The 140,028-nt window shown below is 47.7% G+C and overlaps 4 protein-coding genes and 2 long non-coding RNA genes across 24 annotated transcripts; 5 read left to right on the plus strand and 1 right to left on the minus strand.

The window, feature by feature from the left end:
- The first annotated feature begins 14,165 nt into the window (after positions 1-14,165).
- On the plus strand, positions 14,166-73,675 carry ZNF652 (zinc finger protein 652). Of its 3 annotated transcripts, XM_064583371.1 has the most exons (7): positions 14,381-14,729; positions 55,277-55,401; positions 55,491-56,440; positions 58,919-59,066; positions 59,421-59,536; positions 59,997-60,141; positions 69,493-73,675. In XM_064583371.1, exons 3-7 carry the CDS (start codon positions 55,538-55,540, stop codon positions 70,002-70,004), a joined length of 1,824 nt encoding a protein of 607 aa, XP_064439441.1. In that variant the 5' UTR covers positions 14,381-14,729; positions 55,277-55,401; positions 55,491-55,537; the 3' UTR covers positions 70,005-73,675. The 3 variants fall into 3 exon arrangements, with proteins under 3 accessions (XP_064439440.1, XP_064439441.1, XP_064439439.1); XM_064583370.1 differs by lacking the exon at positions 14,381-14,729 and adding an exon at positions 14,166-14,214 and having other exon boundaries at positions 55,277-56,440; XM_064583369.1 differs by having other exon boundaries at positions 55,277-56,440.
- A 20,574-nt stretch (positions 73,676-94,249) lies between these two features.
- Positions 94,250-103,949, plus strand: LOC129046245 (uncharacterized). Its single transcript, XR_010408701.1, has 4 exons — positions 94,250-94,809; positions 95,513-96,279; positions 99,126-99,222; positions 102,480-103,949. It is a non-coding gene; the product is annotated as an uncharacterized LOC129046245 (long non-coding RNA).
- A 3,462-nt stretch (positions 103,950-107,411) lies between these two features.
- Positions 107,412-109,647, plus strand: LOC123854102 (uncharacterized). Its single transcript, XR_006793259.3, has 3 exons — positions 107,412-107,826; positions 108,902-109,071; positions 109,294-109,647. It is a non-coding gene; the product is annotated as an uncharacterized LOC123854102 (long non-coding RNA).
- Positions 109,648-110,338: 691 nt separating this feature from the next.
- Positions 110,339-117,481, plus strand: PHOSPHO1 (phosphoethanolamine/phosphocholine phosphatase 1). 6 transcript variants are annotated; one of them, XM_045889091.3, is made up of 5 exons: positions 110,339-110,608; positions 111,733-111,831; positions 113,714-113,825; positions 114,841-114,959; positions 115,681-117,481. In XM_045889091.3, the coding sequence occupies exons 3-5, from the start codon at positions 113,781-113,783 to the stop codon at positions 116,570-116,572; spliced, it is 1,056 nt and encodes a 351-aa protein (XP_045745047.1). In that variant the 5' UTR covers positions 110,339-110,608; positions 111,733-111,831; positions 113,714-113,780; the 3' UTR covers positions 116,573-117,481. The 6 variants fall into 6 exon arrangements, with proteins under 6 accessions (XP_045745047.1, XP_045745046.1, XP_064439353.1 ...); XM_045889090.3 differs by having other exon boundaries at positions 110,339-110,497; XM_045889092.3 differs by lacking the exon at positions 110,339-110,608 and adding an exon at positions 111,219-111,281.
- Positions 115,591-127,131, minus strand: ABI3 (ABI family member 3). Of its 4 annotated transcripts, none has more exons than XM_064583280.1 (8): positions 126,999-127,131; positions 122,558-122,725; positions 121,340-121,516; positions 119,909-119,994; positions 119,682-119,777; positions 119,339-119,490; positions 118,670-118,807; positions 115,591-118,337 (listed from the first exon to the last, which is right to left on the minus strand). In XM_064583280.1, exons 1-8 carry the CDS (start codon positions 127,113-127,115, stop codon positions 118,174-118,176), a joined length of 1,098 nt encoding a protein of 365 aa, XP_064439350.1. In that variant the 5' UTR covers positions 127,116-127,131; the 3' UTR covers positions 115,591-118,173. The 4 variants fall into 4 exon arrangements, with proteins under 4 accessions (XP_064439350.1, XP_064439349.1, XP_064439351.1 ...); XM_064583279.1 differs by having other exon boundaries at positions 119,339-119,493; XM_064583281.1 differs by having other exon boundaries at positions 119,339-119,493; positions 122,558-125,437; positions 126,999-127,116.
- Positions 127,132-127,277: 146 nt separating this feature from the next.
- GNGT2 (G protein subunit gamma transducin 2) lies at positions 127,278-133,086 on the plus strand. 9 transcript variants are annotated; one of them, XR_010408700.1, is made up of 6 exons: positions 127,278-127,398; positions 127,651-127,809; positions 129,055-129,164; positions 130,142-130,247; positions 130,553-130,713; positions 131,324-133,082. XR_010408700.1 is itself a non-coding variant. In XM_045889085.3 (5 exons), the coding sequence occupies exons 1-5, from the start codon at positions 127,790-127,792 to the stop codon at positions 130,767-130,769; spliced, it is 363 nt and encodes a 120-aa protein (XP_045745041.1). In that variant the 5' UTR covers positions 127,532-127,789; the 3' UTR covers positions 130,770-132,556. The 9 variants fall into 9 exon arrangements, 4 of the variants coding, with proteins under 4 accessions (XP_045745041.1, XP_054366831.1, XP_045745043.1 ...); XR_010408697.1 differs by lacking the exon at positions 127,278-127,398 and having other exon boundaries at positions 127,532-127,809; positions 130,148-130,247; positions 131,324-133,086; XR_010408698.1 differs by lacking the exon at positions 127,278-127,398 and having other exon boundaries at positions 127,532-127,809; positions 130,163-130,247; positions 131,324-133,086.
- The last annotated feature ends 6,942 nt before the right edge of the window (positions 133,087-140,028 follow it).

A 140,028-nucleotide genomic window follows, 5' to 3' on the forward strand; every position in this document is an offset into this window, starting at 1 on the left:
GGGTGGGGTGGGGCGGGGTGGGCGGCTCCCGGCTGCAAGGGAACACAACAAGACTGCAGGTTTCTTCCCCCATGAGCTCAGGGAACTTTTCAGTGCTGAGCAGCTTCCTAACCCTAGAATCATGGGCAGAATTTCTCAGGGGAGAAACCGAGGCACAGCGCTGGGGAACGATTTGACCCAGGTCTTAGAGTAGAGACCCCTCTCTTCCCTCCCATCTGCTACCCACTAGGCCATGCTTATCTTTTCCCCAACTGGGGCAGATCTTGTCAGCCTGGAGGGGAGCCAGGGAAGGTGTGGATTCTAGAAGAGAGAACTGGACTATGGCCAGGACAGCAGAGCTGGTGTCCTCCTTGCCAGACGCTGCGGGCATCATGAGGTCAGGATCTTGGTTTCGCGTCTCCCTGGAAGGTCCTGACATATGGGTGGATCTTTCCCAATCCCTTGAGGGAGGCCAACATTGCAGACGTGCAAAACGCCCCACTCTTTTGCATCAGAGGCCATATTCAGCATCCTGGGAGAGGAAGAGTCTTGTAAAGATGGGTCAGGCCTAGAAGCAGACGGACAGACAATGGCTCAGAGACAAGGAAAGTAGGGTGTGTGTGTGTGTGTGTGTGTGTGTGTGTTTGCATTTGTTAACACAAGGCTCCCCCGTGGTGACATGCCTCTGCTTGCCAAGATGAGATCAAAGGGAGAAAGACTGGAAGGAAATGTGAAGGATGACCTGATGCTTGGGTGGGGGACTGAGTGGGACCCCACAACATGCACGGACCCAGTCTAGCCGTGGGAGCCCCAGGAGAAGGGAGGGCGTGGCCCGAAAAGCTGCAGGCTGAGACCCAGCCATTAGGGGCTAGAGTCACCCTCTCTATTATTTGCTGTCAACCTAGAGAGTAGCAATCTTTGGGAACATCTTCTGGCTTAAAACAAAGGTGGGATGGCACAGAAGGATAGATGGAGGCATCTGGAGCAGAGAAGACAGGCAACAGAGCCCTGGGGGCCACCACACGCTTTCAGATCCTCAGTGTCTCCCAGAGTCGGCCAACCAGCCAAGCATTCCTTTATCAAGTGTTTATTTAGCAGCTACTATGTGCAAGGCACTCTTCTTGGAGCTGCGGGTGTAGATACATAAGACGTGACCTCTGTCTGGGGCTCCTGGCTGGCTCAGTTGGAAGAGCATGCAACTCCTGATCTCAGGGTTGGGAGTTAGAACCCCAAGTTGGGTGCAGAGATGAATAACACATAAACTTAAAAAAAAAAAAAAAAAAAGACATGGCCTCTGTCCTCAGGAAGCTCTCTCTGGAGAAAGACAAATCTTCCCTTTTGGCTTCAGCCCCACTCCACGCAATACGACACCAGGATCCCGAGGCGTCTTCTTCCTCCTTGGCCGTTCTTGGCCATGACTTCACTAGCCTCTGCTCCAAACGCCACCTCCCCGAGTTCACACAGGAGCAGGGCTCACCCCGACGCCCACCCGGCTGAGCCATTCCATCTCCTGCCACAAAAGTCATCTCTTGAGCTCGCCACAGGGACCAGGCCGCTCCAGGAGGCACTGCTCTTTGGTGGGACCCTCCCCTCTTCCAGACCCAATGCAGCCTGTTAAGCCTCTACCCACTTGCTGGCTCCTGGGGGTGACACGGAGAACCTGCATTGTTCCTCTGTTGCTTAGTAGATACAATTTGAACTTTTGGGCTATTTTCCAGGGGCCGCCCATGTGTTTCTAACTCATTATTATTATTATTATTATTATTATTATTATTACCCAACGGCGTCCCTTCCCATGCCCAGCACACACCAGCGTTTGCCATGGAACTCTGCTTCTGGACAAGAGCGAGGAGCTCTTTAAGGGGATCCCTTCCAAGTTTAGAGTTGATTTATTGAGCAAACATTTACTGAACGGTGGCTGTGTACCAGACACTGTGACAGGTACTGAGCCGGCTCGGATGGTGACTAGGACAGACATGCCTCCTGCCTTGGAGGAGCCCATGAACTCGCAGGAAGGACAGACACCAAGGATGAAAGGAGAGTGTGGTGTGTGGTCAGACTGGATGGCCACCCGGGGCCCAGGAATCTGGGCTGTCCTTCCACTGTGGCATTATAGATCCCTCTGACCTCCTGCTTGGATTCTCCACAGAGCGGAGTGTATCTTGCTGAGGAGGAGGGGAGAATGTTCCCACAGGATGTCCACATGGTAAGACCCAAAAGGCGCCAGCCCCCATTCTGTGTCCCCCTCCCCCTCCGCAGAGGTGAGGTCCCTCCCTTCCAGAATTTGAATTCCGTCTCCTAGGGAAGTGGCAGGAAGCAGGGACGGAACTAAGAGCCTAAGAATTCCACGTGCAAACAAACCCATTGAGCAGGGGTAGTGAGGAGGCGCCTGACCATGTCACCGCCATGCTAGGAACTGTCAGATCCTTCCAGAAAGTAGCCACCTTGTTGCCTGTGAAATCCACTCTCCTCCGCTCTCTGACGGCACTGCCCATGACAGGGGGTGCTGTCGTGTCTCATTGTGAAACTTGTCCATGAATGAAGGCTCTGACACCACATGAGGCTGTTGGCTGTTGAGTCAGTGTTTAACCACATTAATTGGGAGAAACGTCTTCCAACTGTCTAACCCAGACGAGACAGACGCTGCAAATTCCACCCCTTTGCTCGTGGGCCGCCCTCTGCACAATGGAGAAAACAAGGACAAGTCATAAAGCGCTCCCTACTCCCAATGCTCCTGAAAATCTTCTATAAAACCGACCTAAGTAAAAGGCCTTTGGATCAGATGACTCTCCTTCCCTCCAAGTGTCAACATCCCAGGTGGAGTTGTTTTCGAGGGTATGGAGGGCCGGGGAGGGTGCTTGCCTGGGGTGCTTTGGCAGGTGCCCTTCTCCCCCTACTTGGTGCCTCTGACACGGAGGTGGGGGGAGGGCGGCATGGGGGGGTGATGTTCATGGTCAAGGAACTGAAATGGGCCCCAGGAATGCTGGGGGGTGGGGGGGTGGGGATGTGCCTATGAATTGCAGTGCTAGAGGGTTCCTTCTTTGGTATGCCTGGTAAAAGTGAAAGTGGTTGGAGCTCTAAAACAAGAAACGCATTAGAGAAATAAAGTTTTCAAAGGCTGCTGCCCTAAATCTGTGGGAGTTTCTGAGATGGAGGGGCAACTCACTATATTGGAAAGAGTTTCCTTCCTTTCTTTTCTTTTCTTGTCCTTTCCTTTCCTCCCCTCCCCTCTTCTTTCCTTTTTTTCTCCCCTCCCTCCTTCTCCCTTCCTCCCTCTCTCCCTCTCTCTTCCAAAATCCAAACCAGTGAGTTCCTACAGAAGGATATCCTCATCCCTCTAGAGCCACATCCCAAACACCCTCCTCTTCTGTCCTCCAGCCTCAGCCCTACAATCCGTTCAGGTCGAGCTAAAGCCTAGCATCCTCACCGCCACCTTTCCCTCATCCCCAGTGGAATGCTCCTTTCTCTGAATTCTCATTTAATTCCATTAAACTATGCAGCTTGGTGTGATTACACAGCATCTCATGCTCCCCCACTGTTTCATGCACACGAATCTTGTCTCCTCAACCAGGTTGCAAGCTTCTAGAGGGCAGAGGCTCTTCTGTATGTTTTGGACTCCTTCCGAACACTGAGCACAGGGCTGGGTGCATAATAGGCCTTTCTTGAGACCTCCATTTGCCTTTTACTTCTCATTAAACATCAGAGAATTCATACAGGGGAAAATACTCATAAGTGTAATAAATGTGAATAAGTCTTTATTTGGGTGGAGTAACCATCTTATACAACATCAGAGAATTCCTACTGGAAAGAAACTCAGTGTCTGATGTGTCCATGGGAGAGCCCTCAGGTGAGTCTGGAGGTTCGGAAGACACATCTGACTCAGTATTCTGGAACTCAGTTCCATGAATGCAGTGACTGTGGGGAACCCTTTGCTCAAGACGATGATACCTACCATAGGCGTGCCTATTAGAAACCATGAATCCAAAGAATGTGGGAAAGTCTCCCCCAAGATCTGCAGCAACCAACACCTGAGAACTCACTTGAGAGTAAAGAGCAGTGCTAAGCGGGTGTGTGTGTGGGGGGGGGGGGTATGATGGTGTTTGATTACAGTTCCTGTTTCTGTGTAGCTTGTCTCTAGACCCATTTCCCAGCTGAAGAAACCGAGACCCGGAGAGGAAGCATTGTACACTTGTATACTGTGGGTGCAATGGGACTATCACAAAACTTTGATTTGTGCCTTTTTCTTTCTTGAACTTGAAATGCTGCCATGCCTGATTTCCTTCGTCTTCATCTCTCACTAGGAAGGGGGAGGGAGGGGAGGGGAGGGGAGGGGAGGGAAGGCTCTCCCAATGCTTGCTATGGAAGGAGAGATGGGGAAGTAGGGGCTGCATCACATCCAGGACACAAGTCCGGATAAAAGCTCTAGTTTCTGGGGACCTTTATTTCAGGTGCCGGGGACCGTGCTGGGCGCAAAGGGAGATCAAAGGCGAGAAGAGACATCCTGTGCCCTCAAACAGCTTATAGTCCAGGGAGGGAACAGACAGGTCCGTTAATGGGAGCGCATATGAAATGCAGGAAAGGAACCCCAGGGAAGGCTTCACAGAGGAGGTACTGTTTGAGCTGAGACAGAAAGGATGAGAACTTTGCCAGACAAACAAGTGAGGAGCCCGTGTTTCTGGTGGAAGAAACAGCACATGCAAATGCACTGGAGTAAGAGAGGCCATGGCCTCTTGAGGATCCTGGAGAAGTTCAGTAGGTAAAGCCTGGCAGGCAGTGGGGGAGGGGGTGGGGGGGGGCAGATAACCCAAAGCCCTTGAATGCCTTGCAGAGTGGTTCTGATTTCCCTGTAAGTAATGGGGAGCTGTGTTCGTTTTCTACTGCTGTTGTAACACATCACCACCAATGTAGGGGCTTAAAACAACACAGATTTATTATCCTACAGTTCTGGGGCTCAGAAGTTTTTCTGGGCCCAAATCAAGGTGTCCATAGCTTGTGGTCCTTCTGGAGGCTCTCGGGGAGATCCGTTCTTTGCCTGCTCATTGCACGAGGCTGTCCACACTCCTTGGCTCATGTTCCTCTCCCATCTTCAGAGCTAGCACTCACAGCATCCTGACCCTTGCTTCCATGGCACCTCTCCCTCTCTGCCTAGAGCGCTCCTGTCTCTCTCTTCTAAGAACCTTCATGAGTACACTGGACCCACCAGATCATCCAGGATAAAGTCTGCATCTCAGGATCCTTACCTTCATCCCATCTGCAAAGTCCCTTTTGCCAAAGGAGGTAACATATTCACAGGTGCCAGGAATTAGGATGTGGACATCTTCAGAATATGGACATCTGGGTGCCTGGGTGGCTTGGTCGTTAAGCGTCTGCCTTCGGCTCAGGCCATGGTCCCAGGGTCCTGGGATCGAGCCCTACATTGGGCTCCTTGCTCAGCAGGAAGTCCGCTTCTCCCTCTCCCACTCCCCCTGCTTGTGTTCCAGCTCTTGCTATTTCTGTCTCTGTCAAATAAATAAAATCTTAAAAAAAAAAAAAAAAGAATATGGACATCTTTAGGGGGCCATTGTTCTGCTTACCACAGAAACCATTGAGGAATTCTAAGCAGAAGTCTGGTATGACGGGGCTTAGAATTGGACATCTGGGTGCCTGGGTGGCTCAGTCAGTTGAGCGTCTGCCTTTGGCTCAGGTCATGATCCCGGGGTCCTGGGGTCGAGTCCCACGTCAGACTCCCTGCTCAGCGGGGAGCCTGCTTCTCCCTCTGCCTGCAGCTCCCTCTGCTTGTGCTCTCTCTCTCTGACAAATAAATAAATAAATAATCTTTTTTTAAAAAAGAGAAGGCTGGGGGCGCCTGGGTGGCTCAGTTGGTTAAGCGACTGCCTTCGGCTCAGGTCATGATCCTGGAGTCCCGGGATCGAGTCCCGCATCGGGCTCCCTGCTCGGCAGGGAGTCTACTTCTCCCTCTGACCCTCCTCCCTCTCATGCTCTCTGTCTCTCATTGTCTCTCTCGCAAATAAATAAAAAATCTTAAAAAAAATTTTAATAAAAAAAGAGAAGGCTGGTGTGACTGAATTGGGGTGTTAAGCGGTGTAGCATCATGGTTAAAACAGCAGGCTTAGGGGGCTAAACCTGGGTTCAATCCTGAGTCCACCACGAAATAGTTCTGTAACCTTGGATCATTTCCTACTTCATTTCTCTCTGCCTTGTTTTTCTCATCTGTAAATGGAACTACCTACCCCAAAGGGCAGTTGGAAGGATTATATGGGATAATAGAAGTGAAACAGGACAGTGGAAAGCACTCCATGTCACGAAGAGCAAAACCTAGCTCCCTAGGGGGCCCATTTCCCCCAGGACCATCAGCGTGATAGGGAAGGAGGTATCTGAGCACCAGAGGATTCTCTGGCCCAGAGGAAACAGGCAGCAACTGTAAATGGCACATTGGTCTGTGGAGCATTCGCCTTCCTCCTCTCTGTTGGCATAAAGAAATGAGGGATGGAGGCTGCTCCAGTCTATTCCCGTTTTAAGGTGGGATTCTGTCTGGATGTTGAATAATACTAAAGAGTAGACAATGGTTTGTCTTAAGCTTTCTTCTGTGAGATCTCTGAAATAACCATTTAGTTTGATGTGGGGCCAGTTAAAGACTTGGTGACATTTTATCCATGTACCCGGTATGATGATGAGAGTTGGTGGGCACCTGGCTCTGGGTCCCTTGATTCCTTAATACATTTTGGCTGTCTTCTCTGCCCCCATTTCCTAGAATCAATAAACCTGAAGCTATCAAAGTATCTCTCTCCTCTCTGTTGTTTTTAACTCCAAACGAGTGAATATGAATCTCCTGGCAGTTTACCTACAAGTAGGGTGGCCAGAAAAAATATAAGACAACCAGTTCATCTGAATTTCAGATAAACAATGAATAGTTTTAGTATTTAGTACTAAATGTTTAGTACTACTTTGTTAACCAGAATCTTTTATTAACCAGAACATTCTGTTCCCTACTTCACCGTGTAACACTTTACTGCTTATTCTTTGATGCAGTCTACAAAGTTCTGAAAGTTCTAGTACCTTCTGACAGGTGACTTTTCCTGTAGTGACACAGAGAAGGGAAGGAAGGCCATGGGTCTAGAAGGATGGCAAGGGTCCGGAGAGTGAGGTCTGGTCCCTCTTATTTCACTGTCATAAACTGTGACAGATTCTTCTGCTGCTCAATTCTGAGATTCAGACAAGCTCAGCTCCTGCTCTGGATCTCACATGCCTCCTGTATCAATGGGGAGAATCATCTTACCACTGTGACCTAAGGACCACCAGGATACCTTGTTTAAGTATACTGAAATTTTTTGTTTAAAAACGTGCTACGCGGGGCGTCTGGGTGGCTCAGTCGTTAAGCGTCTGCCTCCCGCTCAGGTCATGGTCCGGGTCCTGGGATCGAGCCCCGCCCGCATCGGGCTCCCTGCTCTGCGGGAAGCCTGCTTCTCCCTCTCCCGCTCCCCCTGCTTGTGTTCCCTCTCTCGCGCGGTGTCTCTCTCTGTCAAATAAATAAATAAAATCTTTAAAATAAATAAATAAATAAAAATAAAAACGTGCTACACAATGCATGCTCTAATTGTCTTTGATCTTGACCAGGATAAGGATGATGACTCTCATTTGAGTTTTCACATCAAAGTTCTTTAGGCATTTGTGGTGACCGAGTTCTACACTTCTGTACTCATCCCGTTTACGCATCATTTCTAAATAAATGAAAAAGCTTATAACAGTTTATGAAGCCCTAAAGAACCCTGGATTTTCTCTCTCTGTAATGAACTAACCCGCCCAGTCAATGGCAACAGGCCGAAAGGCACAAGGATTGTCTGTGGCCTCTTGCACTCCCATTACCGCTAGAAAAAGGTGGCCCGAGGGGCCAGAGGAATTAATGACTTAATGCCTACAAAGCTCTAGGAATAACTTGCTGTAGATAAGGTCTCATTATCGTTAATTGTTATTATTATTGTTATTATTGTTATTAACTCAACTCATATGAAAAGCTGCCGCAGCTTTGTTAACCACCTCAGGTCAGGGGTTTAATTAATACCTCCTCTGAATGCCAGAGGCCCCAGGCGCCAAGTTCCCGCCCCCACATCCAGGCTCCACCTCCTCTGAGCTCCACCCCCAGGGTCCTCTCCACCCCCAGTCTTCGTAGTCCTCACCTGAGCAGGTCCATCTTGCTTCGCCTCGGCCAACACCCCAGGCCTGAGCCCCCTCTTGTCCCTTGACTGCCCCTCCCCATAATCTCACATACCTCCTTGGACCTTGCCTTCCCTTTCCTGCAGTTCCCTAGCCCCCAACACACTTCTTTTGGCACCCAAACAAGAGCCAAGATTCTGGAGGGTTATGAAAGGAGAGGGTCCCCTGACCCCCCCACCACAACCACCCCCCAACTTCTCCCTTGCAACCCTCGCTTCCTGCACTGCGTCCCGGGTCTCCCATCCCACCTCCGTGAGAACCTCAGGATTGTTCCTCAGGTGGTGAGGCCGGTCCGGTGGGTCGGCTGGTTTAGGGTTACGGAGTTTGGCACCAACTCACAGCCCAGTACAGCTGCCTTCTTTAATTAATTAATTCCAATTTTTTTAAAAACCATCACTTCAATTGGACCTCAGTGCATGCCTCTGGGGCACATGTCACATCAATTACAGACAACAATTAAGCTTGCGGCCTCAAAGAATCTGTGAGCCTCTTTAAAGACTCAAACACAATTTGGACCTAACTGCCTTAGATCGCTCTGCTGGAGACAGACCCTGAGGCAGAACCCCCAGGGGAGGTATTGGGCTGCTATAGTTCGTCATAGGAGGATATTCTGCTGGGGTTCCTGCCCTCAGCTGCCCACATTCCCTAACCCCAGGGTCCTCTCTGCCTTTGCTTAGGTACACAGAAGCTAAGCTGCTGCAGGTGGGGTGGTGGCCTTGCTTCTCTGGAATAGTACCAATGTCCCTCAAATTCCAAATCCACCTCTGCGCTCTCCTAACTGGCTGTCTTGCATGGATAAACATGAATCTCAGGCACTCTAACAATAGGATGGGCACTGAGTTGATCTGTCCTTTTCCCATCAGGAGAGGTCGTAGAGGCGGAGTGAATGGAAGCTTTTGCAGTGGTTTGCTTTAGGAAAAGGGTTGAAGATGTCACTGAAGGGCAGAGATGACTTCATAATGACGGTTCTTGATTCCCACCTTGTGTGACACTCGGTAGTTGTTCCGGGAACGGTGACACACTGTTGAAGACACGGAACCGAAAGAGCAAAAGAGCGTGCAGCACAACTACGGTATTTTTCCATGTGCAAAGTAGGCAGAGGTGGGCCTGGCGAAGACCTGCGCCGCATTAACATTGCCCTCTCCACTAATAGATTTAAAAAAAAATTAGTACACCAGGTAAACATGGCTTTCCTTATCTATTTAACTCATCTATTTACTAGCATACGTGAATTGACTATGAATCACTTTGTCCTTTTATGTTTGCCGGAATTGTGGCTGTCCATTTAAGTCCAAACTTCCAGAGAGCAGAGACCACATCTGTTTAATTTGCATTGTATGGACAGCACCATGTCACAAAGTCCGGGACTTGGATCCTGGAGACCCAAGTCTGGCCATTTGACCCTTAAAATCCAGACCTCGTTCTTATTTGCTGTTTAAAAAAAAAAAAAAAGGGACGCCTGGGTGGCTCAGTTGGTTAAGCGTCTGCCTTCAGCTCAGGTCAGGATCCCAGGGTCCTGGGATCGAGTCCCACATTGGGCTCCCCGCTCAGCGGGGACTCTGCTTCTCCCTCTGCCTGCCGCTCCCCCCTGCTTGTGCTCTCTGACAAATAAATAAATAAAATCTTAAAAAAAAAAAAATGGGCAGGGGAGGGGTGCCTGGGTGTCTCAGTAGGTTGGGTGTCTGCTTTCAGCTCAGGTCATGATCCCAGGGTCCTGGGATCGAGCCCCGCATCGGGCTCCTTGCTCAATGGGGAGCTTCTCCCCTGCTTGTTCACGCTCTCTCTCTCTCTCTGACGAATAAATAAATAAATAAAATCTTATAAATATCTATACATTAAAAAAATAATTATAAAATGCATTTTGATGAGAGACCATAGCTGCAGCAGGCTGTGAGCCCAGTGATGGCCTCAAGCCATGTTGCAGCTGAAACAAAGCTTTGCCCAAAGGGACACTGGCTATCCCAATAGCCTCCCTCACCTCCATCCCCAATGCAAAACAGCAGTATTCATGGGTCTTGCCTTTTAGGGTGTGTTCTCTTTTTCTTCTAGGACATCCTGGCATTTATCTCACCTCTTCACTAGAATTCAAGCAGGTGTGGTGGGAGGTGAGGGGTCACAGAGCGAAAGTGCCCTTGACCCATATCCCTTTAAGACTGGACAGAAACATACATACACACCGCATGAGGGCACATATGCATGCAAGCCCTATGACAGAAAAGCCTGAAGTCCATCTTTCTGAGCTGTCTCTACACACCGTCACTTAGAGAAGTGAATAAAACAGGAGAGTCTGGGCCAGCTTTATCCATTCTGTGAAGGGGGAAGCTTCTTATAGGAAAGGCTCAGAGATAGGAACTGGTTAGTGATTCTCAGCAAAGGAATGGCATTGTAAGATATTAGCGAACAAAGTCAACTTTCTAGAATAGAATCCTAGGTATCAGATCTGGAAGACTCTTAAGAGCCAGATAATCCCGTCTTTTTTGCAAAGTCTAAAAGGTGAAGGGATTGAGTAAAGGTTGCAGCACAGCAGGTATGAGAACCTAGGAGCCCATGACCAGGGCCCTGGCCCCAAGTCTGCCGTGCGAGAAGCGGCTTAGATTAATGAGGGGACAGAGAGCCACAGCCACCACCCGTTTAAGTAGAGGTGGTAAGAACTATCAGGGACTGTGGGTACATTCCCGGAAGCTTGGGGAGTGAGGAAATGCAGTGAACTGGGAGCTTGTATGAGGCCGTTTAAGAACCAGATATATCTGCTGCTGTTTAAATGAAATCTTTGAAGATTTTCAGAACCGTCAAAGTGTGCAGAACTTTATACTAAAAGTATTTATTTATTTATTTATTTATTTGAGTATAGTTGACAAACAATGTCACATTAGTTTCAGGGGTACAACAGAGCGATTCGGCTTCTTGCTGCCTTATGCCGTGCTCACCAGGAGTGTAGCTACCACCTGTCACCATACAATCCTATTATAATATCACTGATTATATTCCCTCCGCTGTGCCTTTTACTCCTGTGACTTATTCATCCCATCACTGGGAGCCTGTACCTCCCACCTCCCTCCCCCCATTTTGTCCAACCCCACGTTTCTTCCCCTCCAGCAACCATCAGTCTGTTCTCTGCATTTGTAGGTCTGATTCTGCTTTTTGTTTGTTTATTCATTTGTTTGGTTTTTTAGATTCCACTTCTAACTGATATCATATGGTATTTGTCTTTCTCTGACTTAGTTCACTTAGCATAATACCCTTTAGGTCCCTCCTTGTTGTTGTAAATGGCAAGATCTCATCCCTTTTTTTATGGCTGAGTAATATTCTTGTGTGTGTGTGTGTGCGTGTATGCAAATGTGTGTGTTTTTTTTTAAACCTTTTTTTTAAATGGCTTCTGTGGGGCGCGTAGGTGGCTCAGTCAGTTAAGCGACTGCCTTCGTCGGCTCAGGTCATGATCACAGGGTTCCTGGATCAAGCCCTGTGTCGGGCTCTTTGCTCAATGAGGAGTCTGCTTCTCCCTCTCTCTCTGCCACTCACCCGCTCATTCTCTCTCCCTCTCTCTCTCTGTCAAATAAATAAATAAAATCTTTTTTAAAAATGGCTTCTACTGGGTTTTGTCCACTGCCTTAATGAAGAAGTTAGTGAAGAACTATCTAAGGCCAGGAAACCAGGTTGACAGAAGCCCGATCTTCCAGTGAGACCAGCTGTGGGTGCTAAATGGTGCTTGCAAAAAAAAAAAAAAAAAAAAATTAATGGTGCTTGCATTGACTGTCAGTTGTAATGCCAGCCACTGAAGAAGGGGGCATGGGCTTAGCAGTCTGGTTGAGAGCAGAGGCCCTCTTCTTATGACATGTCGAGAGAGGACACTGGTCTGCAGCCCCTGCTGTGGGTAAATACATGAAAGGGAAGAGTTAAGAGAGAGCAGAGCAACTGGGATCTCCATGCTAAGTCCTGCGGCCCAAGGCCTTCCAAAGTACTGGTCACCGAGGCCTCAGAAACACAGGGGCAAGTCCTAGGGTCCTGAAGAGAAGAAGAGGGGAAAACACATGAAAGAAAGGAGACGCAGGTGTAGAAGTGAATTATTCTCTATCACGTGCCAAGGCTACCTGTTTTTACCCACAGGAATATGTAGCAGTCTTTCAGAGTCAAACCCTCGTTGTTTTCTAGGTTGAGTGATTGACTGGGCCATTAAGCGTTCCTTGGCCCAAATTTCCTTCATTGGGAATAATACCTGTCCTGCCGGCCTCACAGCGTTGTTGGAACATCTCATGAGATAATGGACATAACTTCCCTGCAGAAACCATAAAGCACTCCTCAAGTGGAAGGCAATAATATTACTGTTCTAATTACTAGGAGCCCTTCAGAGGGCTGGCCTGTGGGTGGAGAGTCATAGACACTTGGAAGGTTACCTTGCTTCTTTAGCCATCGCTCTGCACACTGGTCTTCCAAGCTGGATTGCCCTGACAAGCAGAGTAGGGAATAGATTAAACGTCCTAGAAGGGCAAAACTAGACATCTCAGTCAGATGTTCGGGGCTCACCAGCCCCCGTGGAGGCCAAGTTCTTTCTTACATTAAATCTTTTTTTTTTTTTTAAGATTTTATTTATTTGTTTGTTTGTTTTAAGTAATCTCTACACCCAAGGTGGGCTCAGGGCTACAACCCTGAGATCAAGAGTCACATGCTCCACCAACTGGGCCAACCAGATGCCCCTAAGTCTTTCCTTTTATTATTTATGCATGCTTATTTCCTCCTGCTCTGCCTGAAGATTTTCTCTCTACCTGCTGAATTACGATGTCACCTTTAGTGTTTATCCACTGAAGACGCTCACTGCTGAGGAACACAACCCAAAGGTGCCAAATTACACTCCCTGGAATGTGGAGTCCGAGTATAATAAAGACTGAGCATTTGTTTTCAGAGGGTGCCAAGGACAGGGCTAGCCCTGGAACCCTTTTGTGTATCAAGTTTCAATCTCTTCCCCTAACCCTATCCCAGATTCAGGCCATTTTACTTGCTATAGGGACTTTTTTCCAGGGGTGGGGGGAGAGGGAGGGGTGGCTGTTTTGGAGAGAAGTAGCTGCATCTGTATTGAAAATGTGTAAAGAGATAGGTCTTAATGCAAAGGCATTTGTTAAGTGTGCTTTTAATAATGGAAGGAGGATGAGGAGTTCCAATGGAGGTAAGATTTGGGAAACATCAGGGAAGTTTGGTTTATCGTGGGAAAGGGTCATCCTGACCCTCCAAGTTGCTGTCTTGGGTCCTCTCCTCCCTAGGCCTTTACCTTGCCTGCCTCACTTCCTCTCTCTGTATGCCAAGCCCTTGCAATTATGGACACCCTCTCTTGGCTCGGAACTCGGATAAATGCTACCTTGTTAGCTAATAGTACCATTAATTATATTAATGATTAATAGCTAATTAGTCATAATGCTGTAATATTTTCAATGGAGGCTTCCTTTCTTGCAGCAGTTCAATGTCTCAAGCACACACACATGCTCTATTCCTGGCCACAGAACAAACGCCGCTCTAAATTTGTTTTTCTGACCATGCCGGCAATCTCTAAATTTCTCCAGGTTTTATTAGCTGTCCCATTTATCTGGTGACTGACCACTACTGCTTATATTTTGCCTCCTTTATTTCTGTCCTCTGTCACTCACCCTACCCTCCCGTAACAGAGGCCTCCAGGAACAGAGGCCACGGGTTCTTTTTAAATTTTATTTCATAAGCCAAAGGCTCCTTTCCTTCTAAGTCTCACTTGGGCCCACTTTCCTACTTCGGCCCCTTTTCTTCACTTTACCTTTCCTTAATCCTAACCCGCCCCTCCTTCGGGGAGGCTCACACCCTCCGCCCCAAGCTCCCTCCCACTCTGCGTTTTGGCTTCCTTTCAGCAACCACGCCCCCAGACCCAGGGAGAGCGGTGCGCACGCGCAGTCCACGCCTTTACCTGGGCGCTCGGCAGTGGGCGGAGTGGGGGAAGGGGGGGGTGGAGCGGGAGTCGGCGGTTATCTGGGCGGCGGGGCGCTCACATTGTGGCAGCGGGGAGAAAAGGTGCGCCAGGGCCTGCCCGAGGGGCTGCGCATGCGCGCCGCCGCGCCCAGCGGCCGGGATGCCAGGGGGGCGGGCAGAGGGAGGTGTCGGCTCCCCGTTGGGCGGGGAGGGGGGGGCGGGCGAGGGACGGGGCCGCGGGCGCGCGCGCGCTCTCGCCGCCGCTCGCCCTCCCTCCCTGCCCCCGGCTCCGCACACAGAACCACACACGCACACCCCCTCCCCTGCCTCCCTCCCCGCGCGCCGCCCGCCCCGCCGGCCCCGCTCGCCCTCGCGCGCTCGGAAGGGAGTCGCGAGACGTCGGAGCGGCGGCCACGTAGCGCTGCGGCGGCGGCGGCGGCGGCGGCGGCGGCCGAGGCCGGGTCTGCGGAGCGGCCCTGAGGACAGACGTTGGGCGGGGGGAGGGGCCGGCCCGGCCGGCGGTTGTTACTCGAGCGCCGCGGCTACAGGCCCCCCGCCGCAGGGATGGACCGCCGAGGCGGCGGTCGGGGCGGCGGAGGCGGAGGCGGCCGGCCAGGGTGAGTAGGGGCCCCTGCCCCCCACGCACACGCCACAGTCGCGGCTGCGCCCCTTGCAGCAGCCCTTCCTCTCCGCTGCCCGCCGGGCCGGCCGGGGCTCGGGCGCCGGGTTAACCCTTCGCCGAGGCAGCTGCGTGCACTAGGCCAGAGCAGCTCCCATCCGGCGGGGAGGCCCGGGGCGCTGCGCTCCTCTGGCCGCGAGCTCGGGCCGGGGGCGCCCGCTTCTGCTCCTTCGGCCCCTCGCTCCCGGACCCGGGCCGGGCTCCAGTTTTGCAGAGAGTCCGCTCGCCCCGAGGCCCGAGGGGAGGCTGGGGTTGCCTGGGTTAGCGGGCCGAAGGAGAGGTTTGCACCGGTCCTCCAGCGAGCATTCCCCTGCCCTGCAGCTGGTGGCGTGCACCCATTGCCTCCCGGGCCCTGCGGTTGCGCCCAAACCTCCAACCCCTGGGAGTATTGTGCCGCTGGAGATAAAATGCATCCAATGTACACCCGCCCAACACTCACCCCAGAGGGTAATGCAGACCTTTCTCCACCCCCACCTCCTCCTCCCCTCCAATCAGGCTCTACTGAAGATTCTTAGATGGGAGACGCTAAAGGTAGTGACACCCCCGTTACATCTGCACATAACATGTTCATTGTCGAGGGATGTCTCCTGTAGAAATGATAAATGCCCCTGCCTCACCCTCGAAGTCTGTCTTCACGATTTGAGATCCCATATGCTCTTCTTTGAAGAGGGCCAGTCTTTGATCACATTTAAGTACATCCCTCCCCCACCACACACACACACACACACACACACTCTCTCTCTCTCTCTCTCTCTCTCTCTCTCTCTCTGTCTCTCTCTCTCTCTTCCTGATTGCCAGAGCAGCCCCTGTCATTGCGGATCCATTGTCAGGAATGGCTTGTGCCAATCAAAGGAATGTGCTTTTACTTTTGCTTTTGGAGAGGGGTTCTTTCCACAACCATGTTCTCAGGATGTTCCTGCCTGAGTCTGTGATGGTCCCCATGTTCAAGCATCGTTATCATAGTGTTTTCCTGATCTGCATCTACGGTGTGCCCTGAATAATACCTGAGTGATGCTTTTTTCCTCAGTCGATTAGATACATGTGTGTGGGCATTTCCCTTTATTTTGTTTTAATATGTAAGATCGGTCGTCAAGGCATAGTAACTACATAGGATGGTGTTTTGGGAAGAATGTGTATTTTTTTTTTTTTTCCCCAGAGATGGCCAGGCCTGTGTATTGTTCTGGGAATGGCAACTAGCACATGCTTTGTTGACAACATGTGTATGCTTAAGGAATGACGAGCTGCTGTGGCTAGCATGTGTGTACAACGAATGCAAGGGATGTTCCCGCCTAGGGCTGATTTGAGAGTGGTCAGCTGCACAGTCCTGTATCAGGACTGTGCACATGTATTCTAATAGATACTACCTTTAGTATAATTTTGTTTAAAATGATCACCTCTGAGTTTTAGTGATTCTGGAAATGTCTGCTTCAGTGGTTCTTAACCTTTCTTTGAGAATCATGAAAGCCTTTAGGGTCCTCTTTTTCGTGAAAGAGACGCTCATGATTTTTGTATGCAATTACAGTCCTCTTGAAGCTAGTCCTGGGACAGTCAGGTTGAGATCTCTATTATGCAAAAGTGAAAGGAACTTGAGTTTTGTGTTTTGTTTTGTTTCTTGAGGATTGGCATTACAGTACTTTGGTCCTGAGCAGTAAGCAACAAAGTAGATGATACATGTATCCTTGTGTTTTGTTCTTTCATTACGTTCCCTGTCTTCCTGTAAAAAGGAGACGTATGTGAGAATTTCAGAAAAAGTTAAAACTGGAGTCAAAATAATTGGTCTGAATTTGACCAGTTGATGATGTATGTTCCTTGCACTGTTTTCTAAATGTAGCATATTTCAACAGCAAAGTCAGTGGTCTGTTTCATGATACCTATCCATGATGTGTTGATGGAGGTTGACTTGATTTCTTAAAAGAAGGCTTTGTCATTCCCATAGTAGAGCACCTGCTCTGTGCAGTTTTTTTCAACTTTATTAAATATGATTTCATGTCTTTATTCAGGGTGACATTGCCACCAGAACCATCCATTTTAAAGTTTTGTTTTAATGGGAGGATCTTAATTGCAGTTAGGGAATTCAGTCCCCGTGTTTAGAATTTAGAACAAGGGATGAACTTTGCACTATTCTATCAACAAGCAGGGGATAAATATCAGCTATTCTTGTTTAAATCACTCTGCATCCAGCTTTTGCCTTTTGATTATATTTCAACCAAGGGGGATTTATTCCACTTGTGATAGGTGTTGTGATGGGCAGTGACATTAAAGAAACATAGTCCCCAGATCTCCAGGAGTTTACAGCTCTGACAATATTTTTTACCTGAAGAATCCTTTGAGACCTTTTATTTATTTATTTTTTACATTTTTGAGGTTCTGAGAGGCTACCCAATTCATGGTATTAACTTGTTTTGGAAGGCGGTGGGGGAGGCTTGGAATCTTGCATAGAACCTGTTCCACACACCTGAAGAATAGCATTTATTCTAATAATTAGGCGGTATACCCTATGAAGTTTGAAAGCATGCTGAGATGGCAAATATTGCATTTTTTATTATCTAATAAACATGCTTGAAGTGGCTTATATTACAGGTTATATTTTTTGTTCATGTCATGCCTTAAGCTTTACTGTCGGAAATTATTTGCCTATCCTAAACCCAGACCATTTCAATGTTGCAAATATGTTACTTTGTCAGCGTCGTAGAGTGACAGATCACTAAAATCTCAGGGGACAGTGTGCTTCCTTGATTTAATATTGCAGAACCTCTTCTAACCAGTCCCTTACCTAGTTAAACACCCACACACCACAGAGCAGCTGATCATAGAACACGTATGGCTGTGAGAACAGCATTCTGTCTGCCAGATTCAGAGCTTGGAGGCTGGAAAACAATTGCATGGCAGTGAAACACTTAAGGAGTAGTGGGGCCAGCAGCTCCCTCATTAATATAAACAGCTTGCTTTAGTTTCTTCAGCACTCTTCCTCAGACACCCTTCCCTTAGGAGGTTTCAGATCAGCGGCTCCTACTCAAGGGAAACCACCAACTTTCTGCAACTATGGCCTCAAGATGTAATTCGTGACACCCAGAGCTGTTTCCATTTCTGCTCAAAGTATGGGAAGTAATCTTGTAGTGTGGTAAGAAAATACTTTTCAAGTCTGTAGAAAAAAGTTGGTTAGTAATGCTACTGATTTGATTTTGTTTTTGAATGTCTAGAGCCTGTCAAAGAAGTAACCTGTAAAAGTGAACTGTTTAAAAAAAAAAAAATCACCCTTTACTCAAGGGTTTTAGATAATTTCACCAAGAATGTGAATATACTCTTGAGTTTCATTTCCCTTGTTGTAAAAAGTCCGTGAAGAGACAGCCAACAACAACAACAAAAACCCCTGTGAATTCTCTTATATTTTGAACCATAGCCTTTGGAACTAGTTATTCTAAAGGAGGTGACTGCATTTCCTGGCAGGGAACTCTCGGGTCTTGTGCTCCAGCTTTAGGTATGATAGTCTTCTCAGCTGTTGTCACCATTTCTGACAGTTAACGCTTGAATTTACTTTGATAGAGGGAACCGGTGTTGCAGGTAGTGAATTTAGCTGAAGGAGGATCAGGGAGATGGTCCTTCGGAGCCTGGCAGAACAGGATTTGAATCAGCTCCAGCAGTTACTGACTCTACGGCATTGAGCAAATCACCTTGACCTCTCTGGCCTCACTTACCTCAACAGTAGAATGGGATTTGTTTTAAGGATTAGAGATAATACATGCAAGCTGCTAGCACGGTTCCTGGCACATGTCCGTTTGAAGGACTCAAAAACAGTAGGACACGGCCGATGTGGGAAATAGAGATCGTTTTGGCTGACAAGAGGTCTGGTGCTGCGACCTGCATACTTTCATTTGTGCAGATTTGGGATGAAAAAATTGCAAATATTTGACTTGGAGCATACCTAAGTCTTGCAGGTGCAGTGTGCATATTGGAACTTTGATTTGTTGCTCTATGGCTGGCTGAACGTGGTAGAGACAATAAAACTTAGCTCCAAATTCTGCAGTGCTACCCACAGGCTGTCTTGTTTTAAACCTATTCAGAGCTTGTGTGGTGAAGGGGGTGTTTTAGGACATAAACGTGTCTCAATGAGTTCTGTGTCCAGAGTTGAATCACGTGCAAAGCCTTGTGTAAATTTTCATGGTTAATGCAAGCCATAAAGTGCTTGGTAGAATCAGTGAAGACATCAGATGCTTATTTTAGTTAATCTGTTTGTTTATATAGCAGTTATGTATGATTTTATAAAACACTTATGAACATTTTCTCCTGAAGAATTCCCATTGCTCATCTGAGGTTTTGATCATAAACTGTTATTAGGGTTATAAGTTTGAGTGCCTTAGGCATTTTTGCTTCGGTGGGTGAAGGAAAGAAAAGTAAAGTTCCCTTACCTGTCAAATTTTATCAACTCTGCACTTTAGGCCTATACCTACAGATTGTGTGTGTGTATTCCCTAGCCTTGTTTTTAGCCTGAAAGGTAATTTTATGGTAAAATATGACATTTTTTTCCTCTTTAAAATATAGTTTAAGAGATTGCTTTGGAGAGTAGATTCAGGGGCATGTATACAGTTTTAAAAATAGAATTTCTTGGCTTCTGTAGAATTATTCTGTCACTTTTGCAGGATATCATTGTGATAAGTCTGTGAACCCCCAAGAGTTACCTAGAGACTTTTCTGATAAGGTAGACACATCAATAATGCATTAGGATTTACCTCGGGGGACTGTGCTAATCCGTATTTTCTTTATTATTGAGCCACCTAGGGCTTTCCCATCAATGGAATCAGTCACTAGTATTGGATTGCTGATAAAGAAGGATTGGCAAATAATGGTCTTAGACTTGCCTTAGATTTTGCAGAACACTTGAAAAAATTTAATCTCACCCAGATGTATAATAATAATAAGAGCACTTACGCTATGTGAGCCCAGACTAACTAAACAAATAAAATTTAGATGATTGAGTTACATATTTTTTTTCTCAACGATGATACATTTTGCTAAGAAAACTTTTTCTGGGGAGGAGGGTGCTATTTTTTTTTTTTAACTGTTATTTTTTCTGGTTTACTGGAGTCAAATGGCCTAGCGGAGATCTAGTTGCTCCTGTCAGTTTCTTGATAAACCAATCTGTGTAGCGAGAAGGGACTGTTGGAAGGGAACAGAAATAGAAGTGATGCGGAGTGTGGCTCCAGAGCCTGATTTCTTGATCTTGCTATGCATGTGGTATCAGAGGGTTCTTACTCTTAGCTGGATTTCACAGAGATATACAGGGTTGGGTGATTCCTTTTGTCTTTAATGCTAGTGAAGAATAGAGTCTTTAACCGCTTTGGAGTTTAGACTTTTCAGCTTTGGAATTTTGATTCAGTTTTGGAGATTCAGTGGACTATAACTTACTGATTACACTGTGTGGCCTACAAAATGAGATTTATCACTAGGCCCTTATGAGTTGTTTTCATAAAGTAATGTCAGTGGCCTGTGAACATTGAAACACATGATGAAGTGTTGGGTTGTTTGATTTTGTTTTGTTTTGAGGGGATGAGGAGAGTGTGGTCTTAGTTGTATAGGTAAATCTATGTATTTTCCCCAGTTCCTCTTATCAACCTCTATCCTGTAATGCCCAGAGACTTTTCCTGTAATAATATACTGTTCGAGCTGGGATTTGAAGTTACCTTGCCTAAAAGATCCTCCTTGTAGAGAGCCCTACAGTTTTCTTTCTAGCCTACAAATTCGTCTAAATAGACGCAACAAAAGTTTGGGAAAAACCTAATGTATGTCAGTATAGAATTGTAAATAAATTAGGGTATATTCATACAGTAGAATAAATTTTATAACTGCAAAAAAGAATGAGGAAACTCTTCATGTGTTGCTGTGGGAAAATCTCTAAGCTATACATAAGTGGAATACAGTATGTACTCATTTGTGCATGGTGTCCTTAGCTCAAACTTAATGTTTATAAAATACACTCATATTTTCGTGTATAACAACAATTAGTTTTTCCTCATATAATATGCAAATGTATGCATATATTATAATTTATTTGTCCATTCTACCATTGATGGACATTTGGATTATTTCTGATTTGGGCTATCATGTGTAATGGTGCTCTATTCACTATATTTTCTTCTGTACTTAAAAATTTTGATCTGGGACGCCTGGGTGGCTCAGTTGTTAAGCGTCACATCGGGCTCTCTGCTCGGCGGGAAGCCTGCTTCTCCCTCTCCCACTCCCCCTGCTTGTGTTCCCTCTCTCGCTGTCTGTCTGTCAAATAAATAAATAAAATCTTAAAAAAAATTTTTTTTGATCTATGTGAATGTATACCCACTAAATAATTTTTCATTTAAAAAGTATCCCTCAACTATCCATAGGAGAATTATAATGTTCTATTTTAAATTAAATATTGAAATATTTAGTGGGGCAAAATAATTTCAAACCTTTTTTTTTTTTGAGTACATTCTCAAAGACCTAGCTTGGATTTTTACAATATTAAGAAAATCCCCAAGTCAACCTGAGAGCAAACCCTATATATTTTTATCCTTAAAGAGGGGTTAAGTATGACAGAATATGTCTTAAAAATAGTTACGTCTCTTGAAAGATCTTTGTACCTAATAAATATTTCTTTCATTGCTTCATTTCATAATAATGATATAATAATCCTTCTTGCATTGCTAATTATTAAAAATGTTTACTTAATATTTTTATAACTGTGGTATATTTAAACTTTTTGGAAACCCAAGGTTTTAAACAAATAGCAACAGGAGAAACTTGCTTAAATGTCGTTAACCTGGTTTGGAATGTTGTGAAGTGCAGTGGGCCTGCCACCGAGCCTGGCGGGGGAAGGTGCTCCTGCGGGCCCAGGTGCTGTAATCACTGCTGGGGCGCCATTTCTGTTGAAAAGTGCATTTGGTCACATTTTTTGGCTGTAATTGCACTATTGTCATTTTCTCCTTCTTATTGCCCAAACATAGAAACAACGATTAAAATATAAACCTGTAAAGCAGTGGTTCTCAACCAAGGGCAATTTTGCCTCCAGGAGACGTTGGGCACTGTCTGGAGATACCTTTGATTGACACAAGTGGGGCTCCGGGGGTGCTGCTGGCATCCAGTGGGCAGAGGCCAGGGAGGCTGCGGATCATCCTACAGTGCACAGGACAGCCCCTCGCAACAAAGAATGATCTGGTCTAAAACGTCAGCTGTGCTGAGGTTGAGAAACACTGCCCTACAGCAGCTCCCTAAACTGATGCTCGGAGGCAGGTAGCAATTTTAGCATTGACTTTGTTAGATTTAGCACATGAAAGTCATATTTAGCTTATCTGGTCTAGAGAGAAATAAGCTAGGAAATTATCTAAATTGTAATAAGGAGGGCACCTGGGTGGCTCAGCCATTAAGCGTCTGCCTTTGGCTCCGGTCATGATCTCGGGGTCCCGGGATGGAGCCCCGCATCGGGCTCCCTGCTCAGCTGGGAGTTGGCTTCTCCCTCTCCCACTCCCCCCTGCTTGTGTTCCCTCTTTCACTGTATCTCTCTCTGTCAAATAAATAAATAAAATCTTTAAAAAAAAATACAATTTTTTACAGGCGCCCCTGTAATAAGGTTTTAAACATGAAAACTGATTTTAGTATAAGTTTTAGTGGACGAGTCCTCTCAAAAAATTTTTTTATTATTTTTTTATTATTAAGTAAGCACTACCCCCAACGTGGGGCTGGACTCATGACCCCAAATCTAAGAATCAATCGCATGCTGTACTCACTAAGCCAGCCAGGCACTCCTAGTGATCTTTTTAAAAAATAAACCTATTTATAGTCTCCTAGTGGGTAAAACCAGATTATTTTGGAAGATAGTTATTATCGACAAGATTATTCACAAAGAGAAAAAGTCTATATATATTATACAGTGTGAAGACTTTTTTTTTTCAAAGCAGATACATTTTTTTTTTTAAGATTTTATTTATTTGACAGAGCACAAGCAGAGGGAGAGAGAGGGAGAAGCAGGTTCCCTACTGAGCAAGGAGCCCGATATGGGACTCGATCCCAGGACCCTGGGATCATGACCTGGGCCGAAGGCAGCCGCTTAACCGACTGAGCCACCCAGGCATCCCAAAGCAGATACATTTTAACTGTTATGATCCTAAGGTGTATCTTGTTCTGCTCTAAAAGAAAATATTTGGTTGTTTGACATAAAGTATATTTAAATCTTGTATAATGTGTTAAGTTAAACAATATTGGTAAGTGACACAGTGTTTAAATTAAATTTGGAAAATACATGCATAGTACAAAAATTTTCTACTTTCAAATGGCTAGTTACTTCCTGTCAGGTTGTGGGAAAGAATGTATACACTTTTGGGGCGCCTGAGTGGCTCAGTTGGTTAAGTGACCAGCTCTTGGTTTTGGCTTAGGTCTTGAGGTCTGGGCTCCCTGCTCAGCGGGGAGTCTGCCTGAGATTCTTTTTCTCCCTCTTCCTCTGCCCCTCCCTCCCCTGCGTGCATGCGTGCACTCTCAAATAAATAAATAAATAAAATCTTAAAAAAAAAAAAGAATGTATACACGTCTGCATCTATTTCGCCTTGTCAGGTATTATAATAATATCCAAAAGACAGTTTGTCCCACCTCCCAGTCTCTCTTCAACCTTTTCATCAACTCAAATGGAAAGTTAGATTTTCTTTTTCTTTGAAGATCACTTCTGTCTCTAAGGTCAGGTGCTGCAGTGAGCACTAAAAGACTTGTCCACAGAAGCCGAATATTGCAGAATTGGACCGTTCTCAATCCAGAACTGTTTATTGAATTCCCTCTAGCACTCTTTCTTAAGCTTTTTGACCATGACCCCCAGTAAGAAGCAGTACACGTGTGGTCGCATATGTTCTCTCACATTCATACCCCCACCCACAACTGAAACAAAAACTTCATGAAACAGTACTTACCCTTACTGGTCGTTAGGCAGTCTGTTGTTTTTTTATTCCATTTCATTTTGCAAAATTGGGGTGGGTCAGGCAGTTTGAAAATCACCCTATGTGACAATCATCCTTTTGTGCTTAACGAAAATTATTTTCTTGAAGTAGATGCTAAACAAATGCTTATTGGGCTAAAGGGGGTTGGGAGAGTGCTCAAATTAAAAGCTATGCTTAGAATTATATGTTTGAAGTAGAAATCCAAGTCATGTGGCATGAAGAAAATCATTGTATTTATGACCTTATTCCATGTAGAAAGGTAATTCTTTTTTTTTTTTAAAGATTTTATTTATTTATTTGAGAGAGAGAGAATGAGAGAGAGAGAACACATGAGAGGGGATAGGGTCAGAGGACGAAGCAGACTCCCTGCCGAGCAGGGAGCCCGATGCGGGACTCGATCCCGGGACTCCAGGATCATGACCTGAGCCGAAGGCAGTCGCTTAACCAACTGAGCCACCCAGGCGCCCCGAAAGGTAATTCTTAAAGACCAAAAACTCTAGAAGGGTTGAGGTTGGATCCTCATTTTGCCTAGTGTTTTTTTTTTTTAAGATTTTATTTATTTGACAGAGAGAGACACAGCGAGAGAGGGAACACAAGCAGGGGGAGTGGGAGAGGGAGAAGCAGGCTTCCCGCAGAGCAGGGAGCCCGATGTGGGGCTTGATCCCAGGACCCTGGGACCATGACCTGAGCCGAAGGCAGACGCTTAACGACTGAGCCACCCAGGCGCCCCTTGCTTAGTGTTTTAAGCTATGGTATTTCAAGAGGTAGTACCCCTACTATTGCTTAGTGTACACACACACACACACACACCCAGTCTATGTTTGTTTGTTATTAAGTTTGTTTATTAAGTTAGGTAGAACTGAGGGGATTAACGAATATGTGGAAAGATTTTTTTTTAACTCTGTAATACGACTTTCTTTAACACAGAGCCTGGTTTAGACAATAATTTGCTTATGTAGAATGGTTACAGAATAAAAATCTACCAATGACTCAGTAGTGAGCGTTTACTTCTGTGTAAAAATCTGATTCCAGGGTTGGACTGTATTTTAGAGACAGCTCTATCAGAAAAGCACTCATCAGAACCTCCAGAAGGATAAAACTTTAAAGTTACTTGGTTGGCATTGTCTTTCATTTCTGTCCCAGAGTTATATACTGTCTGTAGTTTTGTTATTCATCAACCTTTACAAAACATTTGCCATTTAATCCTCTATAACCTTTTGAGGTAGTGTATTATTATTGCCCCATTTTGCCAGCAGGGAAATTGAGACAAAGTGAGGTTATGTAACTTGCCAAGTTAAATATGTTCTTTTCTTGGCAAAGAGATTTCATAAGAAAGGACCCGTTAAATCATTTTATTCTGCTAATTAAAAACTGAAGTTGGGGCACCTGGGTGGCTCAGTCGTGGAGTGTCTGCCTTCGGCTCAGGTCATAGTCCCGGGGTCCTGGGATTGGGCCCTGCATCGGGCTCCCTGCTCAGCGGGGGACCTGCTTCTCCCTCTCCCTCTCCCTCTCCCCCTGCTTGTGTTCCCTCTCGCTGTCTCTGTCAAATAAATAAACGAAAATTCTTAAAAAAAAACAACAACAACAAAACCCTGAAGTTTAGGGGCACCTTGGCAGCTCAGTCTCATTTAAGCTTCTGACTCTTGATTTCGGCTCAAGTCACGATCTCAGGGTTGTGAGTTCGAGCCCTGCACCGGGCTCTGACGCAGCAGGGAGTCTGCTTGAAGATTCTCTCCCTCTGCCCCTTCCTCCTGCTCACTTGCATACACACATGCTCTCTCTCTCAACTAAATAAATCTTCAAAAAAAAACCAAAACAAAAACTGAAGCTTAAAAAATAGAATTTAAAAATCCATAAATATTTCTGGCTTTTAGAAACCAGAGACTGAGTAAGTCATTTGTTTTAATTTTTAAATTAACGTACAGTAAAATTGACATTGTGGTGTGTACGGTTCTGTGAATATCAGAACATGTTAGTGATTCATGTAACCACCACCACAGTCAGGATGCAGAACAATTCCATCACCTGAAAAACTCCCTACTGCTGCCTTCATTACACTCCCCCACACTGCATCGCTGGCAAGCGGTGACCTGTTGCTCATACCTATCCTTTTCTCTTCTGGAGAATGTTCTGTAACTGGGGTCATACCATATGTAACCTTTTGAGACTGACTTTTTGGCATTATGCCTTTGAGATTCATCCCAGTTTTTGTGTGTATCAGCAGTTCCTTTTTATTGCCAAGTAATATTCCATTCTGTGGAAGGATTACAGATTGTTTTTCCATTCGCCTGTTGAAGGACATTTGGATTGTTTCCATTTTGAGGTGATTATGAACCAAGCCTCCAGAAACATTCATGGACAGGTTTCAGGGTGAATGTGAGTTTTCATTTCTCTAGAGTGACTCCCTGGGAACAGGATCACTGGGTCGTGTAGTCCGTATGTCAGTCTGTTTTCCAGAGCGAATGTGCTCTTTTGCATCCCCACCGGAAACATGAAAGTTCCAGTTGTTCTGGATCTTTGTTAGCACCTGATATTGTCAGTATTTTTCATTTTAGCCATTCTAACAGGTGTAGAGAAATAATTCATTTTGAGCCTTACGACAAGAATCTGGGTGGTAAGTCCAGCTCTGCCGTCAACTAGCTACTGACTTAAAGGAGCCCTTTAACTTTTCTGAGCATCTTGTTTGCTTGTCTCTCATATAATAGGGAGTATTGAATGTGCTGTAAGTTCTCCTGTAATTCCCAAATTCATTGATGTGGAAAGAGAAATCCTTGGCAAGAGGACAGATTTGTGTTCGCTTATGCACCAAAAGTCTATTGACGATCTTCTGAGCTAAAGTAAAAACACTGTAAGCAGTATACATATTTATAAATAGAATCCATATGAATTACTTGATATTTATAACTATAGTTTGTTTTTTGGAGCTAAACATAAATTTGTGATGGTGTGTGTCACATCTAGAAGCAAAAATTACATAGCTAATGTTACTGTTAACATTGACAACCTATAATCTTTTGGCTAATGTCTGATGTTTTTATAATATAACTATTTCTAAGCTTTCTAGGGTTACAGTTTGTAAAATTTAATCACAAATATTTTTGCCATTTCCTGTCATAAATGGGGGATCACTTTTTTAAAAGATTACATATTTAGGAACTTGCCCTTAATGACTTTTTTGAGTTTGAGACAAATTGCTTCTATATAGCATGAAGAAGAATAGCTTTATTATTTTCCAAAAAATTATACATGCTTATTTAAAACTATTTAAGGATTACAGAAAAATGTAAAGAAATAAACTATCTCCTTCCCCACCCTCACCCCATCCTGAGATATCTCTGGGTATGACTGTACATATCATGTAAGGACATGGTTTTTACATTAATGAGATGGCATGATCCTACCATTTAGTCTTTTTTTTTTTTTTCTGATGTGGACTTACTTCTTTGTTAATTAATATAAATCTATATCATAATCTGGATGGCTATGTAGTATGCCAGTGTCTGTGCATACCATTATTTAGGTTTCAAGTTTTTTGTTATAATAAATAATGCTACAGTGAAAGCCCTTGTATACACATCTTTTTATGCTTGTGGCATTATCTTCTAACAGTGAATTCTTTGATGGCTGGGTCCAAAAGTATGCACACTTCACACTTAGGAAAATAGCACCGAGCCCCTCTAAGGAAGGTTACACCATACTTTGATAATGGGCTGTGCCAGGTAATGTCATACATCAGTCAGGCCATCTTGGTATTAGCCAATTTGGGATTCAGGCCACAAACCATATGTACACATGTTTGTACATGATCCTGTTGAAAAAACCCAGCCTATTTGCTAATTGATAGTCTTTACCAAGTAAACCTGAGAATGTTTAAAAACTGCAAAGCTTGAAAAGACAAAGTCAGTTTTTAAAAATCTCACTTTGGAGGGACGCCTGAGTGGCTCAGTCGGTTAAGCGTATGCCTTCGGCTCAGGTCATGATCCCAGGGTCCTGGGATCGAGTCCCACATCGGGCTCCCTGCTCAGCAAGGAGCCTGCTTCTCCCTCTGCCTGCCTCTGTCTCTCTCTCTCTGATAAATAAATAAAATCTTTATATATATATATATATATATATATATATATATATATATATAAAATCTCACTTTGGAGAAAAGCAAACAGATAAAGCAACATGCTTTTTTAATTCAAAGAAAACCTTTTAATTAAAGTGATTATAACTCAATTTGTGTTATCCCAATAAGTCTCTTTTTAAATTTTTTTAAGATTTTATTTTTAAATAATCTCTGCACCCAATGTGGGGCTTGAACTCACAACCCCGAGATCAAGAGTTGCATGTTCCACCGACTGAGCCAGCCAGGTGCCCCTCTTTTTAAATTTTTTAAAATAAGTTTTTAATTTTGGAATAGCTTGAGGTTTATAGAAGAGTTGCAGGAAGAGTATTTGTATACCCCTCATCCAGTTCCCCTGATTGTTAAATTCTTACCTAACCATGTTAAAGTATTACATAAACTGAGGAACCAACATTGGTATATTACTGCCAACTCCAGAGTTAGTTCAGATTTCACTACGTTTTCAACTAATATCCCTTTTCTATTTGGAAACATCCTAAATCAGGCTTTTAAACTCTATGCTTAAATGAGCTCGAATATCTGTTCATAGATTAATTTTAGTCATACATGGTATATATATATCATATATAATGTGTCTAGATCTCCACCTAGATTATGTTATCTTTAACATTAATACCTTGAAAGTTATCTTTTGGCATTTACAGACAGTTCTGCCCAAGGCCATTTTAGGGTACGTTTTAGGGTACGCTTGAAGATTTTTTCCCCACCCCTCTGTGTTCCATATAAAAACATGATCTATAATGTGGATGAGTGTAACTCTTGCTCAGTGGTCCCTTTCCAGTACAGTTACAAGTTGCTGTCTCCAAGAGCACATGGGACACAACCATCTTTTGTTTACCAGGAAATTAACTTGTCTGTTAATTGCAAGTGGTAGTCACCAGTCTACTATGATGGATGGTTTCACACTCTGTGATGACTGGCTCTGAGAGAATTTAAGTATTAGATGGCTCTTCAGAAAAAGGTGCTGGCCTTGAGGCTGAATACCATGATAGACAGGGAAGTACTTGGGTATCTTTCACTCCACGCTTGCTAATGCAAAGAATACCTCCTAAGGCAAACCATGGCAGCTAAACTCAGGATATTAATTTGAATCATTCCTTGAAACTGTTTGATTTATGGAAGGGGAGGAAGGAATTGGCAACATCAAGTAGATGTGGATTTTTAAAAATCAACTCTTCTCCCAAAATAAGTGGAACTCTTGAGTGTTCCCTCTATTAACATGCCACATTTTTTTCTAAACAAAAGAATCCTCTTAAGCATTCTAGGAGACAAAAATGTGGTCAAGAAAAGCTTCTTGCTTTTGACTAGGTCTTGAAAGATGGCTAGGATTTTATCATCGAACAGCAGGGGAACCATGTTTTAGGTGGAAGGAAAGAATGACCTAGTCAAAGGTTTAGAGGTGGAAAAAAATCAAGGTGTGTTTGAGGAATAGTATGAGGATGTTAGGAGAGGAGGCCTTTGGGAGCCAAGACAGAAAAAATGGGCCTCAGATGGTGGAGGACTTTTGGAATGCTCTGTTGAGGAGCTGTATTTTATTCCAAGGCTTTAGAGACCAATAAAGGTTTTGTAGCTAGGGAGTTACATGATCCAAATTCTTTAGGGAAATGCAGTTTAGAAGATCTCTATGTAAAGTGGTTTAAGAGAGGGAGTCAGAGAGCCTGTTATAATCTGTGTATGAGGTGATTAGGGCCTGAACTGGGAGGTTGTATTAGCAGTTGGAACAGGGAGGACAAGGCAGTTTGTAAACCTAGACTTGTTGGTTCATTACATAGTGGGGTACGGGAGAGGGAACAGCCAAAAATGAGCAGGAGGTTTGGAGCCTCAGCCAGAGACTATAGCTGATTCATTTGGATCTTCCATATACTTGACCATAAAATAAACACTTAAAATCAGTAACATCCTAGAACTGAGGGAAAATATGTAGCAGTCTTGTTTTAGAAACAAATGTATGGCTCAGAATTGAGGACACGTGATATTTGCTGACTTAGGATGGAAGGAGCAAACCAGGAAGGGAGGAAGATGGGTTTTTATTCAGCAGTGAGAACTGTGGTTATCACCTGTGCTTACGTCTGATTTTTGTGCAGTGAAACGCCTCAAACCGTTGTGCTCACAGCAATGCCACCGCCACAGTCCTGAGTAAGAAGAGAATCCCGGTCATCTCATAGTGTGGCAAATTTAGAAACCCACATGGAATGATCTTCTGCTCATGCCTGTGTGTCTGTAAATGTGTGTGTTCTGTGTTTGCATAACAGTCTCTTAGGTGGACCTGTATATACAAAGGTGGCAGAACCCGCTGTGTAATGTATCCGCTCGAGAACACATAGAAAGCAGCTTGAATGCCAGTTCCTGCGGAAACACTGGTTGTGCACTTGAGCGAAACGGATCTGCAGCCTCACCTGCAGCCGGATCTGCTTAGTTCCACATAAGGACATAGTTTTGGGCTTAGTTTTATTCTGTCCTTGGAAAATTCAAAGCAAAATACAGTGGTGGCTACTGTCCAGAAGGTTGGATTCTAATCTTGACTGAGTGGTGACCTTCCTAGGTGAATTGTTTCACTTCTAACATGTTTAATTTTTCCTTTATGTGTGATCATTATGTGTGAGCATATATGGTATCAAAGTTTTATTAAATCAGAAATGTACCATATTGCCTGCGTTACAGTTTTGAGAGATACGAGTTCAAGTTGTATAAAATATACAGTAGTCCTAGTATGAAGGGATTTTCACACTATATTTTACTTGCTCTCTGATTCCTTAGTCATACCAAAAAGTTAATTTAGATTTAATTGTAGTTGTTAGAATGTTTTTTTCTCCAATGTCAGGTTAGGGTCCTATTATGTTTCTAAATTGTGATACTGTTTTTGGTCTTTCAAAGGAGATAATGCTGCTTTTGAAAAGAAAACCTTTTTATGTTATAGAAGTTCTCAAATATAAAAAATAAAAAGTGTCGGGCACCTGGGTGGCTCAGTTGGTTAAGCAACTGCCTTCGGCTCAGGTCATGATCCTGGAGTCCCGGGATCGAGTCCCTCATCGGACTCCCTGCTCAGCGGGGAGTCTGCTTCTCCCTCTGACCCTTCCCCCTCTTGTGCTCTCTTTCTCTCTCTCTCTCATTCTCTCTCTCAAATAAATATAAATAAAATCTTAAAAAAATAATAAAAAATAAAAAGTATGACAAACCTAATATGCCCATTTCCCGTGGCCAGTCTGTTTCATATATATCCACCCTCACTACACTCCCCTCTCCCAATTACTCTGAAGCAATTCTAGGGGCACCTAGCTGGCTTAGCTGGTAGAGCATCTGACTCATGATCTCTGGGTTGTGAGTTCGAGCCCCATGCTGGGTGTAGAAATTACTTAAAAAAAATTCTAGACATCATATCATATTCTTTATAAATACAAGAATTCTTTCTTTATAAGACAACTGCAATACCGTTATTACACTAAAAAACTTCCTGAACATCATTAAGTATTCAATCAGTGTTTTTATTTCCCAGTGAACTCATAATTGTTTTTTCAATTTGTTTTTTCGACAGACACTGGCTAGAATGTTGAATTAGAGTCAAAGAAGAATGATTAGTTAATATGCCTGTTAAGTCTCTTTAATCTGTGAGTGCTCCTTCCTTTCTTCTCTTTTTTTTTTTCTTGCAGTTTTAGTTGAAGAATCCGGATCATTTGTTGTATAATTTCTCATAGTCTGGATTTTGCCGATTGTATCCATGTGGTGTCATTTAACATGTTCCTCAGTCCCTTTTATTTTTTATAAATTGGTTGGTTTTTAGATCTACAAGCTTGATCAGATTGAGGTTCAGTTTTTCTTGTGGATGTCAGGGGAAGACTGTTTAATAGGTGCCGGCATACAATTCTACCCGGAAACATATAGTGTTGGTTGTTTCTTTTTTGGTACTGTTAATCAGCCAGTGATGATCTTTTCCTATATCTACTCATTAGGGGTTGCAAAATAATATCAAATGCTATAATTTCTTCTTCAACTATTAGCTGGAATACCTCTATAAAAAGAAATTTCCCCTCAACAGGTATTTAGTTTCTTTAAGGTATAGATCTGATAGGAGTGGCAGACTAAATGCTTGATTCTTGCCCTTCACTTACCAGTTTTCAAAAGAATGAGTTGGTTCTTTTAGTATCCGCTAAAGATAACCAATGGATTTAAGCATATTTGATGTGTTTCAGTCCACTGCTGTTGTTAATCCTTGTTGATACTCAGTTGTTCTATCTTTGTCCATTAGGAGCTTATCAGGCTGGCTCCTGAGTCTTTTTTGTTTTTTTTTTTGTTTTTTTAAAAGATTTTATTTATTTATTTGACAGAGAGAGAGATAGCGAGAGTAGGAACACAAGCAGGGGGAGTGGGAGAGCGAGAAGCAGGCTTCCTGCCAAACAGGGAGCCCGATGCGGGGCTTGATCCCAGGACCCTGGGATCATGACCTGAGCCGAAGGCAGACGCTTAACGACTGAGCCACCCAGGCGCCCTCTTTTTTGTTTTTTAATGTTCTGTTTTTTAATGTTCAGTGTCACAGAGTTGCATTTTATTTTATTTTATTTTATTATTTTTTTTTATTACTTATTTTTTTAAGTAGTCTCCATGACCAGTGCGGAGCCCAACGTGGGGCTTGAACTCACCACCCTGAGATCAAGACCTGAGCTGAGATCAAGAGTCAGACGTTCAGCCAGTCCACTGACTGAACCACCCAGATGCCCCCTGAGTCTTTCGAAACAGCCCTCGTAGTCTTTGATAGTTTCCTTGCTTTCCATTATGACAAGATGTTCCAGACTCATACATTTTCTGTCCTCTTTCCTTTTAATAGGAAATATCTGAAAACCACAATACATTCTCAGTACTGAGCTAAACACAGGTTAGAATGTTGAAGTAGTATTTTGAAAAGAACTACCTGCCCTCAGGGGTTCATAGTCTTTAAAGTTTTGGGGTTTTTTATTCATTTGACTGATTTGTATACATTTTTTGATGTGATAAAATCAGATTTTGATTTCTTCTTACTCAATTAAAGCCAGTCTTTGATTTCATTGTATAACAAGTACATATAGCAAAGTGAGATAATATCTAAAATAAGTAACTTTTTGGGGCACCTGGGTGGCTCAGTCGGTTAAGCGGCTGCCTTTGGCTCAGGTCAGGATCCCAGGGTCCTGGGATCAAGCCCCGCATCGGGCTCCCTGCTCATCGGAGAACCTTCTTCTCCCTCTCCCTCTGCCTGCCACTCTGCCTACTTGTGCTCTCTCTCTATCAAATAAATAAATAAAATCTTTAAAAAATAAAATAAGTAACTTTTTATAATTTAAGAAAATTTAATGTGTAATAAAAAGGAATAAATGAATTTAAAAAGAAAGATAAAACCTTGAAATGATATATATTTTGCAAACATGTTACCCTGTGGGAAGAGTAGTTTGTTTTTGCATAAGTAGGTAACCATATAATTTATTGTCCAGACTGGGAGATACGTGAGAGGGGCATTCTTAATAATTACTTTGGGAGAAACAGGTATAAACCACGACTTGGCCCAGGAAAGTAGAACATATATGCTCACCCTACTCATAAACTAATTGACAATATCCATAAGCCTCCTGAGACCAGGGATTATATCTGTTACGTTCACAGTAATGTCCGTGGCACCTCACATTATTATTGGTGCTCAATAAGTATTTGTTGACTAAGAGCCTGCTGATATTTGGAGGCTTGGTGTAGATTTTAAGTGTTTTTTGTGCTTAAATTATGATTGCACTTTTTTTCCAACTTTCTTTCATTAACACTTGCATCTAAATGACCTGTATATTGAATCTGAATGGATATGATGAATTCATTTATTTTTTTAGTTTACAATTTAGCACAATTAGATTGTTTGTTTATTATAGAAATATATGTTCATTATAAAAATATGAGAAAATCTAGATAATCTCCTTACCACCACCTCTCCCCTCCACTTCCAGAAAAAAAAAAACAAAGTCATCTGTCTTCTGGTTGGATTTTAAGGGAGAAAAGAGCATAGCAGTTATATATTCAACTAGTTCTTGCTCTTTCTTTCAGAATCCCTCTGACTCACCTTTTAGCCAGTGGGCCTTAGTTTCCTCCATTTTTAAAAGAGACTAGTACTTATCTGACAGGAACTTTGTGACTCTTAGATAAATGTGGTTTTTTAGCAGGGAGGAGCTGAGGAAGGAGAGAGTGATTACTTGAAAAATGTTTCTGTGATCAGACCTATCTTTGGTCGCTCTAGCCACATTTCTTAAAGATATTGCCAAAAGTAGTGATAGAAAATTTGCATTGATGTGAACTACTGTGAAAATTATTTGATTGTGGTAAGGGAAGTATATGTGGAGTCAGAGCCCACATTACTGACTGAAATCTTTTCTCCAACATAAATAGATGAAGGGAAATTAAATTTAGTCATATGTCCTCAGGCCTCTGACTGGGCAACCTGCTTGGTCATGTTGGCTTGGCTTTCTTGACCACTGACTGGATTTGAGTAATGACAAAAGTTATTTAAAAAACAAAACAAGCAAGCAAATAAATACTTATTCAGGTTTTTTATTACATCTATTTATAGCACATACATTGTGAAGAGCTGTGGTTTTCCTTAGATTAAGAAACATTATATAAAAATCATCCTCCCCACATAAATGTTTCCTCCACCTACTCATTTGTCTGCAAGCCAGGAGTCTGTTCACTTCCTCTTGAGCTCGGTGCCTTTGCTGTTCATAGGCTTATTTTTTCAGACATTCTAGTGCAGTTGAAATATAAATCTCTAAAGTGTGTATTGTTACTAATTAATTTATTTCATACCCTAAAAGTAACTTCTCTGGAGTTTAGGAGCAGATAGTGTCTTAAAACAGGTTGTTCATTCAGAAACCTGGATGTTTGGGATTTTGTCTTACTGAAACATGCACATTCACAATTCACTATAGAGAACCGTATTTGGGGAAAATATAATTAAGAATTCTATGTGGAAAAATAACTTTTGTATTTGAATGTCTTCCATCAGCTTTTTCTGCTCAGGTTATTACTGACCAGCTGTTGGGCCAGGAAGCAAATAGAATAATTTTGTGTGATGCTGAGGGTTTTTTTTTTTTTTTTTTTCCTCCTAACAAGCAGATTGTTAAATTGCTACATGTTCTGTAGGTTAGCCTGGAGTTAAAATTTCAGTGTTATGTCACCAGTAACAGAGGTTTGTCAGTATGGTGCATGCGTGTGTGTGTGTGTGTGTGTGTGTGTTCATAAGGATTGGGCCTTTTGTTCCTTAACCTGAAGAGTTAAGAGGAGTTGTTGCATGAAGATGTATTAAAATTATTAAAATTTCTGCCCCCCCCCCCCATGCTTTACCTGTTATCTGGCATTTAATGAAAAAAACTTGCTCGAAAGTTGCAGGTACCTTGAGGGCAACAAACACTATACTCAGAGTGAAACTAGGTTACTGTTTCTGTAACATGCAGTGGTTTGTATCAAAAGCTGTTTTGGTCTTAACTTTGAGATTATCCCTTATTCTTTGAAGTGGTCATATTTTAACTTGGAGTGGTTTTAAATTTTAGAATTTCCTGAAGTGAACATAAAATGTTTTAATATTTTCTTATGTGGTTGTTGTACATAAGTTTATAGAAAGCTTATCTCCAGACAACACATTTCTTCAGTAAGACCAAAAGAAAAAAATACTTAAGATTTGAGAAAGTATTGAAGACTGACAGTGTTTTAGGAGGGTATTCCAAATGGTTTTAGGTAGCTGTATAATAGATTTCCTTCACTTTTGATATCTAGATTTCCTTAGCTTTTGATATCTGGACTTTTGTGATTTAGTACTTTGTGTTTTAATGTTAGAACCATCTTTATAGTATAACCAAGAGAAAATTAGGCGCTTTCCATTTACTGTTTACTGTTCCTACTTTTTGTAATGTACCATCTTATTTCTTTGGGTTGATAGGTTCTGAAATGAGGTGGAGTTTAAGATTGTGGCTTTATCATACTTTTTCTCCTATATACAATGTTTTAAAAGCTTAATGATCTAACCTCCCAGTATAATGAATTGCACAATGTTTTCATGTAATGGATTCTTTGTGCTAAGAGGTGTTCCTTCCCATCAGCATTCAAACACATCCAGGTCTCTCTCATCTTTCAAAACCAAACTCAAACCTTTTCCCTGTTTTGACTCCGACTCCAGCTTCTGTTCCTCAGCTTCCATTCCCTCCTGGTCACACCCTCGCTAGCTGGTTGAGAAGGCCCCACAGGTAGGGAGTGAGAGCTCAAGAACCCAGCCCAAGTCTGAGCCCTGAGCCAGTATACTAATGAACTCAAGACTGCTGTTTTTTCAGGGAATAGGAGGCTCGCTGAAGGACAAGGGGGCCTTCAGGTTAGGGAATGACTCAGCCACTAAATTCAGTGGTCAATTTTCTCTGTCTTACTCAGGGTTTTAGCAGCATTTGCTACAGTTGATCAGTTCTTTCTTGAGAAAATGTGTGTATGTCCTGGCTTCTGTGCCCTGCAGTTTAGTGTTTCCTTTTACCTCTGTGTTCATTTCTCTATTCTTCTTTGTTGGTTCTTTCTCCTCTGCCCTGAGGGTGCCCCAAAGCTTTCTTTTCTTTCTTTATCCTGTCTTCCCAGCCCCCAAATTTCAATTCTTTCTGTTTGCCAATGTCTCCTAAATATTCACCTCTAGGCCTGACTTCCCCTTGATCTCCACACTCTTCTAGCCAACTGACTACTTGACATCTGTATTTAGAAGTCTAGTTTGCATCTTAAAACGTGACTGTATCAAGTAGGATGCTTTGAGTTTCAACTGATAGATAATCCAATTCAAAATAATTTTAAAATAGAGAAAATGTATCATTACAAGTAACAGATGCCTCAGTCTAGGATTGGTTTAAGTCTGGTTTAGTGACATCATTAAGGACCCATGTTCTTTCCACCTTTCTACTCTGCCATCTTGGAGATGTCTCCTTTGTCCTTTGGCCATCTCCCATCATGTGTGCAAGATGGGCACCTCCATTCAAGGCATCATACCCAGATAAGAGGACATCCAGCAGGGGGTGGTTATTGCTTTATTTTGCTTTTAAAGTGTTTGGAAATCTTTCTCAGAAGCCTTCCAGCTGACTTCCACATAAATCTCACTAACCAAAACTTGGTCATGGGCCCACCCCTACACCAATCACTGGCAATGGGAATATGGACATGTAAACAATTTTTATACAAAATAGAATGAATAATGATACTAGAGGTAGTAGTTACAAATACAGGAGAAGTGATGGGGCTGGGGAATTTCAGAAAGAATAAGTAGTGCTTGAACTGAATATTGAAAAATTAAGGCGCCTGGGTGGCTCAGTTGGTTAAGCGACTGCCTTCGGCTCAGGTCATGATCCTGGAGTCCCAGGATCAAGTCCCGCATCGGGCTCCTTGCTCAGCAGGGAGTCTGCTTCTCCCTCTGACCCTCCCCCCTCTCATGCTTGCTCTCTCTATCTCATTCTCTCTCAAATAAATAAATAAAATCTTAAAAAAATATATTGAAAAATTAGCGAGGTTCACTTGTTAGGGAGGGGATAAGGGCATTCTTGGCAGATGGGGCAGGATACATTGATGACTGGCATAGAGAAATTCTAGGATGCTCAGGAAACACTGAGTAGACCCTAAAGCTGTTGCATAGGATTTGTGGGGGGATGTGGAGGGAAGTGAGATTAGAGAGGTAAGGTGAGGGGTCTAACCTCGAAGGAGGTTTGGCCTTAATTTTTCGGTAGTGGTTGTCACTGTAAAGGAATTTTAGCAGTATTTAGCAAAAGGTTTCTCTAGTCACTGTGCAAAAGAGGTACTCTCTTTGAATTTGAAGCTGATTGTCTTATTTATATTTTTTGTTTTGCCTCTCCCACCTGTGTTTTCCTCTTAGCTGTAGGAATGGAAATTTAAATTGTGTATATCATCTTTGATCTAGTTCTTCCTTTATCCATCACATCTAATAAGCAAATTCTGTTGACTTCTCCTTTTTTGCCTCTCTGCCACCTTTGGTGTTGCATGTATTTCTCAGCCCTGCAATCAGAACCCTCCATTTTCTGTCCCTACTCTGTATTTACAACGTTACCACCTCCTAATCCCCGGCCAGACTCCTTTGGCTGGGCCTTTGTCTTCATCAGCCCCAGAATATACTGTGCTTATTGCTGATGCCACCTCTACTCACACAGCCCTCTCCTCCACCTGTCTTTTCATTTCCTCTCTGCCTTTTCAGATCCCTCCCATTTGTCAGGGCCTAGCTCAGATCTCATGCCCTGCACAGGGCCTTCCATAGCCTGTGCATCCGACATCTTTCTTGCCCTTTTAAATAATTATATGGCACCTTTCAAAGAAATAGCATTTGTTTTATTTGGCGATTGCGACTTATTTTTTCCATATAGTCGCTTGCTCTCCAAACACACTTTAAGCTTGTGAAGATTAGAGCCAACACAGTAATTATATGAAGGAATGAGTAATTAATATCTTCTCCTTATATTAGATTCTTGGTGCTTTGTATGTAGACAATAGTCAAAGCTTATGAATAAAAAGTAGAGTGTGAGAATTGGACAGAAAATGCTTCATGGGGGCGCCTGGGCAGCGCAGTCGGTTAAGCGTCCCACTCTTGGTTTCCACTCAGGTCGTGATCTCAGGGTCGTGAGATCAAGCTCTGCATGGGGCTCCACGGTCAGCACTGAGTGGGCTTAAGACTCTCTCTCCGTCTGCCCCTCCCCCCAACTCTCTTTCTCTCAAATAAATAAATCTTTTAAAAAATGCTTAATGTATAGACCCTTTTTAAATATAGATGTCACTTTTATAATCAGAAGAAAAATCAAAAAGCTATTTCTCTCTTTGGAGGAAAAAAAGGAGATCTGGGCATTCATAAATAAACCTTGTGTTTGAGTAACTGTTTTAGTAAACAGAGTCCCATCACTTCCAAGACTGTGAGATGCTGAATATACTGTCTTATGAGATTCATAACTGTAATTCACTGTCTTGTGAGACTCATAACCCCAACCCTGGTCATCCACTTCTTTTCTGTGCTCAGCTCTACTTCCCAAAAGGGAGAGAGGATCCATTGGGTCCATTTGCCAGCATCCAGTATAGAACACCTCTACTGAATAAAGTTGTGCTCTATGCCATCACTTTTGCCTTTAATTTTGACACAGGTGTGGCATGGTCACCTGGTTTTATTTCATTCAGCCTGCAACATTTTTTTTTTTTTTTTAAGGACCATTAAAAAAAGGAAAAGGCAGTAGTGGATATTGGCCAGTATCTGAGGCTTCATGGATTTCTTCCACATCCTGTTGGGCATCTTGCCTTAAATGCTTTCTTGCTAAGGCAAAGGACTGATTAGAATCATCCAAGGAATGGTGTTAAGTGTGGTCATGTCTCTCTACCCTGAGAAAGTGTGGTGGACCCAGTTTTGGAAAAACTGTTTTTGGAAAAACCTAACCTATACCATGGGTAAGGTTGTGGGCTTGATCTCATTTGTATCATACTTATTTCAAGACCATACATAATATATTCCCTTAACCCAGGCATCCCCAACCTGAGATTCATGAGCTAATTTTAAAGATTTTATTTATTTATTTGAGAGAGAGGGTGAGCATGAGTTAGGGGGAGGTGCAGAGGGAGAGGGAGAAGCAGGCTCCCCACTGAGCAGGGAGCCCGATGCGGGGCTCAATCCCAGGACCCTGAGATCATGACCTGAGCCAAAGGCAGATGCTTAGCCGACTGAGCCACCCAGGCACCCCAGTAAGCTAATTTTAATGTTCAAAAGTCAAAAGGAAATTATAGTAAAGCTGGACAGTTTAACCAAAAAGTTAAATGGCTGGGTTTTTTTTTTTTTTTTATGTTTGGTTAGTAAGAAATAAAGAAGTATGATCTAAATGCAAATTCTGAGACAATATTTTAAAAGTAGTGCTCGGTGGGGCACCTGGGTGGCTCAGTCGTTGATTTTATTTATTTATTTGACAGAGACAGAGACAGCGAGAGCAGGAACACAAGCAGGGGGAGTGGGAGAGGGAGAAGCAGGCTTCCCGCCGAGCAGGGAGCCCGATGTGGGGCTCGATCCCAGGACCCTGGGATCACGACCTGAGCCGAAGGCAGACACTCAACGACTGAGCCACCCAGGCGCCCCAATAAATAAAATCTTAAAAAAAAAAAAAAAGTAGTGCTCGGTGGGAACCTGGTGGGGGAGTTGGGGGTGGAGAGGGGCGGGTATGACATCCCTTCCTGTTGAAAAGGTTGGGTGACCAGATGGATTAGGCAAAAGAAGGGAAACAAATAACACAAACAGTAAATGTCAGTGCTGGAAGGGAACCCCTTAACTGGCAAGGTGAAGTCACCTGCCCAGCGGAGCGGAAGAGTGCAGCAGAGCCCAGCTCATGGGGCAGGGTGTGGTCGCTGTTCGTTCAGGGTCACCGCGTCCCTGCTGTTAGAGCCCAGCTCTTAGTTTCTGGCCTGCCTCGCCATCCAGTAGTGTCATTTTTATGTAAACTATTGTAATTTTCAGATAATATTTTTTCAGACCACCTTGACACTATTAGTGTCCAGATAGCCTATTTCATTTTCCCCCTTTTGTTGAGATAGAATTCATCAACCACATAATTCACCATTTAAAAAATGTACAGCTCCGTGGTTTTTAGTATATTCACAAGGTTGTGCAACCATCACCAGTATCTAATTCCAAAATATTTTCATCCCCCGAAAAGAAACCTGGAACCCATTAGCAGTCCTCTCCTGCCTACCCCCAGCTCCTGTCAGTCACTAATTTACTTTCTGTCTCCAGGGATTTGCTTATTCTGACCACTTCATATAAATGGAATTGTACAACGTGTAGCCTTTTGGGTCTGGCTTTTTTCACTTAGCGTAATGTTTTCAGGATCCATCCATGTTGTACTCTGTATCAGTACTTCATTCCTTCTTTTTGACTGATAATATTTCATTGTATGGATAACATTTTATTCATGCATTCATCAGTTCATGTATATTAGGATGGTTTCCACTTTGGGGCCATTATGAGTAATGCTATGAACAAGTTTTTGTATGAACATTTATTTTCACTTCTCTTGAGCATATACCTAAGAGTGAAATTGCTGGGTCATATGGTAACTCTCTGTTTAACATTTTTGAGGAACTGTCAAGCTGTTTTCCACAGTGGCTGCACCAGTTCGTATTCCCATCAACAGTGCATGAGGGTTCCTTTTTCTCCACATCGTCGCCAACATTTGCTGTTTCTTGTGTTTTTGGTTTTAGTCCTTCTGATAGGTGTGAGGTGGTATCTCATTGTGGTTTTGATTTGCATTTCCCTGATGATGAATGAGCATCTTTTCATATGTCTGTTTAGCCCATTTCATTCTATATATTTATTTATAGGGAGGGAAAGAGAGAGAGTGAATGAGTGGGGGGCAGAGGGAGAGGGAGAGAGAGAATTTTAATTAGGCTCCACGCTCAGGGTGGAGCCCGATGCCGGGCTTGATCTCACCACCCTGAGATCATGACTTGAGCCGAAATCAAGAGTTGGATGCTTAACCAACTGAGCCACCAGGGCACTCCGCCCATTTCATTTTTCAAACTTATTTTCCTTTCCCTATCTTTTGCCTTTTTTCATCTTCATTACCTCATGTTCACTGTGGAAAAATGTGTGCAGCAAACTCTAAAATTACATAAATCTCGGGGCGCCTGGGTGGCTCAGTTGGTTAAGCGACTGCCTTCGGCTCAGGTCATGATCCTGGAGTCCCAGGATCGAGTCCCGCACCGGGCTCCCTGCTCAGCAGGGAGTCTGCTTCTCCCTCTGACCCTCCCCCCTCTCATGTGCTCTCTCTCTCTCTCAAATAAATAAATAAAATCTTTAAAAAATAAATAAATAAAATTACATAAATCTCTGCTCTGCCACCCATAATTTGTAACTTCTTTAAGAGTTTCTCAATTAAGAAGGAGAAGGGAGCCAGTAGTGAACCCCTCCCCTAGACCTGCTGGGAACTTTGCCTGTTATCAGATTCTATCATTGTGGGTACTATTATTCTGGTTTTACAGGGTGAAACTGGGTGCGATCAATTGCCTTGTCCAAAGGCATATACCTGGATAAGTAGTATATTGGGGTTCATACAAGATCTTTTATTTTACGTTTAATGTTACTCGTCACTGTTCTTTCATTCAACTGTTAATTCACTTATGATCATGGACATGCTGTAGAGATTGAGAGGAAGGAGGGTAGGAAGAGGAGAAAAAATTAATTTATAAACCTAATCTAAATATACATTACAAATAAGGAGAAGTAAAATCTTCTCTCTGATATGAGTCTTAGCTTGGGGTTTTTGGATCCCTAGGGGTTCCTTGGACGGGTTTCTGGAAATGGGCAAACTCCTTGAAATTGCATATAAATTTTTGTATGTTCATTTTTCTGGGGGAGAAGATTTTTAATTTTCCAAAGATTCTCAAAGTTCAAGAATTGCTGCTAAGAAGAGTAACATACAGACCTATGGGAAGGAAAAGGCAGGTGGTATGTTATCATTTGTTTTTTCCCATTGGCCATGTTTTGGGTATGTTATGGTTTGGGTTAAACCTTCTCATCTGCTGTCAAATATTTTTGTTTTAGACTGTTTGTTTATACCTGCTGATTGAAGACTATTTCTGTTAAACTTTTTTTCCCAAGTATTAATTTTTTAAAAAGATTTTATTTATTTATTTGAGAGACAGAGCACGAGCAGGAGGAGGGGCTGAGGGAGAGGGAGCAGCAGACTCCCTGCTGACTCCCTGCTGAGCAGGGAGCCAGACTCAGGGCTTGATCCCAAGACTCTGGGATCATGACATGAGCCGAAGTCAGAAGCTTAACCGAGTGAGCCATCCAGGCGCCCCACAAGTGTTAATTTTTGAAGTGTAAAATATTTTCTGTTAATTAGAAAACAGTAACAGTCCTTTGTCTTTTGGTAGGTCTAATGTGTAAATTCTAGCATTTTCTGATATTGTTTACATGTCTGAAATATTTGTGATTTTTATTTCTGTAAATGTAAGAATGTAATGAGGGCCTTTCTCAGTTATTTTCATTTTCTGAATGAGTTTTTCATTCAAGTTCATGATGATCTCTTCATTTGACATATAGATAAGCCTCTCATCATAGCCACAGTGTGAAGAAAGATTCACAAGGCCTTTTAAGTCTCTAATTTTTCTTAATAAAGCTAATGAGCAGGATATCAGTTAATAACGATCAGGGTACTCACACAGGTAGCCATTTTGAAAACAGACTAGTGCATTAACTAGTTGCATTCCATAAAGCGACTTTGGTCAAGGCCAGACTGAGACTTCCCAAGATTATGTATCTTGTGGGTATGTTCTGACTGTTTAAGGGCATAGAATTTCATTTGAGCGTTCCTGTAGCCAGGACTTTGTCAGACTTTTAATGGAAAAGATAGCAGTAATACAAAATTCTTACTCTTCTTTTAAAAAGAACTCCTTTGTTTAAATTACATTCTCCTGTCTGTAGATGATGTCTGTGAATTGAATAATGGAAAGATGTTCTGAATATACCATGTGATTATCCAGGTCCTGCAGTGTAGCCTACTTAGTATTTGATTTCTTCTTTGGCCTTAGGGGGTTTAGGGGTGAAAGTTGAGGTTGCTTAAGCCACTGTGATGAGTAATGCATACTCGTTTTTATTGTCTTCTATGGAAATGTGGGGACTGTTGATGCTTGAAGGTAATTAGGTAGTACCTTAGGAGGAGCACCTCTTCTTTGTCCTCTTTCTCCTAGCTTCTCCTGCGTATCACTGAGGAAACACAATGGCAGTCTCATTTAAATGCACGTGTAAAAAAACTACAGTGGAATTTTATTTTTACAAAAGCTTTGTCTAAAACTGAAGGTGACAGGCATTTCTCAGTTCCATTTCTTACAGATAATAGATTAGATGGACTGCTTAAAAAATAATTGATGTATGAAATTGTATTAGGTGAGATTGCATTAAAATTAGTTGTATTTTTCAACTATATGAAATATAGGCATCTGAGAACATTTTACAATATTTATCTAAAATATGGCACAGTGATGTGTGTCATTTGAGGTTTTGCTTGTTGTAAAGTTGACTCCCACATGTTGTGTTGGTAGGGTTTCTCGTGCAACCCAGGTTGATTTTGTGCTCACCCTTGGAAATGAAGGACATTTATAGTATGCTACAGATCTTGTGACACAACTTTTTTCACTGTAAAGTTTGTATCTGTAACTTGCACTTTACACATCAAGTTTAAAGTCCACAGATTTATTTAGGTTTCATCCATTGAAAACCTAACAATTTTGTTGGAAGAAGATGAACTGAAACACACAAAGTGCGGATGAGTCACTCTGAAAACTGAAATGTCTCTGTGAATTTTTTTTTAAAGGTTTATTTTATTTTATTTTTTTAAAGATTTTATTTATTAGAGAGAGACACAGCGAGAGAGGGAACACAGCAGGGGGAGTGGGAGAGGGAGCAGCAGGCCTCCCGCCAAGCAGAGAGCCTGACGTGGGGCTTGATCCCAGGACCCTGGGATCATGACCTGAGCCAAAGGTGGACGCTTAATGACTAAGCCACCCAGGCGCCCAAAGATTTCTTATTTATTTATTTGAGAGCGAGAGCGAGCACAGCAGGGGCAGAGGCAGAGGGGATAAGCTGGCTCCTCGCTGATCACAGAGCCCGATGCAGGGCTCAATCCTAGGACCCCAAGATCATGAGCTGAGCCGAAGTCAGACGCTTAACTGACTGCGTCACCCAGGCACCCTCCATGTGAACTAATCCAACATTCAAGGCGTTGTGGAGGGAGGTGGGCATTCACTAGCTAAGGTTAAAACCTTAGACCCTTGAATACTAGTCTAGAATTTTATTTTTTACTTTGTGCCATTAGAGATATTTTTTTGTTCAAGGCCTAAATACATCTTTTGAAGTAATTGTTATCTACCATGTTAGCTCAATAGGAGATGGTTGGTAAACTGGGACAAGGAGTTGGAAAACAAGAATTCCAGTCCTTACTCCATCACTTAACAAGCAATGACGGGGAAAGTTATTAAACTGAGCCTCAGCTGTGAAATAGGAACAACAGTCCCAAGTCATTGTAGGGCAGCGATGCTTACAAACAAAACCCTGTGTGGTTTCATTCTTGTCCTGTTCATGTTGAGTTTCTTGCATGCAACTTGCCTGCTTCCCTTCTCCATCTCTCCGACTTCTGCTTGTCCTTCAAAACCAGCTCCAGTTTTGTCTCATCTCTGAAACTTCCTCTGCCGGGTCCACCACCTTTTACAGCAGTTAATCACCTCCATTTTCTGCGCTGTCTCTGTACCTTATATGTAGAGATGAGTGTGTTCATTCAAGAAACACAACAGTGCTCTGTAAGCATCTATACTTAACTCCTTCAATCCCGGTAACACACCTTGAGGTAGACACAATTATTATCCCCATTTTACAGATGCAGAAAATGAGACGTAGAGAGGTTAAATAATTCTCCCAAGGCCACCTAGCCCTAGTATGTGTCAGAGCCAGCTTTCCAGTGCAGGTGGTCAGGCTTCGGTGTGGGCTCTTCACCCCTGGGCTGTGCTGTCTTCCGTAGTTGTCCTTATTACGTTGTACTGCGATTACTGGTTTTCGTGTCTGCCTCCCTAGTTAGACCTTTGAACACTTTGATGGCTCCAGCTTCTACAATGCCAAATACATGTTTAACAGATGTATGATAAATGTGCTCTGTGCAAACTGAAAAACAGCATATAAACGCAGGTTATTATCACCACTACCATATACACTTGGTCAGTCAGAGAGTACAATTCCCTGAGCTTTCAGCTGTGCAGTTTGTTTTCTTGGCCCCCACATTTCAAGGTGGCTGAGGGATAGATTGGTAAAATTTCAGGGTTGACAGTACCAAAGCTCGTGTTAAAAATAAACTATTGTTATTGGTCCCATCATTAAGCCTGTTTGGTCACATATTCTTTGCCATAATAATATAGCTTGTTTTATATAAAAGAACAAGATCAGAGAGGTCTGAATGATCCTTACTGTACTTGTTAAAATTACGTAGCAGTTTGGGATCTTAAGTAGTCCGATTTCCATTGTCAGTATCTTGAAGGTTGTTTTACTCTTAGAGGTTCTTTTTAAGAAAAAGACAAGGACACAGTAAGATTTCATTCATTTCAGACAAGTAGAACCTACTGTATTAAGAAAAAAATTAGGGGTGCCTGGGTGGCTCAGTTGGTTAAGCATCTGCCTTCGGCTCAGATCATGATCCCAGGGTCCTGGGATCAAGCCCCACATTGGGCTCTCTGCTCAGCAGGGAGTCTGCTTCTCCCTCTCCCCCTGCTTGTGCTCTCTCTCTCTTTCTATCTCTCTCAAATAAATAAATAAAATCTTAAAAAAAAATTAGGAGCACCTGGGTGGCTCAGTTGGTTAAGTGGTCAGCTATTGATTTCAGCTCAGGTCATGATCTCAGGGTCCTGGGATCCAGCCCTGGGTCGGGCTCTGCACTCTACATGGAGTCTGCTTGAGGATTTTCTCTCTCTCCCTTTCCCTCTGCCCCTTTCCCCCACTCACACACACTCTCTCTTTCTCTCTCTCAAATAAATAAATGTTAAAAAAATTTAAGCTTTTAGTGTGGACACGAGTTTTAAACTCAACTTAATTACTGGGTAGGGAAATGAAATAATTATTTCATAAGGAACACATTCTTGTAAAAAAGTTTTTTAAATTATTCAGATATTTAAATTTTTGTCAGTACTGATAGATTATTTAGTATAAAATGGTTTGTGCTTTTATTTTATCCTAATTCCCAGTACCATCTTTCCTACTTCAATTTTTTTACTTATTTTTATTTTATTTTATCTTAATTGTGTTTGTTTTATTACATATAATATACATATATATATATATATGCCCTTCAATCTTTTCTGAAATAAATACACTGTCCTTAGCGACTTTTCCTGATTTCTCCCAACTAGATGTGATTTTTCTCTTCTAAACTTTCAGATTTCTACCTTTTTTTTTTTACTCAAATGAATAGTAGTTGTTAAATAGTTATGTGACTGTCCAAAGGCTTTGAGATTAGTTGTTACTTGGCAAATGTGTCACTAACATACTTTCCTAATAAGAAAGAAGTGAGTAGCCTTCCGCAAAAGCCATAAGCTTTGAGTAAAGTATCAGACCATTATTATCACAGACCCGACTGTCATCCTGCGCATTCTTCCTAGTGGATCTTTTTGGGGGGACGAATTTTGCTGATATGCACTTCTCTTTCCCTCCTTGCTCCTTTCCATTTCTTGATAGTTTTACTTCTGGCCTGATCCTCATGGATAGTTGTACGCTTTAGAAACTTCTGCACTCAGCAGGACCACGGTCTGGCAGTGCACGGGTAGTTCGAGCTTTGGAAATGGGCTGATGGAAGTGGTTCTGCAGGTGGGATAAGCATAGGTGGCAGAGTGATACGCTTTACAGAGTTGCCCTTTCAACTTGAAAAGACTTGCCCCAAATAGAATCTTTTTAACATAGGAGGAGGATGTATAGGTACATATTTTAATAGAAAGAAAACTGCTGGATTTTTCAAAAATTAACTGTTAAAACGTTTTGGGGAACAAAGTTATTTTTCTTTTAAGACTTAATGTAAGTAAACATTTTTGAAGACTGTGTAAACTTATTTTGCAGTCCACTTGGGAAAAAAATGGCATGAGAAAGAAGCGCATTCTGGAAGTTGTACTTTACTTCTATAATATGCTATTATATTTTCTAATTTTTTTTTTAAGATTTATTTATTGGGCGCCTGGGTGGCTCAGTTGGTTAAGCGACTGCCTTCGGCTCAGGTCATGATCCTGGAGTCCCGGGATCGAGTCCCGCATCGGGCTCCCTGCTCAGCGGGGGGTCTGCTTCCCCCCCCCCCCGCCCTCTTCCCTCTCGTGCTCTCTGTCTCTCATTCTCTCTCTCTCGCAAATAAATAAATAAAATCTTAAAAAAAAAGATTTATTTATTTATTTTAAAGATTTTATTTATTAATTTGAGAGAGAGAGAGCATGAGCAGAGGGAGGGGCAGAGGGAGAGGGAGGGAGAAGCAGACTCCCTGCTCAGCAAGGAGCCCGATGCCGTGCTCAACCCCAGGACCCTGGGATCATGACCTGAGCTGAAGTCAGAAGCTTAACCAACTGAGACACCCAGGCGCCCCTAATTTTTTTCTTAAGATTGTATTTTCTTCCCAGTAGCTGGTCAAGCACGTAGAGTGCCAGGACTGGTTGCTTCTCAATTTGTATATCCTTTAACAAACATATCACATTTTTTCCTAAGTTGTGTGATGTTAATTATAGCAAGACACTAAGGAATGACCCACTTTAGTTTGGAATTTATTTTAAGAAGCAGGAGAAAATGATCTCTAAGAACTTGTTTTAATACCAAAGAGAGATGAATTTAAACAGCTTTAAATATCAATGAGGGTTATTTCTTATTTGCTGCTTCTGTCTGCTTTCAGGTTCTTAGAGCTCCGTGTATTCACCTCGGGAGTATTCTAAAAAATGAAGTTAGGATGATTTGTAATAAGTAAGTTAGAACTGAGGATACACATTAAGAGTTGGATAATGAAACATGGAATGTTCTAATTTCCCTAATGTGCTTTTGGTTTTGTAAAGGTTACTCAATTGTGCTCTTAGGAGATAGTTTAAATCTTCTGGAAGGAGAATAAAGGAAGATGATCGTCAAAACTGAGATAAGGGAAAAGGTGCCAAAATCGAATGAAGAAAGTAATATGTGGGCAGAAAGCCTATGTGTGTTTCAGTGAACAGACTACATCTTCTGTTGTGACCGTGTGGTTTATTGATGTTTTTGTGAGTTTCCCTTATTGTAATAATGGGGAGATACCAGTCTCAGGTTTATATGGCAATACATATATGTGTGCGTCATTTAAAATAGAATAAAGCGCTCTAACTGTAATTTTTTAAAAGAAAGAAGAGTCTTATTTTCTAACTTCCCCTGTGAATGCAGCCCTTTTCACTTAGTAATTTTTTCTGTGCTGTCTAGCTGAGGACTGAGATAGCTGATACATGTACATACTCATAGAGAACTACATTAGCTAGGTGATGCTGCTGTAACAAATCACTCCCCAGTCTCAGTGGCTTAAATCAGTGAAGGCTTTCTTTCTCCCTGCATGGCCATGATCAATCAGCAGGGAAGCTCTGTTCCTGTCACTCAGTGATGCAGGTTGATGGAGCAACTGTCTTCTTGTACATTACTGGTCACCATGCCGGAGACGAGAAAGAGGCCTGGAGGGTCTCTCGTTAGCAATGAAATGCAATAGCTCTGCAGTGATGCACGTCTCTTATTTCACAACATGATGGCCAGAACTAGTCAGGTAGTCCTGCACGACGACAGTGGGGACGGCCAGTTCGGCTTGCCTTCGCAGGAGAGACAGCCGAAAACACTTGATAAACAGCGCCATCCTCCCTCCCTCCGCAAGGTAGGGAACCCCAAGGTCCTCTCCAGTCATGGCATCAAAGTCCAGGATCTCTTGAGTGATGCAAGGGTATGATGACTGGTGGTGCGTCGGTGAGGAGATGATGCACGGTAGTCTCCATGTTGGATCCAGAGGTTGCTTTTCTCGGTCCAGAGACTTCTGAAAGAAACGGACACATGATCACTGCCCCAACATACAAAATGCAATCAGGACTATCAGCAACAAATAAAAATACTCCCATTTGAAAGGGGGAAGAATAGGAGATATGTAGCAAATTCTGAACTCTGAGCAGTCATTGAGAGGGCCTCCTCAGGGTTGGGGAATGTTCTCGAATAGACCCTAATTTGGCTTGTTAGGAGTAGCTCACTTGTCTGTTTTCTTTCCTTCTTTTGTTGCTTGCTTTCCCCTTTTCTTCTTTTGCTGTTATCTTCTTTGGTTGTATGTGAAATGGACAATGAAGAATATTCCCCCTTAGGGGAATGGACAGCTTTCTAATCTAACTACTTCCTGCCATAGATGCTTGAGAACCCAGAGACCACTTTAAGTCTTGAACAGTCACCGTCTCTTTTAACCCAGTCTGGAGGTTCTTTTGGCAGTATAACTCTCGAAAATTTAATTGGCTTTTTATTTATTAGTTTCCAGTCAGCTCCATGGGCCTTAGCCCCAGCCACAGTTCTTTCCTAATCATACTTAAATTTGCTACATAGCTGTCTGTCTTAATGGGCCCATACTTCTTCCTTGACTTGATTTTGAGTACAAGGTATTCCTGCTATAATGCCATATAGGCCTTCCTGGATTCTGCAAAGTCATACATTAAAATAAATGGGGCGGGCGCCTGGGTGGCTCAGTTGGTTAAGCGACTGCCTTCGGCTCAGGTCATGATCCTGGAGGCCCTGGATCGAGTCCCGCATCGGGCTCCCTGCTCGGCAGGGAGTCTGCTTCTCCCTCTGACCCTCCTCCCTCTCATGCTCTCTGTCTCAAATAAATAAATAAAATCTTTAAAAATAAATAAATAAATAAATAAATAAAATAAAATAAATGGGGCTTATGGAAAAAATCAGATTGGGGCAGGGCACTCAAAATCTGTGAAACATTGTAACCAGTACACTAGTAAAAACAACAATAATTATAATAAATGTATTACAATAAATAAATATATATTATAAATATACTAAATCTCCATTGGCATACGCACCCAGCATCAGTCAGTTGAACCTTTCCAGGCTTAATCCCCTGGGTGGTGGTTTCCTCCTCTGAGATTGGGGTCTTGAAGACATTCGCTTACAATAGGGACCATTTTCATTATAATTAAAAATTTGACGTATGAGATGTGTAGGCTTTGGTGATCAAAAACTTTTTTTTAATTTTTTTAAAGATTTATTTATTTATTTATTTATTTATTTATTTATTTGACAGAGAGAGAGCACAAGCAGGGGGAGCGGCAGGCAGAAGGAGAAGCAGGCTCCCCACTGAGCAGGGAGCCCGATGCGGGGCTTGATCCCAGGGCCCTGGGACCATGACCTGAGCCAAAGGCAGACGCTTAACCATCTGAGCCACCCAGAGGCCCCATCGAAAACTTCTTTAAATACAGGAGGGGAAACATATGCCCTCAACCTCACCACATGTAAAGTGGAAAGCTTAGTGGTTCACGAAGCAGGTGAACCAACCACTACTTGCATTAAAGGAAGGTACAGAAGTAGGATGTTCAGCTTTTTTCTTAAGGTCTTCGTGTATTGCTCAGGCTATCTTGTTCATTGTGAGAAAGCCTTCTCTTGATCCTTTTAAACATTAACTTGCAGGGGAAAATCTCATATTAACCAACAGGACTTTGGTGTTCACGGACATCTTTCCCCATTTACTAATAACATTTGAACTAATTCACATTAGAGAAATAGGCTTTGTAGCAAAATACGCTAAGAAACTGCTTTGGTGAGAGGACCTCCCGGTGTCTCTTTTAGAAAAGCTGTTTTCCTGGGCACCGCCTTAATCCATCAGGAGGTTTTATCAGGGTTGTAGAGGCACATCTTTGGCTTGATCCTGCCTCAAGACTGAATTCTAGTTACCATTTGTAGCTCAAGACCTTCTCTGTTTTTATTAAGCATCTGCTTCTTCCAACCTTACAAATCGCTGACTTTCTGAACTCCTTTAATCCTGATTATAAACCAGTCAGTTATTTTCTGAATTCATCCTTTTCATGTAATTATTTGTCACATCCGGCCAACAGCAACCAACACACTGTTTTCCCAGTCCATTTTCCTGTTAGAGCTGTGAGTTCTCTATCTTCTGAGATAAATAGGTGATAGTCTCACCGAGAATGTCACCACTGCTGTCCTGTTAGCCTCCTGTACCCGTTTCCTTGCTCGTTTTCACCAGCTCCTAAGCCTTTGCCATATATTTGAGTTTTCTGGATGAGGCAGCACCCACTTCTGGATTCCATCTGTATCAGCTAGGAGAGGCCAGGTTATGCATGATGCTACAGTACTAACCAACACAAGGTCTCAGAGGTTTTAAAAACACACTCTGTGTAAAATTAAATGAAAAAGAGAAAATCCACTGCACCGTGCGTAGCCTGTAAATCATTTTCGTCACTCCAGGATCCGGGTGGATAGCAGTGACAGCAGTTGTCATCTTGAAGATTGGTGGCCCCTGTGGCAGAGGGAAAAGAGATCTAGAGGGTCTCATGGGTTAGAAAATATCCTGTCCTTCTGCACGCCACTTCTACTCAGGAGGTGCTACCTTCCCGCAGTAGTCACATGGCCCCACCCAACGGCAGGGGAGGGGGCGGGGTCAGGGTCAGGGTCAGGGTCAGGACCTGCAGTCCGGCCTCGAGCCCAGAAGGCTGAGAGCCCAGAGGTCTTTGGGAAGAACACATTCATTATGACCACACAGGATTTCCCCTCAATTATTTTTCTCTGTCTTCCTGCTTTTTGTTTAATTCCTAGCTTTTGCTGGTTAATTGAATTTTACTATCTCTCCTCCCTTGCTTAATTTGAGATAATTATGTGAGTAAGTTTAATGGTATTTGTAGTAGTTTAGATTAGTTCCATGGGTCAGAAGTTTTGGCACATGCAAAATAAGGCTAAGTAGAATTAAAAGCCACTGAGATCTTCCTACTTAAAATATGAGGTGTGAAATTTTGATATGTGCAAAGTATGTGGTTATAGGGACAACCAAGTTTAAGTTATTTTGGAGTGTCATTTACCAGAATAGAAATAGACCATGAGCCGTGGAGTCAGGCAGGCCTGGGTCAAGCACTGCTTCCGTCATTTAAGAGATATGTAATCTTAGACAAATTATTTAGCCTCTTAGAGGCATAATTTCCTCATTTATAAATACAAACAAGTACAAATACATTTACAGATGTCAAGTAAAACATGGCGACATTTATCACCAAGACTTTCTGAAATTCCACTGAAATGAAAGTAAAATCACTTTTTAATTTTTTAATTTTTAATTTTTTTTAAAGATTTTGTTTATTTGTCAGAGAGAGCACAAGCAGGGGGAGCGGCAGGCAGAGGGAGAAGCAGACTCCCTGCTGAGCAGGGAGCCTGATGCAGGGCTCGATCCCAGGACCCCGGGATCATGACCTGAGCCGAAGGCAGATGCTTAACCTACTGAGCCACCCAGGCGTCCCTATTTTTAATTTTTTTTTAAATTTTTTATTTATTTTTTGTAAGCGGTGGGGGGGCAGGTAGTGGGGGGGAGGGCAGGAGGGGGAGAGAGAGAGAGAATCCCAAGCAGGCTCCACGCAAAGCATGGAGCCCGACACAGGGCTCGATCTCATGACCTGAGCCAAAATCAAGAATTGGACACTCAGGGCGCCTGGGTGGCTCAGTTGGTTAAGCGACTGCCTTTGGCTCAGGTCATGATCCTGGAGTCCCAGAATCGAGTCCCACATCGGGCTCCCTGCTCAGCAGGGAGTTTGCTTCTCCCTCTGACCCTCCTCCCTCTCGTGCTCTCTCACATTCTCTCTCGCAAAAAAAAAAAAAAAAAAAAGAATTGGACACTCAACCGACTGAGCCACACAGGCATCCCCAAATCACTTTTTTTTTTTTTTTTTTGAGAGAGAATGAGAGACAGAGAGCATGAGAGGGTGGAGGGTCAGAGGGAGGAGCAGACTCCCTGCCGAGCAGGGAGCCCGATGCGGGACTCGATCCCGGGACTCCAGGATCATGACCTGAGCCGAAGGCAGTCGCTTAACCAACTGAGCCACCCAGGCGTCCCCCCAAATCACTTTTTTTAAAAGAACAAATCCATAAGGACAGAGAAAACAGAAGATAGTAACAGAGGAATGACAGAGTAGTTGTGGACCACATAGTAGAGTCATCATAATGTAAGAATAAATACTGATTTAAGAAAAAGCTATGATAGAACTCTGTTGGGAGGCTGGAGGGAGGATTGTGAGCAATAAGGTAAGAAAAACTATAGTGGGAGACAAGTAGTAACATCTTAAAATGAAAAAAATCAAGAAATAGAAATATAATCATGTTTAGAAATATGGAAGGAGGGGCGCCTGGGTGGCTCAGTCGGTTAAGCGTCTGCCTTCGGCTCAGGTCATGATCCCAGGGTCCTGGGATCGAGCCCTGCATCGGGCTCCCTGCTCAGCGGGGAGCCTGCTTCTCCCTCTCCCTCTGCCTGCCACTCCCCCTGCTTGTGCTCTCTTTCTCTCTCTCTGCCAAATAAATAAATAAAAATCTTAAAAAAAAAAAATATGGAAGGAAATGCTGGGGAGGAGGAGCTAATGTAGTTGAACATTTTTGTTTCCAGGCTACGGGATCAGATAGGATGGAGTCAGCAGAGGGCTATTCTTTTTGTTAGAAACCTTGCCGTGTATGTGACTTGGACAAACGATGTGTGCTTTTCTTTTTTTAGTGATCACTTCGATAAAAAATCAAAAATGAGTTTAAAAACCACCCCCAGAGTCTTGTGGTGGCTGTTAAATAGGAATAAGGAGAAGCACCTTTGCCTGCTGGTGCACATGGCAGGCCCTCAGCGAATGCTAGTTTCCTTCCGTCAGCTAGACGGGGTATGTGCTTGCAGTGACAGTCGTATGACTCAGGGATGAGGTGGGTGGTTAAACAGCAATGTGAGCTGTGTCACAAAGCAATTTAGGCGCCCTTCTCTCTCTCTCTCTTTTTTTTTAATGGGTGGTTTCATTTTTCTTGGAACCATATCAACCTGATGGTTACTGTTTCTTAGAATTTATTGGACTTCTGTGCAACTGACACATGAAAAATTCCCCGGCTCTCGAGTGGATTTAGTGAGCTGCGCATGGAACAAACTTAAAAATACTTAGCAACTTTGAAATTACTCTGATGAATCTGAAACCAGTAATATCTATAATAATATCCCTACCGAGATTATACATTATTTAAGGCCACGGACATTTTCTGTCTCTTCTGTCTCTTCTTACGTCAACTAGCTGTTTTATTTCCCTGGTCCACAGTGCCTAGCTCACAGCCAGCTTTGTTCTTTGAGCCCTAACTGTGGTGGATGGTAGTGACTGATGTTGAAAACAAAGCCAGCCAAGCAGAAAGCTCTTGTGTGTTTCACCTAGGACACCTGTTTATATGACAAGACTATGAACTCCCTGTGGACAGAGACCATATATTCTGTCATATCAGCGTGTCCTGTAGCATCTAGCACAATGAATGCCATGCAATAGTACATATTCATTTTGTCATCAGATACGTACTGAACACCTAAGTGCTTGGCACTGTGCTAACCTGTAAAGATCCTCAGGGCACTGGACAGGTAGATTCCTGCTGCTATCTCAGAATGTACATTCTAACAAAATTGTGTTGAATTTAGTAAACCAGTAGCCCAGTGAAATAATGGCCCACACCGAACCATTTAAGCAGCATAAAGAATTGCCTCTGTAAAGAGCTGAATCATTTTCAGCTGTGTTGTATGATGTATGTGCATGCTGTGAGAAGGAAATCATGGTATCTGACCTTTTTTTCCTCTTTGCTTTTCTTTGTAGATAAGATGCTCCAAGTCAATTGCAGCTCCCTTCAGAAGAAAAGTCACTAGCGCTCTGCTCTTGCCATAATACCAAACCTTCTGACTTACGCTTCGGTGCTGCCACACTGGAAGAATTGCACACAGGTTCCAGGAATACCTTTTTTTTTTTTTTTTTGAGTGATTCTTTGTGGATGGAAAAAGATTTGAGTCTTAATAATTACCCTGTTTTAAAGCTATTTCTCTACAGTCTGATCTGCGTTCTGCATCGGGCCGCTCCCCCATGAGCCACGCAGCCAGCTCTCGCCAGGAGCGGGTGGAAAGCTGCGCTGTGCATGCAGCAGGGATGGCCCAAGAAGATAGCCGTCGGGCTCCAGTGCCATCTGCCTTTTATCATGGTGCCAACCAAGAACTTGACCTGTCCACCAAAGTGTACAAAAGGGAATCGGGAAGTCCTTATTCTGTGTTAGTGGACCCCAAGATGAGCAAGCCCCATCTCCACGAAGCCGAGGAACAGCCGTATTTCAGGGAGCCAAGGGCAGTGTCTGACGTGCATGCTGTTAAGGAAGACCGGGAGAATTCTGATGACACGGAGGAGGAGGAGGAGGAGGAGGTTTCTTACAAAAGGGAGCAGATCATAGTGGAGGTAAACCTTAATAACCAAACGTTAAATGTATCTAAAGGGGAAAAGGGTGTCTCTTCTCAGTCCAAAGAGACTCCTGTTCTTAAGACAAGCAGCGAGGAGGAGGAGGAGGAGAGTGAGGAAGAGGCCACCGATGACAGCAATGACTATGGAGAGAACAGAAGGCAGAAGAAGAAGGAGAAGACAGCGGAGAAGGCCAGCGTCACACACAGGAGAACCAGGAGAGCCAGCTCCGTGGCCACGGCCACCACTTCCCCAACTCCCAGGACAACAAGAGGGCGTAGGAAGAGCGTAGAGCCGCCTAAGCGTAAGAAGCGGGCTGCCAAGGAGCCCAAAGCGCCGGTCCAGAAAGCTAAGTGTGAAGAGAAAGAGACTCTGACCTGTGAGAAGTGCCCCAGGGTGTTTAATACTCGCTGGTACCTGGAGAAGCACATGAACGTTACTCACAGGCGCATGCAGATTTGTGATAAGTGTGGCAAGAAGTTTGTCCTGGAAAGTGAGCTGTCCCTTCACCAGCAAACAGACTGTGAAAAAAATATCCAGGTAGGTTTCACCACCGAGAGGGCACACTTTCCAGGATAGCACCTGGCTGTTCAGACTCACCTGGTATCTGCCCAAGAGAATAAATACAGTAGAGGCTGAAGGGACAGTTTTCACCGATGTATCTTTTTAAAAGCTCCTGCTTTGGTCTTTTCAAAACCCGGGCTTAACCTTTTCTTTCAAAAGCATTACACTTACCTGACGCTGGACTAGTGGGAACGCAGGTACACTGACTGGAAGGGGTAATCTGTTGTAGGTGACTGATTGCCCAGGAGGTAAAGTCAACACCGACTTTGCACTGAGATTCACTGTTGTGAGACGTGTAACATATAATTCATTCTGGCATCTTCTCTGTCAAGGTGGGAGATACTGAGTGAAGGTCAGGAATAGAGAGAGGTCCCCTTCTAGGTTTGGAAGGATGCCAGATTCTAGTGCAGCTGATGGGGACAAAAACCATAATGCCTCAGACCGGTGAAAATGGAAGATCTCCAGGAGTGAGTTTGCTTTTACCAGTGGAGAGATGACAACATTAAATTTATCAAGAGGCTGAGCCCATGGGAATATGCAGACTTTAAACAGAGGCTGAGCTGGTTGAAAATGTTGCCCACCTGGTGGTGGGGTTACGTAATGCTACATTATTAAGGTAACAGAATGTGGTTTTCAAACCAGGCTGATGTCTTGAAAGGACTATATTGTGACAGGTTAAGAGGTGTGCTAATTATATTATGTCAAGTGAATTATATTATGTTGAGCTGTATTGGTTTGTACCTGTGAATGCATATTAATGAATATTCATAAAAGGTAAGTCTATCACTGTCTCCATCAGATATGTAAAATACAAATGTGTCGTGCCATATTTAAGTCAAACTTCTTTTGAAAAATGCAACTGTTTTGTTTTGGTTTGTTTCTTGGAGTGCGCTTGATCTGAAGTGCTTCTTTTTCACTTCACCTCTCGCTTTTAATCAACAACTGAGATCATTGCTTTACTTTAAAGAGATTTTTTAAATATAAACTATGTTTGCCAAAAATTCATTGCTTTTTGGTTCATCAGTTGTGACTTGGTCTCTTACACGCTTGGTAATAAAAGAAGGCTGAGTCGTGGCGCCCAGACCCTCCGGTAACTACCACTGGCCTTGCTTGGTTATGAGTTGGTTGTGACAGTTCAGGCCGAGGGGAGTGTGATGCGTTGCTGCACCCTAGGGGTCAGACGTGGGTTCTCTGATGACTCATTGCTGAAAGGTATATCTGTTGATGTCCATAAAGTTGTGGGGTTTTTTGTTTGTTTGGGGTTTTTTTACTTAAATTTGCTTTATTAAGTTACAGAAAGAAAACATTTAATACATCCTCATTCTGTGACTTTCCTCACTGTTGCTCACCATAAGGCACTTCAGCTTGCATTCAGGTTTTGTGGATTCTGCCGAAAGAGCTCTCTTTACATTCCTGAAGAATACTGCTTTGTTCATACATATAAATCCTCATGATCCTGGCGGCCTAGTAACGAGTAAAAATTGAAACCCTGCCCTGCACAGTGGCTTGTAGGGGTAGGTCTGTCCTTCTCTCTAGTGGGTCCAACCAGAGGCTTATTTATTTTTTTCACCCTTCTCAGAGTCCTTGTTTCCTGAAGTGACTGTAATGTTCAGAGATTTTTATTTCCAGTGAATAGCTAACTTGTTCCCTTAAATGTCTCCGAGTCGGTGGTTACCCAGAACTTTCTAGTATTGTTTTGCTTTAACCAGAAGCACTTTATTCTGATACACTTTAGGCCTGATATTCCAGACTATTACTGATTCATAATACAAGGAACTAGGCACTGTTGCGTGTGTTTCCTGTAGACCTGTGTACCAGAGATCTGGGGCTGGCTACCAGGGAAAGGGAAGATGATACTGGTGGCTTAGAAGGGACATGTCCCATAGAGTAAATTAGATACGGGAAAATATAATAAAATCTCAATAATTTGTGTTAATGAAAGCTTCAGATGCCTTCTTTAAGGTACAGAAACATTGTTATACTTCCACAGATCTATAACTGTTAATATGTGTTTTATCTCATTTTTATTTATGCTCATTTAAAATTAGTTTGTATTCCCTGGTAAATGCCTGTTAACTGCTTAGTGACCTATGTGTAGGAGGCAGCTGCTCTTGGTAATCCATTTATTTTTCAAAACTTGGTTCTTCTCCATTGGTACTATACTGATTAAAAGCAGTCAAGTCTTTTCAATTAGCGGAACTTTCCATGTCTCTTTGTCTTACTTTTTGCCATTGTTTTCGTACTCCCAGAGCATCTCTAAAAGATGCATCTTGAAAAATAGAACATACAGATGTTGGTGTTGGCATCTGGACTCCTCGGAGGCCTGGCATTTGTTTGTTTGGATTCTGGCCTTGTGCCATGAATCTCTAGCATGCCCGTTTCATCAGCCAGTAGGCAGCTACGGCTTTCTGCAAGCCCCTGTAAATAAAGATTATTTCTATTTATCCTGCTCAGTGTGTTTCCTGTAACAAATCATTCAAGAAACTCTGGTCCCTTCATGAGCACATCAAGATCGTCCATGGATATGCAGAAAAGAAGTTTTCCTGTGAAATTTGTGAGAAGAAATTCTATACCATGGCTCATGTGCGGAAACACATGGTTGGTAAGTTTCTTCTGCTTTTTCTCTCATGCCTATGCTTTGTCCTTGTTCTTTGGTGTGTTTTACGCTTCAGATGGGGCAGGATCCGAGGAAGGGCCTTCCTTTAATCCATTCTGACTTGTCGAAACTAACTGCAGCATGTCCTCAGCAAGCATCACCGACTGGCCCGGGACAGGTTCCCTTCCAACCTTGTGATTTCTGTTTCTCTTCAGAACGTTGCTCTTAAGACCTCACAAATTAAAGTGTAGAAAGTCCAGACGGCATGAGTTCCGCGCAGTCCCGGCAAAGGACATGAGTCTCTCCCAGCTTGAGCTTTTCGGTGGGCTTATTTTGAGTACAGTGCATTCTGTGTTGCAGCACACACGAAAGACATGCCATTTACATGCGAAACCTGTGGAAAGTCGTTCAAACGCAGCATGTCCCTCAAGGTGCACTCCTTGCAGCATTCCGGAGAGAAGCCCTTCAGATGCGAGGTAAGGAGCGCGCTGCCCCCCAGGCCCCGGCCTAGGGACGAGCTTTTGTGTTCGTGGTGAGCAGTGAGGGAGAGGTGTGCAAGGTACAGGCCAGAGGCCCTCCAGATACACGCTCTGAGCTCTGAGCTCTGAGCGAGCGCCCCGCGTCAGCTCACGGCCAGATGGAGAAAGGTCATCTTAACCCTCTCAGACTAGGTTGAGCCCGGGAATAACGCACGATGAGTTATTTGTCTTCCCTCAGTAATCCAGAGAAGTTGGGGGTAACTTCGGTGCTAATTATTCGAGAAAATTCCCCCTTTATGAATAACTGAGCCATAGAAATATAGCAGAGCCAAACAGTTGACGCAGCAGGTCCTATTTTAGGTGTGAAAAAGAAACCTAATCTCAGAGACTTTGTAGGGTGGGCTCAAGTAAAGCTCCTATGCCTGGCATTCAAAAATCTCCACTGTGTCCAATGCAGAACTGTGACGAAAGGTTTCAGTACAAGTACCAGCTACGTTCCCACATGAGCATCCACATTGGGCACAAACAGTTCATGTGCCAGTGGTGTGGCAAGGATTTCAACATGAAGCAGTACTTCGACGAGCACATGAAAACACACACTGGTAAGAATTTCTTGGGAAGGGTGCCTGGGTGGCTCAGTTGGTTAAGCGACTGCCTTCGGCTCAGGTCATGATCCTGGAGTCCCTGGATCGAGTCCCGCATCGGGCTCCCTGCTCGGCAGGGAGTCTGCTTCTCCCTCTGGCCCTCCCCCCCTCTCATGTGCTCTCTCTCATTCTCTCTCTCTCAAATAAATAAATAAAATCTTTAAAAAAAAAAAAAAAGAATTTCTTGGGAAAAGTACAGATATGTCTCAAGCACTTGTTGATGATCACCTGTGAGTCTGTTTATGTAAAAACCGAAAGCACGAATTTGCATTCTAAGGGCAAATTCTACTTGAATTATTTCACCTGGCATATAAAAATACAGATTTATTAGCCTGAAAAATTGGGCTTTCATCACTCCGCTCATTTAAAAAAAGGATTATTTGTGAGTGCCTTTTAACTGTGGGTCCCTTCAAGATGCTGGATTCTTTGCTTAGGGCACAGGATCTCCTAAAATTGTATGCAGCTTGCTTTGTGTATGTGCAGTGTGCACAATATGTGTGATATTTTTTAAGGGAAGGGCTTCTGGACCTTTCAAAACTGAAGGACACTGACTGCTTTAAATAGAATACCCTCTCAGTGTGCTTAAAGTTTGATCGGATTGGATTTCCCCAAAATTACCACTTTTCAGGAACAATTCCCATCAGATGAAGTTAAATCATATTTTAACCATTTTGTGTTTGCAGAGGTTTTTGCTTCCTAGCATGGATGTGAATCTTGTAAGCATTTGACTACCCAGCTTGCAGGGAACTGGCTGAAGTAGCTAGCTCCTCCTGTAAACACTGCATCATTGTATCTCAGCCGTAACTTGGTATTCTGGGGTTAGCTAGTCTTTGTACAAATTGAACAGTATGAACCATTTTTTGGATTTCAGCATAAAATCTAATCATAGGATTCTACATTCTGTTTGTCCATAGAGTAGCAGAACTAGAAAGAACCACTTGCTTTAGCCCCTTGCTCTTTTTTGTTCAACCAGAGGTGAAGAAACTCTGCCATGGCTGGATCGCTTTAGTTCCCAATTTTCTGTTGAAGTCCAGAGAAAAATGCCTGCCCAGTGGGCTTCCTCCCCATTCAGAGCAGAGCACCCTCCGATTTTAAGGATTAGTCTAGATGAAGAGTCAGGAGAAGAGTTTACTTAGATAAATTGCCCCTTAAAGGGTAATGAGAACTTTGAAGCCTAAGTGGATGGACAGCAGGATATAGCAGAGTAATTAACAAATTCTCCTCTTCTAATTTGGTGGCTTTTGGACAGGCTCTTAGTTCCGAGTCGCTTTTAGGATTCAGTTTTTTGTTGTAAAGCAGGAAGCTGTGGAACTAGATAGAAAATAAGCTTTTTTGAAGGCAGAAGTTGTGTCACTCTCACACACGGTGCTTGGGACATGGTGGCCCCAGAGATGTTGGCCACGCCGCATCATTTACTGGAAGGAACCGGGAGCCCCTAACACCTCTGCACTGCCCTGCCCTGCCCTCCTCTTCCCTGCACCTCTCCTGGGCGTCTTTCTCCCGGTTCCCTCTTCTCACCTCCTCCTGCCTTCCCCTTTGTCCTTCTTCCTGTAGACCTGAAATGTCCATAATACGAAACCAGAGTATATATTTTGTGACTGTCATGTTTGTTGAAAAAATTTTATGTTAAATATTCTTCTTTGGCCAAATAGGCAAGCTCAACATTTCCTATTTCTTCCAAAGAAATACAGCCACCCAATAGCCTTCTCATTAAAAGAGTAGTACATACTTACTAAAAAGAATATGAGAAAATGTGAAAGTTAATAACAAAACTGATCATCACTGAAACCTTACTGTCAATATTTTGGCATACATTTTTTTAAAATTCTTTAGTTTCTTAATACACATATAGATAGATACTATAAAAAGTGTTTATGTATTCATGTATATAGACGTAAAACAAAAATTGGGTCTTTATTATAACTGGCTCTTCCTTTTGACTGTATTATGTCATTAACAGCAATATCATTTTTAAAATTTTTTATTGTTACGTTAATCACCATACATTACGTCATTAGTTTTTGATGTAGTGTTCCATGATTCATTGTTTGTGCATAACACCCCGTGCTCCATGCATAACGTGCCCTCTTTAATACCCATCACCAGGCTAACCCATCCTCCCACCCTGCTCCCCTCTAGAACCCTCAGTTTGTTTTTCAGAGTCCATCGTCTCTCATGGTTCGTCTCCCCCTCTGATTCCCCCCCCTTCGTTCTTCCCCTCCTGCTATCTTCTTCTTTTTTTTCTTAACATATATTGCATTATTGGTTTCAGAGGTACAGATCTGTGATTCAACAGTCTTGCACAATTCACAGCGCTCACCATAGCACATACCCTCCCCAGTGTCTATCACCCAGTCACCCCATGGGTCCCACCCACCCCCACTCCAGCAACCCTCAGTTTGTTTCCTGAGATTAAGAATTCCTCATATCAGTGAGGTCATATGATACATGTCTTTCCCTGATTGACTTATTTCGCTCAGCATAACACCCTCCAGTTCCATCCACGTCATTGCAAAGGGCAAGATTTCATTTTTTTTTTGGATGGCTGCATAATATTCCATCATATATATATACCACATCTTCTTTATCCATTCATCTGTCGATGGACATCTTGGCTCTTTCCACAGTTTGGCTACTGTGAACATTGCTGCTATAAACATTGGGGTGCACATACCCCTTCGGATCCCTACATTTGTATCTTTGGGGTAAATACCCAGGAGTGCAATTGCTGGATCATATGGTAGCTCTATTTTCAACTTTTTGAGGAACCTCCATACTGTTTTCCAAAGTGGTAACAGCAATATCATTTTAATGGTTGTATAATATTCCTTCTGGTAAATTTGCTGTAATAATACCCATCATTTATTATGCACATATATGCCGGGCACTATCTTAAGTGCTTTACCTACATTACCTCATACAATCAGTGTAACTTCTACAATAGTCCTATAAAGTAAAGGATGTTGTTTCCATTTTATATAGCCATTTCCCTACTGGACTTAGATGATTTCTGTTTCCAATTTTTCTACTGTTATAAATAATACTGTGATAAACAGCTTTGTGGTTAACACATCCATGATTATTCACTTAGGATAAATTCCTGGAAATGGGATTATTAGGGCAAAGAGATGTGCACATTTTTAAGACTTGGTGGTATGTATTGCAAAATAGCCATCCACATACACTCTTACTAGCTGTGCATGAAAATACCCATCTTCCCAACCCTTTCCAATGCTAAATAAAACCCTGGCTGATTTGATAGGTGGAAAATGGTTTCTTATTGTATTAATTTGCATTTAATCATTGCTAAGTGAGATTGGACATTTTTTCATGCACTTATTGAGGGTCAGTATATTTTCCTTCCTGAATTGCTTGTGTCTTTTTTGTATTCATCTTGCCATTGCAGTGTCTGACTTTTTTTTATTGTTTCTAATACTTCTTTATATATATTTACATATCCTGGACCTCGTTTCATGCCAATATTAAAGTGCTTTCCCCTGGTTTGTCATCTGCCTTTTAATATTGCTTGTAATAGGGTGCCTGGGTGGCTTAGTTGGTTGAGCAACTGCCTTCGGCTCAGGTCATGATCCTGGAGTCCCTGGATCGAGTCCCGCATCGGGCTCCCTGCTTGGCGGAGAGTCTGCTTCATTCTCTGACCCTCCCCCCTCTCATGTGCTCTCTCTCTCTCATTCTCTCTCTCTCAAATAAATAAATAAAATCTTGGGACGCCTGGGTGGCTCAGTCGGTTAAGCGTCTGCCTTCGGCTCAGGTCGTAATGCCAGGATCCTGGGATCGAGTCCCGCATCGGGCTCCTTACTCAGCGGGGAGCCTGCTTCGCCCTCTGCCTGCCGCTCGCCCTGCTTGTGCTCGCTCTCTCGCTCTCACTCTGACAAAAAAATAAAATATAAATAAATAAATAAATAAATAAATAAATAAATAAATAAATAAATAAATAAAATCTTAAAAAAAAAAAATACTGCTTGTAATACTCAAATTGGGAAAGTGGCCGGCTGGTGGGGTTGGACACGCCTGGCTCTGCATTCTCTACAGCCTCCGCAGGTCTCTGGTTCCTTGGTGTTAAATAAGGATGACAGGAGCACCTGGGAGAATACAAGGAGCAGGCTTAGCATTGAAGAAAAGAGATAGCTCTTTTGAGGCTGGAAGTAACCACATTTAGAGTATGTTTTGTTGGGGATTACGGCCATTGCAGGAACTGCCGCTGATAGGGCTGTTTCTTCGCAGTTAAAGAGAAGTGAGGCAGACCCTGTTCAGGGAGGCTGCCCAGCCCTGAGGCAGGGTTTCCTAGGATGGTGTGGATGTGGGGTGAGTTCAACATAGAATGATTGCTGATTCTCCTTGTACCGGGTACAGCACTAAGTGCCTGGCAACACAAGGATGAATTCAGACCTGGTTTTTGTCCTCAAGGAGCTTACACTTCAGGGACAGGGATGGTGTTGGTAATAATAATAATCATAATCATAGAAGCACTCCAATGTTCTGAGTGTCTGCTCTGTGCCTGATACTGTTCTAAGTGCTTTCCTTGTATTTTCAACTTCTCACAATCGCCTATTATTATGATCTTCATTTATCAAACGAGGAAACTCAGGCTCAGAGATCAAATAACTTGTCCAAGGCAGCCTGACTCCAGAACCACATATTTTAATGATTCTGATATAATTTAACGTAGCAAGTCATAAAATGGAGGGATATACAGGACATCATAAGGGCAAAAAGCACCATTCCAGAGTCTGTTCTCAGCATCCAGAATGAGGCAGTGCACTCAAGCAGATCAGGATCAGAGGGATTGTGTTAAATCGTCTTAATGACATATTGCTGGTTTGTTGATTTACAGTGAAAAAGCTGAGTGGCAGATGGTTCAGAACTCTTATTTCTTTGGTCAGCATGTTCTTTGCCTAAGTAAAAATATATGTTAGAAGCTAAATTATCATCAGAAAATTGATAGGGACAGGGCATTACAGCAGAGGAAGATACTTGAGTGATCTTAATGGTGAGTACCATACATCCTCAAATCCAAGAAGCCATCCCTTGTAAGACAAACTTAATTTGTACACTGCTGAGAAAAGGCTGCAAATAAAAATGGCATGCCATCAAGTGTAAGATATATGTCCGTCTCAGAGATGTCAGTATGCCAGGGAATGCATGTCTTAGAATTAACAAATTTTGATTTGTAAACATTAAGTAAGAACCTACTAAATTGGGCTATTGTAGTGAACTGGACTGAAACAACCCTAGGGTCACAGGGCTCACAGTCAGGCTGGGTAGACACGCAAGGTTCGCTGAAGAGCACAGAGCAAGTACATGGAACTAAATGAAGTTGGCTGGAGTTTGGTGGATGGGGGCGGCTGGGCAGGAAGTCTGATGAGACATGATACCAGAGAGCAATAAGGAGGTGCCAGGTCACCAAAAAACCCATAAGCCATGAAAAAAGTTTGGACTTTATTCTAAGGACAGTGGGGAATTTCTTGAATGGTTTTGAGCAGATTGTGACACAAGTCTGAAAGTTCACCCTGCCTACGGGGTAGAGGATGGGCGGGGAGGTGGGGAGCAAGAAAAGAGAAGGCAACACCAATCAGGTGGATGTCACAGTAACCTAGGGGAATGGGATGATGATATGGACTGCGGTGATGGCAGTGGGTGAAATGAAAGTGATACACAAGATAGGGTCAGCTGAACAGGGGGACTGATTGGATAAAGATGGTGCAGGAGGGAAGAACCAAAGGATAGTCTCAGATTTGGGTCTTGAATGCCATTTGTCAAGACAGGGAATGGTAGAGGGAGGAGCAGGTTTGCTAAGTAGGATAATGAATTTAATGTTGCACTTGTTAGTTGTGAGACCTCTACAGGACGTTCATGTGGAAATACCCGGTAGGCAGTTTGCAAAGTGGGTTTAAAGCTGAAGACGTTAGAGAGATTTCAGCTGCATATATGGATATGTAGATTTCTGATCGCTACTCAAGGATATTCATACTAAGTAGACTGGAAGCCAGATCGCTTGTCCCTTTGAACAGTGCAAAAAAACAGCTAAGTAGCCAGCCAAATTCTTGTTCTTTTCTATCTTCCTGTAAACGCTCTGCCTTCATGTGTAATGTTCTTTGTTCAGACTCATTACAGTACTGCTTCTTACAATCAGCTTAGCTTTATATGTAGCAGCTAGGTCATGTCCTTAGGTGTGTTGATGTTGATATCGATACTTTTCTAGTTACCTCGATGGACTTAGCTTTAATGTATCTTCCAGCCACCCAGTTACCAGCGCTTCCTTAAAGTGGGACGTTGTGCAGGTGGTTGATTGCAAATGTTACGTTTTTATTTTTCCTTCAGCTTCATTACAATCTTGAGGTCTCGCAGAGACCTTAACATCACTCATTATTAGTACAATTAGGAGATGGGGCCTGATGAGTAGTGAGAGTTAGAGGTAAGTGGGATTGTAGGCTTACTTTTGGAACAACAAATGTAGAAAATTTGGTAGGACTTTAAGAAATGAATAAAAGATTACTAAGCAATACAAAGGATAAATATTTACTTGACAGAGACAGTGAGAGAGGGAACACAAGCAGGGGGAGTGGGAGAGGGAGAAGCAGGCTTCCCGCTGAGCAGGGAGCCCGACACAGGGCTTGATCCCAGGACCCTGGGATCGTGACCTGAGCCGAAGGCAGACGCTTCACGACTGAGCCACCCAGGTGCCCCAAAAAGGACCCATTTTTAATTTGAACCCATGGATTTGTGATAGGTGGGTTCTAATAGTTTTTGGCCTTTCTGTGGCAAATCATTATAGCCTACAAGACTACAAACAGGCGATGGATAGAGAGATAGATCCCGGATTTGATCCAGGTTGGAACACACAAGAGAAAGTTAATGTCCATATATTTCAGTAAGCTTACAATGAATCCTGTTTGTGGATGTAGGGTCTAGGGTGCCTAAGAAGTGATTAGTGAATCAAGTGAGAGTGTTTGCTCCAATTAGACTAATAATTCAGAGAGTGAGTCCTTTGGCTCTGTTTCCATATAGCTGTTGGGAGTAAAGAATACTAACTCTGGAGAGCCCAGGGGGGTTTGAGAGGTTGTCAAATAGGTGTGCTTTTAAAATATTACATTATACAAGTAAATTGTGTTTATTTGAGAGAAAGAGAAAGTGCATGTAGGCATAAAAAATAAAACATCACTCATCATCCCATTACCTAGAGAGAATCACTGACATTTGTTGTAGTTCTTTCCATGTTTTTTCTATACCTGTTTTTAACTAAAAGTGGATAATACCATGTGTGCATTTTCATAACTTGCTCATTTTACTTAATAGACTAGAAGCTTCATAGATTATGGATTTTCATGTTAGTAATTCAATTTCTGTACTTTCGTTATACTGTTTTTAATGACGCTGTTCATCAGATGGGTATGCCATCTTGAGATTTGAAGTTTTTAAGGTAATTGGAGGAAATGGATTAAAAAGATGGAAAACAAGATGGGCTCTGAAGTTATCTAAAAAGTTGAATACAGGGGCCCTGGGTGGCTCAGTTGTTAAGCATCTGCCTTTGGCTCAGGTCATGGTCCCAGGGTCCTGGGATTGAGCCCCGCGTCGGGTTCCCTGCTCAGCGGGAAGCCTGCTTCTCCCTCTCCCCCTCCTCCTGCTTGTGTTCCTTCTCTCGCTGTGTCTCTCTCTGTCAAATAAATAAATAAAATCTTTAAAAATAAAATAAAATAAAAAGTTGAATACAAGACTGATCCCTCCTGACTGCACAGTCTAGTCTCTTGAGGAAGCGAGGAAAATTCTGGCTTTCAGAGAAGGAGGGCAACGGGGGCTGTCAGTTTCCAAAGACCGAGAGAAGAAATAAGGACTACGATATGGGTGAAGAGGTGTTCTCTGCTCGTGTACGAAGGGGTCCAGAGTGGAGAACAGGAGGGATGTTATTTTCCCTCGTTGTGCGGGGATGCACAAAGCATCAAGGTGTGAAGTGCCGTGTTTTATGTGTCAAAGCACGCTCTGGAGGGAACCAGACTGCAGTTTAAACTCCTGGCTCTCCTCTAGCTGTAGAACTGTGGGCAAGTTCCTTAATTTCCCCACATCAGTAATGTAGAGATGATCACAGCTGCCTCACACAGGCTGTCGCTGTGAGGATCACCAGAATTCATAGATGGAAAGTGGTTAGAACGGTACCAGGCACACAGGAAGCCTCCATACACCATAGCTATTATCTATGCAGAGTAGAGCAAGGATGCCGTCAGAACCAAAGGGAGCCGTACCTGAGGCGAGAACAGCCCCTTGCAGCAGGAGTTACAGTAAAGGTACGAGCTGCGTATCCTGAGAACTGACGAAGGAATTAATCAGTACAAGCATGTGGCCACAGAAACACGTGTACGCAGGCATTCCGTATGAAGTGGCGAACGGACATACATGTTCAAAAGCCATCTTGTTTCCCGCCGTGGCCCAGGTAGAAAAGCAGCAGACAGCACGGAACCGTGTCGTTGTGCAAAGAAAAGTTAGGAACCCTAAAAATGAAGCCCTTATTTCCTCCCTCGGTGCCTTTAGAATTATGGAATTTGGTTTCCTTTTTGACTCATCGGCCCCATGCTTCTCAGCCAGGACCAGGAGTCCCCTCCCAACCCTCCCCACACCCATGGACATTTGGGAGTGGTGTGGGGACAGTTTGGGTTGTCAGAATCTCTTGGGGGTAGCTAGTAGGCTGGCACTAGGAGCGCCACGTGCTCTTCAGATGTGCCAGGTACTCCCACAGAATGAAGAAACTGTCTGCAGAAATGCCCGCAGCTCTCCCACTGGGAGTCTGTGCAGCGTGGGAGTCCTGGCGGCCGGTGAGCCATCCAGCATTTTCCAAGTCCAACACCAAAAAGTATGCCACACACTAATTACGTGCGGGTAGACACCAAGAGACTTCTTTGCTCCACGGGACATTTCTAGCAGTCTTTCTTTTGTCTGGAATTCAGAAATGGCTAACAGACGAACTTTGCCTAAATTTAAGAGGCAGAGATATGGCCGCGGTCTTAGCCGCCTTGAGCACAGGGAACTGACTAGAATGGTTCTTCACGTAGGATGTGAAGGATCACTACTGTAGATGCCTTTTTCTTTTTTTTTTTTTAACCACGCCCAGATGGTAGGTTGTATGCAAGTTTTACTCCTATCTGTTCTTACTTGTTAATTCCCAACTTTGGGAGACTCTTTGAATATGACATGCTGTAAGGGAGAGGAGTGCTAATCTCCTGGTTAAATATGAGGAATAGCGTGAGCATGTAATTACCGCCTAGTATGTTAATCATTTTTTTGTGTCTGTGTTCATCTCAGGAGAGAAACCCTTTATCTGTGAAATCTGTGGCAAAAGCTTCACCAGCCGCCCCAACATGAAGAGGCACCGCAGAACTCACACAGGCGAGAAGCCCTATCCGTGTGACGTGTGTGGCCAGCGGTTCCGCTTCTCCAACATGCTTAAGGCCCACAAGGAGAAGTGCTTTCGGGTGACCAGCCCCGTGAATGTGCCACCTGCTGTCCAGATCCCACTCACAACTTCCCCGGCCACCCCAGTTCCTTCTGTGGTGAACACACCCACGACCCCCACCCCTCCGATCAGTATGAATCCTGTGAGCACTCTTCCCCCCCGGCCCATCCCCCACCCCTTCTCACACCTCCACATCCACCCACACCCTCACCACCCCCACCACCTCCCCATCCCTCCGGTCCCTCACCTCCCCCCACCTCCAGCTCTCTTTAAGAGCGAGCCTTTAAATCATAGAGGCCCAGGTGAGGACAACTTTCTGCGGCACCTGGCCGAGAAGAACAGTTCAACACAGCATCATTAACATCCATCTCCTTAAGTGTGTCCTCCACGAGTTGTGTGCCCGTGTGAGTTTGCAGAGGGAGTTGGTGAGCATTTCTGTAGCTGTCAGACTCTCCTCAGCCTCCACCAAGAGCTTTGTCATTGTCTTGGTGAGTCAACACATCCAAGGGAATGAACGCGAAGACCACCTTGAGCTCATGGAGGGAACTGTCATCTAAACCAGGGGAACCACCGAACTAAAGCCCAATTTGCTTGCATTTTCTGGTGACTTTTATAAATTTCAAATACTCAGACTTGTGGAATTTTATAATTTCATATCAGCTGATGAGGTATGCTTGCTTTTATATCCCGGACTTCTCCTCAAAGAGGGGACAGGCCTGGTTTCCTTTGTACTAATCGGGAAGGCTGTGAGATTAATCCAGAGCATTAATTGTATCACTGTGTATCGTAACAAATTCTTTTCAGCTTTTGGTGCTGGCTTCAGAATGGAGCCGGCCGTGTTTCCCAGTATATCCAGCATTATAGAGAAAGACGGGAAGTTTCTTCTTTGTGTAGCTCTCCTAACGCACTCTTTATTTTACTACAGAAATTATTTTAGAGTTTTTGTATGGACTTCTTTAGTGGTCTGTTTCTAAAATGAAATGTATTTCAATAAGCGGTGTAATTTTTTCAGTGTAGCTGGGCCTATGTTGTAAAATAGAAAAAAAATTTTTATAATCATCAAAATGTGATTCTTAAAGATGCATATAACTTCTATAGTTCAAAGTTATTCTTACATCCGTACAACTCAAAGGTGCTTCAGAGACTAGCTGTATCTGAGAGGGTCTCCAGACACCAGGTTACTGCACGGTGAGGTTTTGCTTTCAGAACTTGGCGTAAGTCCTTACTAGTTTTTCAAATCTCCGCATCACACTCAAGTGTCAGTGTGTTAGGCTTGTTGACATGCTCCTGTCCTCCGCGTTTCACTTGGTGGGGTCACCGCATTAAATGGAACGATTGGCAAGGAGTTGGATCTTTCCCAGGGAAGTCACCTAAAGCTTGCGGGTTTTAAAACTCTGAGTCAAGCTGTTCACTGTCAGGAGGAGGAAGCGGGTGGTGGGGGGGGTGGTGTCCTCAGTCATGGCTGTTTCTCACTGTCCCCAGAGCTTGCCCGTGTTCCACCTGTGGCGACGACAAATGGAAGTCTCATGATACACTGCTTGTTTTGAGGTTGCTGTGTTTTTCTAGAATTGTTGTGACAAGATAAAATAGTACACTAAAATCACAAACATGATGTTGCTGACAGTAGCTGAGAAGTTGGCATGAGAACAAATTGACTGTGAGTTTTCAAATGTCTCTTCATCCATGGATCTATCCACAACTTTGAGCTATTCTATCACAGTTTAAATTGTAGCGAGGGAAAGAAAACTACATTTTGCTGCCCAGTTCTCTGCAGGTAATTATGTGACACAGTGTTGACAGGTGGTGAGGGCAGCGTCTCTAACACCTTTAAGACAGGTTACTTTTCCAGGTTTGGGAAGCTTCGAAAGAGTACGATCAATCAGGAGCTTATATAGGAAAGGCTGAAGAGAAGGGCTAACCTATTGCTCATATTTAACTGATCAGATTTCTCCAGACTCAGTATAGCTAAAAATTGTGTATTTTTTTTTTTCATCTCAGAGAACTGAGTTCCAAAGCTAGGTCTGCTTTCTTTCTCTCTCTCCCTCTGTGTTTTAATCTGGACATTTCTTCATTTTTCTTTCCTCAGGCTCTTAGATCATTGCCTAAATCAGAACCCTGGCTTTTATTTATTTTTAATTTTTAATATTAAATGTGCAGATATGCTTCAAGCACTTTTCTGGCTGATTAGCTCTGTGGTAGGAAAAAATGGAACTCTCAAGTGAGGTCAAGTCCCTGTTTTGTAAATATCACGTTCTCTACTAGCTTTTTGGTTTAAAATTTCCACACTTTTTCCTTTTGATTATTGCCTTTCCTCTTCTATGATGAGCATAGGAAAATTTTGGAATGAGGCAGAAAAGTAGCCCAAGACCTACTTTTCTTCCTGTTTGTGGATATAATTCCAAAAGAATGTTATTTTAAATCTTTGTATACAGTTTTTGGACACCCGGGTACCCAAACCGATAAGGAAAGTTAATTTCTTGTTTGTGACCATTATTTCTTTAGTGGCTGCCACCTCTTACTCCACAATCTCCTTCCCATTCCATGAAAAGTTTGTGGGTGGATCTACACCTTCATGTAGATGTATCATTACTTAATGGCCAAGCCTATAATATTAAGATGGTTTTTTTAAAGATGTAAATTGCAACTTAATTAATTGGTTATAGTACCTTATTTTATTCTACATAAATTTACCATATTGGGCAGCAATTCTGAATTCCAGACTTGAGACCATTAAATCAACCATTTTATGAAGTGTACTATAATTATACACTGGAAAATTCAGGTAGTCATATTTGATTTTTTCATCCAAGTGAATATAGCCATAAGAAAATGCCTACTACATAGGAAAACCAGTATTAAGCAAATAATCACCACCACCCTTAACAGAAGCAAAAAAAAGGATTTTTTTTTTTTTTAAATCAGCATTGTCACATAATACAATTCACGGTGAAATGTATTGTGGAACAATCTGAAAACCTCTACTTTTTTTTTTCCCCTAGATAAGTATTACCTTCCCTGACTTGGGATTTGTGGTCTTCAGGAACACTGCTCAGAACATAATGACTCCTCATCAGTGTCATATCACATATAAATAATGAAATGCATTAAGAATATTTGCAACATTCGTGCTTCTGAATACAAGAACTGCAGGATTAAGCCTTAAACATATATGTGCATCAGGTTTAATGTGCTTAAGACTCGAACTCAGGGTTGGAAATTTGATTGGGGTCCTTCACTAGGATGAAAGTTGCATTCTGTGGTGTGTTGCCTCTGACAGAGAGCACAGCTCCCTGTGACTTCAGAACTTCATGCCTGCTTGCTATCTGTTTATGAAAAAAAGAACCGTGGAGGAGTTTGAGTTCTCAGCCCTTATCTGTCCTTCGTCTTTTAAAGACAACAAAGGCCACATTTCAGCGTTATATAGATATCCAATTGAGGCTTTTTCTCATTACTTAATTTTACTGTCCTCAAAGGCTTGTATCGTGGGTAGGGTTAAGGCTTACTCGAGGAAAATCCCCCAAGGACTTTCTTGAGCTGACATTGCTTTTTTTTTTTTCTTTTTCTATGCTTTTCTTGTAGATTTATCATTCAAATATGAACTCTTCCTTAGCCTTAACGAAAGGCTGCTTGCTGCTTTCTCAAATTGAGTCAGGTAGGCTCATACTGAGTTAGATTTTTTAATTTGAATGAAGAAAATAGGATGAAAAGTTTAAAGGCACGTGGCTTCATTTCCATGTATATTTGTGATTTGATTCTTATTTTTTAGCAAGCCGGGAGTCTCCACATAAGACTTTATGGAAGTTCAAAGAAATCTTTTGCAAGTCAGTTATGTATACTTTCACAGTCTACCATTTACATGAATTGTTCTAAATTGATGACTGAGCATGACATTACCGTGGTTGTACCATCTTTTTAAAAACTACCTTTGTTTGGAAGTACCTTTTCATTGTGGTTAGAGGCTCCCTGTAATTTGATTGTCCCTAGGATACTAACTGAAGCCAAAATACGCTAAAGAAACGCTCGTCGACTGAATTTTCTAGTTCTTGAAATTGTTTTCAGTTCTTCTGTTTGTCGAATGGATATGTGTGTTTTATTTTTATGTCACTGGAAGTTTTAAATTTTGAGAAGATCAGGCAGAAATAGAAATCCATTGCCGATGGTGTTTATTTTCCCCATCTTGCAGATTTCAGTCAGTGAAACAGAATGGTAGGTAGGGTTTTATTGTAAAAAGAAGAGGAAGAAGAAGGAAGAAAACAGAAATTAGGGGAAACCGTTCTGTTTGAGCTACTGTCTAGAAGAGACAACTTGTATGACGTTGCCGATCCACGTGACCAACATTTTGGTGCTGTTCTAGACGGTACGGGAAGTATTTTAATGGAAAGGGGGATAAGTTACATTCAAGAATTTTATCAGCTATTCTACCGCGACAAAAACCGGCTCGCTTGGAATTCTTCAGACGATAACATTGAGCCAACAAATATTGGGTTTTAATTTCTCTTTGCCTAAACCGAGATAGGAAATTTCCCAAGAGATCATTTCTTTTCAGGAATGAAAGGTCATTAGCCACGAGAGACAGTGGCGTTTTTATGCAATAAGAACAACTGAACTACCCTGCTCCTGTCACCTGTAGCATTTTTACTAAATAATGATGGCCTTCCAGCCCTGGACGCTACCTCGACAAAGCAAACCAGAGATCCTCTCCACACTTTCTATGGAAGCCATACAAGTTGCCATCAATATGTCCACTTTCATAGTTCTATACTTTTATACTCTCTAGACTTTTTATAGACTCTATGATCAGATCTTTTTGTCTTAGAGGATAGGTTTTGCAAGATTCAAAGGAAAAGCAAACTCCTTGGTTATCCCAACTTTGAAGCCCTAGCTTCAGTAAATTTGTTTAAAGGACCAGATAATGTACCATTTAATCCAATTCTTGATTTAAGTCACAGCTATTTTGCAGAGTGGCATATCCAGAAAACAGACTTCTCTTATTCCCTAAGTAGAAGCTATATTTGTTGTAAGAAACTACTTATAAAGTGGATTTCTACTACCTTGTTACTCTATGTATTCCTCGATAATATATGTATTGTCACAACGTTCCTGGAGTTGTGTTTATTTCCTTGTGACAGATACATGAGTCCACGCTTCCCCCTGATTCCCCAGGACCCCCTCCCCCGCCCCGTTAGCTCACTGCAGCTCAGTCTTTCACTCTGTTCTTGAGTGCCTTCAAAAAGCCAGCATCCTGGAACATTCTTTCCCTGGTCTGAATCCTACCTCTGATTATTTCATTCTCCTGAGTATTGGAAGTCACCCTTATTCCCGTTGGTTTGGCTCTACAAACTAGGCCCTTAGATGCGAATTCTGGACCTATTCCTGTTCTGTTTACCCATGTTACTTTCAGATTATATTTTATGCTTTTGCTTTGATCTTATTTCTTGACCTATTCCATCGCTAATGATGAAAGATTTTATCTTTACTCCTTGTTTTTTCTTTCACCAGAAATGAGATGTTCCTTTAAAATGAAAGGTCACTGAGCACCTCTTTGGAACATCTTCTCCTGGTGGGTCTCCCTGAATGCCTCCCCTTTCTGATGAAGGGATCCCGAATACTGCTGTTGCTGGCCCTGCTCCTGCATGCCCTCTCTCTTCCAGAAACATTCCGGAAGATTGTACCCATAATTCTAGTTGAGTCAGATGAATTTGAAATCGCTCTCTGGGTTAATCAGAAGTCCTTTATTGGTTGTTGATCTGCCTCTCTCATCCGCCTGTCCCTCAGAGACTTCCAGTTACCTTCTTTTCTACTTGTTCTCATCTCATTAATTTTTAGAGTGTGATTGATACATGATATATGAAGGATGTAATAAAAAGGGGTTGCAGTGTGTGTTCTCCATGTGATAGGAGCACCTTCTTGATAAACCATTGTAGCAATCGGCTAATCTTTCACAGTCAGAACTGACGTGTGTATGTGTCGTTGTGCGGGTCCCTTGCGCCTATTCGGATCTCCTCCAAAACTGAAAACAAACAGAACTCTTTAAAATGAGGAAATTGGGTTGCATTTTCTTTTCTTTAAATGAATGAAAGCTATTAAGTTGAGTATTTTGGTCTTAGTCAAAAATTGTTCCTTTCTGACCCAAAATGCCATGTCCCTTCTTCTTAAAGTTAATAATACTAATACTCAGGTTTTTGAGACTAATAACCACACAAAGTGGGGGTCTATGAAGGCAGCTGTTAATAAATTCCTAACCCTTTTTGCCTGGTGACAATATGTTAACTGGTAAGACAGTGCAAAATTGGGACAATTGGTTATGTTTGGTAAGGAATAAATTCAAGACATCTGAAGTCCTCCCTGGCTATTTGGAATTGAAAGACCAGTTTCCAGAATGCAAAAAAGTAGACTACAGAAATAAGTAGCAAGAGTTTCATGTTTTAAATCCTTTCCACCTTAATTTGCCTTGATGGTCCCCGTTATTGACCTAGAAGTTTGCCTCTTTTCTTGTAACTGGCTACCTAAAGTAACCACTCTGAAACATGTGGCTTCTCTCTGAAGTCAGAAGCAGTACAACAGGTTGGGGAGAGGCATGGCGGCCTCACACTTGGAGGAGCCACACCCCTGAGACAGACTGTTCTTGTTCCATGTCTTCTAGGATAGGGCACGCTTGGCGTAAGTATCAAAGGGCCCTGAGAAGTGTCTCCACCACATTCTAGTTCCAGGTTCCTTTCACACTGTTCGAGCTTCTCCGGTGAGATCAGGGATGATACAGATTACTTGAAAACAATTTTGGGGACACGTAGGAAATGGGAATGGGGCAAGAAGGGGCAGAAGCTGAATTTTGCTTCCCTTCAGAAGGAAATGTAATACTTGCATTTGCTGGTTTTGATCAGCCAGAGAGCCTCTCTCTGACTCGGATGTGCCAAAGAATCAAGTTGTTTCTGAATATCCAGCTCCCCTGAGCGAACCCAGCTTCCTCCCGGCCTGTCTTTCACAGGTAAACAGGGTCCGTGTGGTCAGAAGGGCAGAGACAGAGACGTCGCATCACATCCTGCAGAGGACTCAAGGCTGTGTTTAATTGCATTTGAAAGTTGGTGGGAAATATTTTATTCTTTTAAAATCTCTTAACACTCCTGGAAATATCCTTTTCTGTGCTTGATGATGCAACTCATTAGGTTTTTCCAAAAGGGAAAAAGAGACTGTGTGGCATGGTTTAGGTGTTTACTCTTAAAGTTGTATCCCAAAGGATAGATCTGCAGCCTCTGAAAGTCGGATGAATTCCTCTCAATCTTCCATCAGTTTCAGTACGCATTTTATTCATTTCTTGCCAAGGGCTCTGTGATTCTCTTCCATCCGCAGTACTGGCTGTGTCCACAAGAGAGCAACGAAGTCCTTTAGCTTCTTTATTCTCAAACTTCGGAAGATCCCGCTTTTAAGTCTCTTACAGAATATCCTCTCTTGGCTCCGTGCTTGTTTTTAGATCTTTGTTTTTAAGACATGTTCCCTTACTGCTAAGTCCAGTAGTTGCTCAGCCTTCAGGATGCAAAGATTAATGAGTGGGTCACAGGTCCTCATAGGTCAGGCATCTTAATTAGCCGCTTTAAACAACAGTGCCCCAAGATGGAAAGCTTAGGATCCTCCCTTGGGGGCTCGGTTGTGCAGAGCAGGAAGGCAGCCCCGCTTGCTTCTTTCTCACACACCCCACCAGCAGCACAGGATGATCACGTCTCGGAGAGGGACAAGCAGCGGGCCTGGCTCTGGAGTAGGAAAGAGGAAATGCTTCTCCCCTCTGCTGCAGGGCAGGTCTGGTATGCCTGGGAGCAAGTCCTCAGGGGGTCAGACCCTGCATCCTGACCCTGGGGAGGTCCCCAGCAGCAGCCGCTTCTCCAGGTTGGAATTCAGTCTGTGTTCCCTCTCTGTCCGGGACTTGTCCTGTGGCTCCTGACCCTCGTCAGGGCTCTGACCTCGAGTTTGTTGTACTCACTGCAACATCTTCCTCACAGTGAGCTGGTTGGTCATAACTGAGGGCAAATGATCATCACTGTTTACACCAGAGAGGCAGGAGTGGCCTTCTTACCGGATCGCTGCCTGGCTCCTTCCCCCGCCACCCCAGCCCCGGCCAAGTCTGACCCCACTCCCACACTTGACAAAAAGCAAAACTGAAGCTGTGATTGGCTGAGGTAACAGGTGGCCAGGTGTAACTTGTTGGTTTTTATTTTTGTTTTCCCCAACAATACTGCAATCACTTGCACTTTTCCTCATTTCTTAAAGAAAATCCAGTTTGCTTGCCAGGAATTGTTTAGCGTTAGGTTTACAAAGCTTGTTGTTGAATGTTGAACATTTGTCCAAAGGAGTTTGACAAAACAGAAGCTGCTTGGTCCCTGTTCCGCCTGCCAGGTCCCAAGGATTCAGGCCATGCGGCTGGGGTACTTGGGTCAAGTCCAGAAGGGGGCAGTGTCCCTCTCCTACCTCTGCGAAGACGCAATTGAAGGTCAAGTTGGACTCGGGTAGGGCAGGTACCTCTCTTGCTGCAAAGAAGTGTAGAGGAGTCTTTCAGTTGGGGAGGTGACAGGCAGGTAAGACAGGATCTCTTCCGATGGGGAAGATACTGGGGAGAGGAGAGCTCATGGCCCCAGGGAGCTGTGGCGAGGCAGAACCAAGCTCCCCCCTGCATCTCCCAGCTAGCCTAGCTTCCCTGAGTCATCTCTTTTCCAACATCCTGTCAGATCCCTCAACGTACTGATTTCCCCCCTTGTGTTAACTATACCAATATTATTTTTTTAGCAATTGAAATGCACTTTTTTATTTCAACTCAATCATGATTTTAAGTATAAAAAATTTATAGACTTTTAAAACTACTTTTTTTGTGTATTTTTAACCACTCGATGTAGCATTGTCTATTTTATTCTTGTGAGACTCTGGTACAAGGCGTGCCACTTCATGATATTTCCGACATGCTGGGCCTTTGGATGTGTACGGTAACAAACTTAATGCTAATGTTCAAAGTAAAAAGAAAAAAAAAAAAGTAGCCATATTTGTTGTGTGTCTTTCTTAACTTCCTTTCTTCCTCACCCTCTTGTCAGCAACATGTTGAGGGGTCCTTGCTCAGTGAATTGTCCTTGTTTTCTGTGAGATGAACGGTCCTGATCTGCTGTCATCTGTGGCCCTTAGTCGTGCCCAGCTCACAAACCCAATGGCCTCCTTCTGAAGGATGACACGTTTTCAGGGCTGCTGGCCTGAGTTAACGTGATGAGTTCTCGTCTGCCGGGGCCGCCTGCCTCAGGATGATGGGTTTCAGGAATGCCCTTCTGGCCACAGCTGAGCGACGATCTGAACATATCCTTGAAAACAGTATTTGAGAAAAGGATCCCGATTGAGATCTGAAGCAGTCTGAAGAACAGGAAGCCCGGATGGAAGCAGCTTACTGGAGTATCTTCAGCAAAAAGCAAGGATCATAAAATATGGCGCTCAGGCCGAGGCTCCTCTTGCTACACCCACCTCCGTTCACCCCCTCACTCGTTTGTGTAGCCCACGAATGTTCTTTGAATGCCTCGTATGTGCTGGGCACTAATCTAGCCACTGGGAATTCATGCGGTGAACAAGACCATGGAGCTTCTGTCCTGAGTGGTGGAGACTCAACAATAAATAATGATCTGATACGTTGTGAGGTGGTGAGATGCTGGGTGAGGCTTGCCCTCAGAGCTATGACCATAGCCAAGTGCAAGATCAACTGTTTTCTGTCACAAGCCTTCCCAGCTCGGGATCCACCCTGTTTTGTTCCAGCTCAGGATTCCAGCGAGGGAGTGAAGGATGTGGGAAAGAAATCTTACTACTCAAGTGCCCTTCGTTTAAGTCCTCTTAGAATGGAACAAAACTGTCCAAATCATAGAACTACCACTCTTGCTCTTTGTCATCTTGTAACTTGGACAAGTGAGGTTAACACACTTTTTTCCCACGGGTATAGAGTAGATACTCTCCCCCCGCCCCCGCCTCAATATATACTAAATCAGTGGCTTTCAAACTTTGTGACCCTTGGTAGGAAATGTATCTTCTCATTACTCAGCTAATCCAAGATGCAGATCTATAAGCTTATTTATATAAGTGAATTAAAAATTCAAGGCAAATATCTTTCCTAAGTCCTACCTGTAGTTTGAAGAATCCTGTTCTAAAGCAGTGTATATGTGTATTATTTTATTCCAACAGCAGCCTGAATTCACTTTCATATAGAATCTGTTGTGTCTGGAACATCCAACATCTTAAGTCTTACGGGTTTCTATTTCTGACTAGGTCCCAACTCTGAAGCTCCCTACAGATTAGCCCATTGCTCATTCCAGCACCCTGCAGTGGAGACCGTTCAAATCGCAGGCACATTGCAGTCCTGTCTCGTGGGGCCTGTGACTCACTGCCAGTACCAGGGTAACCAGGACCACAGTTGACCCTTGAACAGCATGGGGGCTATGGGTGCTGACCCCCTGTGCAGTCACAGATCCGTGTGTAACTTTGGACTCTCCCCCACCCCCAACCCACCAAACTTAACTATTACTAGCCTTCTGTGGACTGGAAATCTTACCAATAACAGTCAATTCACACATATTTTAGATACGCATTTTTACTGGATTCTTACAATAAAGTAAGCTAGAGAAATGTTAAGAAAATCATAAGGAAGAGAAAATACATTGACAGTACTGTGCTGTTTCCCCCAAATCCACATGATGAGTGGACCTGCACAATTCAAACCCATGTGGGTCTAGGGTCAACTGTACTTCATCACGATTCAAAGATGAACTCCCTTTCAAGGCCTCCGTTGTAAATGGAATTAACAATGACCCTGGTTGAGTCTCATGTCCTAGTGTTCCCACCCTGTTATAGTGTGTCCCTGACCTTCCTTCCAGTAAGCTCCCATTTGGTGGTGTGGCCATTCTCCACTCTCCCGAATCTGGGCTTGTCTTGTGGCTGCTTTGACCAGTAGAATAGCAAAAATGGGGTACCAGTTCTGGAGCCTATGCTTCAAGCTGTCTTGTAGCTTCTGCCTTTATTTTCTTGGAACATGACTGCCCAGTGAGACCAGAAGCCCAGGCTAGACCACTGAATGATGCGTGTGTGGAGAGAGAGGTCCCAGCCGTCGCTGCCAAGGCTCCAGACACGTGGGTGAGGACATCGCAGACCCTTCAGCTTAGCTGACCCTCCAACTGAATGCATGCTTAGGAGCCCAGGTGAGACCAGCAGAATAACTGCCCAGCCAACCCGAAGAATCACCAGAAGTAAATTATTATTGCAGTAAGCCACTAAGATTTGAGGTGGCTTGTTACACAGCAGTGGATAACTTGGAACAGCCCTTGGATTTCGGTCAAGCCGTTACTAAGAGCTTGTAAGTTTGCATAGGTCCTTATGCAAGAAGCTTAACCTTTTCTGGCCATATCTGAATAATGGCTATAGCTCATTTGTTTTGAGGTTCCTGCTCCATTTCCAGTCCATACATATGTCTACTAATGGTCTGCAAACTGGAAAGGAAGGAGGATTTCCTCACATCCGCAGCTGATTTCCAGAGTTCCCTCTCCAGCCAGGCCTCTGGCCTGCTCTTCTGTGTTCCCAGCCTTATTCCTGAACTTCCTCAGTTAGGGAATGCCTGGCTTTAGAGTCCTGACCGGTACATCTCAGCCTCGGTCCCGGCACTGAAAGCATAGCGACACCCTATTTAGCTTCAACGTCCTGCAACGACTTTGATCCTTCCGGAGATGTTACTGAGGGAGACCCTGTAGTAAAAGAGGAACATGGGCTTGTTCACAGGCAAATCTGGGCTCAATCTTTTCTCTCCCACACAGTAATCTGTGTACCTATAAGCAAGCTGTTTAACCACTCTGAGCCTATTTCCACATCTGCCAACAGGATATTAATAGCAGCTCCCTTAAGGTCATGGTGAGGATTAAATAAAGCAATGCAGGTAAAATGCTCAGCTCAGTGTTTGACAGGTCGTGCCTGTGACAGGCAGCTCCAAGATGGCCCCAGTGATCCCCACCTCCTGGTGTTCATGCCCTTGTGTGGTCCTCTCCCCTTTGGTTGGGCTGGATTCAGTGACTTGCTTCTATGGAATAGAATATGACCAAAGGGATAGATGTCACTTCCAAGATTAGTTACAGAAAGATTGGGTGTGGCCTCTCTCTTTCCAATCACCAGCTGCTCTGTCATGAAAACACAGGCCGCCTGTGGAGGACATGGCCAGGAACAGAAGCTTGCTAGCAACCACGTGAGTGAACTTGGAAGTGGTCTTCTGAGGCCTGCCAACAGCCACATGAGTGAGCTTGGAAGTGGGCTCACCAGCCACAGCCATCTTGAGGTGACTGTAGCTTGATGACCTAATGAGAGACCTGAGCTAGAGATGCTCATCTGAGTTCAGATTCATGACCAACAGAAACTATGATGAGTTGCTGCTCTTTGCTACTAAGTTTGGGAGTAATTTATTAAGCAGCAATAGACAATACAAAGTACAAATATTAGCTCTTAGGAGATACAGAAGACAGTAATTATAGTGGATGCTGTGGGGCACCACCCAGATTCTCCCCCTTTCAGAAACAGTTCAACTCTGGGTCCAACTTGACCCCTGTCCAAGCCTACTTCACTGAAGACTCTCCAGGTTTTGATTCTCAGCACTCAAGTCCCTTCCCAAGGAGCCTGATCTGACAGAGTTGGTGCCAGGATTGATTTGGGGAAGCAGAGTCTAAGCTGGGATTTGGGACCCTCGCTGGGCAGCGGGTGCTGAAGACTCCGTCACTAGTGGTAAGTGGAACGGACATGCTTTCCTGCTGGAGTGGTGCCATTGGTCGAATTTTCACTCGTGGTGAACTGGGAGAAGGGATGCACTTGGTGTGGGGAGAGGGCAATACCACAGGCTTTTGGGAGGCTGGGGGGAGCACCCAATCTAAGGACAGTAGAATCAGAAGGCTATTGGTGAGTGCTGCTGATGTAGCAGGGAAAGATAATGAATGGCTGAGGTATTTAGTCACCCATGAAAGGCAAATGGGAAAGTCATGGGGCCTTGGCTTGTTTAAATCCACTGCACTGGGGCACCTGGGTGGCTCAGTCGTTAAGCATCTGCCTTTGGCTCAGGTCATGGTCCCAGGGTCCTGGGATCGAGTCCCACACTGGGCTGCCTGCTCAGCGGGCAGCCCACTTCTCCCTCTCCCACTCCCTCTGCTTGTGTTCCTGCTCTTGCTGTGTCTCTCTCTGTCAAATAAATAAATAAAATCTTAAAAATAAATAAATAAATAAATAAATAAATAAATAAATAAATAAATAAATAAAATACAAGAGGAGAGAAAGAAATTAAGGGGAAAACTTTTAAAAAGGAGCCAGGACGTGATGATCGGGGAAAGGCTCAGCCTACCCAGAACGCAGACGATACTAACATTCCGAAGTGGCCACCCAGCACGGGCGAGGAGCGAAGTTCGGGTATGTGACTCTACAACCTTTTGCTGAAACTTGAGAAGGACCCAGAGGCCAGTCACAGGAGAGCAAGGGTTGCATCAGTGTGCTAGGGCTGCCGCGACGAAGGACTATAAGCTGGGCGGCTTATGTAATGAAAATGTATTGTCTCCGCCACAAAACCAAGATGGAAGTGTCAGCGGGGCTGGTTCCTTCTGAAGCTGAGCATCCATCCATTGCCTCTCTTCCAGCTTCTGCTGGGCTGCTGGCGATCTTTGGCCTTCCTCGGCTTGTAGAAGCGTCACCCATGTCTGTCTCCATCTCTACATGGCGCTCCCCAGTGTGTGTATGTCCAACTTTCCCACTTTTATAAGGACACCAGGCTTATTGGATTAAGAGTCCATCCTATTCCAGGTTGACCTCATCTTAGCGAATCATCTCTGCAACGACCCTATTTCCGAATAAAGTCACCTTCTGAGGTGCTGGGGGTTAGGATTTCAAGGATATGAATTTCAGGGGGACACAATTCAATCTATATCAAGGGTATTCTTCATAGTCTCAATCAAACAGGGGGGGGCTCTAGGAAGCTTAGGGGTGTTGCCCCTTAGCCTTCTCAGCAGAAGTCAAATAGAAGGGATTATCCTGGAAAGATCTGTGGGGAGAGCCTTTGGTCTAATGGAGCAGATCCCTGTGTATTCCATGCAAAGCCCACAGGTTCTTGAAAAGTATACCTGGAGAAACAGCATGAGGATGGACTGAGGGGGACAGTAGAAAATGAAAGAAGCTTTCGGCTTCCCCACATTTTACTGACAGATAGCAGTTTGGGAAGACATGCAGCAAACATGTGCTGTCTTTCATGAGAAAGGAAGAGTGACTCAAGGATCAAAGATCCACGAGCCCAGGGAGCAGAGTCGTGAGCCATGAAGGATTATTCCCAGGCCTGAAACCTAACAGAGTGTGCTTGACTCGATTTGAAAACTCCTTTGGACTGGTGACATTTCCCCCTTTTTGAACCAGACTCTAACTGTTCTTTTATGCCTGTCTCACCCCATATGTTGGGAATGTTGGGGCTACATAACTTAATGCTTTAGTTTCGTGAGCCCATAAATGGAGAGGAGCTGCGTCCAGGAGCTGCCCTGAAGGGGCTGTACTCAGGGGCCTCATCTGTATCTGATTTAGATGATGTAAGTTTGGACTTCGGAGCTGATGATACTTTGATGAGATTTTGGACTTTGAATTGATGCCATAATAGGATGAGACCCGTGGAAACCTGGAGGGGGGTGAGTGTATTCTGCATTTAGGAGGGACGTGAATCTGCAGGAGCATGGTCAGCAGAAGTCTACAAGTGGCCCCCCAAGATTCCACGTCCTAATCCCCAAACCTGTCACTGTGATGAAATTCTACTCCCACGATCATGCTCTGTTTCATGGCACAGCTGACCTGATACTCCGAGCAGAACCCAGTCCAGCCTCCCCAGATTCCTACAGAATTGCGTGATAATCAGTGGATGGTGTTTTAAGCAGCTGATTGTGGTAATTTTTAAAAAAGATTTTATTTGTTTGTTTATTTATTTATTTATTTGAGAGAAAGAGAGAGCAGGGGAAGAGCAGAGGGAGAGGGAGAGAGAGAATCTCTAGCAGACTCTGCACTGAGCACAGAGCCCCACACGGGGCTTGATCCCATGACCCTGAGATCATGACCTGAGCCAAAACCAAGAGTCCGATGCTTCACCGACTGCACCACCCAGGTGCCCCTGCTTGTGGTCATTTTTATGCAGCAATAGAAAACTAACTGCCTCGGGAACATAAGGAGCAACTCTCATCTCTTGCGGCCAGCAAGCAGAAAAGCTGAAGATCGGGCCCAAGACTTAATTATAAAAGTAGCAGAGTTCCAAATAAAGCTGAATTCTTATCCATTGAGAACCTACTATGACAAGGTCAGGGGTTGGGAAGGGGGGGGACTCTGACATTTGTTTTGGGGACATCTGGGTCCAGTAAGTTCCAGATCTCCTTTAACCCTCTGGGACTTAGAAGTGGTTCACCCCTCCCGCAAAAGGATAACATTCCCCTCTTGCTGAAAGCAGATGCAGAGCCACCCCTCTGGATCTACCCCACCTCTTCTCCTGGCCACCAGACCAGTAACCAAGTCACAACCCAGCTAGGGAAATGCTGGCCTTGTTAAAGGAAGAAAAGGACTGGGCCAGTTGTCAATTTTTGCCTCATTGCAGGAGAAAGGGATTCTCTTCCTAGTTCTAGGGTGAAGCTTTTGGCAGCCTCCTGCAGCTTCTCCAGCCCCTGGCTTCCGTGGCCTGGACAGCTTACCGATGGTCTGGTAAAGACCTGGCAGTCGGCAGCACTCAGAGCCCAGCAGCCTCCCCAGCACCCTCGTCAGGCACTTCAGTAGGGACTGCCTCCAATGACCGACCTCCCTGGATTTCCAGGCATCCCAGAGGGCAGATTTTGGTGAGTTCTGCGGGGCAAATTTCCCGTAAGACCCACCTGCTCAGCACGACGACTTCCCTGCCATCCGATGAGCCATGACTGTGTCCTCTTGATGAGATCGAGGTCTCAGCCCTGGGGAGGCCACTAAAGGGCTCTATCTCCACATTAGGGGCAGTGGCTGGTCCTTTCATCTGCTATTGTGAGATACTTTTGAGTTCTCTTTGTTTGTTTACTAGCCAATCCTTCATTACTCCAGGTCCCCGTTAGACTTCATTACTTACATATTAAACTTTTCCCGTTCAGACGACTCCATGGTTTCTGTCTCCCGACTGGACTCTGACTGACACAGGCTCTGTATCGTGAAGTTGCAGGACCCAGCTGCCACGTATGGAGCCGGGACAAGGTTCTGGGCTGGGATCAAGGGCTGTAGGGTGCTGTAAGGTTGGACTAGACTCCCCAGCAGCAACGGGAATGATGGGATCCTTACATGATAGAGGCCAGATGGCAGCAAACATCAGAAGCAGGTGAATTCAGTGATCATAATGAGGGGCCGTGTCAGATCAGGGGGGTGGGGGTGCTGATCTGCAGAGGGCTGCGGAGGGGATTAACAGAACATGTCAGGAGCGGTCATCTCCATGATAGCCTCATAAATTCACCCGTCTGGCCTCTGCAAAGACCGGACAGAGCCTACGGGGCTCAAACGGACCACGGCAAACTCAACAAGTAGTAGGCCCACTGACACAGATGTGGTATCTTGGCTAAGGCGGCCTCGGGCACCTGCTTTATGGCCACTGATCTAGTGAATGCTTTCTTCCCTATCCCTGCCAAGGAGAATTAGGGAAAAATTTACATTCATTTAGACAGATAAAAGTATATGTTATTGTCTAATTCTCCCTACCCTCTACCTGTGTTACCCGCCCCCCACTCTGTAATATGGTCCAAAGGGACCTACCTAACATCCTGCAGAGCATCACAGTGACCCACTCTTGGTGACATCATGTTAATCAGACTGGGTGGGTTAGCAGCGGCAAGTATGTTGAGGCTTTGCTAAGACACATACACTCTAGAGGGTGGAAAACAAGCCTTGAGATTTACGGTCCTGCAATGCCAGTGACATGTCCAGTGACCCAGGGCGTCTGAAATAAAGGACACATTACTTCATCCTGCACTTCCCACCCCAAAGAACCAAGTGCAATGCCTGGTAGGCCTTTCTGGATCTTTCCATACTTTAGTCATGCTGCATCAACTCGTAACACTGACGGCATAGAGGGACGCCCACTTCAAGTGGGGTCCAGAATACGAAAGGGTTCTTTGGTGGGTCCAGGCCCTGTGCGAGCAGGCCTACCACCTGCCAGGGAAGGGCCTCACGGCTGTGATATTGGAGGCATCTATGAAGAAATTATGCGGATGGGGCGCCTGGGTGGCTCAGTCGTTAAGCGTCTGCCTTCAGCTCAGGTCATGATCCCAGGGTCCCGGGATCGAGTCCCGCATCGGGCTCCCTGCTCAGTGGAGAGTCTGCTTCTCCCTCTACCCTTTCCTCCTGCTCATGATCTCTCTCTCACTCTTTCTCAAATAAATAAATCAAATCTTTAAGACAAAGAATTCCTATGGAAACTACCATTTAAAACTCTCTAAAAGAAAAAAATCTCTAATAAGCCTAAAAGCATTTCACTTATTTTAGTTAGGTCTCGAACATGAAAATAAATTGCAGCTTCTCGGGGCACCTGGGTGGCTCAGTCGTTAAGCGTCTGCCTTCAGCTCAGGTCATGGTCCTGGGGTCCTGGGATCGAGCCCCGCATCGGGCTCTCTGCTCAGTGGGAAGCCTGCTTCTCCCTCTCCCGCTCCCCCTGCTTGTGTTCCCTCTCTCGCTGTGTCTCTCTCTGTCAAATAAATAAATAAAATCTTTAAAAAAAAAAAAAAGAAATTATGCGGAGGTTATGGCAAGCCCCATTAGGAGAATTGTGTAGACACGGGGCCATGCCATCTGTGTAAGATCATTAGAAACCTCTGGCAAAACAGCTTCTGGAATATTGCTGGATCCTGGTAGAAACAGAACACGTGACCACGGCCATCAGTGTTCATGCAGCCAGAACTTTCCCTCGTGAGCTCAATGCTGTCAGACCCACCAATTCATAAAGTCGCATGGGCCTAGCAGCACTCTAAGATACAAAGAATATATCCAGGGGCGCCTGGGTGGTTCAGTTGGTTGAGCGACTGCCTTCAGCTCAGGTCATGATCCTGGAGTCCCGGGATCGAGTCCCGCATCGGGCTCCCTGCTCGGCGGGGAGTCTGCTTCTCCCTCTGACCCTCCCCCCTCTCTTGTGCTCTATCTCTCTCTCATTCTCTCTCTCAAATAAATAAATAAAATCTTTAAAAAAAAATAATATATCCAGGAGTGAACTTGGCAAAAACAGGGGACACGAGTAAGACGTGGAAGCAAGCTACACAAGCATGTGGCCCAGCCCCCTGTGCAATCCACCACCATGACACTGGCAACTCTCCTTCTGCTTACATGTGTGCTGGCTACTTGAGAGCAGGGGTGGAGGCAGAGGGTGGAGGGTCCTTTATGATCATCTGAAGGTAGAGGGGGAAAACGCAGGGCTTGGTTCACAGATGGGTTGGCTTGCTGGATGCAAGCTGGGACTAGACATTGTGTGCACTACAGTCCTACTCTGGGTGATCCTGAAAAACAGCAGTGAGGGGAACTCCCAGTGGGCAGAGCTTTGGCAGTATACCCGGGCATTCACTATGTGTGGAAAGAAAAATAGCCCAAGGTAAGAATACACCAGAGACATGGATGGCAGCAAATGACTTGACTAGTTGGCCAGGGGCTTGAGAGAGAAAGTTTGGAAGATCAGGGACAAAGAGGCATGGTAATGAGATAGGGGTACAGGCCTGTGGGAAGGGGCATGAGATGTGAAGATCTTCACATTACACATTAATGCCCATCATTGGGCATCCACCATGGTAGATGCACTTACGTAACTAAGTAGACCGAATGGCCGGGCCAGTGGACATTAACGAGCCCCTCTCATTGGTCAGCCTGGTGCTCACTCATTGGGTACATGAATGGAGATCCAGGGAGTAAATAATGAAAGTTATAAGTGGGCCAACTAGCATGAGCTGCCACTCACCAAGATTCATCTAGCTACTATCAACCAATCTCTCAATAAGAGACCAGTGCCACGCCTCTAAGATGGCATCACCATCCCTCAAAAAGATCAACTAGCCACTTGATGATAAGTTGATTAAATTGGATCCCTCCCAATTAATGAAGCAACAATTAATCATGACTGGAAGCAACACATATTCCGAGAATGGGTTTGCCTTTCCAGTCACAGGGCTTGTGATGGTTGAGTTCTGTGTGCCAACTTGGCTAGGCTAGAGTACCCTTATTCAGCCAAATGCTAATCTAGGTGTTGCTGTGATGCTATTTAATAACATCTTTATCTAACAACTTTAAGTAAAGGAGATCATCCTTGATAATTTGGTGGGCCCCGTCTCATCAGTTGAAAGACCTTAAGATCAACACCAAGGTTTCCCTGAAGAAGAAATTCGCGTTTGCTCCTGCCTTAGAGTTTCAGCCTGTGGGCCTGCCTGCTGAATTCTGGATTTGTCTGGCTGGCCCCCACAGTTGTGCATGCTAGTCCGCTGCAGTAAATCTCCAGATAGATGATACAGCTAGATACGGAGATGAAGATACAACTAGAGAGAGAGATACCTCCTCCTGGTCTGTTTCCCCTGTAGAGCCCTGACTGTGCCAGCATCACTCTCTGAGGACTTATTTTAAAAAAAAGAGGCGTAACGGAGTGAGCAGTAAGCCTCCTGCTCCTAAATCACCAGTTTCCAGGGAACCCAACGCAAGGCCCCAGCTAACCTGTCCCAAGCACCTGTTGTGTGGTATCCACTCATATGGACTTGATGGGAAAGAGGAGACCAGGCAAGAAGAAAACCATTCAGGACCACAACCGTGCAGACCAGGATTCTGTGCTGTCCGCTGGTGCTCAGTGTTAATGGTGGTAAGTCCCATTCTGTGATGTTGTCAGTGGATGACAGGAATGGAAACCACAGAGCATGGCCAGCCTGAATGGGTGGGCACAGATCAAGCCAAAGAAGACTTTTCCTGGGAAGTATCCCCCCCGCCCCACACACCGCCTTGGGGAAATGGACAGGCGTTGATGTTTGGGGTGGGGGGTCAGGGGTCCCCACAGGATGAATGCAGGAGCACAGCCCCCGGCAGCCCCTCGGGTGTGAAGTGATCGCATCAAAGGGGCCAGGAGCAGAGGAATGAGAGACCGATCCGTTGGAGGAATGAGGGACGCTCCCCTGGAGTCAGGAATATTGACCTGAAAAATGAGAACAGTGGGTATTCGGTGTGTGGAAGTGACTTTCCTTGCTTTCTGGTTGTGACTTTGTGACAATCAGTTTAGGACGCACCAGCTTCACAGCTGGGTTTTGCGAGGTCTCCCGCGGGGCCCAGGTGGGAGGACATCCACTGCTGGCAGCCAGCTTGGTGGTGGATGAAAATCCAGCGAACTCATCAGGGAAATGCCAGCCCAATGCAGGCCTGGAGCAGCAGAACGTTTAAAGAACAGGAATGTAGGCCGGCTGAGGTGAATGATGGTGGCTTGGGTTAGCAAATAAGATGCCAGCCAATCTTAGACCACAGAATAATGCTCACCCTGGAAAGCTACAAAATTAGAACTTCAAACAGGAGCTGGTTACAAATTAAGACTCCTTTATTTACCGTCCTCGTCGTGGGGGAGCCCCATCTTTCTGCCCAGATCCCTACCACAAGGAGAAGGAGTGGAATTATGTGTTTGGGGATGATGTGACATGTTTGGGTTGGGTCTATTAAGACTCACACCCACTGTCTTGAGTGAAAGAACAGAATGCTTTTCAAGAGTTTTGGGTTTTTCCACTTCTTCATGATCCAAGTGTTTAGACCCTGGGGACAGGTCAGGGAGAGAGCTGGGGACTTCGGCTCAGGACACCAATGATGGAGACTCTGAAACCTCCACCGAAGTGGGGGACCCACTCTGGTGAATCCCAAGAGCTGCCCCATGAGTTGAACCACAGTTTGTGGGAAGGACAGGAGAGCAGGTTCCATCAAGGCCACCTGACCAGCAACGGGCAGACCTGTCTACGGCCCTTCTTCTGCCTCCCCTGCTTCCCTCTGGCCACCCCCACCACCACCTGCAGCCCCTCTGCCTGTCCCTGAGACCATCCTCCCCGTCCTCCCTCTGCACACGCTCTCTCAGGTCTGGGCCCTGGGCACATGCTTCTCCTTCTCCACCCTCGCCATGTTCCTTCACTCTGGCGCTCTAGACTGATGTGCGAGACGGTCACCAGGACACACGGTTTTCCACACGGCAGAGGACAGAATCAGGCAGGTGAGCGGTAGATTCAAGAGTCAGAACTCTATAGGGACGCCTGGGTGGCTCCATCGGTTAAGCATCTGCCTTCATTTCAGGTCATGATCTCGGGGTCCTGGGGTCTCAGCTCTCGTGTTCTAGGTAAGGAAACTGACTCCCCCAGAGTGAAGTGGCCATTAAGCCAGCCTGCAAGTTCACGGCCTTGCTGCCGCTCTGCCTCTCAGGAAGTCAGTCCCAGGACCTCACCCTTTCGCTTACGTATTTCTCTTATGCCAGTCTTTTTTTTTAATTTAAAATCAATTAATTAACATAGAGTGTATTCTTAGTTTCAAAGGTAGAGTTTAGTGATTCATCGGTTGCGTACAACACCTAGTGCTCATATTCCAGTCTTTTAAAATAATGTAAGAATTCTAATTCGTTCATATTTTAAAGGACGAGAAGCAATATAGAGACTGATCGAAAAAGAGCAATAGATTCCAACTTCATTTTTTGTTGGATTTTCATTCTATAATTGCATGTTTAGCCCAGCTGGTTGCCATTCTGAGTTGGGTTTGTCTTGAACTAAGACATCTGCCTCCTCTGAGCACCCCATGCCAGATGGCAGGGACCAGGAAGTCTGGGAAAGAGTTCCTCCACTAGTGGAAAAGCCACACACAGACAACCAAGAATCCACTGTTTGGATTCACCAGGCTACACTTCTGGTGCCTACGAGTGGAGAAAGAAATAGAATCTACCTTTGCTCTCCTTGCCCAGGCAAAACAAAACTAGGCTATGTCAAGAGTTTCAAAGATTCAAATCTTCACTGCTGCCTCGCATGGTCTGTCTGCTTGATCGATTGTCTCTTATTTCCTCCCTCTATTGCCCAGGCTGATTTGGTCTTGCTGCTGGATGCAGGGTCAAGGCTGAACAGCATCATGGCCTTTCCCAGACTACAGCATGGCTGCCCCATGTCAGGCAGCTGGGAATTCAGCTCTTCAGATTCCCTAGAGAGTCATCTCAAGGTGATAGAAATAGTGGCCATGTGAGGAAAGAGCACCAGCCAGCCTAGGAAACAGGGTTGTAGTCCTAACTCAGCCTCTATCCCAACCCACCTTTCTGGGCCAACCATTTATCCTTCAAAATCCAGCTCAGGTATCACCTCCTTTGTATATCGGATTCTTCCCCAAGCAGAGCTGGTCCCTCCTTGGTCCCTCCTACGCTCCGCACATGACTGTCACACATCTTCTCACAATGTTTATAACTAACGTCTGACTTGTTTGTCTCCTAGTCCCGCTGTGGGCCTGAGTGAAGAGAACAGTCTTCAGCTGTAACACATGGCAGGTACCCCATATACAAATTAATAATTATGGAATCATTTCAAAATGAAAAGGGTCAGTGGGGGCGCCTGGGTGGCTCCGTCAGTTAAGCGTCTGCCTTCGGCTCAGGTCATGATCTCAGGGTTCTGGGATCGAGCCTCACATGGAGCTCCTGCTCAGTGCAGAGGAGTCTGCCTCTCCTTCTGCCTCTCCCCTGGCTTGTGCTCTCTCTCTCTCACTCATTCCCTCTCAAATAAATGAAATCTTATTTAAAAAAAAAGAAAGAAAGAAAGGACCAGGATGCATGATCTTGAAGGTGGCTTCCCTATTTAAAGGTCTGTGAGGACCTCAGTCTCAGTGACTGAGGTGAGAAGCACAGAAAGGTGAAAGACCCAGGATTCCTAAACCCTCAAGTGGCTCTCTGGGACACAGAATTCCATATATACATTATACACACCGGTATGACAAGGATTGGGGGGTCAGCTGTGCCTCTCTTCCTTCTGTGAGTGTAGATCAGTCACCCGAAAGTATTTTGAGGTCAGTCATCACGCTCGAGATGAGATGTTGTTTCTCTAACAGTTGAGAAGATGGAATGGTTCTCCAAGAGAGTGGGGATGGAGGCAAAGCCCTCCAGGGGTTGAATGATCTGCTCAACCACACACATGTTGAGGGTGATCTAGATTTTGAGCTGGGGTTCTCAGTTCCCCCTCTGGGTTACCCTGACCCAGAAAGTCTTGGCCAAGCTAAGTTTTGTAATCTACCACCATCCGGCAGCTGGCCATTGCCTCACTGAATTGTCAGGGGGCAGGGTGGGGATCTAGGAGGAGCTACTTTTGATGTGGGACTTTTAAGCAAAGGGTCATCCTTGGTGTGGTTTGAAACCCTGCCTTGGTGTGTTTGGACAATAGCTAAATTAGCCCTCCCTAAAGACCGGGAATGAAGGGATGTCTAAATATAATCATGGGACACAGTTTGAGATCTGCCCTGGGTAGAATGCAAGAACCCTAGCTAGAGGTAAAAGACAGTAGAAGAATCAAATCCGTCTCCTAGCCCCACTTTCCCAGCCCTGGCCACTTTCTAAAGGCAGAAAAAACAACACAGGCAGCAAGGGATCAAATCAGGTCGCTGGGCATTTGTGCCCCTTCCAGGTACCAGAGAAGAAAATGCCACTGTGTGTGGGGAGGGGGGTGGGGCAAGAAAGGAGGGGGGTGCCTGTTGCTGCCAGGCCGCTGTTGTCCAGCGAGGCTGTGCAGGTGATTTGTGGAGCCGGTGGGTAAGCGCCGAGAACACCCCGGAGGGTGGAGACAGCTTTTATTAGAAACCTTCCTTTTTTTTCCCCCCCCTGGCATTTCACTAATTTAGCCAAACCACTCTTGGCAAAAAGTCTGGCTGTCCTTAGCCCAAGGGTGGATTTGACTTAATTTGAAGTAGGGTACGGGGTGTCGGAGAAAGGGCTCTGGGCTGGGCGACAAAGACGCGGCCTAGGCGCTACCTTGCAGTGGGGACCGTGAGCAAGTCTGGGCCCTTCTCCGGGCCTGGGTTTCCTCATCCGTCAAACCACACGGTTGACCCGGAGGCTCTCTCCACCTTCCTCCGCCTAGGAGGTCGTCCTACAGTTCAAGGGCGAGTTCTGGCTCGTTCGCGGGCAGGGGCGGCGGTACCGAGCGGAGGAAACGCTCGCCAGCCGCCCCGGCAGCGGAGGAGGGGACCCCAGCTCCGGCCGTTGGCGCCCCTTCCTCCCGGTTGGCTTTGCTTCTGGCCCCCAAGTTGCCAGCTCTCAGCTGACCGAGGGTCGGGGCAGCGAAGGGGGCTCCGGGAAGCGCCACCTCTTGGGGACAGGGGCGTGCGGCGGGCGCGGGGCTCCCCCCACCCCGCCCCGGGGCCCCCGAGAGGGCGTCGCGCCCGGGGACCGCAGCCGCGCCGGGACGTGGCGCCCGCAGGGGCGTGCCCGGGGCTGGGCGGGGGCCGCTGCCCGCCGGGTCCCCTCCTTCCCGGACGTGACCGGCTCGGCGCCCCGGGCCACACGCCAGGCGGCGGGGGGCGGGCGGGGGGAACGCCCGGCGGGAGCCCGAGCCGAGCGGGGCCGGGACCGTGCGGGCCGCGCGCCGAGCCGAGCGCCGGGAGGAAGGGCGGCCGCGGCCACCGGCGGGGACGGGGCGGGGGGGGGGGGGGCTGCGTGCGACACGCGCCTTTCTCCGCCCTGCGCCGCCCGCCCGGCCCCCGGCCCCGCCGTCCGCGGAGCTGCTCTGATCCCCGCGTCGGGGCTGCTGATTGTTTGCCTCCCAGACGGGCTGGCTCGGTGCAATTTCCAGACGCCTCTCTGGGCCGGGCCCTGGGGGAGCGGGGAGGAACCTGTTGCCCCGCAGCCAGGCCCCGAACCCCTCCTCCTCGGCCCTCCTGGCCCGCGCGGTGGGGCAGGGGCGGTGACCCCATTTTGCAGGTGGCAAGACTGAGGGGCGAAGGCCCTTGGCCAGAAGCACATCAGGAGAACTTAACAGAACTAGCAGAAATGGGAGAACGCCTATCGGCCCCTGTCGTTCCTCAGGGTGAGGCTCTGGGCTCAGGAGTGGACAGACAATCTCCCTCTTTGGCCGCCTGCGTCCTCCGTCCTCCGGTGAGGAAATGGCAGTCTTCAAGGATCTGCAAGGGTGAGGGAGGACCGAGGTCCTGGATCCTGTTCTGGACTCCCCGCCCTCCTTTTGTAGGACGACACCACCCTCCCCCTCCTGTCTGTCCCCCAGGCTCCACCTGTCCCTGCTTCACTGCATTAGGACTGGGCTAAGAACCAACACTCCTATTTTCTCCTTAATAAATCCCATTAAAGATCGCCGGAGCCTTCCGACTGGTGGAACTTGGGCAAGCCCCTTCCAAATCCTGGCCTTAGTTTTCCCATCTCTGTGAGAGAAGCCTTCCTGCCTTCATATTCCTGGATACTTTCTCTGCAAGCAAGGGCCGGCCATAAGGAGTTAAATGTTCTTCCTTTTCTCTGTATTGTAATTATACTTGCCTGCCCAGCGCCTGTGGCCACAGGAATATGCAAAAAAAAAAAAGGTTATTAAATAAGCATAAAGGTATACCTTTGCCTGTCCCTCTCTCCTAACAAATTCCTAATAATAACCAAAGCGACAGGAGAAAATAATTGGGTTTATCAACCCTTTCCGAGTATCTTCGCATCAGTGATAAGGGGCAGCCGGCCACCTCCCCAGGCTGATGGGGCAGCAGAAATATTTCAGTTCAGAAGCTGGTCTGAACCGGGTCTCTACTCCTCCCTTACTGCCTATTTGAACCCCTGGATTCTTAGGTGTTCCCTGGCCTGTGGCTAAATCAGAAACCAGGGCTCCCCTTTGACAGATGACAAATCCAAAGAAGTGAAGTGGCTCAGCCAGGAGAACCACAAAATACAAGATGGTAGACGCAAGACCGTTCCCTCAAATTTGGATGAAGATGTTGGTAACGTCGGCCTGTCAGGGTGATCGGGGCCCAGCTGGGATGGAAAAGCTTCCGGTGACAAGGGACTGTGACCGCAGCAGCACCCCTCCGCCGGGCGGGGGGCACAGGGGGCCTCCTCAGGCCTGTGCATCTGGGCGCAGGACGAGCAAGACACGGGCTATGCCTTGGAGGGACTGACACTGGAGCGAGGGAAGAGCCCAGCGTGCAGCTTAGCACCACGCCTCGAGGCAGTTGTTCGGAGCCCAGGGGGGTTGCTGGCTTGCCTGGTCTGTCCCTTCAGCACGTCTGCTATCATTGGCAGCCCCCTCGGGGGAGACACGGACCACCCCTCTCGCCCACCTTCTGCTGCGCCCGAGGGAGAGGTTGGCTGGGTGACTCCCCCGCCCCTCCTCTCAAGATCCCCGGGTCACTCTGTCCTCCCAGAGTCCTCGGGAGCAGGTTTGCTGGCTTTCCCTGTGGTTCAGCTCCAATCTGCAGTGGGAACAAGGCGAGGGCTATATTCAGGGTGTTGGTTTTTTTACCTTGTACTTGAATGTTTTAATTTTATTTTTCAAAGAAACTTACATTTATTTATACATGTATGTGGTTCAACTACACATGCATGTGGTACAGAATTCGAGAATACCTGCCTCCCCCGCCTTCAAGCCTCCCAGCTCTCCTCCCCAGAGGTAACCGCCCTTACTTGTTCCTTACAGATCCTTCCAGAAATCATTCTCTTTTAGGAATTTTTTTAAAAAGCAATGTTTGTCTCCCATCCAAGTACTAACCAGGTCCGACCCTGCTTAGCTTCTGAGATCAGACGAGATCGGGCACGTTCAGGGTCAAGACGTGGTGTACAGGTTACCTGGATCAGAATCACCAGAGTGTCTGCTCCCCAGGTCGCGAACATTAAAGTCAGAAAATGCTGCTTTGAGGAACATGACAGCTACCATCCTAGGGTTGGAGAAATATTCCCATACGTTCCTCCTGTTTCTAGATGAGGAGGAGGCCAGCCCTGGTCAGATAACGCCAGCTCTTAGAGCAGGGTCTCTTCTTTTCTTTTCTTTCTTTCTCTTTCTTTCTTTCTTTTTCTTTCTTTCTTTCCTTTCTCCTTTCCTTCCTTTTTTTAAAGATTATATTTATTTATTTGGGAGAGAGGGAACACAAGCAGGGGGAGCGGCAGGCAGAGGGAGAAGCAGGCTTCTGGTCGAGCAGGGAGCCCGATGCGGGGCTTGATCCCAGGACCCTGGGATCATGTCTGGAGCCGAAGGCAGATGCTTAACCGACTGAGCCACCCAGGCACCCCTAGAGCCAGGGTTTCTATCACTTTCAGCTACATCGGTGTTTTGCTCTGTGTGTGTGTGTGTGTGTATGTGTGTCCTTGGAAGGAAATCCTCTTTTGAAATGAAACCATCCCTGGAAACACACATGTAAAGTAAATAAAAGCAGAGTTCCTCCCCCTGTCAGAGTGGGAGTGGGGCAGAGGGATCTCACTGAGCCTCCCCTGCCCTACAGCAGTCCCTGGGACATCTTGGAACCCAGGGGTTGAAAGACCACAGTCTCATGTTGTGGGACATCCTAGAGGAGACAGGAATTTAGTATGCAGACGGTCAAGTCCAAGGTGGGGGAAGGGAATCAGAAATTCCAGCTCAACTCTCCCAGTGTGAGCCCGGGATCCCGCCCCCACCATGCTTAGTAACCTCCAGCCCTCCTCACAGCCCTCAAGCCCATGGGGTGGGGGGCTGCTTGGAGCCCATGCGTCCCCAAGAAGAGAGCTGGCCCACGTTGAGCATCCACATCCGAATCAATTCAAGCGTATTTATGGCGACCTCTGTGGAGCCCAGTGCAATAAACTCCAAGCAGTTGAAAAAACTAGTCCCGCCCGCCAGGGCTCTCAGTCTAGCTGGAGAGAGAAGATGCAGAAGAAGTGATAAGGACATTAGGTGTGTGTGTGCTGGGAGGGGTTAAGGCAGGTGGGCAGGCAGGTGGGTCAACCTTGGATGCCGGGGGAGTGGGAAAGGGCAGGGTGGGGGGCGGTGTGGAGAGGCAGAAGGAAGGCCGGGCCTGGGCAGGAACTCCAGAAACACTGCCTTCCAGGGGAAACTCAGCCACTCTCCCCAGAGATGTGAGATGAGGTTAGAGTCAAAGAAAGAACAAATCAGCACCTGAACCCTTAACCCAGCTTAATTAAACTAACTGGCTTGAGGGACTTGAGTTAGACTTTAGGAAAATCTTCACAGCACTGAACTTCATCCTTCAAACCTGTTCCTCCCTGGATAATACCTCTATCCTTCCAGCCCTCCCCCCACCCCCAGCTCACTCAACTCCATGCACACGCTGGCCTCCTGCTGTTTGTTTTCCTCTGCTGGAAGGCTCTTCCCCAGCTGTCTGCACCACTGTGCCCTGCACCTCATCAGCGAGGCTTCCAACTGCCCTTGATTTAGGATCACCCCTCCCTCCCTCCCTCACAGTACCCTTCCCTGCTCTCTCTATTCCCTGTAACACATATCGCCTTCCGGGACTTGATATATTTACTTGTTGGTCGCCTCCCCCATTAGATGCGAGTTCCACAAGGGCAAAATTGTCTGTGCCCCTGGTGCTTAGAATAGTTCCAGATACGTGGCAGGTATGCGATAAACATTCATACACGAACGAATAAGTGCGGGAGGGACTCTGTCTTGGTGATTCTCCATGGAATGCTCCCTAGGACGGACCTAGGAGTTGGCCAGGAGCTGTGATTTTGTGGATAGTGGTAGGATCTGGCTACATCCGGGGCAATTTCACCAGGCCAAGAGCAGTCCTAACAGCTCCATCATAAACCTCACCAGGAGGTACAGCGGCCAAGTAGATGCTGACGCTCCCAGAGCGGGGGAGCCGAAGACCTGACCTTGGAAAGGGACCGCTGCAGGGCTGGGGATGAGCAGGCAGGAGGTGTGGTTCCCCGCTCCCTGCATGGTGCTCGGTCTCCACAGACATTGAGCTGGGGAGAAAGAGGAGGCAGTCAGGCATGAGGGGAGTGTTGGTGAGGCTGCCAGACAGGTGTCACTTCTTTTTCCGGGACTCAGTCCCCTTAACCTGCCCTTGGCTCTGCAGATGAATCAGCAAGTTCTAGTCTCTGAGGTTCCTTGCGGCACCTCCCCTGGGGCAGACAAGAGGATCTTGCACAACATTAAGTAACACACGTGGGAAGGCAGCAGGCTCCGAAAGCCAGCAGTAGGCTGGGGACAAGGGTCATCCAGCCCAAACCTATGTCTCTGTATGGAGACCCCCCAGCCCAGGAAACAGCTGGCGCTGGGAACTTGGGGATTGGGGAGGAGGGGACGGTCCTCAGCCTCAGCTGAAAATCAGCACCTCGGGTACACCACTTGAAATACAGTTTCAAGGCACCAAATCTTCACCAATAAATACATAAATAAGTAATAAAAATTTTTTTAAATGCAGGTGTGCCTTGCTTTAAGCCACAACCTATAGGAAAACTGAATACCTACCAAGGATAAGCAAAGGGTGACTCTTCATTTTATTTTAATTTTTTTAGGTTTTTATTTATTTATGTAATCTCTACACCGAACGTGGGACTCGAACTAACGCCCCTGAGATCAGGAGTCACATGTTCCTCCAACCGAGCCAACCAGGTAAGCATCCCTGATTCCTCATTTTAAAGGAGGGTGTTCCAGGGGCACCTGGGTGGCTCAGTGGCTTAAGCATCTGACTATTGATTTCAGCTCAGGTCATGATCTCAGGGTCATGAGATCGAGCCCCGCATTGGGCTCCGCTCAGCGTGGCATCTGCTTGAGATTCTCTCTCTCCCTCTGCCCCTTTACCCACTCACTCTTTCTCTCTCTCTCAATAAATAAATCTTAAAAAAAAAAAAAGTAAAGGAGGATGTTCCTTGGAGATGTTGTGAGCCCCCCTAGTGAACCAGAAATCATTGCCTTTGTCAATATTCTCCTTTCACATATTAATCACTTGAAATGTGTCACTTTCCAGTCTACAATCTGCCTTCAAAGATATGAATACTTTCACACATAACATATTCTCATTAGATTCTCCGAGGACCCTCTGAGTTACCTACAATGATCCCTATTTTACAGATGAGGAAACAGAGGCCTGCGGCAGGCAGATCACACAGTTCAGCCAGGCCTTTCGACTTGCAGCTCGTCCCAGCACACACCCCGTCCCCATGTGACCCCTACAGCTCTGGGACGCTGGTTCGGAGCAGGGCTGTGATCCATGAGAGAGGAGAAAACCGAGCCCGGGAGACTAAGGTTTCCAACAGCCTCCCTCACAGTGAGCCTGGGCTTTGAGGTCAGACAAACCCGGGCTCGCATCTTAGTTTATCACTCCCTAGCTCTACTTGGCACATACTTGACCTCAATGGGCCTCGGTGTCCTCCTCTGTAAAGTGGGTCTCATAATAGCTACGTCACGGGCAGCCCTGAGGGTGAGCTGAAGTGTTAACATGTTATCGCTCAGAGCAGGGCCTCACTCAGAGTTGCTGTGCTGATGCCCGCCATTTTTGGTGTTTTGTTGTGTTTTTTAAGATTTTATTTATTTATTTGTCAGAGAAAGAGAGAGGGAGCAGCAGACTCCCCGCTGAGCAGGGACCCGGGCACCATGACCTGAGCGCAAGGCAGATGCTTAACCAACTGAGCCCCCCAGGCACCCCCATTCTTGTTCTTTGTACAGGATCTCTCACACTTCTGTGAAATATTCAGAGGTGTGTGACGGGCAGTCTCTTCCAGGGGCAGGCAAGACGGCACCCCCGTCCTCAGCCCAGCCCTGCCCTCACCCCTTCCAGAAGGTCACTCCCAACCCCCAGGAGCCTCCCTGCCACCGCCTGGCTCCACTTCACAGCCACGGCCCCGGGCCACCCCGGTGCTGCCTGCAGCAAGGCCCGGAGGCCCGACAGGCCTGGCCTGCCGCCAGGACTTCCTTGGTAGGATGCCCCGCCCCTCCTTCTGGGCCCTTCTATTCTGGGAGCTGTAATTTAGACAGCCTTCCCGCCCCAATTGCTATATCTGTGGCAGCAGTCATCGTCCCCCCGGCCCTGCCCACCCTTTTCATAAACAGCTCCCAGGCTGCCCTGTTATCTTGGGTTCCGTGGCTCTGGGGAGGAGGCCCTGCCACCCTGAAGATACAAATAACCCCTCAATCCGGGGGGCAGCCAGCCCACTGTGGACAGAGGCGGGATGGAACCCTCACCCACGAGAGCCCAATATAGCAGCGCTCAGAACCTGACCCTGAAGTCTGCTGAGGTGGGATGGGATGCCGAAGAGAGAAGAGCCTGCCATTATCCCCCCTACACTCTGAGGACTGGGTTGGCCTGGGCTGTGGTCTCCCCACAGGCCCTTCTCGGCCACAGGGCCATGAAAAGAAGGAGGGGCAGTCAGTAACAGCAACAAAAGTGATCTTTCTAAAACACAGATGTGATTGTGTCAATCTGAGCTCCAAACCTGCAGTGGTTCCCTGTGGCCCTTAGGGATGAGGCTCACAAGACCCTCTGCCTTCTGCTCTTTCTACCACCTCTCTCGCCTCAGGACCTTTGCACAAGCTCTCTCCCTGCCTGGACACAGTTCTCCTCTTCTTCTAACTCCTACTCATCCTACAGGTCTTGGGTTAGAAGTCACTTCTTGGGGTGCCTGGGTGGCTCCATTGGTTAAGCGTCTGCCTTCAGCTCAGGTCATAATCCCAGGGTCCTGGGATGGAGCCCTGGGTTGGGCTCCCTACTCAGCGGGGAGTCTGCTTCTCCCTCTCCCGCTGTCTCTGCCCCTTCTCCCACCTGTGCTCTTTGTCTCTCTCTCTCTCTCTAATAATAAATAAAATCTTTAAAAAAAAGAAGAAGTGGGGCGCCTGGGTGGCTCAGTTGGTTAAGCGACTGCCTTCGGCTCAGGTCATGATCCTGGAGTCCCGGGATCGAGTCCCGCATCGGGCTTCCTGCTCGGCAGGGAGTCTGCTTCTCCCTCTGACCCTCCCCTCTCTCATGTGCTCTCTCTCATTCTCTCTCTCTCAAATAAATAAATAAAATCTTTAAATAAATAAATAAAAAAAATAAAAATAAAAAAATAAAAAAAAGAAGAAGAAGTCACTTTTCATGGAACCTTCCCCTGACATCGACACACATACACACTCCTCTCTGGTCCTCCCCTTGAACTGGGATGGATGTCCCTCCCATGTTTACCAGAATCACCCGGCCCCTGCTGATACACCTGTCTGTCTCCCCAGCAGACTAGAAGCACTCCCAGGGCAGGAACTCTGTCTTGCTTATACGGTTTCTCCAGCACCAAGCCCAATCCTGGCATACAGTAGGCTTAAGAAAAATTTGTTGAAAGAATGCATGAGTGAATAAATGAACAATTCCTCTGCTCCCCCCACCCCCGCCCCGCGGGGGATGAGTGGGTCTCTTGGGGAGGTATTTGCTACTCCGTGCCCAGAAAGCCCCATCTTCATCTCCTGGGTCTTTGTCTTCTACATATAACTTCAGGCTCACTGCACTGATCTGAAAAATACGGTTGCTATGGCCATGGGCCTGCTCGTGGGGAGCCCTGAGAGGCTCTGAGGACGCACTATGGGACAAGGCAGGCATCCCTGGGTTGAGAGGGAGGAGGGCACAGAAAGAGGCAGTCCTCAGGCTTTATTAAGTAATAAACCAAGAAGCAAGGCGGCTGGGCATATCAAATGGGCAGCTTTGGTCACCTCTGCTATGACACAGGGACACACTTTGTATTTTGCCTGCTCCAAAACGGTAAATGGCAAAAAATAACCCGCGATTACAGCAACAGCATGGAGTTAGATGATTCTACCAGTAAGCCAGGTACATTATTGGAGGGCCTTTGAAATTGGAGTTTCTGTGTCCAAATTGCATTTCCTCCATCGTTTCTCTCATCCTGCAGTCTCACTTGGATTTGTCCCAGATCACCTGCCCCGATTGAAGGCTGGGAAGATCTATCACTGTGTTTACTCCCCGGAATACAGCCACGGAGCCCAGGTCGAGGGCCCAAGCCTTTTAGGGAGAGAACAAGAGAGCAGTGGGGGCTCAGCGTGCCACCTCCCCACTCCTGGAGGCCGTAGGATGAGAAGGTCAAAGACAGGCCTGGTGAAGACAATCAATCTAGTGGCCAAATAGACAAAAACTGCTCTGGGTGGGTGACATGATCGAGACAAGCTTCCACCTCAGGGCCTTTGCATGTGCTGTTCGTGCTGCCTGATGTTCTCTCCTCTCATATTTCTATATGGCTCGCTCCCTCACGTCTTTGCTTAACCGGCCCCTGCTCAGTCAGACTTTCCCTGGCCACCCTTTTTAAATCGAAGCTCCCTCCCCCTCCCATTTCCCTGCTTTATTTGTCTCCATAGAACTTCCTGCTATCTGATATACTGAGTTCTTTCCCTCTCCCCCCACTCCCTTCCTTCCTTCCTTCCACTGGCTGCCTCCTTTAATAGAATATGAGAACCATGGCAATTGTGTTTACAGATGTATCTCTGGTTCTCTCTTGCTGTGTAACAGATCACCCTAAAAACTCAGCAGCTTCTTATTATCTCCACAGTGTCTCTGAGCCAAGAGTCCTAACAAGATTATAGTCATCTCAGAGCCTGACTGGGGCTGGAGGGCTGCGCCCAAACTCACTCATGTGGTTGTCGTTGACAGGCCTCAGGTCTGCACCGGCTGCTGGCCTGAGGCTTCATTTCCTTGCCTGTGAGCTTCCCCATGGGGCTGTCCACAGCCCGGCAACTGAGGGAGTGACCCCCAAAAGGAGGAGAGCAAGAGAGCGGGAGAGCGCCCAAGACGAAGCGCAGTCTGTCATAACCCACACTGGAAGGGCTGTGCCTTCACTTCTGCCCCCCGCCACGGGTCACTCACAACCACCCTGGCACAGTATGGGAGGGGCCCGCGGGAGGATGTGGGTGCCAGGATGTGGGCAGCATCGAAGCCATCTTGGAGGCCGGCTACCAAGCCCCCACACAGCCCTGGCATATAGAAGATGCTCAAGAAATCGGAGAAAGAAAGAATGAAGGTAGGAATGACTCCAGCAGAATGCGTCTAGGCTTCGTACCCACAGGGAGCTAAGAGCCCTGACCACTGCCCCATCCCTGAAGGATCTTAAACACATTGAGCTTTCCTCACCCCTCACCCCACATCCACCACCACCTCTCCCCAGCCGGGTGACCTTGGGCAAGTTCCTCAACTCAGGGGCCTGCTGTGAGGATTTGAAAAGACAAGGAGGGGGGCACCTGGGTGGGGGCTCAGTTGGTTGGGTGACTGCCTTTGGCTCAGGTCATGATCCTGGAGTCCCGGGATCGAGTCCCGCATCGGGCTCCCTGCTCAGCAGGGAGTCTGCTTCTCCCTCTGACCCTCCCCCTCTCATGCTCGCTCTCTCTCTCTCAAATAAATAAAATCTTAAAAAAAAATAAAAAAATAGGGCGCCTGGGTGGCTCAGTTGGTTGAGCGACTGCCTTCGGCTCAGGTCATGATCCCAGGGTCCTGGGATCGAGCCCCGCATCGGGCTCCCAGCTCAGCAGGAAGCCTGCTTCTCCCTCTCCCACTCCCCCTGCTTGTGTTCCTGCTCTCGCTGTCTCTGTCTCTGTCAAATAAATAAATAAAATCTTTTTAAAAAATAAAATAAAATAAATAAAAAAATAAAAAGACAAGGAGGATATTAACTAGCTAGAATTTAAATACAAATTTAAAAAATAAAATTAAAAAAAAAAGTTGAGGAGGTAGGCATCGTAGAGTCCGACACACACGAGTCCTCAATAAATGTCACCATGGTGGGCAGTACTGCGTGTTACTCATATTGGAGGGAAAAAAACCAAAGTAGCTCCCTGGAGTCAGGAGCCGTTTTAGAGCGGGCGATGGTGTGTGTGTGTGTGTGTGCATGCGTGTGTGTGTGTTTCTATAGGGTTCTGTCCCAGGTCGGCGGTGCCGGCGGATGACTCATGTGGTCCAGACACCAGGTTTATCACTTGGGCCAGAGATGGTCACGTGCTGGGGCCTTAGTCACCCAAACGGGCAGGACTGATGAGCCCGTGGGCCACTGCCCATTTACACTGAGTTAGCATGTATGACCCCAGTGGTTCTTAAACTTTTTGCAGAGAGGGGAGGGAAGGACAGGTGGTGTCAGGGAATCTTTTGAAAGTTTACATGAAAAATGCACATTTACATGTAAACACAAAAAAGTATCTACAGCAAGCTCAGGCCGCTCACAGGTGGACCAGGGCTCCAGAACGTTCGTGTTCCACTGCGGCCTCCGGAGAGACCAGGCGGGGCCTGTGCCTCCTGAACAAATGAATGAATGCGTGCATACCTGGACGAAGAAATAAAAGAACGAAAGCCCCAGAATCTTGGCATCTTTGCTGGTTGGCAGCACATCCTCTCCCCCTGTACAATGGCCTCAGAAAAACTGGCAGGTTTCAAAAGAGCCGCGTTCAAGTTCTGCCTTAGCCACCTTGGACTTGTCCCCTGACCTCCCTCTGCTTCGTTTTCCTCATCAGGAAAATAATATGAATTGCAGACACTGTTTTGTAAGCTACAAAGCCTACGGAACACACAAGGGGCTCTCACTTTGGTCCGACTCTTATTGTGAGGGTGCTTCTCCAGCTCCCAACTGCACAGACCTGCCTTGGGGATGGGAAGGTTCCTCCGTGGGGCGGGGTGCTCAGGGGGAAGCTGTAAAAACCGGCTGAGCTGCAGGCCCTTCCTTCGTTAGCATATCCCCGGTGAGACCGCCCAGGTTAAGCCAGGAAGCTTGCCACGGTGTCATTCCCTGCCTAAGGCCACACCCACACAAGTAGCCGAGATTGAGAGTCTTGGGATCATTCAGGTAACAAATATTTTTTGAGCAACTACTTCAGATCAAGGGCTGCACTAGGTGCTGGGGACACCATGGGAGCAAACCCACTCTGGTCCTTATTGTCGCGGAGCTGACAGTCTGAGGGAAATAGATATTAATTGATCAGCCAGGAGGAGCCCAGGGTGCTGTGGAGGTGTGTCATGAGAGGGAGGGTGTCTGGGCAGGGCTAGTTTCCTTTTAGAAGTGACAGATGAGGGCGCCTGGGTGGCTCAGTTGGTTAAGCGACTGCCTTCGGCTCAGGTCATGATCCTGGAGTCTCAGGATCGAGTCCTGCATCGGGCTCCCTGAGTCTGCTTCTCCCTCTGACCCTCCCCCCTCTCATGTGCTCTCTCTCTCTCATTCTCTCTCTCAAATAAATAAATAAAATCTTAAAAAAAAAAAAAAAAGAAGTGACAGATGAGCTGAGCCCTGCACTCAGTGGGATGGATGCGGTGGGAATTACGCTGGAAAGAGGACATGGCAAGTGCAAAGGGCCTGTGGTAGCACATTTGAAAGGCTGAAACAAGGCTGTTACACAGAGCGAGCAGGGGAGGGATGCAAGAAGTAACCAGGGACACGAGGCAGGCCGAGACGAAATCACCTTGTTCTCTTTAATGTGACATTTGCGAAAAACGGAGGAAATGGAGTGGCAGATTTCAAGACTCTGAAAGCCATTACACAGAAGGAGGGTGCCTTAGAAGCCAAGTGAGAGGAAATATCCCAGCAAGAGGGATTTGAGTCAGACTGTAAGGACTTCCTGGCCCAACTGGGACCCTGGGTGGGGAGGGGTGACTTTCTCAACCACCTGCCGAGGGTGTCTGCCAGGTAGCAGAAAGGATGTCTGCACGTTCACCTCTTTACCCAGCTCCCTCTGCCACATGACTCCCCATCCTTGCTGCTTACTGAGGGGGGATAGTGGACAGCTCTGTCTGGGTGAGTCTGTTGTGGGAGAGGGGCTGGCTTGGGGAAGGCAGGGAGGGAAAGATGCAAGGGTGGGGAGATTGCTCTCAAGTGTCTCCAGGCTGTTCAGGGGATGTGGAGAAAGAAGGGAGGGAAAGCCAGCAGCAGGCAAGAGTAGGAGCTGAGGTGGGACGGGGAAGGAGAGTGGTCAGGATGGGGGCATCCCTGGGGGGTGGACCTGACCCCCAGATTATGAGTCTCCTCCTTAGCCCAGAGGCACCTCAGGTCCCAGCTGCTTTACCTGCTGAAGTCCAAGACAGAATGGTCCCGGGCAGAACAGATCTGCCAGTTGTCTGACACTTTTGGGAAAAGCTGTTCGCTTATCTCTGTCTCCTCTCTAGACTGTAAGTTCCCTGAGGCAGGGTCTGTGTCTTCTTCAATGTCTTATCTCCCAGGGCCTGACACAGTTAGCAGTTGTCCAATGAAGGACAGCACAAATGAGTACTGTATCGTAGGGAGGACCCGGAGAGCGGGAGACGGTCGGCAGCCACCCACGGAACAGAGCTCGGAAGATCTGAACCTCGATCTACGTTATTGCCAGGTTCTCCCGAGCACCAGCGCGGGGGTGAGGCAGCCCATGCCCATCCACAGAAGGGCAAGTCAAAACTCGTGCGAATCCTGCTTCTGCCACTTCCCAGTTCTGGGGCCTTGGACAGACTACATACCACTCGGTGCCTCATTTTTCTCATCTGTAAGGTGGAGGAACAAATAGATCCTAGGGTTGATGTGAGAATGAAGAGAGCTGAGCCTTTAGAACACTGCTTGGCACCCACAGTAAGCGCTCCATCAATGCCAGTGACTGTCGTCTAGGAAGGGGACGAGAGACCTGAAAAGTCCCTACGCCCCAGCATGACGCCTTAGGCCCAGAGCACCGCCGGCAGAACCCGCAGAACTGCGAACGGGGCCCTCCCGGTGGCCTCCGGCGCTAAGCCCACCTGCACAAGTCGCCAGGTCACTGAAGGCCCTCAGCCTCCTCCAGACAGAGAAGTGCAGACCTCAACATCGGAGCTGACTGCCACTTGCTGCACAGTGTCCTTGGGCAACGCACTTTCTTAATGTCCCCAAGCTTCTGCTTTTTCATTTGTAAAAAGGAGAATACTAAAACCCATCGGTCGGGGTTGTCGTGCGGATTACGTGCCTGGCACAAAATGGTCCTTCCCGGAGCTGGAGCTGGAGTGTTCGGAGGAACCAGGCGATCTGCCCCTCCCCTTCCGCCACTGCCCCTCCCCCACCAGGCCTGTCGCAGAGCCAGAGTCCCGGGTCCTGATTCCTGGCCTCCCGGGCTCTAACGCCAAAACCTTAGGCGAGAGTCACACCCTCTTCGTCAAGGCCAACCGGAGAGCCCCATCCCTGGCCACCTGAGTCAGGCTTCCCCGGAAACTCCTGTGTCTGTCGCCTCAGATGACCCCAGCCCCGCAAGCTCTCTGCTAGACTGACAGCCGGGAGTTCTAAGGTGAACCCCACAGGAAAAGAGGAAGTTCTGCAGCTGAGTGCTGGGCAGAGGCCTCACCCTGCTGGGGCCCGGGATGGGGTGAGGTGGGAGGTAGGACTCCCCTCCCCTTTCCGTCCCCCTCTTTAGACACATGGCTGATCATCCAACTTGTCCAACTGCGCAGCTGTGTTCATTGGCACAATGAGGGGGGAAAGTTTAAGAGAGGTAGGATTGTGCCCTGAAAAGTTCAGCGTAGGGGGAACTGGGAGTTTCTAGATTTATTCCACAGAGGTGCTTTGCACAGAGCCCCTGTGGCTCTGATATCCGCAAGCCTGGAAGGCAGAGGTGGGCAGTAAGAACTGGCTCAGGCCGCCACCCACAGAAAGTTACGGCCCGCCCCACCCTCAGCCCCATCGGTGGAAAACGGCAGAAAGGGTGTTCGTCGTCAGCGTCAGCATCTGGATCTGCATCTAGTGCCTCCTTGGGGGCGTGTGACTCTGGGCAACTCATCTGATCTCTCTGAGCCTCAATTTCCCTGTTGGAAAATGGGGATAATCCTGCAGTGACCAGTTAGAAGATAAAATGAGGAGACACAAACGGAGTGCTAGGTCGAGCTGAACACAGCAGACGATGTGTTTCATTTAACAACAAACATCTAAGGCCTACTATGCGCCAACAGTCTCCGTGCTGGGGTGGGTGGAACATTACCACATAAGGCAAACGTGGTCTCTGCCCTCCTGTTGCTGACAGGGGTGGCAGACGCTGAAGGAGGGGCACAGTGTGGGGTAAAGGTTAAGGCGACCAGGCTGGGGGACACCTGGGTGGCTCAGTCGGTTAAGCTCAGGCCATGATCCCGGGGTCCTGGGATCGAGCCCCACATCAGGCTCCCTGCTCAGCAGAGAGCCTGCTTCTCCCTCTCCCTCTGCCTGCCGCTCCCCCTGCTTGTGCTCTCTCTCTCTCTGACAAATTAAAAAACAAACAAACAAAAAAAACCCTTAACAACAAAAAGGCAACCAGGCTGGAAGCCCAGCTGTACCATTCACCTGCTGGATGACCCTGGGCAAGCTCAACTCTTTGTGCCCCGATTTCCCAACAGCAGAAGGAGCCATGCGGCATTTCAGAGAGTGGTGAGGATTATGTGAGCTGATCCACGGAAGTGTACTGACGGCATTCCCCCCATGTTCTGGAGGCACACAGGTGATCGGTGTGATAGAAGGAGCTTCAGGATGTGTGACAGAGACCGAGCTCACCCAGCAAATGGGGCAGGTGTGTTCCTGAGGAGGGAAGTCCCCAGGAAACATGAGGGGTGCTGCAGAGCGGGAAGAGAGGGTGGGCAGCGAGGACAGGGGCGTGAGCGGCAAGGCAGTGAAGGAGCTGGGGAGCTGGGGAGCTGGAAGTTACAGTCAAGGGTTTTAAGCAGCTGTAAAGCGTTCGTTCTCCTTTGTACATGCACAGGGTAATTCCTTGCTGACCCTCCTTCCCCCGCAGGTTTCCAGAGCCACGGGCTGCCAGATCCCACAGGGCCTTTCCACCTGCCGGCTTTCTTGGAGGAGTGGAGCAGGGGGAGACTTAGACCCCGGCCTGGGGGCGCCTAGGCTCTGCATCCACACAGCTCCTTTGTGACCCCGTGGGCCAGGTGTGCCTAGGTTTGAACCCAGGCAAGTAATTTCTCCTGTTGTGAATATGCAACTGTTAAGTGCAGCAACCTACTACAGTGCCCTGTTCATAGTACGTTCTCGGTATATGTAAGTTTTGGCTCTCTGCTGTTGAAACATAAGCTTCTCCTCAACCATCGGGCTGGAGGGCAGAGGGAGCTGGGGGGAGGGCTTGGGTCGGGGGCGGGGGGGAAGGGGGAGGCAGGGGAGTGTGGCTAGGCACCAACGCTTACGAAACAGAAGAGAAAGTGGGTTTTTTATTTACAACACCACTTGCAAAGGGCAAACAGTTGGGTCCTTAAATCAGTGTTCACGGGGTAGGGGAGTGGGAGAGCCCCTTCCCCGGCAATCCCCTGTAACCTGTAACCGAGGAAGGGTCCCAAGAGGCGAGGTGCCGCGACTCCGCGCGGAGGGCAGAGCTAGGCGCACGTGGGGGAGGAACTGCTTTTCCTGGGCTGGGGCAACGGGGCCGACCGCTGGGCTTAGGAGCCAAGAAGGGCCTGGGGGCTGGCGGTAGGGGTGCATTTCTGCAAATCTCAGGGCTCAGCGCCCTGGAGGCACAGCCCTGCCACTTCTGGGTGTGCGGGCGGGGACTCACGCAGAGCCCCGCAGCCGCTCCAGCGAGGGTGCCCCCCACCCACGCTCCTCCGCAGGGATGCGCTCCCTCTCTCCTTTCTCCCTGCGCGCAACCCCACCTTCGCTCGCGCTCGGGGAGCCTGCGGGACAGCCGGGAGGCGTGGCCCGCAAGCGGCCCGCCCCTTTGATGTGCGCCGGCGCCGCTGTGATTGGACAGTCGCTTGTGACGTGCGGGGACTGCGGTGGGCCCGGGTGCTGCGGCAGCCGCAGCGCCAGCCGCGGCTCGGGCTCCGGCTCCCGGGCATTTAAAGGGGACGCGGCGGCTGCCCGGAGGGATGGGGGGCAGGTGGAGGGGGCGGCCCAGACGCACATCATCCACGGGCCCTCGGGACTGGAGGGACTCGTGAGCCGGAGCCCAGAAATCCGGGGGTGGATAAGACACCGCGTCCCCTCCAATTCCCGTAAGCACCCTTTGCCCCATCCTGCGCCCAAATACCTCAGCTAGCCCCTCTCCCCCATTCTTTACACTCCAAACTAAGCCGGGACAGACCTCTACCGCTGCCGCTCCCCACGTGAGTCCTGGGCTCCCCGAGGTAGGGGAGGGCTGGGGTCCCAGTGTGGGGTGGGGGCTGCGTGGAGTTTGAGGGCGCTCCTTCACGTGTGTCAGTGGGGGAGTCCCTGGAGCGGAGAAATGAGTCCTCCTTCTTTCTCCTACCCCACGAACGTGGTGCCGGGATAGCCCTCTGTCCCCGACTCGGGCAAAGCGAAGGAATCTGTGCCCCCTTGCTCCCCGCCACCCACCAGTCCCCTGGGCTCCCCGAGCTGCGCACCCCCCTGCCCCGCATTGGAGCGAAGCACCCGCCAGCTGGGGGTGTGCCAGAATGCCTGCTTTCCAGCCACCTCTAAAAATATCTCTCCCCCCACTCCACCGGCAGCTGCCACCTCCCTGTCCACCGAGGATCCCCTTCCAGCTTGTCCACCCAGGCAGGGCGAGCCCAGAGGGGACTCCTGGTCCCAGCTAATGCACTGACACCAGGGCTCCAGGTCCTCAGGGCCAGCTTACTCACAGCCCAAGGGGGTCTCCAGGGCAATAGGGGGAGCTCTGGCTGCAACTTTGCCAAGAGGCACCAGGAACTCCTGAGTTCTGATCCTGCATCTGATGTTGTGTGACCACCCCCCCCCCTCCCCCGGGATGCTAGCTTGACCTCTCTGGGCCTCCGTTTTTCCTATTTGCTGCTGATGGTGGTAAGAAGGAAGAGACCATGATAAAGCTGGAATACAGTCTTGGGGAGGGAGAAAACTTCAGCTTAGTTGTGGGATCCAGTTCCTAGTGATTGATAGAAGACCACCTGGGCTTGGGCAGGAGGCTTGTAACTGTGGTATCTGCAGGGTCCTCCATCCCCACTTCCATCCCTATCCTCCACATTTCCTGGGGAAGACTGTCCCCGAACTGTCCTGTGGGCTCCCAGTCCCCTCATTAAGGGGGGAGGGGGGGGAATTTCAAACTGTTTCTCCCTCCCCCATCCCCATTCCCACAAATATCATCTGAAAGCATTTTTGTCAAAGGCAGGAGGAAACAAGGAGGAATCTGGTGATCTGATGTGGAATCAGGGAGGCGAGCACCACTTTTAGGTGGGACTAGAATATGGACTCCCTGCCACCCCAAAGAAACCCCTCTCTCCTCTCTCTGCTCTAGCCATCTGGAGAAGCTCCTAGATCCTGTCCCCCTTTTCTCTGAGGGACTCTTTTTGGTGACCACAAAAGGATTTGGTCACTTAGGACAAAGCTGCCAGAGGTGAGTAACCTTTCTGAACGTCATGAGAAGCAGATGCCAGAGGGGCCTGGGGTGCCACTGATTACCGTGGGGGTATGGGTGGCATGGCAGCACAGCCTTTTCTTTCTGGGGGAATAAACTCAGGATGCGTGGCTTTCTGCTCTGGGGACTAAAAAAACAAGGGCAACTCACTAAACAACAAATGTTGAACCGATTTCCCTAAATAGTATTATTAGATGAAAAAATATACCATGTCTTTTGCTCTAATAAACGAGAAGTTCTGTACATGATTGAAAATCAGTGGACCATTCCTCCAAATTTTTAAAAGGAAAAGAAAAAGAAACAAGGGCAAAACCAGGAGACCCTTTTCTATGGGATGAAAGTTGGTCTCTGGGTGGCTGCTTGAAGAGCCTGTGTATCTTTCTATGGCCCGCTCTCTTCTCCCCGAGCCCCGCACGTGTCGTCTGTGTCTGTGTGTGCCGTGGGGCTGTTTGCTTTTACCGCAGAAGTGGCATCCCCTGACCTTTCTCCTCAAACTCACTAGGCCTGGGGGCACACATGGGATATCAGGCTGGATCCTGGAAGTTTGGAACTCCTCCAGATAGGGCCTGGGAAGAGCCCTTCCATCCTCCCAAACATGCTATTCCAGTGTCCCCATGCCTTCTCTCCCATCTTCTCCTTGACCCCTCCCCTAACCCCCACCTTTTTCTGCCCCCTGCCCCATTCAGCTTTGGCTGCCTTTCCGGATTCCTAGATTGAAAGATCTTCAGTGGAAAAGCTGAGACCCACCTCCATCCATATCAAAAGGGCTTAATGCACATCTGGTTAGGGCGTGGCGAGGGGTGGGGTAGCTCCAGGGGATAGGGGCCCTCCCTCTGACCTATGCCCTGTTCCTGGGAGGTCCCAATCTCTGTCTCGGGGGCCCTCAGCTTCTCCCTGAGGGTCTGGGATGGTCTGGGGAGCATGTCACCTTGACAAAGTCAGGCGTTTCCAGTGTCATCCGCTGTCACCACCAGAGGGCAGCAACCAGCCAGGACTTTGCTCCTTTCCCGGTCTAGTCCCCTGGTTCTCAGTATCTTTCCAGATCTGTCCCAGCTGCTTCTAGTCTCTCATTCAACCCCAAGGTGGGGGGGTGGGGGGATGGGGCATGGAGAGGCACTGGGGGCTGTAGGTGCTGTCCTCTGTAGCTGAGCTGCTGAAGCCCCCGCGAAGCCAGCCCCTGTCCCCAAAGCCACCCAGCAAAGCCCCGCAGAAATTTCAAACTGACTTCCAGCCGATTGCCAGCCTCTGAAAGCACCAGGGAGGCCAGTCCCAGATCATCTGTGATGCTCAGGGGTCCCGGCCCCCAGCTGTGGTACAGTGACCCGGGCATCTGCCCCTTCCCTTTTAAGGGCAGAGAGCATACAAGGGCTGTGGCCAGGTGTTCATGAACCAGGCTCCCTGGGGACACAGCACAGCCTCTGGCAAGTTAACCTCTCTGGGCCCTTATCTGCTGAATTCATGGGACTGCGATGAGCAGTGGGAGAACACTGGTGCGGGTGATGTGTAAACCATGACACAAGAATGGGGGCCAGGATTATACTGGAGAGAAAAGCGCTGGTCTCAGACCCTAAGTTCTGGTTTTGAGATCTGTCTTTGCCACTTACCTTTGAATAAATTGGCTAACCGTTCTGGATCTCCAATTAATATCACCTATAACCTCTCGAATGTCCCAGGGGGTGGGTAGGAGGATACGTAGCAAGGGCTTTGCCATCTGTGAGCGCTGTGCCTATTTGAGGGGTTTTCACTGAGCCCCTGGGAGTGGTTCCCGGGGCTCAGCAAAGGAGATAGAATCAGGTGCGCATTAGTAGTGGAAACAAAGCTAGCTGCTGGCGCTCTCAGACAGAACTTGTGTGGTTCTCAGGAGCTCTGGACGACGGCTGGAGGCCGACAGAGTCCCTACAGGTGGTGCCCAGGGTGATGCAGTGACAATGAGCGGGTGTTTTCCAGTTGCTGGCCTCCGATGCCTGTCTAGGGTAAGTGGGTCCCTCCAGGGGTCTCTTAGGATGAGGTCTCAACCCCCTTCCCATTATGGGGTGGAAGGAGCCCTATCCAGCCCCCTTTAGGCCTACCCTCCTCTCTACTGGGCCTCCACTAATCCCTGGAAGCTTCCATCCCAGGTGTGGGGTCCTGCTGCTTTACGTACTCCAGGGATCCTGGGCCACTGAGACTTCCAGATGGATGTCGATGAGACCAGAGGGTGACTCTAGGGATGAGCTCAAAGGGACAGTGCTATTAGGGAGGCAGAGAGCTAGGTCCACATCCCAGCTCTGAAATTCGGAGCTTGGACTTCCGTTTCACAAGGTAGGCCAGGCCACAAACATCACAGGAATATCAGAGATCGAGTTAGGAAGAAGCCAGAAGGAGGAGTGGTTATGTCTGGACTGACTGAGGTGGGAGGCCAGGAGGGAGAAACGCAGTGTGGTGGGTATTCTGAAGTGGTACGTGATTTGCTCTCTGCCCGTCCGCCGGCTGGCAAAGGTGGCGGGACAGGCTGCTGAGGGCTTCTGTGGCCTCCATTCGCTTGCCTTTCTTTGTGCCTCACACTTGCACTCTTTTTTTTTTTTTTTTTAAGATTCTATTTATTTATTTGACAGCGAGAGACATAGCGAGAGAGGGAACACAAGCAGGGGGAGTGGGAGAGGGAGAAGCAGGCTTCCTGCAGAGCAAGGAGCCCGATGCGGGGCTCGATCCCAGGACCCTGGGATCATGACCTGAGCCGAAGGCAGATGCTTAACAACTGAGCCACCCAGGCGCCCCACACTTGCGCTCTTGTCCCACGTCCTCTGTAGGTGGGACTCTGGTCCAAGGTCTCCACTTCCTGGAGCCCCCCGTCCCCAGCCTGTCCCCCTGTGCAGTCTGTCTCCAGGTGCCCCTGGCATGATCTCCTCCTAGCCTTCCCCTTCCCCATCCTGTGCCCACTCCCTGCTCCCTCCCCTCTGCCTTTTCAGCCACTGCTGCTCTCTTTCCTCTCCCTCACCTGTCTCCCAGGTATGTCGTGGCCTGGCTCGGGAAGCTCCTACCTCCCCAAGCCCCACTGCTTCTGCTGCCCGCTGCCTTCGGACTCTGGCAGAAACCCCACCCGCTGACGTGTTCCTCCCAGGGAACTGGCAAGTGATTAGTTATGAGCTCTCAGCACAGGGCCCGAAAACTCCCTGGAGAAGCAGTGTTCCAACCTGGGACCCCATCTGGCTGGAAGCAGCTCCCAGAGAGCCTTCCTGGGTCAACCCAGCGACCTGGTTATTCCAAGAGCTAAAATCTAGTTCTCTGGCCAGTGCGGAGGCCCAGGCACTTAGCTCTCCAGGCCCAGCCCTTAGTAACGATCCAGGCCCGAGGACCTGGCATTCACAGTCCACATGCCTTGGATGATACCAACGAGTGTTCCCTGGAGCCTGGCCTATTGGCCACAGTCCCATCAGCTGGGCTTGGCCCAAAAAGGGAATGAGGAGGCTGCTTCAGTTGGGTGAATGCCTGGTTTCCCTGACCTACGTTTGTTAGGGAAGAAGGTGGAGAGCACTCCACACCAACAACAAGGGTCACTGGAAGTCTCCAGAACGACCTAGTCCAGAAACCTCCCCCAAAGGGGTGTCCCCTTGGAAGCTGCGCTTCCCCTCCGTTTAGCTGACCCTGTTAAGCCCCGTGGCCCCAGAGGAGAGTAGCAGAAACAGGTGCTAAGGAAGCCCTTCTGGGTTCAGGAGGAGGATGTCTTCTGTGGATAAACCCCATCACAGTTCACTGAGAGGCGCCAACGGGGTTGGGCAGGGGAGGCTGGGGTGGGGGCGGCGGCGTTGGGTCCTCCGCCCAGCTTAACCTGCCTTGGGTCCTCCTCAGGTCTTGGATGTGCCAGCGCCTCTGGCCGTGGGCCGCTAACCAGCCTCTCCCGGGCCGGCCCGCGCCGCGCCCCCTCTCGCTTGCTCCCTCCTCCTCCTCCTCCTCCTCCTCCTCCTCCCTCCCCTGCTCCCAGGACGGCGGGATGGCCGCGCAGGGCGCGCCGCGCTTCCTCCTGACCTTTGATTTCGACGAGACGATAGTGGACGAAAACAGCGACGACTCGATCGTGCGCGCCGCGCCGGGCCAGCGGCTGCCCGAGAGCCTGCGGGCCACCTACCGCGAGGGCTTCTACAACGAGTACATGCAGCGCGTCTTCCAGTACCTGGGCGAGCAGGGCGTGCGGCCCCGGGACCTGCGCGCCATCTACGAGGCCATCCCCCTGTCGCCCGGCATGAGCGACCTGCTGCAGTTCGTGGCCAAGCAGGGCTCCTGCTTCGAGGTGATCCTCATCTCGGACGCCAACACCTTCGGCGTGGAGAGCGCGCTGCGCGCCGCGGGCCACCAAGGCCTGTTCCGCCGCATCCTCAGCAACCCGTCGGGGCCCGATGCGCGGGGGCTGCTGGCGCTGCGGCCCTTCCACACGCACAGCTGCGCGCGCTGCCCCGCCAACATGTGCAAGCACAAGGTGCTCAGCGACTACCTGCGCGAGCGGGCCCACGACGGCGTGCACTTCGAGCGCCTCTTCTACGTGGGCGACGGCGCCAACGACTTCTGCCCCATGGGGCTGCTGGCGGGCGGCGACGTGGCCTTCCCGCGCCGCGGCTACCCCATGCACCGCCTTATCCAGGAGGCGCAGAAGGCCGAGCCCAGCTCGTTCCGCGCCAGCGTGGTGCCCTGGGAAACGGCCACCGACGTGCGCCTCCATCTGCAACAGGTGCTGAAGACGTGCTGAGGACGGCGGCCTGCAGGGGGCGCCCGGGCGGAGGAGGGGCGGGGTGGGGGGAGAGCGGGAAAGACAAACCTAGTTTTATTACTCCCTTTTCCCTTTGGCTTCGGTATGTCCCTCCGGGAATTTCGGGGATTCCGGGCTCGTCCCCCCGGGGGCTGGGGGAGGGAGTTCGGAGCCGTCCCTATCTATGCAGTTAACCCAGCGCGGCTGCCTGCCCCCTTTGCACTGCAACGTTTCGTTCTGGAGTCTGGCCCCACCGAGGGGGTGCGCATACCCGGGAAGGCAGCGGTGTTTCCAAAATCCTTGTCCTCCGAACTGGGAGGAAGGGGTTCCCTGGCAGGGGAGAAAGGAACATCTCCCGCTGCTTTAACTGCTCCCTTGAGCTGCGGAACCTTCCCAACCCCCTTTCTTCTGTTAAGGGAACTCCGTCCCGAAAGCCTCCAGGTCGCGCCGGAATCCCAGCCGAGAGAGATGAGGCTCTCCACCGACGGCCTCAGGCCTAGGTCTTGCTTTACCTACCGCGTCTCCACACTACACCCTTTTTCTTCTTGCCTCCCTTCCCGCACTCCACCCCACCGCCCACCCCACCCCCCCGCCAGCATCCCCAAAGTGGGGGGGAAAAAAGCCGGAGGGAACAGTCGCCTCCTGGTGGTGGAACGAGGTAGCACACGGTCCGGCTGGGGTCCATCCAGCCCGGGACCTCGCAGCGCGCGACGGTGTCTCCTCTCACCCCAGCCTCGTCTATGCAGCAAGAGACCAGGGACTTTACCAAAGTCGCCCCGCGGGCTGGGCACTCTGCGCCCCCTCCTCCCGTATGGAACAGAAAGCCATGATGTTTTAAAGCAGAGCCAGCGAAAGCCAAGCCCCTCCCTCTTTGGTGTTTCAGAGCTATAAAGGAGGTGAAGGGGGGAAGCGCTGACTGAGATCTCTCGCGCCGATGTCTGAAGGGTGAGGGCGAGGCGATCCCTGCCCTCAGAGAGCCCCACATAAATGGGGGAGTTGGTGTTACCCCCCCGCCCCCCTGTCGGGGAAGAGTGCCCAGCTTGAGGAACCAAAACCGAGCAGAACACAGCAAAGCAACAGGCAAAAGAACAGGATGCAGTCAGTCGGTGCCCAGCCTCAGGGGTCTAGTGTAGAGGGCACTTAGGACGGAAATGATGGGGAGAGGCGGCTGCCCGGGCAGGCAGAGGGGGCTCAGTAATTAGCAGGAGCCTTTCACTCCCTTCTCTCTCTCTCTCTCTCTCTCTCTTTCTCGGGCCCCCTAGCCCTGCAGGGCAATCGCCAGGAAGTCATCAGAGTTTTATTCGAAGTTGGCACTTGCAGCTGGAGACCCCATCCTTCGTGGAGTAGGGGGTCCTCTGTGGACAAGATCACCAAACTCTTTGACTTCCAGTTCTTTCCTGTCCACAGCAGGCCTTTGGGTACATCCTCTCTCTCCCCAGGACCCCTTCCCACCAAAATGAGGGGAAGGGACAGGCCCAGCTCACAGACCAAGAGGTGGGCAGGCCTAGTCCAGCCTTGACCGTGGAGCTGGCTTTGTGCTGGAACTCAAGGACCTCACTCGGGGCCGTGCGTGGGTCAGGAGCTCAGAGAGCCCCAGGCTGTCAACAGCTGGGCTCCACATAGTTCCCCGGGAAAAATCCAGTGCCCTCCGAGCTGACGCCCTCGCACCAGCCATCTGAGTAGCGGCGTGTGATGCAGATGATGGTGCCCTCGGAGAAGGAGAGCTCGTTGTCCTTCTGGCGGGTGTATGGGTACAATGTCACCACTGCAGGGCGGGAGGAGAGGTTGCCATGAGACGTGCCTCCCGCCCTACTATGGGGATGTCAGGGAACATCTAGGGGGACGGCTGCAGGGAGTGGGGCTCCGAAGCTCTTGGTACCCCCTCCCCAGCTGGGTTTAATAATACTCAGTGCCAGGCCAGCTGCTGTCTTTCCAGCTTGGATCCCCACTCCTGGATGAACGTTTGGTCAGTTCATCAGGAAATAGGGAGGGGTGTGTGTGGGGGTGGTGTACAGGCTTATACCTTTGCAGATTCTAGAGTAGAACCCCGGGCGGGGGGGGAGTGGGGAGGGATCCCTAGTCCCAGGAGTCAGGTACCTTTCTCCAGGTACGCAGCAGGGACCCAGCTAGGCTCTTCAGGCCCAAAGTCTGGTGGGGGCAGAGGCGGCAGCCCCAGTTCATCTAGATCCAGGGGCGGAGGAGGGGGCAGGTCCAGGGGTGGAGGCAACTCCGGTGCTGGGAGGGAAAGAGAAAGCCTGCAGATGTGGCCCAGCGGACCCCCTCCAATGGCCTCCAGGAAACTTCGCTGTTCATAGTCGGAGCTCCGGCATCTACCCATTTTCTGTAATCTTTCTCCAGCCCCAGCCCATCATGGCCTCCAGGACGAGGCTTCTAGAACGCAGTAGGTTCCCAGCAAACAAATGTTGAGCAGTGTAGGGCAGTGAGGCTCTGCCACTTAGCTGGGTGACTCTCGGGCAGGTCACTTAATTGAACCTGTCAACCTCAACTTCCATCTGTTAAACCAGAGTGTGAAGATCCTCTCACGGTTGTTAAAAGTTTAGTTGCGAAAATGGATGAGAAGCTAGAACACAGAGCCTGGTATAAGGCAGGCGCTAAGCTGAGTTGTTAGCTCACTTTCTCGGGCCCCTTCCTCTCCGCTACCCCTACCCGGACGAGGCGTTCCCTGAGGCGGGCCGATTGGAGGGCGAGGGTGGGGAGGTGAGAAGAGACCCCGCGGTTGAGCGAGGAGAGGGCGGAGCTCCTTACCCGGCAGGGGCAGGGACACTTCCTCCGGCAGAGGGGGCGGCAGGAAGACCTCGGAGGCCGGTGGAGGGGGTGGGGCCGTGGGGCTGGGGAGAGGTGGGGGTGGGGGTGCTGCCTGCCCCTTGGTCGTGGAGACCCCACCGACACCTTCGGCGCTGCTGAAGACCAGAGAAAGCGGGGCTCGGCTAGGTTGGGGGACACCTTCCCTGACTCAGCATCCCCCCCCCGCCCCTCCCCTTCAGTCGTGCGCCCCGGGCCTGTGATGAGCGTCCTCCCGACCCTAGTAGTCACCCTGACAACTGGCAGGAGTTCCCCTCAACCCCCCACTTGGACTCGTGGGGCTCACCCTGCCGAGGCCAGGGAAGAAACCGATGAGGCGGCGGAGAGTTTGCCCTCGGGCACCACGGGGAGCTGCACGGGCTCGGGGATCCGGGGTGGCCTCCTGGGGGGGAGGGTGTCGTCAGTGGGGGGGAAGGAAGGCTTCGGCGAGCAGGGGTCAGGTGCGGGCAGGAGGAAGTTTGGCTTCTCTGCGTGGAGGGGGGGGAGGAGAGTTGCAGGAGCGCGAGGCCTCACCCCAGGGTGGCGGAGGCAGGTGCGGCAGGCGCCTTGATGCTCTTGCGCGAGAGGGTCCCGGTCCGCGACAGCTGTGTGGTCAGATCCTGCGGGGGGGCAGGGGGCGGGGCTGACGTCTATGGGCCCCCCTCAGCGCCCTGGTCCCAGAAAGGAAACGAGGGAGAGGCGGCCGCGAACTGGGAGGGAGAGTGCGGGCACAGCAAGTTCCCACTTCCACTTCCCAGCCCCCTCTCCCACCCCACCCCACAGCCACCCCCTCTTGCTGCCGCCTGGGCCCCGGGCCTCTCTGGTCGGGCCGGCTGCAGGCCCGACGGAAACCCGGAGCAGACACGGTCTGAAGGCCACTTCCTCCGCACCGCCTAGCATCCGCCCCTCGCGCCCAAAACATCTCAGTGGCCAGCTTGGTGGTCTCTAATTCTGATAGAGCCCGACCCCCACGCGAGGCTGAGGAGGTGGGGGCAGCGGGGAGGGAGGAGAGGACCAACACACTTAGAAGTATCCCACCTGCCGTTCGGACGGGTCTGCAGAACCGGCTTTAGGAAGCTCGGGACAGAGAGGGGCAGGGCATTTAAAATGCACAAATGGCCAGGCCAAGCCCACAGGCAAGGGAGCACCTGCGTTACTGGTGGGGTGTCCCCAAGCATGGGGGACATGGGGAATGCTGTCCTCTGCTATTGTCCACTAGGCACAAGACAAGAGGGTCCTGAGCTGAGTCATAAAGAGTAGAAGCTGGGCAATGAGACGAACTTCAGGGTGGGGAGGCCTGGTGCCCGAAGGAGGGAGTGTGGTCTGCATATTATGGGATGGGAAGGGTTTCCAGGGGTCATTGAGACCCAGGGGAGCTTTAGTCTAACCTGGAATGTTGGCCTGTGGGAACTGAGGAAGTGGGGTTGGGGACGTGTCCTCTCCCACCTCTCCGGGAGACAGCCGAGAAGGCAATGGCAGTGTCAGGCTCCCCGGTCTTCACCAGGCCCCCTTTGAGTGGCTGCATCCCCACCAGTTCCCACCCACCAGCAAGCGGCTCTGGGGTGAGTGCTGCGGTGACCTCAAGCCTCCAGACAGAGGAAGTTGCCTTCTCATGTGGCTGGGGAGCCATTCTCATGCACGACCTGACACCTCCCTTCCCCGCTTCCCCTTCACACACACCCAGCCCCCACGGAGGGGGGGTGCTCAGATGCACCCTCAGCAGATCATCTGAGGACAGGGTAAAGGCCAGTGGTGGAGGGACCCGTCAGGAAGGACTTTTAAGGAGGAAGGCTTGGAGAGAAGGGGTCCGCTTAGGGTGATGGCTTCAGGGAGTGAGGAAAGACCAGGGCGGCAGGTTGGGACACGGAGGGATGTGGATGTGGAAGAGAACTGGGGGCCCGAGGAGAAGGGAGCCCTGACGAGGAGAGGGTGGGTTATGGGAAAGAGGAGGGTCCCTCTCTCTACCTTGATCCCATGGCCAATGTCATCCAGGCAGCCAAAGTTAAGCGGTCTCCTGTAGTAGGGCGTGAGGGGAGGGAGGCTGTCGGGGGCGATGACTTTCTGACCAGGGGGCAGCCTCTGGACCGTGGCCAAGGTGCCGATCTCCCTTCGGGCAACCTTCTCCATGTGCATGTTCACCATCTGCCATAACAGGGTTTGAGGTGACAGTGGGGCAGTCTCTGTCCTTCCTCTTACGGGAGGAAGAGGATAGAGACTTTGGGGTGGGCGTAGGGGCCAGGGGAAGCCGTGAGGTCCAGAGACAGAGTAAATGCTGTCCCCAGGGTCACACGGCATTTGGGAAAAGAGTTGCCAGGGGAGGATGGAACCACTTTGGAGCAACTTCCTGGTGGAAGAGAATGAGGGTTATTATTAGCTGAGCAGGAACCAGAGGAAAAGAGAAAACACAGCACCCCTGGGGCTGCTGGGAAGAGAGGGGAGCGCTGGGCTGGCTGGGCAGCAGAGGTGGAGAACGCAGAGGTGGTGGAGCATCATGGCTGGAGTGACTGTCTCTCTTGGGGGGACAAAGAAGTGAGTTCACTCCCTCTTGGAATGTTCTGTGGGGAAACTCACAACACTGGGAGGGTGGGAAGCCCGGTCTGCTGGGGTGAGAGGAAAAGGCACAGCGCGCAGTGAACATGCGGGTGATGCGCGGGCTGATGGGTCAGTGGCTGTGTGCACGTGGCTGATGGGGCAATTCCTCAGCCAAGGATCCAGGAAGGGAGGAGGAGGGCATGTGTCCTAGCTGGGCGGGGGCACGGCGTGGTGGTGGCGGTGCTTTCGGGGCTGAAGATGACCTTGCCAGGCAAACACTCCGGGATGAGGACACTTATTAGGTCACTGCCTGTGTTTAGCTGGAAACAAGATCCACTTGCCTCTTTCCTGTACTAGGCACCCACCGCTACTGGTAAATCCTGCTTCCTACCATGCAGGATAGAATTCAGATAGAAGTCAGAAAGGAAAAGGACTGCCTTCAAGGAGTTCCTAGTCTGGTAGGGCAGAAAGGCCCAGCATGGAGACATAACCACAGAGATAAGGAGGCTCAATACCCTCGGGAAATGCCAAGCTCCTGTGGCGGAGTCAGGCGTTTGGAGGAAGGCGGGAAAGAACTTATTGCTGGAGAACATGTCCGAGTGGGGCCAAAGAACTGGGAGCCAATGCAAGAAGCCCTCCCACAGCCCTTACCTGGCCCAGCGTGTTCACACGGGCTTCCACCTGCCGCAGGGAGGCGGCCTGCAGGTCTAGCAGACGCAGAGTGTGTCCGGCCAGACTGCCAACTTGGTAGGCCACACTGGCCAGTGCCTGGGTGGTAAAGGCCATGGTCTCCTCCAGCGCCTTCCTCTTGTCTGTGGCCTGAAATACACACAGCTCTGGTCGGAGGCCAGCCCCTTCCGCTGGATCCTTGGCTGGGTGGGTAAGATGGGAGAGGGAGGATGGGGGCTGAACTGGCAGAAAGCAGTAACTCTAGATGTTTGACGTGGTTTCTGTGAGAATGAAGTTGTAGTAAGAGGGACTTGGGAACATTAGGAGAGCAAATCTGTTACCCTGAGGAATGGGGGTGCAAGGGGAGGGAAAGATCTTCCTCCTCAAAGACTCAAGCTGAGGATTGACCTGACCACCTCCAGAGGACCTTTGGGAATAAAGGGTGAATAGCAGAAAGGGAAGAGGAAGGCAATACTTTCAAACTTAAAAAAAAGAACCAATCGACGCCAGACCCCCTATCCCAGACCTTCTAATCAGAACTCTGGTAGGATGGGAGAGGAAGGACGTGGGAGTAAGGAGTAAGGTCGATGAACCTGTGCCTTTAAAAGCTCCCCAGGGGACCCTTGTTCTCCTGTTTTTCTCCAGTCTGCAGAGTAGTGTTTAGGAACCAATGATCTAGTCCATTTTATAGATCAGGAAATTGAAGCCCAGAGAAGAGTGACTTCATTCATTCCCTCCAGTAGCTTCCCAATACACTGAGAATAAAATCCAGACTTCCAACCGTGGCCTATATAGGGCCCCACAAGGCTGGCTCTGCTTTTCTCTCCCGGCTCTCCTCTACCACTCCCTCTCACTCCCCTCAAGCACATTGGCCATAAGGTTCCTTTTCCCAGATCAAGCTAAGATTGTTTCTACCTCAGGACCTTTGCACTTGCCATACTTCTTTCTAGAATCCTTCTTATTAAGTCTCAGCTCCTCAGAGACACATTTCATCACCACCTTAAGATTCTCCTAGCTTACTTCTATATTGACTCTCTACCATATTTACCCTGTTCTCTTTTCCTCATAGCACTTAGCACTATCTATCAGAAATTATTTATCTATTTACTTCATTATCTATTTCCCCCCACATACTAAAATGTAAGCGCTGTGAGGGCAGAGAGCTTCTCTGTTTTACTCTGTATCCTACCCTGGAATAGTGCCCAACATACAGACAATATTTAATACATATGCATTTGTGAGTTAATTAATGAATTTAATGTGAACCCAAACACTTGCTGGGTATTTCCTTACTGCATGCCAGGCACTGTGCCTGCCAGGTGCTAGCCAGAGTCACACCGGCAGTCAGGGATGGAAGGGTGGGCAGGGAATGGCTGAAGACAGAAGAGGGTTTTTTGGGTTTTTTTTTTTTTTTTTTTTTTTTTCCAGTTCCAGATGAGACCATGGGGCTAAAGCAAAACTCCGGTCATTTGGTTCCCCAGGCAGCTTCCTCATCTTGGATGAGGAGCTGCTGCCGGTTCCGATCATGGAGCCACTGCCATTTAGCCTGTAGCTTTCTCTAGAGGGTAGGGGTGAGTCCGGGACAAATCTGGGCCAGGCCCCGTGCATGGACAGACAAGGCTGCAGCACGCAGTCTCCTTGCTAAAGGCCCCTGGGTGCTCCCCGAGGTCTGTCAATGGAGAGCACACCTGGAACCTCTCAGAACAGGGTGCCTCCAGTGGAGCCTGAGCCAGGCTAGAGTCAAAGGGCAGGCCCAGAACCTTCTGGGCAGCCCCTCCTTGTCTTTGTTCCAACAGCTAGATGCTCATTTGCGTGCAGTTTACATCTCATCAGCCTATGTAACCAAGAGCCTTGAAAAGGCAAAGAAATCAACTGAGGATGTTGAAACCAGAAAGGAGAGCAAGTCTTGTTCTAGCTCAAGATCTTTCTTTAATAGACTAGGAAACGAAGGCCCAGAACAAAGCGGTTACTACTCCTCCTTTGGTCTGCACCCAGATTTCCTAGCTCACCTCGCCAGCACTGTCCCCTGTTTGGCCTGCCACCTGGAACTGTCAGCCCAGACAGGAAAATGTCTGCTTGGGTCCAGCTCCAGGAGGCTGCTGACCTTTGGTTTGGGGCTTGGCCCAAAGTTATGTCCAGAGGTATAAAGGTATGAGATCCATTGTCATGGCTGACTGCTTATTCATCATGCAAATTACCTTGTCTGTAAACTCAATGGACTCTGACGGAGAACTCTGCAGTCTGACCCCAGCCTGCTCTCCCCCAATTCCCCATGGGTTTCCTGACACCTGGTTGGGGTGCTGGGAGGGGTTGGGGGAGGGACAGAGGGCATGGGAACCAGGCCTTGTTTAAGGGCAGTTCTGAGAAGTCATCCAAATCCTTTGCAGGCATTTGCTCCCCAGACCGAGATCCTCAGAGAGGCCAGGAAAGGTAACTAAGGTCAATTAGTTAGTGTTCTGCATGAAGGAAGCAGGAACCCAGGGACTCTGACCTGGGTGTTTTTGCAAGGGCTGCCTCGCCTTGCTAGAATTGACTTTCATTATCTCTATGTGCCTTTCATCCTTCCGGCGGAAGATGATAATGATGATGATGATGATGATGATGATGATGATGACAGTCATGGTAATAGTTTCCATGCATCCTGCCCCTCCTAAGGGACAGGCACTGGGCTAAGTGCTTTAACACATTCTCACATTTAACCCATGGGACCCCCGTGAGGAAAGGTGTAAGAATCAGAGGGTCACCTTGCCATGGGTCCTGTAGTTGCTAGGTGGCAGAGTTGGAAACTGGACTCAGGTCTTTGGGACCCCAAATCCTATGTGCACACTGTGCATCCGACAAACGAGAACCATCTGGAAGAATCTGAAGGTGTGCAGAGGTTACTGAAGGAATGCGCAGAACCGCTTCTCTCCTTGTCCATAAGAGGAGCCTGCCTTCCAGCATCCTGAGACCGGGCTGGTTTACAAACCACGGTCCATCTCATCTACAAGTGGGTCACTTAACATCTACATGAACGGCAGTTATTCAACTAGAGGTTTGGGGGTGGGCTGGGAGTCAGAGTTCTGGGTTCGAATCCAGGTTCTGCCACCAGCTTAGTGACCTGATCTTTCCTTTTTTTTTTTTTAAGATTTTATTTATTTTTTTGACAGAGAGAGACATAGCGAGAGCAGGAACACAAGCAGGGGGAGTGGGAGAGGGAGAAGCAGGCTTCCCACGGAGCAGGGAGCCTGATGCGGGGCTCGATCCCAGGACCCTGGGATCATGACCTGAGCCAAAGGCAGACGCTTAACGACTGAGCCACCCAGTCGTTAAGTGACCCGATCTTTCTGAACCTTGGCCTCCTGGCTGTGGAGTAGGAGTGGTTTTCTCCTCTCAGGACTGGGAGGAGGACTAAAAGAGGCCAAGTGAGGATAACATGCCTGCCCAAAGGAAGGGTGCAGAGCGTTCTCCCTGGTATCACCACTGACTCTCTTGAATCTGCCATTTTCCCATAAGCACTTGCTACTTCCATTATTTTTTTCAACGCTCCTACTGAGCCAGGAGCTTCCCAGGCCTGCCAGTGCAAAGAAACTGTCTTTAAGTCCTAGGGCCTGGCAGGGGAGGGGAAATGTGGAGAGGAGAGAGCCCGGCTTCAGAAGTCAGGAGGCTGATGCTCAACTCTGCCAAGTCCAAGCTGTATGACCTTGGACAAGTCACCTTGCCTCCCTGCACTGCTGGTTCTTCATCTATGAAAGAGGAATAATAATACTTGTCTCATGAGGTTATGAGGATTAATGGAAAAAACAGAGGTGCTCAATCATTGCTAAGTTTCCCTCGATCCTCTTCCCGTGATCCGAGAATCCACGTTCATGGTCCTGGAACAACTACACAGTTTAGGAGACTGCTCTAAAATCTTGTGCTGGTGGACTCTCCCAGCCATCATGCTGTCCATGCCTCTGTCTCTGCGCCAGACCCAGCCTAGCCTGATGTCTCTCCACTCTCGCTCAAATATCAGGGAAAGGATTCTCCCCCTGGTGCCTCTCAGGTTCACGACACTCTTCGGGAGGTTCTCAGGTCTCACCCAGAGTCAGCGTGCACGTGATAATGCTGGCATTTGTGTGAGGACAAGTCTGGGCCCCTGCATCTGCACGGGACCCAGGAAGGAGACGAATGTCGGGTGAGGCTTGCTGACAGGACGGAACAGTGTGGCCTGCCCGGGCGTCTCTGGGGCTCCGGGAGAGGGAAGGGGCACGGTGGGGCTGGGTAACATGGGGTCAGGGCTGAAGTCTGGGGGGGACTGGAATGGAGCTGAGGCCTGGGGTGGAGGCTTTCCCAGGTGGGCCCAGGACGAGCACCTGTCAGGATGCCTCTCACGGTCCTGCCTTGAAGGTGGGTTCCGGGGGCGGGGGGCCAGGGTGTCGGGGCGGGTGCCCATGCTGCCTACCTGCACGTAGTTGTCCACGCAGTAGTCCGCGACCCGCAACAGGGAGCTGTGGTTGCCCCGCAGAGCCTCCCGGCCCGTGGGGATCTCGAACTCCTGCAGCTGCTGAAGCTCCGACATGGCCCCCCGCCTCTGGCCGGCTCCCCAGGGAGCCCGCTGGTTTTGTGCCTCACCCTGCTCTTGATTGGTCGCTCTGTCTTCCCCCTCTCGCCGCTTTTGGTTTCCTCTCAGTGAGAGACCCAAACCTGCTTGCAAAGGGCAGGCAGGCTCATTCCGGGACAAGAGGAAGTCAGTCTCCGCTCCCTGGGCCCGCGCCTCTCTGCCCCCTGCCCAGAGGAAGGGGGAAGCCAGGGGCCCCTGTGGGGGCCCAGTCCCCCAATCCCTCCCAGCAGAGGAAGCCAAGGTCGGGGGGCTGTGATTGCTCCCTGGGCCTGGAGAGGAAACTGTTTGGGGGGGTGGGGAACGGAGTGGGGGACTGAGGAGGAAGGGGGTTGGCCTGCTCTGGGTGGGCGGTGGAGGCGGATTTTCCACTCATGGAAGGGGAGGAAAGGGCAGAGGGTGGGGGCTTCCTTGGGAAGCTCAGGGATGAGTCACCAAGGGCCCGGGGAGTGGAGGGTGGGTAGGATATGGAGACCAGTCGTGCCGGGCGCTGTAGGGTGGCCCAGCAACCATGGAAACCAGCCAAGGCAGCAGCCAGAGGAATCAGCTCAGACAGCAGAAAGACACATCCAGAGGTCCCCTGAGAAGCGTGAGCAAGCCTCGGAAGGGCTGTGTGTGAAGAAGCCCTGGTGCACATGCTCTGTGCCTGGTGGAGGTAAGCCCAGCTATAGCGCCAGGGATTCGGATTAGACAACAGCAAGGAACTGGCTTCGAGAAGCACCAGGTGCAAGTTGCAGGTTAACTGGTCGGTCTTAGGAAGCAGCGGTGGACCGAGCACCGAGCTGGCCTCTAGAGGCCTGTGCTCTCCATCCTGTATTTCCAGCACAGTTGGACTAGAAACCTCCAGGCTCCCGTCCTGATCCTAAATTCTTCGCGCGCCCAGCTGTGAGTGGGACTCGGACCCTGGAGCGGGGGAGTCAGGATGGGCTCCAGGCCTCCTCCCAGCCACTTCCAGAGCCCCTCCTGTCAACCTAGAGACAGGACAAAAAGAGGATCCCTAACTGACCGTATTGATCTCTTAAGCATCTGCTTCTTGGGAGGGTCCCCTTGCCATGGGACAGGTGTCAGCCTGAGCAGGAGCTCAGTGTCTTTTTTTTTTTTTTTTAAGATTTTATTTATTTATTTGAGAGAGGGAATGAGAGACAGACACTGAGAGAGGGAGGAGGGTCAGAGGGAGAAGCAGACTCCCCGCCGAGCAGGAAGCCCGATGCGGGACTAGATGCGGAACTCGATCCCAGGACTCCAGGATCATGACCTGAGCTGAAGGCAGTCGCTTAACCAACTGAGCCACCCAGGCGCCCGAGCTTAGTGTCTATTAAACAGCATAGCCCTTGGGTGGTCCTGGAAGGAGACCGAGAGAAATATCAGGATGTGGGCCCTGTGTTCAGCGATTGGTGAGGGAGACCCACGCTCAAGGCTCAGAGAAGGCATGGAGGCCAAGAAGCATGGACACAGGCACTGGAGGTGGCGATGGCCCCAAGTGTTGACAAGAACAGCATCCTAAGTAAGGAGCCCATTTTTATTGAATGCGTGAAGGAAGATTGAGCTAAGAGAAGCTTGTAAGGTATAATCACGGGGCTCCAATGGGAGACACAAAGGCTTCTTGGGTGAGGGACGTTAGGAGCTGGTCTAGGACTTGCTTCACTGAGAAGAATAGTCTCAGAGCAGGCTCAGAGGTAGCGGATGGGAGGGCTTGGCAGACAAGGCACGGGGAGGGGAGTGTGTCGGGCTGAGGGTGAGAACTGGCTATAAGCCAGACGGGTCTCGAAAGGAGCAAGGCAGACGTAGGGGGCAGGGTGTCCGCTCCAGTGGCAGTGAGGGCTTGGAGGCTCAAGCCAGCGGGTGGGCTTAGGACCTTGAGCCCATGATCAGCTTAGGCATTAGAGATTTTGGCTTTCAGACCATCTGCTTTATCTGAAGACTTTCAGAAGCTGAGGAGCCGGGAAGCTCAAACACCATCTTGTCTGAGTCGAAGACCAGTGACTTGAAGTGCACGCTCTTTCTTGGCAGGTGAGAGGGGCTGAGGTTGCACTGGGCTGGGATTTAGTCTTAGAATTATTATTTTTTTTTATTAAAGATTTTATTTATTTGAGAGAGAGAGAATGAGAGAGAGAGAACACATGAGAGGGGATAGGGTCAGAGGGCAAAGCAGACTCCCTGCCGAGCAGGGAGCCCAATGCGGGACTCGATCCAGGGACTCCAGGATCATGACCTGAGCCGAAGGCAGTCGCTTAACCAACTGAGCCACCCAGGCGCCCTAGTCTTAGAATTATTAAAGTTGGGCCCCCGCCAGGCCTTCCTGATAACCCTGTCCTGATGATGATGATATCAGTAACTATAACAATAATAATAATAGTCATGATGTGCCATACAGAGGATTAAAATATTTTACATGCATTATTTTCTTAGGATTCACAAAAATCCTACAAGGTAGGTACTGTTATTATACCCATTTTGCAGACAGGGACACTAAGACTCAAGGAGGTTGAGTGACTTGCCTAAGCCTCACAGCTTGGAAATGGCAGAACCAGGATCAGAACTGGAGTCTGGCAGGCTCCAGAGCCTTTCACTTAACCACTAGGGTACAGTCTCCCCTGGCAGGACCTGCTGTTTCCCGAAAACGTCTACCTGTGCCATTATGTGAAACAATAACCTGGCTTCCCAAATTCTATTCACTGAAAGATACTCCTTTTCTCTCCCTTCTCCATGCTCTGATTCCTGTTCCGTCCATAGACAGATCCTACTCCAAGGGCAGAGCCTGTGCCTCCCCCATCAGACTGGGGGCTGTGCCTCCCCCATCAGACTGGGGGTACCACCCTCTCCTCCAGAGCCTGGACTCGTGATGGGGCGGGGTGGGAATTAATCTGCCGTGTGAAGTGAGGGGATGGACAGGAAAGAGGGTGGAAGTTGAGGTGTGGAAAGTGCAGGAGGGAGCTTCTGTGAGGAGCCCAGGGGGTTTGCAATCCCAGCCGCGGAACCCTTGCCAGGAGCAGGTCTCTCTGGAGCAGGATGGCCCAGGAGCTCAGCGAGAAGGAGCTATTGAAGATGGAGGTGGAACAGTTGAAGAAGGAAGTCAAGACCCCACGAACCCTGGTGAGTCCCCTCTTCCCTTCCCTGACTCTGTTTGCCATGGTGTCCTGGTCCTCACAGAGCCTGGCCCCCAGGGGAAGCGACAGGCGGCGGGCTGGTGAGGCCTCCGCAGAACAGCAGAAGGGGCAGGAGTGGGAGGTGCCTCTGGGCCAAGCGAGGCTGCAGAGGGAGGCTGGGGTTTAGCCCCACAGAGGGGCCAGGAGCGAACCCCGCAGCCTGGAGGCCGCAGCGGGCCTGGCCCAGCGCCCCCTCGGAGGTAAGCACTCACCCCCCACCCCCGCCTGCCCCTTTCTCTTTCTCCTCCCCAGCCCCCTGTCCAGGCCCTGTTTTCCTGCACCGAGCAAATCATGGATGCCCACAGACAAACGAGGGCTGGAACCACCCTTTGTTTTCTCACAGATTTCCACGACAGGAAAGGAAATCAAGGATTATGTGGAGGCAGAAGCAGGAAACGACCTTCTCCTCAAAGGTATCCCTGAGGACAAGAATCCCTTCAAGGAGAAGGGCGGGTGTGCGATAAACTGAGGGCCCTGGGGCCCCGCCCCCCTGCCCATCTGTCCCTCCTCAGCCCTGCTCTTCACCGGGAACCCAGTGTCCGGTGACTCCCAGGGACCAGGGGACTCTCCACCCTCTCTCGGCCACAGTAGGAGTAGACACCTGGCCCGTGCACTGGGGAGCTATGCCCCACTCCCACCTTCAGTTCTCCTCTCCTCCACCTGCTGGGCCACTTGGAGGCCCTCGAGGACAGCTTCTTGGGCTCAGCAACTGGCACCTTCTGTGGTGGGGTCCCAAGAGCTGGCCACGCCCTGAGACCCCGGACAGCACCCTTAGGGACGTCTACCCCTCCCTGGAGCCGTCCCGTCTTTCCCTCCACTCTCTTCCTAGGAGCCAGCATTCCTACTCAGAGTAGTTTGGGTTGAGGGCCAGAGTTGGGGGGGCCCTTCTTCCCCATCTCACGTCTGACCCTGTGGGCCTCCTCCTAGTCACTCCAGAGGGCCTGACGACAAAAAGAGTTTGTAAAGTCATGATGTCATGATTTATGTAATGTTCCGGAACGTCTGTTCCGTGCTGGGTCCTAGGGAGAGAAGAGTAGCAGCGCGAACGTGGCGGGAACTGAGTTTGCAATGAAGTCAGGAAGCGCTACTCCGCGAAAGGACCAACAGTGGTGTGGGGCACACAGCAGACAGACAGACACTCAGGGCCACGGGCAAGGTCCGCGTGAACTGTTGCAGGCCAGTGGGCCGTGCGGGGGGACGGGGCAGACAGAGGCCCAAGAGGGAGATGCGTGAAGCCTTGAAGGACCTCCCTGTGAGCCCAGTTAAGAACTGTGTTCCCAGGGCGCCTGGATGGCTCAGTCGGTTAAGCGGCTGCCTTCGGCTCAGGTCGTGATCCCAGGGTCCTGGGATCGAGCCCCGCATCGGGCTCCCTGCTCAGCGGGAAGCCTGCTTCTCCCTCTCCCGCTCCCCCTGCTTGTGTTCCCTCTCTCGCTGTGTCTCTCTCTGTCAAATAAATAAATAAAATCTTTAAAAAAAAAAAAAAAGAACTGTGTTCCCCACCGGCTGCAACAGGCAGGACGCAGCCAGCCGAGCGACAGGATTTGATTAGCAGGAGGGAGGCTGGTTCCTGCTAAGGAGGATGCGGATTCCTGGGCCTTGTTAGCAAGGAGATTATAGTCTTATGGAACCACAGAAGTGATGAGGGCGCAGAAGGCAAGCGGAGGACAGAGCACAAGGGGACACCCTGCAGCCCTGCCCCCCCCCCCCCACCGTGGGATCCGTGTGACATTCCTCAGGCACTCCCCGCTGCCCTAAAGCTAAGGGAAGGAAAAACAAATGGTTAACTCATAGAGATCCCAGTCCTGCAAGACAGGAGTCTCCCTCATTTTACAAAGGTCTTAGTGATTTACCAAGAAAAAAAAAAAAAAACATTCTTATCAATAACCTAACTTCCAGAAGGAAACTCCCAACTGTCTTACTGTTAAGACAGTAATCTAGTAAAGAGGGAAAAACCACCTTAACTTGACAATGGCAAGGCCTCCAGTATCTTGTAGGTCCTCTTTAGCATACAAAAATTCTTTTTGAAAACCTCGCTTTTTCCTTACCCCCAACTCCCAAGTATATAATCAAGTCACCCCTCACAACCCCGATGCAGCAGTTCTTTCTGCCACGGGTCCTGTCCCCGTGCTTTATTAAAACCACCATTTTGCACCAAAGACGTCTCAAGAATTCTTTCTTGGCTGTCGACTCCGGACCTCACCCCACCAAACCTCACCTACATTCAAAAACTACATCAGAAGGACTCACATGATACAATGCGTTCAGTGCAAAGTCTGTGTGTGTGGTGGGGGGCGTCAGGGGGACCCATAGGAGGGCAGCCTAATCCAGCCAAATGGGTGAGTTGCGTCCTGGGAGGGAAAATCCGTAAAAGCCTCTAGAAGGAGGTGATATCCGGAGCTGAATCCTAAACACTGAAGTTGTAAATGGGCAGATGCATGGCAAATCTGGCTGAAGTGGCCGTATAAACAGACGCATAGGTATGAGAAGGGAAAAATGTAGGAACCAGGGTTTGAATACAAACACCAACCGGGTTGGAGTGGGACTGTCCAAGGAGAGGCCTAGATCTTTGGAATTCACTGCTAGAGAGGTGGGCTTGGAGATGAGCAGAAGGGTCTTCGCGTCACCCACCTTCATCTGGGGTGTGAGTTGGCAATGTTTGCATTTAGAAGGAAACTGGCTTTTGACAAGATTGAAAGGAGAAAGAATGGAGGCGGAGAGACAGTTAAGGAGATGGTCCTTAGATTGGGGGAGTTGCCGTCTTAAGTCTAGAGTGGGAGGTGGGGTGAGGAGTTCTTTGGGAAATGAAGTTTTCCGATCTTGACATCTCGCGGAGTGATGGGTGATGGAGAGGGAGTTGTCAGGGATGATGGGCTTCTGGCTTGGGAGATGACTAGAAAGACGGCAAAGTAGGTGAAAATAAACCTAAAATAATACAGTGATCCCGCTAGAGCTGCAAACTCAGCCCCGCTCAGCGGGCCCCACCTCCAGGGCATGCCCTGGGCCTACTGGGGAGGTCATGGGCCCCTGGTCAGAATCTAGGATCTCCGGGGAAGTGTCCACTGCTTTCCCAACTCCTTCCTGAGAATTCCATCCTGACCCCCAACTTACCATTCTGCAACCTTGAATAAGTTCAGCCAATCTCATTATACTTGAGAAGGAAAAGAAGAGGAATGAGAAAGAGAATATTTAAATACAATAATTCTCATATTTTTTTAATAAGGAAGGGTAGGGACGCCTGGGTGGCTCGGTCGGTTAAGCGTCTGCCTTTGGCTTGGGTCATGATTCCAGGGGCCTGGGATCGAGCCCTGCGTCAGGCTCCCTGCTCAGCAAGGAGCCTGCTTCTCCCTCTACCTACCCCTCCCCCTGCCTGTGCTCTCTCTGTATCTTCTGACAAATAAATAAAATCTTAAAAAAAGAAAGGAAAAGCAGGTGTGGGCCACAGCCCTACAGCTACAGGCCACAGGGCTACGGCTTCCTTCTTCCTCCCACCCAGTCCTCGTTCTGCTCCCTCCAGGTGGTATCATGCTGCTTGGGCTGTCTGGCCCAGCGGGGACTCTAACCATTATTCCTGAGGCGTTTGGACCCTGGACCAGGCTCTGCTGCTCACCTTTTCCCAGCAAACAGCACCCAGATGCTCCAGGGGTTCTGTTGGCTCCTCCCACACCCTTCTTGTCCACTCCAAGGTGTGGTAACGATCACAGGACCCCTAAGCCTCAAAGTCAGTCATCAGCCCAATGCTCTGAACCCCTCTTCTGTCTGTTTTCCTAGTGCCTGAAAAAGCCTCAAATGGCAGAGGGCAATCTCAGGGGCCACCCCAAAGGAATTATTGTGTGCCCTGGTGGCCCCATTCCTTCCTTGCATGCCCACACCTGCGCCTTAGCCAGTTCAGAGACTGAGCATGATGATGCCGAGAGCAGGTCACGGGTGTAATCTAAGCCGCCCGGCCCCAGCCCTGTCCCATAGATCCTGGGCGTTCATACCCATGAACAAAAGCACCATGTGTTGTTAGGGGTTCAGAGCACGGGCAGCAGCCTCACCTTTGACGACAGCACCTCATCTTTGCAAAGTGTCTCCCAGCTAGCTCCCCACTAGGGCTTGACCGGGCCAGTCCTTCGCTCTGTAAAGCCAGCAGCTTCCAGATGAGGGACTCATGGTGAGGTCAGCAAATCCTGTCAGCATTTACCCCTTGCCTTAGATTCAGAGAGGAGTTGCAAAGCTAGTACAGAGGGTTCCCTTATCCCCCTCACCCAGCTTCCCTGGATGTTAACATTTCATTAACCACGTACTTGTAGTAAAGCTAAGAAATTAACATTGGGACAATACTATGGACTAAACTCCAGATTTGGATTTCCCTAACTTTTTCACTAGCGTCTTTGTTCTGTTCCAGGACCCACATTCCACTTAGTGTTTTACTTATTTTTCAGGGAAGGGCTTCTTCTTCTTCTTTTTTTTAAAGATTTTATCTGGGTGCCTGGGTGGATCAGTCAGTTAAGCATCTGCCTTTGGCTCAGGTCATGATCCCAGGGTCCTGGGATGGAGTCCTACATAGGGCTCCCTGCTCAGCAGGGAGTCGGCTTGTCCTTCTCCCTCTGCTCTGCTTGTGCTATCTCTGTCTCTCTCTCAGATAAATACAATCTTAAAAAAAAAAAAAAGATTTTATTTATTTAAGAGAGAGAGAACAAGAAGGGGGAGGAGCAGAGGCACAAGCTGAGTGGGGAGTCCCATGCTCAGAGGGGAGCACCACACGGGGCCCAATCCCAGGACCCTGAGATCATGACCTGAGCCAAAGTCAGACGCTCAACTGACTGAACCCCCCCCCCCCCAGGCATCCCCAGGGAAGGGCTTCTATGTGGAGATACTGTGGTCTAGGACACAATGGCACACCTAGAAGACATTTCATGGGTCCATAGGTGGTAGCATTGACAGAGACATGACAGGCAGGGAATACAAATCCGATTCCCAAGTAAGTGCCTATTCTCGTGACTCTGTCCCCTCCATTGACCTGCCACCAGAGAACTGGCTGGTTGTCCTTGAGGTCTGGTATTGTATGAGGGGCTCAGGGTAGTCACCGTCACTGGCTCATTAACAGACCTGTGCCAGGCTTGATGAAAGAAAGCCCTGACTGTTCCGCTCATGCATAACCTCTGTTCCTGCCTCTCTGCTGCTTTGTTTCGTGAGTGCCAGTCAGCCCAGGGGTCACCCTGTCTAGGGGGTGATAAAGAGCCTCTTCTACAGGGGCGGCCTTCTGGTAAACCTGTTCATGACACTTGAATATTTTCAGTCTCTGAACTCACCCTAAGTGGACCAGCCACATAGTTTGCCCCAGATATCCTCGTTTCCAGTCCTTCGGTTGGGCTCTAAGACCTTGATCATCTGACCAGAACCTGAATTGCTTCCTAGGATCAGAGAGGAAGGAATTCCCTTCCCTGCTGACTTTTGGGTCACCCCAAGAAGCGCAGTTCCCAGAGAAAGGGGAATCACTGGGATGCAGACGTTCGGACGTGATCAGGGCCTGAATTGGGGAAGTGGAGTAAGAACGGAGAGGAGGTGATGAATTGGAGAGATAATTAAGAGGTAATATTTTCAGGGCTTAGAGATTGCTTGAATGTTGGCAGGATGGGAAGGAAACATCACACATGACTTCAAGTTTCTTTCTGGGATGACTGAAGGAATGGTAGTGTCACCAGTCAGAAGGCTCTTCTCATCAGGTGATTCTACGTGATACCCCGTGGTTTCTCCTCCCTCCCCTTTTGCCCTGCCGAAAACCACTGGAGGTGACAGCTGATAATATGGAAGGAGGTGAGTCCATGCAGGATGACTTCGTGGGGCAGGACAGGAAGAGGCCAACGATGGAGCTTGGAGAACATCAGCGACTCAGGATTAGATGGAGGAGAAAGAGCCATGGAAAGGACCAAGTGGGGAGGGTCATAGAGTGAGAAGGCCAAGCAGAGCGCGGACCATTGAAATTCTGATGATCCTAACAATAAAATGATGCCAAGTCAGGAAAAGAGCTCCTGATCTCCTGGTCAACTAACATCAAGCCGAATCATTCTTTTTTTTTTTTTTTAAGATTTTATTTATTTATTTATTTGAGAGAGAGAGAGCACAAGAGGGGGTAGGGTCAGAGGGAGAAGCAGACTCCCTGCAGAGCAGGGAGCCCGATGCGGGACTCAGTCCCAGGACTCCAGGATCATGACCTGAGCCGAAGGCAGTCGCTTAACCAACTGGGCCACCCAGGCGCCCAAGCCGAAACATTCTTAAATTCTCTGTCACCTCCCTTCCACACTCCACATTCACCAGAGAGTCCCAGGGTGGGATCCCCGGGCCTTAGAAAGAGGGGAGGGGAAGAGGGGAACAGCTGACTCGTTAATTGGGGGCTCAACACCTGGGGCTGGGGGCTGGCTGCAGCTAGAAATCCTTCCTAGTGGATCCGGCAGCCCAGCACCCCTACCCCACCCCCGGTCTCCTGGATTTTACCCTTGCAACCTGGAGGAGTTGGGGGTGAGGAGGGGAATAGGCTCTTGTCTGCTTGGCATCTTGGTGCCTTAGGCAGAGGATGATTACCCAGCCATGATCTTAGGGCCTCTAGGAAAATCAGTCAGAGCCCCCTGGCCTGCCCCTACCCCAATTTCCTACCTGAGCTGGACGCCTCGGAACAAGACCAGCTTTATAGGTGCTTTTGACTGTGATGCCACATAGGGCATCCTACTGAGAAGGGCCCTGTGCTTGGTTTAACACTCTGCTTGAAATTCTTAATAATTTTTGAACAGGAGCCCCACATTCTCATTTTGCACAGGGCCCCACATATTCTGTATCTGGTCCTGTGTAGGGAGGCAGAGGCTCCAGCCCGGTGGAGAAGGCAGGATGCTTACCCAAGAGCAGAGTTTAAGGGGGGTTCAAAATAACACCCTAGGGGCGCCTGGGTGGCTCAGATGGTTAAGCGTCTGCCTTCGGCTCAGGTCATGATCCCAGGGTCCTGGGATCGAGTCCCGCATCGGGCTCCCTGCTAGGCGGGGAGCCTGCTTCTCTCCCTCTGCCTCTGCCTCTCTCTCTCTCTCTCTCTCTCTGACTTTCATGAATAAAAAAAAATAAAATAAAATAACACCCTAACCACCTACTCCCTGCCCTCCTCCGTGATCTCTGAGGGTTAGAAGCTGAGGTGGGGGAAGCGACTCTGAAGTAGTTTCTCAACATCCCCCTGGCCCCTCTGGCTTCGGAATTCCCTAGTGTGTCCACCTATACTCCCCCGCCTATTGCTTTTCATTTTACACCCTACTTTATTTTATTATTATTATTTTTAGGTGTATAAACTATTAACAGACAAGGCCTACAGATTTATTTCTTCTTGGACACGCCCCCCGGTGTACACCCTACTTTAGTCCTCAGTTTATCAGCCCAGATTTCAAGCACCCTGAGGGCAGAAGTCCAGTCTTTGATTTTTGTATTTCCAGCACCTGGAACATGGTAGGTGCCCAACAAGTGGGTGTTAAATGACTGTGTGTGTACCGTAATTTATAGACTTTCTATGTGCCCAGCATTGTGATAAGTGTTGTATACACAACATCCCAGGCACAATAGACAAAGAAGATAATAAACCGACAGGGAGAGAAAGGCTGGGGGAGGCGCAGATGCTGCCCTCTGGCACTTTGCCCTCTCCTGGTGACTCTGGTCAAGGACAACATATGACAGTCACTACCTTCTGAAAACTGCTGCCTTTGGCGGGACCTTCTTGGGAATAAAGTCCTTGGCAGGGGCCCCTCAGACTGTTGGAGGAGAGAGAGGTTTTTTTCCTGAGCTAGGAGGGATAGAAAGAGATAGAAATGTGGAGAGGCTCTCAGAAAATCGGGAGCTGGGAGGGGAAGGACGGAGTGGGGCGGGGTGGGGGTGGCGAGCTTGTAAATATTTTACTAACTGTGGGTTAAGAGTCATTAGTGAGTTATGAAATCAATTAGTAGATCGGGACCAACCTTTAGAAATCTTCCCACAACTCCAGGTGACAAAGACCTTCGAGCACCCCCAGGAGACTTCCAGGGGGTCTCCAGAATTTCTCAAGCCTGTTTTGTGGATGGGCAGCGAGAATTGCTAGAAACTTCTTCCTATTGCCCCTTTAACTTCCACCCACAGGTTCTCATTCTCTGCCTCTGTTGCTACCCTTCAAGCTTTGTTTTCCTCCCCACATAGGTATGTGTTCTTTTCTCAAGAGTCTGAGCTTCCGTAGTCCTCACTATTCTGATTCTTTCTAGCAGTTACCATATAGAGCCTACCTTGGCTCCGGTGCAGAGAAAAGGACTTCTGCTTACTATTTTACTAGTTCTTGCCACACCGCTATGCAAAAGGCACTGTTGTTGTCTCTTTTCCTTTACAAATGAGGCTCCTAATATTTTTTCCCAGATTTATGGAGATGTAATTGACATGTATGATTGTGTAAGTTTAAGGCGTACAACATGATTTGTTTTACATGTGAATTGTGAAATGATTACCACAATAAGTTGGTTTTGTTTTGTTTTTTTATTTTTTTTAAAGATTTTATTTATTTATTTGGCAGAGAGATAGAGAAAGAGCACAAGTAGGCAGAGAAGCAGGGAGAGGGAGAAGCAGGCTCTCAGCTGAGCAAGGAGCCTGATGTGGGGCTCGATCCCAGGACCCTGGGATCATGACCTGAGCTGAAGGCAGATGCTTAACCATCTGAGCCACCCAGGCACCCCTGTTTTGTTTTTTTAAAGACGACAATAAGTTTAGTTAGCACATCCATCATGTCACATAGTTACAATTTCAGAACATTCGAATTGCTTACCCAAATGCACCCAGTTAGTGGCAGGGTGATATTCATCAATGTTCTCCTGCAATGCCTAGGATTGAACCTGATTCTTCCAATGCCCTTCGGCTGGCTCAGAGTAGAGGATCTCTATCCTGACTCCCCAATCTGAGGACAAACTCTTGATCTCAGATTTCTCATCCGTGACCAGGACAGAAACATGTCTCTAGATAGGTACTTTTTTTTTTTACTTCTTACATTGAAAAATACACATTCAGAATAATGAATACAACATAATGTGCATTTTAACAAATTTTTGTCGTGAACAAGCCATGTAATGTCCACCCAGGACAAGAAACGGAATAATACCAGTAGCAGGGTATCTGGCTGGCTCAGACAAAAGAGCATGTGACTTTTAATCTTGGGATTGTGAGTTCAAGCTCTACATTGGGTATAGAGATTACTTTTAAAAATAATAATAATAATACCACCACCCCCAGAAGACTGTTGCTTTTCCAAACATGGCCCTCTCTCTTTCCCAGGGGTACTGGATATCCTTACTTACATGGGAATTTTTGCTTTACTTGATAGTTTTACCATCTAAGTTTACAGCTCTAAACAATATACAGTAGTTATTTTTGCCTGTTTAGCAACTTTATATAAATGGAGTCATATATTATTTGCTCTTTTGTATCTGCCTTCTTTTGCTAATACTTTTTTAAAAAAAGACTCATCCATTTTGTTGGTGTATAATATCCTATTGTATGGCCTTACTGTAAATTATTTATCCATTCTACTGTTGGACATTTGAGTTCTTTCCAATTTTTGACTATCATGTTGCCAAAAACACTCTTGTACATGTCTCTAAGTGCTCAAATGCCCACATTTCTGTGGATATATGTACCAGAGCGAAATTGCTAGATCATAGGGTGTGAGTATCTTCAGCTTCAGTAATGTCAAATTAGTTTCTACT

This window comes from Mirounga angustirostris, unplaced genomic scaffold, assembly GCF_029215605.1.
Source record: "Mirounga angustirostris isolate CCGP_5_RB_7025 unplaced genomic scaffold, mMirAng1.0.hap1 SCAF_17, whole genome shotgun sequence".
Lineage (NCBI taxonomy): Eukaryota > Metazoa > Chordata > Mammalia > Carnivora > Phocidae > Mirounga > Mirounga angustirostris.

Bases quoted from the DNA above. Each gene is read 5' to 3' on its own strand.
- ZNF652 (XM_064583370.1), top strand. From the start codon at position 55,538: ATGAGCCACGCAGCCAGCTCTCGCCAGGAGCGGGTGGAAAGCTGCGCT. The intron at 59,537-59,996 runs GTAAGGAGCGCG...TGTCCAATGCAG, and splicing joins AGAAGCCCTTCAGATGCGAG to AACTGTGACGAAAGGTTTCA. The intron at 60,142-69,492 runs GTAAGAATTTCT...TGTTCATCTCAG, and splicing joins GCACATGAAAACACACACTG to GAGAGAAACCCTTTATCTGT.
- PHOSPHO1 (XM_045889091.3), top strand. From the start codon at position 113,781: ATGAGCGGGTGTTTTCCAGTTGCTGGCCTCCGATGCCTGTCTAGG. The intron at 113,826-114,840 runs GTAAGTGGGTCC...CCTGTCTCCCAG, and splicing joins GCCTCCGATGCCTGTCTAGG to GTATGTCGTGGCCTGGCTCG. The intron at 114,960-115,680 runs GCAAGTGATTAG...GGTCCTCCTCAG, and splicing joins GTGTTCCTCCCAGGGAACTG to GTCTTGGATGTGCCAGCGCC.
- ABI3 (XM_064583279.1), bottom strand. From the start codon at position 127,115: ATGTCGGAGCTTCAGCAGCTGCAGGAGTTCGAGATCCCCACGGGCCGG. The intron at 121,517-122,557 runs GTAAGGGCTGTG...CTGTTATGGCAG, and splicing joins GTGTGAACACGCTGGGCCAG to ATGGTGAACATGCACATGGA. The intron at 118,338-118,669 runs GTACCTGACTCC...CCCGCCCTGCAG, and splicing joins TGCTGCGTACCTGGAGAAAG to TGGTGACATTGTACCCATAC.
- GNGT2 (XM_045889085.3), top strand. From the start codon at position 127,790: ATGCTCTGTGCCTGGTGGAG. The intron at 129,165-129,563 runs GTGAGAGGGGCT...TTATTTTCTTAG, and splicing joins TGCACGCTCTTTCTTGGCAG to GATTCACAAAAATCCTACAA. The intron at 130,248-130,643 runs GTGAGTCCCCTC...GTTTTCTCACAG, and splicing joins TCAAGACCCCACGAACCCTG to ATTTCCACGACAGGAAAGGA.